This window comes from Heptranchias perlo, chromosome 4, assembly GCF_035084215.1.
Source record: "Heptranchias perlo isolate sHepPer1 chromosome 4, sHepPer1.hap1, whole genome shotgun sequence".
Lineage (NCBI taxonomy): Eukaryota > Metazoa > Chordata > Chondrichthyes > Hexanchiformes > Hexanchidae > Heptranchias > Heptranchias perlo.
In genome coordinates, this window is record NC_090328.1 from 28,512,231 (window position 1) to 28,656,409 (window position 144,179).

The following is a 144,179-nucleotide window of genomic DNA, read 5'->3' on the forward strand; positions in this document are numbered from 1 at the left end:
CAGCAGGACACAGGACCCTGGGAGAAGCACCGCTGTCATCCAGAGCTTGGAGCCTCCAATGTGAAGACTGCTTCATCATCATGGAGTTTGCAGTCTATTTGTAACAGTAATCAGATGAGACCCCCTCTCTGTCAGCCGTGTTTACTCACTGATTTTCTCAACAAGACAGCCATTGACACTGGATGGATGGGGCTAATCTGGCGCAGAACTCGCGGCTTTGGAGAGGTTACAGGTCCAAACAGAGCACGCACACATTCTCCCCAGCTAATCTACCGGCAAATATTTATTACATCCAATTTATAGCTAGCATTTAGATTGGAAATAAGCTTCGTTTTTAGACTGATTCGTAAAACTGAAAAATGTAAAGACCAATGGGCCAGATCGTTAATAAAGTTTAATCTCCCCATCGTATCTAATATATTTGGATAAATGTGTTCTAAACACATTATAGGTGTTTATTGGAAGTGAGACCTTTATGTAATAACAGTCTATGATAATGTGCTTACTGGTCTTTACTAGGCTTATACTCTATTTTGCATTAAATATAATTTTGGGTTTAAATGTTCACACGAAATAGACAGTATGGGTATAACATCAATATAATAATTTTCACTTATTTTATGACAAATTGAGAATTTCTATGTATATAGTGGACTTTAAATTAGATCAATCAAATCATTAATGTTATAAATGCGACGTATTGTTCAAATCATATCAAATGGTACATAATTGCACATAACTAGTCAAATGTTCATGTATTTGAATGCAATGTCTATATCTTTTAGATCCGTTCTACATATAAAACATATAATGCCATTGTAAAAGTAATCTGTGTAAACTGTTTAACAGAATGGAATGATAGATAATACGGCACTAACACTATCGCCTAGTGTTTTTGTCTGTGATGTTGAAACAGATGTAAAAGAAGCAGACACATTGATGCAAAAGTTCTCTTTTTTATTATATGTGCGGTCTGTGTGGGATAGGAAAATGACAGGATGAGATTAGAAATGCCTGTTATCCAACTGTCATTTCTTTCTAACTTCATCCTTCTTGGTGCTCACATTTGGGGGGAGGGAGATAATGTTGGCTGCTGTTTGACAGCGGGTACCCAGACACTTGTGATGCGTCTTCAAGTTCATTCTGAGCCCCTAGGAGCTGGCAGCTTCACCTGGTCCCCTTCCTACATCCGTTCCCCTCTCCTCCAGGCTTGCTAATTACCAACTTCTCTTCACACACACATTCTCACTAATTTCAAATTTGTAATTCTGTGGGTAGCTGAGGCAGGACTCAAGCAATACAACAAATTCTCCTAGATACAACATGAATATAATTTGCCATGTCCATCAACTCATCTGGAAGCGTTGTTCTGAAAATTAACTATTGTGCTTTATAATCAGCCACCCACAAATCTGGCTACTTGTTTATTATAAATGTTCTGCATAAACAGGTGAGGTTCAGCATGTAATTTCTATAAGTGTATGGTATCTCTTGCTTTATTAATTAAATATAAATTAAAATCTGAAGGAAATGTACTAAAATGATCCTGTATCTCCGTATGAATATAAACAATTCTCGCATATTAATCTAATTTAGAACAATAAAAATGTGAAAGTAAGATATTTTAATATAAAATGTTTGCAGACATGGCAATAAGATGCAACATACCTAGGTGATTCAAGCATGCATAGATATAGGTGGGTCGAAAGTGTATGTAAAGTCTTACAAAGCCACAGACGAAAATGCAATACTTTAGCACTTAATTCATTATTAATACTGAACTTCCACTCGTTAGTTTATTAATTTCATTTGAATACATTTTTCATGTTTATACTAAACCGTAAATCTAGTTTTGAATAAATGTATCCATGTATTTAAGTGATAGCACATTTTGAATCTTGCATTAAAATATTTTAACTAAATTAAGTATTTTAATTATTAAATTATTTTAGATGAAACACGCTGGAAATTACACAAACAGGAAGATTTATTTATTTGCAAATTAATCTATTAATTGGTTTGGTGCTGCATGACCTTACTGCCGATTGTGTAATTTGCAGGACAGAACAGTAAAAGTTTAATTTGGAATATAACAAGCACATACTTAAGACACATATAATTGAAATAAAACATACACATGCATTTATACTACTGCTTATACATGAAGCGTTAATTATATACTTTGTGTGTATGATAATTGCATCAAAATAAAACCAGTCAATAACATGGAAAGGAGAATACATGAAAATGCATACAGTTGTGTAATCACTGCATTGTACCATTGAGGTTATTGTTACATATTTGATACAACTGTTGTTTATTACCATTTGCTGTTGAAGGATAATAAGCGGTGCAATGATACTATGTTGACCATTGTTTAAACCCCCCCCCCCTCCCGACTTCTTTCATTTTATTAAAAAGAAAAACAAGATGTTAGATCTCAAAAGAAAGGCACCTGGCTGACTTGTTTCTGTGGTACATTAACTCGGATTAGCATGATGTATTCTATGTAATGAATTAAATAAGTAAAGTGAACTTCAGAATGGTTAGCCTGTTAAATTCCCTCGTTTAAGCAATAAGTGAAAATAAAAAAGTAGAAGAACCTCACACTAAATTAAGGCAGGAGCCTGTACAGCAATGTATTTGTGGTTTAAATTGAGTAGCACATGCGGAATTCACAGTGGAGCTGGGGGCTGAGCAGGAGGAATTCTCCGGCAGCTTGCACATTAGCAAACCCAAAGTCATCCAGTTTGCCTTAATCACTACAATTAGTCCTGAATTATCACCGGACTCTGACAGACGTTCCTTGTAACTCTCTTTTATTTCCAACAGCCCATAATCAGCAGCTCTCATTACAAACGCTGATTAAACTGCAAATTATCCAGCAGTGGCCCTGTTACCGTCTACCAGCGGCTCGTTCAATATCAATTAAGGCAAAAGCAGCAGCCTGCAAGCTCCCAGCTCTTCTAACCGCCTGATAGTGGCACTTATTAGTTTGGAAAACTCTGAAAATACTAATAATCGACAGCCAAGGCAGAGAGAGAAAAGAGAAACTCCAAAGTAGACATTTTAAAACCATAGGCTTTAATTTCACATAATATTAATGGAACATTAGCTATGTTGGGTTCCTATTATATTTTTACTAGGTATCTCACTCCAGTGGGTGGCAAAGAGATTTTATTGGACAAGGTAATATCTTTATATTATTGAAGTCACTTTTGGAAATAATGAATCGTATTAATGCATGAAAAATCTAAAATCCGACATCATTAGGTCGTTCCGGTAAGAGTGGGAATTAACGAGTAATTTTTTCTCCCTGTGACCTTGTAGCCTAAGTAAAATTAAAGTTAATGATGGCTGATTTTATTTATTTATTTCATTAGTGAAAACCTTCTCATACATGTCAAGCTTTTTCGTGAAGTCACGCTCATTGGAGTGATCCAATGGCACTGAAAACTTGGTGAGGTTTTTTAAAAAAATACCTGGATTATTGGACATATTCGTTTAAGTTTTAAACTTGAAAAAAATTGAAAAAATATTTTTCCTACGGAAATCGTGAAAGAGATGAAGCAAAGCGCGAATACTGGCTGAGAGCAGTGTTACATGCACAATATAAAATAAGTCCGCAAACCGTGTGTTTATTTATCAAAGATGTACAGCAGTAAAATTCAAAAACAGTTGTAGATAAATCATTCAATTGTTAACATAGATCCCTAACAAATAGGACATCAACACGAAGTTAACAGTTACTGTAACTACTTCATACAAACACACACAAATATATCTATATATATATATATTTGTGTGTGTGTTTATTATTTATATATATATATATATATATATATACACACACACACACACACACTTCTAACCAATGGATATATGTGCGTAACCATGAACTGAAGTAATGTATATAGATCCCTGTGCCTGCTGTCTGCCGATCTCTGCTTGTTACAATGTTTCTCCCTTGTTGTTTCACGGATAAATTGAATGAAATTAAACTGCCAAACGGTCTGAGCTGAAATCAGAGTCCTTAAAATTTTGCTTGCTACACTGACGACTTTCACCAAACAAATCGTAACCTCAATCTAATTTGAAACAAGACAAGTGAGTAAATTGTGTAAAATGCTGCTTACCCGGTGCAGGAAATTCGCCTGATACAGAATTGCACAGTCTTTAATGATGATGGGCTGCATATAGAGGACAGATGAAAATTAAACATTCTAACTGGCATTTTCTAAGTCTATCAAGAAACCCTAGCCCATAAAACTGTGTAAGGAAATCGTTTTATAACAAAAAAATACATCGCAAAGCTAAATGATCGCACATAATTGGATCAGAGATAACAAATGTTTAAAAGCCAATTGTGCATAAAATAGTACATAAATAATATCAAACGGTGTGGGCAGTCACGAATTTACCATCATCAGTGAAAATAATATGAAAACATGCAAGAGAAATTCACAGTGCGAAAACGCAAGGCAATAGCGAAATGTCACTTGGAAGTACTTGGAAGTCTGTAGATATAAAGGAGTTGAATGCGGGTACCAAAATTTAATTTCCTTATTGATTATACGTATTTACACGAAAAACAAACGCTATCAGATATGTTGATATAACAGGAATTGAATCAATTTATTTGTACAGTGTATGTACAACTTAATGACCCAAGCGTGCACACGAGGGTAAATGTACTCAACAGAAACACCTTTGTTGCGATTTTGAAACCCAAGGTAATTGCACATAAAATTTCTTTTATACAAAATGCACTAACAGTATCGCCGTAATTACACTAAACAAACTTTGCTATCCCATTTCACTTCTCTGAGTACTGCAGGAGTTCTCTTTTCAATTTTTGCGTGAAAGATTGTTTTGCCTGTAATGAGCACAACCCCAACGGTGCCATTGAAAGCGGTAAACATTGCTGGTTACATCTCACAAGGAACAGCCGCAATTCTCAACAAGATAATTTTCAAAATGGCGAACAGTACGATTATTAAGTTTTAATTAATATAAAAACAACATGGGCTGTTATTCAAGTTAGACTTCGTTTCTCGATTGTTTTCCCATGGAGTACAAATTTTCTTTACGGGCAATTTGACTTTACGTTTGATTGTGGAAAAATAAATGACCCCAAGTCTTGCAATTGACAATTAGGTGGTTTTGTGTTAGAAATAATTCCCATTTTATTACTCTTGTATCTGTAACGTACCTCTGCAGATGCACAGACAAAAACATCTTAGTGTTGTTTGCTTCTCAGTTGGAGCCTGAAACTGACAAGCACATTCCAATTTTCAAATTTCCTCGACCATATGACACAAATTTCTGAGTGACCAAAGGCTCACTTTACTTAAATATTAGATTTTGTGCCCTTAAAGGGACTTGGATCTACACTAGCAGAATAATATACTGTGCATTACATGGTATACCATCCTTGTCCTTATAAATCATTGAATGGTTACAGCACAGAAGGAGGCCATTCGGCCTGTGCTGGCTCTCTGCAAGAGCAGTCCAGCTAATCCCACTCCCCCAAGCTGCAAATCTTTTTCTTTCAAGTACTTATCCAATTCCCTTTTGAAAGCCACGGTTAAATCTGCCTCCACCACCCTTTCAGGCAGCGTATTCCAGATCATAACCATGTGCTGCATAAAAAAGTTTTTCCTCATGTCATGTTTGGTTCTTTTGTCAATCACCTTAAATCTGTGTCCTCTGCTTCTCAACTCTTCTGCCAATTGGAACAGTTTCTCTCTATCTACTCTGTCTAGAACCCTCATGATTTTGAACAACTCTATCAAATCTCCTCTCAATCTTCTCTGCTCCAAGGAGAACAACCCCAGCTTCTCCAGTCTATCCATGTAACTGAAGTCCCTCATCCCTGGAACCATTCTAGTAAATCTTTTCTGCACCCTCTCCAAGGCCTTCACATCCTTCCTAAAGTGCGGTGCCCAGAATTGGACACAGCACTCCAGTTGTGGCCGAACCAGTGTTTTATAAAGTGTTTCATCATAACTTCCTTGCTTTTGTAGTCTATGCCTCTATTTATAAATGTAAGGAATCTTACAACACCAGGTTATAGTCCAACAGTTTTATTTAATACAACTGTTTTTAATACAACTGGCCATTCTTTCTCTCTCTCTGTCTCTGCAATCTATTTATAAAGCCCATGATCCCATATGCTTTCTTAACCACTTTCTCAACCTGCCTTGCCACCTTCAACGACCTGTGCACATATACCCCCAGGTCTCTCTGTTCTTGCACCCCCTTTATAATTGTACCATTTAGTTTATATTGCCTCTCCTCGTTCTTCCTACCAAAATGTATCACTTCGCACTTCTCTGCGTTAAATTTCATCTGCCACACGTCCGCCCATTCCACCAGCCTGTCTATGTCCTCTTGAAGTCTCTCACGATCCTCCTCACTGTCCACTACACTTCCAAATTTTGTGTCATCTGCAAAATTTTGAAATTGTGCCCTGTACACCCAAGTCCAAGTCATTAATATATATCAAGAATAGCAGTGGTCCTAGCACCAACCTTTGGGGAACACCATTTATACCTTCCTCCAGTCTGAAAAACAACCATTCACCACTACTCTCTGTTTCCTGTCACTTAGCCAATTTCATATCCATGCTGCCACTGCCCCTTTTATTCCATGGGCTTCAACTTTGCTGACAAGCCTATTATGTGGCACTTTGTCAAACGCCTTTTGGAAGTCCATATACACCACATCAATCGTATTGCCCTCATCAATCCTCTCTGTAACCTAATCAAAACACTCAATCAGGTTAGTTAAACATGATTTGCCTTTAACAAATCCGTGCTGGCTTTCCTTAATTAATCCACACTTGTCCAAGTGACTGTTAATTTTGTCCCGGATTATTGTTTCTAAAAGCTTCTCCACCATCGAGGTTAAACTGACTGGCCTGTAGTTGTTGGGTTTATCCTTACACCCTTTTTTGAACAAGGGTGTAACATTTGCAATTCTCCAGTCCTCTGGCACCACCCCCATTTTTAAGGATGATTGGAAGATTATGGTCTTAATAAAGCATTATACCTTCCACCTTACTGCGAGTAATACCACGGAAGATCCACTAGAGATAGTATAAAAACTTTCGGTATGCATGCAACTCCTGTCCATCATGTTGCAGATGTCTATCACACGTAAACCACAAACATTGTCGAATGCAAATTTCTGTATCACACTTTAAAAATAAATTTAAAGAATCAAAGGTTGTCATTTGGAATGTACAGAATGTGGAGGGAAAGCACTCCAGGATCAGAAAAGACTAGAGTCATACTATCTGCAGATCTTAATTCTGATCTCTGCCTGAATAGCAATTACCCTTGAATAAACTCACCCAATGTTTACTTAACATCAATTAGACTTTATAGCATTAAAGGGACGCAGATTTGTCTTACCAGCAGAATAATACATTGTGCATTATATGGAATCATGATCCTCATTAAATATCTTATCTAACTTATTGCAAATACTATGGAGATTCTAAAAATTGCATCTAGTGCATATTTCCTGTCTGCCATACTTCATTGCTTTACAATACTAGATCACAGTCCCACCATTATATAAATATTTCTGTTGTCACACTTACAAAAAAATGAAGGAAACAAAGACAGTCATTTGGAATGTACAGAGAAGCTCTCCAGAAGCCACCTCTTAATTGATGTTACCAATAACATCTAAAAAAGAGACAAACAATGTTCTGACTGCCAGCCCAAATAGCAATTCAATTCTGATCGCATGTACTGGTCACATAGTACCAAATGGATGTCAAATTGTAGGGAACGTGCTTGCAATTTTCTGACATGCACTTGGCGGCTGGTGAGATAACTCACTGCTGGTGTGAACTCGGAAAATTTACCCCCTAGTGTTTACTTAGCAGAAATGAGACATTGTGGCCTTAAAAAAAAGAAAACTTCACCTTAGCGGCAAAATCATTGTGTATTACCTATAGCACCTCAATCTGTATAAAACAACATACCATCTGACTCAACTATGATCAATGCCACAGAGATCCAGCTGGTGTATTGTGTGTGTGTGTGTTTGTTTTATCCATCACCCTCCAAATTTCATACTCTAATCATCACATTTCATTATAGACATCTAACAATCCTAAAAAAAAGAGTAACAACAATGGTGATGGCTATTTACTGCTGGGTACTTCTGACTTGAAGCATGAAACTGACAAGTGTTACCAAGCTCCACAATTATAAGCTGATTGGCCAGAATCTCTGTTCCTTAACAACAATTGGAATTTATGGCCTTAAAAGTTCATAGCTTCACCTTAGTAACAGAATAATACATTGTGTATTACATCTTGTGTGTATGTGTTTTATCCATCACACTTCAGGCATTACATTTAGATGTCACATTTTTCTGTATGCAAAGTGTTAAAAAGGGGAAGAAAGCATTTGTAACCTACAGGGAAATGTTCCCAGCAACCTAAAATACCTTATTAACCAAGTGATCAGAATGTCTGCAGCTTGCAACTGACCTTAAGAGTCACACTTTTAAAAAGAAAGCCGCTCTGACATGTAGTTGACCAGAATAACTGATACAAGCAAAAGTGTGTAATTAATTTCAAAGAATGTAGAGGAATTATAGCTTGTTGCTTTAATGGGACATACACCTTTACTTTAGCATCAGAATAATACTGTGTTAAATGGTATTATATTGAGCCTATTCTTATAAAACAGTGCAATCTCTGACTAAATGTGAGCAGCTCCATGGGAGGTCTAGTACGCCATAGGTATGTCAATTTTACGATGTTAAAGGTATATTTTATAGACCATTTGATTACTGTTACAATTAATATGCAAAGTTGCAGCCACACTTGTACTATTACCAGTTGTAAGAAATTAAAGTAAAATTTATTATTTACCATATTTCTCTTTTTTTCAAATCATCGTGCCTCACTTTGATAATATGTATAACCAGTCACTGATGCACTGGGTTTGTTATGGGATTGAGCATTTCTTAATGAATCAAGAAGAGACCACCGTAAACGCTGATGCAACATTATTTGTATTGGCATGACACAGAAAAAGAATGAAGCACATCTTCTACAATCAACATTATCACTAAAATCTTGGAACAATGTTGACAATGCCACATTTATTGCCCATGCTTAGTTGCCCTGAGAAGGTAGTTGTTGGCCTTCTCCTTGAGCTCTTGTGCTGAGTGTGCTCCCACAATGACGTTAAGAAGGGAATTCCAGGATATCGACCTAGCAATGATTTTTTTAATTCGTTCATGGGATGTGGGCGTCGCTGGCAAGGCCAGCATTTATTGCCCATCCCTAATTGCCCTGGAGAAGGTGGTGATGAGCCGCCTTCTTGAACCACTGCAGTCCGTGTGGTGAAGGTTCTCCCACAGTGCTGCTAGGTAGGGAGTTCTAGGATTTTGATCCAGCAACGATGAAGTAACGGCGATATATTTCCAAGTCGGGATGATGTGTGACTTGGAAGGGAACATGCTGGTGGAGTTGTTCCCATGTGCTTGCTGCCCTTGTCCTTCTAGGTGGTAGAGGTCGTGGGTTTGGGAGGTGTTGTCAAAGAATCCTTAGCAAGCTGCTGCGGTGCATCCTGTAGATGGTACACACTGCAGCCACAGTGTGCCGGTGGTGAAGGGAGTGAATGTTTAGGGTGGTGGATGGGGTGCCAATCAAGCGGACTGCTTTGTCCTGGATGGTGTCAAGCTTCTTGAGTGTTGTTGGAGCTGCATTCATCCAGGCAAATGGAGAGTATTCCACCACACTCCTGACTTGTGCCTTGTAGATGGTGGAAAGGCTTTGGGGAGACAGGAGGTGAGTCACTTGCCACAGAATACCCAGCCTCTGACCTGCTCTTGTAGCCACAGTTTTATATGGCTGGTCCAGTTAAGTTTCTGTTCAATGGTGACCCCCAGGATGTTGATGGTGGGGGATTTGGCGATGGTAATGCCGTTGAATGTCAAAGGGAGGTGGTTAGACTCTCTCTTGTTGGAGATGGTCATTGCCTGGCACTTGTCTGGTGCGAATGTTACTTGCCACTTATCAGCCCAAGCCTGGATGTTGTCCAGGTCTTGCTGCAAAGATGAAGGAAGCTGATATATATCCATGATGTGGAGATGCCGGTGATGGACTGGGGTTGACAATTGTAAACAATTTTACAACACCAAGTTATAGTCCAACAATTTTGTTTGAAATTTACAAGCTTTCGGAGGCTTCCTCCTTCCTCAGGTAAATGTCAGGAACTCCTCGAAGCCTACGCATTTATAAATCACAGAACAATACATGGTGATTACAGATAGTCTTTGCAACTGCCCGTTGCCAAGGCAATCACAGTGTTCAGACAGAGAGGTGTTACCTACAGAGCCCCCGAATATACAGTCAACAAAAAAAAACAAACAGAAAAAAAAAACAGAGAGAGAGAGGCAGAAACATCCGGAAGGCACAGAGAGCCAGCAAATGACCTGTTATATTAAAAACAGATAGCTTTTGTTCACTGGTGGGGTTACATGTAGCGTGACATGAACCCAAGATCCCGGTTGAGGCTGTCCTCATGGGTGCGGAACTTGGCTATCAATTTCTGCTCGACGATTTTGCGTTGTCGTGTGTCTCGAAGGCCGCCTTGGAGTACGCTTACCCGAAGGTCGGTGGCTGAATGTCCCTGACTGCTGAAGTGTTCCCCGACTGGGAGGGAACCCTCCCGTCTGGCGATTGTTGCGCGGTGTCCGTTCATCCGTTGTCGCAGCGTCTGCATGGTCTCGCCAATGTACCATGTTCTGGGGCATCCTTTCCTGCAACGTATGAGGTAGACAACGTTGGCCGAGTCACAGGAGTATGAACCGTGCACCTGGTGGGTGGTGTCCTCTCGTGTGATGGTGGTATCTGTGTCGATGATCTGGCATGTCTTGCAGAGGTTACCGTGGCAGGGTTGTGTGGTGTCGTGGACGCTGTTCTCCTGAAAGCTGGGTAATTTGCTGCGAACAATGGTCTGTTTGAGGTTGGGTGGCTGTTTAAAGGCGAGTAGTGGAGGTGTGGGGATGGCCATAGCGAGGTGTTCGTCATCATTGATGACATGTTGAAGGCTGCGGAGAACATGGCGTAGTTTCTCCGCTCCGGGGAAGTACTGGACGACGAAGGGTACTCTGTTGGTTGCGTCCCGTGTTAGTCTTCTGAGGAGGTCTATGCGATTTTTCGCTGTGGCCCGTCGGAACTGTCGATCGATGAGTCGAGCGTCATATCCCGTTCTTACTAGGGCGTCTTTCAGCGTCTGTAGGTGTTTATCGCGTTCCTCCTCGTCTGAGCAGACCCTGTGTATTCGCAGGGCCTGTCCATAGGGGATGGCCTCTTTGACGTGGTTAGGGTGGAAGCTGGAAAAGTGGAGCATCGTGAGGTTGTCCGTGGGCTTGCGGTAGAGTGAGGTGCTGAGGTGCCCGTCTTTGATGGAGATTCGTGTGTCCAAGAAAGAAACTGATTCTGAGGAGTAGTCCATGGTGAGCTTGATGGTGGGATGGAACTTGTTGATGTTATCGTGTAGTCTCTTCAGTGATTCTTCGCCGTGGGTCCATAGAAAGAAAATGTCGTCGATGTATCTGGTGTATAGTGTTGGTTGGAGGTCCTATGCAGTGAAGAAGCCCTGCTCGAACTTGTGCATGAAAATGTTGGCGTATTGGGGTGCAAATTTGATCCCCATGGCTGTTCCGTGTGTTTGGGTAAAGAACTGGTTATCGAAGGTGAAGACATTGTGATCCAGGATGAAGTGGATGAGTTGTAGGATGGCGTCTGGAGATTGGCTGTTGTTGGTGTTGAGTATTGATGCTGTCGCAGCGATTCCGTCAGCGTGGGGGATACTGGTGTAGAGTGCCGAGACGTCCATCGTGGTGAGAAGTGTTCCTGGTTCAACTGGTCCGTGGGTGCTGAGTTTTTGTAGGAAGTCTGTAGTGTCGCGACAGAAGCTGGGGGTTCCCTGTACGATCGGTTTCAGGATGCCCTCGATGTATCCAAGTCAGGATGGTGTGTGACTTGGAACTTGGAGGTGATGTTGCTTTTATCCTCGGTAGTAGAGGTCGCTTGATGCAGGACATTGTAGATGAAACTCAGTAGTCATCAGGGCTCCACATGTGAACCCCAACACTTATATGAACAGGCAGGGGATCGACAACATCAATGTGCAGATAATTATTGACCATTCAGACATCATGCAGCATGTCAGTGACTGTTTTCCTGGGGAACTCATGACTCTTTTGTACTACAGCAGTCCCTGTGTAGCAATTATTTGAGATGACCAATGGAATGAATGGATGGCTTTTGGACATCTGGAGCTACCCTTTGCAGCCCTAAATGAAAGTTTTAATCAGGAACCCCCACATAGAAACAGAATGTCACCAGAAGAGGATTGGCCATGCAACAGTCTAAGGGGGCCAGGGACCTGCAGCCCATCCAAGAAGAGGAAGAGGAAGCCCATATCGAGGTAGCTGATGAGCAAACAGACAGAGTGGAACGAAATACACCAAATTACAACTACTTTCAGTAATGGACATTTCCTGCCGCTGTCCAACTGTGGATGTATTATGGAAGCACACATGTTGTAATCCCCATAGATATGACACACCACACAACCTGCATTGCCCTCTTTTTGCCCTACACCAGCATTTACTACATTAACATAATTGCAACCAATAAACAATGGCTTGAAATAAAAAGATGCCTGTTCATTTTGTACTATTTTTGTACTGTGTGCTTGTCCTACTATTCAACCTCACACTGTGGCAAAGTGGTCCCCAAGTAGGGGGAACATCTACAGTGCCAAGTTCCTGTGAGCTATTAGGATGGTCATGACCTAAAACCTCTGGGTAATGAGCCATGCAATGTCCCTGCAAAAACTGGAGCCACACCATTACACAATGGTTGCCAATGCCTTTTTGTTCACTAGAACTTCCTGACTCCTTTGAGGGGCCTGGTTAGAGCGGAAGCTTCTGCTGACTCATTGAGAAGAGGCTGCCTCCTCAAACTCTTTTCCTGTCATGCCATTACTGCGGGGTCCCCAGCTGGATGTCTAATAATCTGCATGAGAGCTTTCTGTAGCATTTTTCTGGTGTGGGTGACTGTTCTTTCCAAATGATCAGCCAATGTATTGAACGTAGCAGTGAAAGGTTCCTGTAACTGAATACCAAAGCTCTCAGCTTTCATGAGAGAACTCTGATCTGTGTGTCATCTCTCACTCTTTGGGACCACAAATATTCCATTCAGTCCGTGGTCTTTTACATATCAATGAATCCCTCCTGTAGTACTGGGGTGATCTCAGAAGCAAATCCTCTCACAGCCGCTGCACGCTGCTTAAGACAGACTCAATGGGAGATTCAAAATGTGCTTTGCTCCTGCATTAAACCCCACCTGCAGACAGGCCCAGTAAGATATCAATTCCTAGTGCTCTGTTGGAAAATGGAATGGACTTACAGCCACACCACATCTGTCAACTTCATCTCCTGTCACCTCTACTTGCTCCTCCTCACTTGTGAGTTGTGCTTCACCGGGTGTTGCATCTTCAAATTCAGTAACTGCAGGTTCCGGGGTACTGGAGCTTGGGGAAGGTGAGTGCATGACGCAACATGTTATGAGGCATTGGGGCTGAGCCACCATGTCCTCTAACCTCTTCATCTTGGGAAAAGCCTACAGGAAAAGAAAAGGGATCTGCTTTACAATACATCACAGCAAGTGTGTCCTGTAAACAGAGCACGCTTATAAAGATGTTAACAAGTGGCACAGCAGATAAAGCAGCACTGCTCTGCTCTGACCACTCTTCACTTCTGGTCTGGCTACTCCCATGAGTTTACATAATGTCTTTCTGGACCTAGCATTTTATGGTTGACTTGTTAAGAGCTCTATGCTTGGAACTATTGGCTGCTGGCAATAGCTGTGTCATGTAGCTTATGTGGAATAAAGGTGTGTTACAAAAAGGGAAGAATGCTTTATGCTGGCTTGATAGGTGATCTCTCTGAGGATGCTGCTATTGGAAAGTTATATTAGTGCCATGCCTTTTATATTTACAAATGTATGTAAAGATGCCTACGCTTACCATGGCACTTTTTTTTGGTTAATTGAAATTCTTCCTTGTCTGTTCTCAGCTACAGTTGACTGCATTCACTCAACCAATGACCTCCTTCCAGGCAGGTTGGGCCTGTGCTTTTAGACTTTTTTCTTACTTTTCACTTACCTTGTTCATCTTTTTTTTGGAGGGATAGGAGTCATCAAAGTAATGTTAGACATGGCATCAATTTTTACTCACATCTACTTTTTAACTAAAATCAATAAAGACAGGAATGCCATACCACTAAAATACACTCTCTTGCTGGATATATAACAGAGTAAATTATTAATAGATAGGGACATTTTGAGCTTTGTGTTAAATGCTACAGTCATCAATTGGAGACCATGTTGGTTTCAGCAATAAATGTGGGATTGTGTAAATCTAATCTTGTGCTTTACAGTATACCTAGAGGATGAATTTCTGTGGGGATTTTTCACTTTTCCACGGTAACTTTGGCTGAAGAGTCGTGGAATCCCAAGAAAAATGACATAAACTGTGTTTATGTTGTTTCTCAAGGGTTTCTGCAGCTCTTCAATTGAAGTTACAGCGGACGATCAGGAAAACCCCTGCGGAAATTCACCTTTAAGTCTAATGAGGAACCCGATAAAGATCTGTCTTCAAGCTATTTGCCTAAAGTACATATTTTTTGCCAAATCATAGTGACAAAACACAGACATTTTTTTCAAAACATGAACATATTTCTATAGACTTGTAATAAACTATAGATTGAACTAATAAGGTAAATTTGTTTTTCACGTACCAGTTAATGAAAGCTGTAAGTGTTTTGTACGTTACAACAATGCCTACACTTCAAAAAGCCCATAGGATTAAAGGGGCAGTGGCAGCATGGATACAAAATTGGCTAAGAGACAAAAAGCAGAGTAGTGGTGAACGGTTGTTTTTCAGACTGGAGGCAAAGTATACAGTGGTGTCCCCTAGGGTCGGTATTAGGACCACTGCCCTTTTTGATAGATATATTAATAACCCAGACTTGGGTATACAGGGTATAATTTCAAAGTTTGCAGATGACATGAAACTCAGAAATGTAGTAAACAGTGAGGAGGATAGTAACAGACTTCAGGAGGACACAGACAGACCGGTGAAATGGGCAGACACATGGCAAATGCAATTTAACACAGGGAAGTGTGAAGTAATGCATTTTACTAGGAAGAATGAGGCGAGGCAATATAAATTAAATGGTAGAATTTTAAATAGGGTGCAGGAACAGAGAGACCTGGGGGTGTACGTACACAAATCTTTGAAGGTGGCAGGACAAGTTGAGGAGGCTGTTAAAAAAACATACGGGATCCTTGACTTTATAAACAGAGGCATAGAGTACAATAGCTGCGCCTCTAGCCAAGCTGTTCCAGTACAGCTACAACACTGGCATCCACCCGACAATGTGGAAAATTGCCCAGGTATGTCCTGTCCACAAAAAGCAGGACAAATCCAATCCGGCCAATTACCGCCCCATCAGTCTACTCTCAATCATCAGCAAAGTGATGGAAGGTGTCGTCGACAGTGCTATCAAGCGGCACTTACTCACCAATAACCTGCTCACCGATGCTCAGTTTGGGTTCCGCCAGGACCACTCGGCTCCAGACCTCATTACAGCCTTGGTCCAAACATGGACAAAAGAGCTGAATTCCAGAGGTGAGGTGAGAGTGACTGCCCTTGACATCAAGGCAGCATTTGACCGAGTGTGGCACCAAGGAGCCCTAGTAAAATTGAAGTCAATGGGAATCAGGGGGAAAACTCTCCAGTGGCTGGACTCATACCTAGCACAAAGGAAGATGGTAGTGGTTGTTGGAGGCCAATCATCTCAGCCCCAGGGCATTGCTGCAGGAGTTCCTCAGGGCAGTGTCCTAGGCCCAACCATCTTCAGCTGCTTCATCAATGACCTTCCCTCCATCATAAGGTCAGAAATGGGGATGTTCGCTGATGACTGCACAGTGTTCAGTTCCATTCGCAACCCCTCAGATAATGAAGCAGTCCGAGCCTGCATGCAGCAAGACCTGGACAACATGCAGGCTTGGGCTGATAAGTGGCAAGTAACATTCGCGCCAGATAAGTGCCAGGCAATGACCATCTCCAACAAGAGAGAGTCTAACCACCTCCCCTTGACATTCAACGGCATTACCATCGCCGAATCCCCCACCATCAACATCCTGGGGGTCACCATTGACCAGAAACTTAACTGGACCAGCCATATAAATACTGTGGCTACGAGAGCAGGTCAGAGGCTGGGTATTCTGCGGCGAGTGACTCACCTCCTGACTCCCCAAAGCCTTTCCACCATCTACAAGGCACAAGTCAGGAGTGTGATGGAATACTCTCCACTTGCCTGGATGAGTGCAGCTCCAACAACACTCAAGAAGCTCGACACCATCCAAGATAAAGCAGCCCGCTTGATTGGCACCCCATCCACCACCCTAAACATTCACTCCCTTCACCACCGGCGCACTGTGGCTGCAGTGTGCACCATCCACAGGATGCACTGCAGCAACTCGCCAAGGCTTCTTCGACAGCACCTCCCAAACCCGCGACCTCTACCACCTAGAAGGACAAGGGCAGCAGGCGCATGGGAACAACACCACCTGCACGTTCCCCTCCAAGTCACACACCATCCCGACTTGGAAATATATCGCCGTTCCTTCATCGTCGCTGGGTCAAAATCCTGGAACTCCCTTCCTAACAGCACTGTGGGAGAACCGTCACCACACGGACTGCAGCGGTTCAAGAAGGCGGCTCACCACCACCTTCTCGAGGGCAATTAGGGATGGGCAATAAATGCCGGCCTTGCCAGCAACGCCCACATCCCGTGAACGAATAAAAAAAAAGGAAGTTATGCTGAACCTTTATAAAACACTGATTAGGCCCCAGCTGGAGTATTGTGTCCAATTCTGGGCACCACACTTTAGGAAGGATGTAAAGGCTTTAGAGAGAGTGCAGAGGAGATTTACAGAATGGTACTAGGAAGGCGGGACTTCAATTATGTGGAGAGACTAGAGAAGCTGGGGTTGTTCTGCTTAGAATAGAGGAGGTTAAGGGGAGATTTAATAGAGGTGTTCAAAATCATGAATCGTTTTGTTAGGGTAAATAAGGAAAAACTGTTTCCAGTGGCAGAAGGGTTGGTAACCAGAGGACACAGATTTAAGGTAATTGGCACCACACTATAGGAAGGATATCAAGGCCTTAGAGAGAGAGTACATTCTGCCTCCCCTCCCCTTTCCAAGCATTCTGCCCCCTCCCTTTCACTTACCATGTGCATCAATGTTTTCAATTAACTTTTATCATCAGCAAAGAAAACAGCAGAGTTCAGGTGATGATCTCAAACCTGCCCATACCACGTTCCTGTTCAGGTTTGGACATGGCAAATGGTGGCAAGCCTAATCTTAACTGTAAGTGAGAGTGTTGCTGATCCCACTGGTGGCTGTGGAGAGTTGGGTATTACCGCACAATCACAGAATGTTGGTGATTTCACTGCAGTATGTGGATAGTTGGTGACCCCACTGAACATTGTGCATTGCAGATCTCACTGCAGGTTGTTCAGTGTTGGTATTTCCACTGGAGATGGTGGAGTGTTGATGACACTACAGGAGGTTACTAATGGAGTATGCCTAATATTAGTGCAGACCGGGAAAAGAGGGCCTAGGCTTAGGGAAACAACAAAGGAGTCATTTATTTTTCTTTAAGAAACTGTGGGCTAGAAATTGGGCCGTGTAGCGCCCATTGTTTCAGTGCAACGCGACCTCCCGATGTGCCAAGATGGCGTCTTGGCTGTGCACGCACGTTTCCAGCGTGACGTGCGCCATCTTGAAAAATGTATTAGCGCATGCGCAAATACCAAACGCCGGCAACATGTAAAGTAGGTAGAAAATGCGTACAATCAGTGTACAACGCTAATTTAAAGTGATAAGTCCGAAAATGGCGTCAACGCTCAACTCAACGCACAGACTTAACCGTGCACACCTGAACATGTCTTAGACGGCCTGGGGGGCCCCCTCACCAGCGCTATTTAAAGGGACCACGCAGCTGTTGAAGGTTAATTGCTGGATTATTGCTTCTGGCTGCTGGTGGAATAGGAAGTGTTTATTGAAGCTCCCTATGCCTACTGAGAGATGCTACAGTAAATTTGAGAGTGGTTTGGCAGGTACTGCCTTACAGTTCAGAAAGTTACAACTGTGGTTGAACAACATTCCTAGCAACCATGGGTGGTCTGCTGGGGCTCCCGCTGGGCAACGAGCATGACTGGGAGCATGCAGAGAGGCTCCGCACAGCAGATCAAGCTGTGAGGACAGGGTGGAGGAGGAGGTGCAGGGCACTGAGCAGGAGGTCCTACCCAATGAGGGCCTTCCAGGATCAATTCTCTTACCTCAACGTGAGCGAGGAGCATTGCATCCATGGCTGAGGTTCACCAAGGAGGCCGTGACGGAGATCTGTTAACTGGTGCGGCCATAACTGCAGCCTCAGAGCAGGGCAAGGACAGCATTGCCTGTGGCTGTCAAGGTAACAGTGGCGCTGAACTTCTACAGCTCAGGATCATTTCAGGCCTCTGCTGGCGACATGTGCGACATCTCGCAGTATGCAATGCACTGCTGCATAAGGGAGGTCACAGAGGCACTGTACGAGATGAGGAACAGGTTCATCACCATCCCTCTTGACAGAGACAAGCAGAACAAGCGAGCATGGCGGTTCGCTCGCATTGCTGGCTTCCCCATGGTGCAGGGTGCCACTGAATGCACGCACATTGCCCTGCGTGCCCTGCATATCAACTCAGCCATCTTCGTCACTGAAAGGGCTTCCACTCCCTGAATGTGCAGCTGGTGCGCGAAACACGCATCGAATCATGGAGGTCGATGCCTGATACCCTGGGAGCAGTCATGACGCCTTAGTTATGCAGCAGTCCATCGTGCCAGCTATCTTTCACCTGGCTCGAGAAGTTAAAGGCTGGCTACTGGGTGATAAGGGCTATCCCTTCACGCCATGGCTCATGACTTTGGTCAGGAACCCATGCACACGTGCACAGCAGGCCTACAATGAGACCCATGCTGCCACACACAACGTCATGGAGCACACCATAGGCCTCCTCAAACAACGCTTCCACTGCCTGGACCGGACTGGAGGAGCCCTGCAGTACTCCGCTGAGCGGGTGGCCAGATTCGTGGTGGTATGCTGCAGGCTGCACAACCCCGCCATCATGAGGGATCAGCCCTTGCCATTGATAATTGGAGAAGACCCTGAGCCAGAGGTGGAGGCTGAGGAGGAGGAGGGGGAGGAGCCAGTGGAGGAAGACGCAAGGGTGCATCAGGGACCACACGCCTTGTCTGCAAGGGCTCTGCGCGCTCGCCTTGATCCTTGCCCCCTATCAATAATTTCAACTACATCCCCCAACTCACCAACACTCCTACACTCCCCACCTGTCCACTCCCACATGACCATCAAATTGCCCTCCATCCGATTACACATTGGTTTCCCTCTCAGCTCATCGCACAAATAAAAACCACCACCAAATGCAAATTCAAAGTCACAATTCTCAATTAACAAATCAAATTATGGAAACGGAACTATTCACCCTTCTGCATTTCCTTAGTGCCTGTTTTTTCGTGTGCCTTTACCTATCCTAGTGCTCCTACGAGGTGCATCCCCAGTGGCTGGAGCATGGGTGGTGAAAGGCTGCTGACCTTCAATGGAGGAGCGTGCAGGTGGCCTTGGAAGATGACCTCGAGCAACTCTGGGCCGGGAGGGCCCAGCTTCAGACTGCACCATCTCAGCATGGGCTGCAGCAGTCTGGCTTGGCTGGCTGATAGAAAACAACAAGGGCACTGGCGGAGTGGCAGGGGTGGGAGCAGGAATTCTGTCGTCCTGAGAGAGGACTGCAGGTCAGACTGCCATGGCGCCACTGCCACTCTCCTGGGGGCGGCGCCTCTGCAATCCTGGTGATCAGCTGGAGAACAGATTGCTGGAGCGCTGTGATGCCCTGGAAGCCCCGTTCCACAGTGGTTCCCAGAGCCAAGATAGCAGCAGTCGGAGCTTCCATTGTAGCAGTCTGAACTGCAACCATAGCTTGCAGACCTTTGATGACATTGGTCTGTGCTGCAATGGAAGCCGTGACATTGGCCATCAGGCGTTACATAATGGTGGGTTCCACAGGTGTGCTGACGGAGGTGACCACCCGTTCCATGTTGGAAAGGATGGGCTCCAAGCTCTGCGCATAGCCCTGTGCCAAGTTGGAGCTGGAGTCCTCCATGCCTCTTGTCGTTGTGCGCAGGCTTTCTGGCAGACTTTCCAGTGCCCCAAGCATTTGGTGGCGTACACCCATCGGCCGTCTTCTGTAATCTGACCCATCGAAGCCCTCATCTGACTCCTCTGCAGCAGAACGAGTGAACAACCTCGCCTTCTGGCGAGCTGGCACTTGTGGTATCCATTCCCCCCGCCTTGGCTCCTGTGCACTTGTGCTCGGTGTCTCACCACGTGCAGATCCCTCCTCTAACCTAGCCTCTAAAGGGCGCTATTTCAGTTTCTGAGCTGGTGGATGTGAGTGTCATGTCGAGTGACAGTGTGCCTTCAGTGTCCCCCTCCTCCTCCTCCTCAGACGGTGCCACCACATGTTCTTGGGTGTCTGCAATTACAAAGGGAAACAGGCTGAGTCGCGGAGCGGGAAGAAGACCAAGTAAGACATGCTTGCTGACAGCATCTGCAGCACGTGAGTCAGAAAAGATTATGGGAGGAGGGAGATGTGGGAAACGAGAAGGAGCATTAGATATGCAGAGACCCCCTTCATCGGGACCTCCAGCATGGCATATGGTCACGCCTGCAGCAACGGCCCAGCCGATGATCTGAAGCACTGTCTCCTCCGAGGGGGTGAGGACGTGTAGGTGTGCCTGTCCTCCCTCAGGTCTCTCCTTCTGCGGGCTGTTATGCACCACCTTCTCCTGCAAGAAAGAGGGCAGTGTTTCAGTGATTGTCCCCTGCAAAGTGTCTGGGTGATGTGCATGTTGTAGTCGAATAGCTGCCAGGGTGTGTGGCCTGCAAGTGTGGTACTATGTGCAGGTGAGATGCAGCCTGCCGAGTGCAGCATTATGTATGGATGGGCAGTGTTTGTTGGTGAGTGGGTGATAGGGGGTGTGATGCGTGGAGCAGTGGTGCAGTTCGTAGGATGTGCTACTGGACACTTGCATTCACTCACCTTGACCACTCATGTCAAATCATTGAACTTCTTTCAGCACTGCACCCACATGCTTGGTGCAATGCTCCTGGTGTTGACTTGCTGAGCCACAGCCTCCCAATGCCTGCGGAGCTGGAGACTGGAGGGTCTTCTGCCACCCTGCGGGTACATGTTGGCCCTCCTTTCGTCCACCCCCCCCACCAGGTCCTCCAGTTCATCATCGGAGAAGCATGGAGCCTGCTCTCATGCCAGTCCTGCCATCCTTCCAGCCATCTTTCCCTCCTCCAAGTGGACTCTGCATGTCCCATTTAAAATGTACACCTAAACCTTTAAGTGATGCAGGCTGCCAATGATGTGCGCTGACCATGCACCATTTCGGGCATCCTCATTCTCCGTGCAGCCTCTCAGCAGCGCGGGTAGCGCTGGCTGCACAGAGCTATCATGGTAAGTAGCAGGCAGCTCAAAATTCACGTGCTGCCTGCATAGGGGCCATTGGGAGCGGGTTAATGGCGGATCGCATTATCCGCGTCCGATAATAGGCCTTATCGTATTTTTTTCCCCTGTATTTCCTCCATGTGACCAGGTGGGAGAAATTATTACTATTATCAAACCACAGTGTAGTCTGCGAATTTTACAGGACTGGAACAGGTCTGAGAGGAATTATTCAAATAGATTAAAATATATATTTTCTGTGCAACTATGTCCCTTGAAGCTTGTGTGGTTTTTCAATTCTCTTTAAAAATGTTATCAATAGGCAAAAATGTTGTATTAAATAATGTCAGTGACCTACTGAAGGTTATGGAGTATTGGTATCTACACTGAAGGCTGTGCAGCGTGGTTGCCAACTTTTCTGGATTTTCTGGGAGTGCACTAATTGAAAGGGTGGTGGAAGCAGAGTCAATAGTAACTTTCAAAAGGGAATTGGATATATACTTGAAAAGGAAAAATTTGCAGGGCTATGGGGAAAGAGCAGGGGTGAGGGATTAATTGGATAGCTCTTTCAAACAGCCAGCACAGACACGATAGACCGAGTGGCTTCCTCATGTGCTGTATGATTCTATGAATCTATGAGTCTCCCGAAATTGAGGATAGATCTCCTGGGCACTGCTTGGAAGAAACCTGGAAGAAAATGGGGCATAGAGTTTATGGGTGGCACCAGTGCACCAATGAGAGGAAGAGGAGCATTGACGGTGGGCTTGGAGGCCAATTGGCATTGGGCGGGTTTCCGTTAGTAGGTTAGGCGGCGCTGGAGCCAGAGTGAGCACTGTAGACAATAACAAATTTTTCTATTTTAACTGCAGCAGTAACCAGTTTAAATAAGCACTTGTCAAAACTTTGTTTTTCAATCAGATCTTTTTTCCACTTGCCTCCCTCTCCACTTCAGCTGCATTTTTTCCTTGGTCTGTAGCCTTTTGTTTGATTTGTTCATGGGATGTGGGCGTCGCTGGCAAGGCCAGCATTTATTGCCTCATCCCTAATTGCCCTTGAAAAGGTGATAGTGAGTTGCCTTCTTGAACCGCTGCAGTCCATGTGGTGAAGGTTCTCCCACAGTGCAGTAGGGAGTTCCAGGATTTTGACCCAGCGACGATGAAGGAACGGCGATATATTTCCAAGTCGGGATGGTGTGTGACTTGGAGGGGAACGTGCAGGTGGTGTTGTTCCCATGTGCCTGCTGCCCTTGTCCTTCTAGGTGGTAGAGGTCACGGGTTTGGGAGGTGCTGTTGAAGAAGCCTTGGCGAGTTGCTGCAGTGCATCCTGTGGATGGTGCACACTGCAGCCACAGTGCGCCGGTGGTGAAGGGAGTGAATGTTTAGGGTGGTGGATGGGGTGCCAATCAAGCGGGCTGCTTTATCTTGGATGGTGTCGAGCTTCTTGAGTGTTGTTGGAGCTGCACTCATCCAGGCAAGTGGAGAGTATTCCATCACACTCCTGACTTGTGCCTTGTAGATGGTGGAAAGGCTTTGGGGAGTCAGGAGGTGAGTCACTCGCCGCAGAATACCCAGCCTCTGACCTGCTCTCATAGCCACAGTATTTATATGGCTAGTCCAGTTAAGTTTCTGGTCAATGGTGACCCCCAGGATGTTGATGGTGGGGGATTCGGCGATGGTAATGCCGTTGAATGTCAAGGGGAGGTGGTTAGACTCTCTCTTGTTGGAGATGGTCATTGCCTGGCACTTATCTGGCGCGAATGTTACTTGCCACTTATGAGCCCAAGCCTGGATGTTGTCCAGGTCTTGCTGCATGCAGGCTCGGACTGCTTCATTATCTGAGGGGTTGTGAATGGAACTGAACACTGTGCAGTCATCAGCGAACATCCCCATTTCTGACCTTATGATGGAGGGAAGGTCATTGATGAAGCAGCTGAAGATGGTTGGGCCTAGGACACTGCCCTGAGGAACTCCTGCAGCAGTGTCCTGGGGCTGAGATGATTGGCCTCCAAAAACCACTACCATCTTCCTTTGTGCTAGGTATGAGTCCAGCCACTGGAGAGTTTTCCCCCTGATTCCCATTGACTTCAATTTTACTAGGGCTCCTTGGTGCCACACTCGGTCAAATGCTGCCTTGATGTCAAGGGCAGTCACTCTCACCTCACCTCTGGAATTCAGCTCTTTTGTCCATGTTTGGACCAAGGCTGTAATGAAGTCTGGAGCCTAGTGGTCCTGGCGGAACCCAAACTGAGCATCGGTGAGCAGGTTATTGGTGAGTAAGTGCCGCTTGATAGCGCTGTCGACGACACCTTCCATCACTTTGCTGATGATTGAGAGTAGACTGATGGGGCGGTAATTGGCCGGATTGGATTTGTCCTGCTTTTTGTGGACAGGACATACCTGGGTAATTTTCCACATTGTCGGGTAGATGCCAGTGTTGTAGCTGTACTGGAACAGCTTGGCTAGAGGCGCAGCTAGTTCTGGACTATTGATCCATACACTGGAGGTTGTGGACTATTGGTCCTTACACTGGAGGTTGTGGACTATTGATACCCACACTGGAGGTTGTAGACTATTGGTTCTTACACTGGAGGTTGCAGACTATTGGTACCCACACTGGAGGTTGTAGACTATTGGTTCTTACACTGGAGGTTGCAGACTATTGGTACCCACACTGGAGGTTGTGGACTATTGGTACCTATACTGGAGGTTGTGGACTATTGATCCATACACTGGAGGTTGTAGACTATTGGTTCTTACACTGGAGGTTGTGGACTATTGATCCCTACACTGGAGGTTGTGGACTATTGATCCCTACACTGGAGGTTGTGGACTATTGATACCCACACTGGAGGTTGTGGACTATTGGTACCTATACTGGAGGTTGTGGACTATTGATCCATACACTGGAGGTTGTGGACTATTGGTACCTATACTGGAGGTTGTGGACTATTGATCCATACACTGGAGGTTGTGGACTATTGGTATCTACACTGGAGGTTGTGGACTATTGGTACCCACACTGGAGGTTGCGGACTATTGGTACCCACACTGGAGGTTGCGGACTATTGGTACCCACACTGGAGGTTGCGGACTATTGATACCCACACTGGAGGTTGTGGACTATTGGTACCCACACTGGAGGTTGTGGACTATTGGTCCCACACTGGAGGTTGCGGACTATTGATCCATACACTGGAGGTTGCGGACTATTGATCCTTACACTGGAGGTTGTGGACTATTGGTACCCACACTGGAGGTTGCGGACTATTGATCCATACACTGGAGGTTGCGGACTATTGATCCTTACACTGGAGGTTGCGGACTATTGATCCATACACTGGAGGTTGCGGACTATTGATACCCACACTGGAGGTTGTGGAATGCGCCGTGTGCGCATGTGCGGTCTTCTCTCCCCGGTTACTGGGTGGCGACAGTTGAATGTGAGGCGCGGGATTTCCGGTCACATTTTGCAGCGGTTTCTGAGAGAAACACAAGCATGGCGGATCCCAGAACTCGGCAGATTAAAATCAAAACCGGTGTGGTGAAGCGGTAAGTGGAAATGTAACTCAGCGGAAAGGAGTTCGCTGGTTCTGGTCGTGTGTCCGGCTTGAGTAACAACCCGAGCGGCCTGGGCTGTTGCAACTTGAGGCCGAGGCGCTGATCTAAAGTTGCTGAATCATATCAGCCGCTATTTGTTTGGTGCGATATTTTGTTGGTGGACTTGGTGTTTTAAAGGTGCGGTGTTAGGCCAGACTTGGTTTGATGGAATTTGCTGTAAATAGTCGTCGGTGTTTTGAATGTTAAATTAAATACAAAGGATTGAGCATATTTCGCTGACACTGTTATTGGTACAAATAATGCATGAAAAAGTTGGTTTGGGTGTTAATGGTGTTCACACCAAAGACAGTGGCCAGCAGCATTCTATCATTGTCATCTTTCAATTTCAGCCGCAGAGTCCTGTCACAAAGGAGAGTTCATGGCAGGCTTCTGAAACATAACTAGATTCTAAAATTGAAACCCAAGATAAATACAGACGAGGGAGTCCGTTGGGTTGAGCTAGCTCGTCTTTCCATGGACATGGATGATGCCTTTATCACAGCAACAAATGGTCTCTTTAATGACTCCAGGGCTTTTGCCTCCACTACGCCATCTGGAAGGCCATTCCAGGTGTATTCGCTTTGTGTATAGAAGTTCTTCCTTACATCAGTCCTCAGTTAGTCTTTTATTAGTTTGTATCTTTGGCCCCTTTTACTGCATTTGTGGTATATCTTGAAATAGTGCTCAGGATTAATCTTTTCTGCTGCACTTAATTTTTTATGTGCATCTCAGATTCCCTCTTATTTATCTAATTTGAAGATGAGAGTCTAACCTTTCCTTTTAACTCTGTCCTCTGCACTAGAGTTCAGACTTCTGTACTGCTTTTAGGGCTTGAATGTTTTCTTTTTATTGTTGCCAGAACTGATTGTGATATTCAAGCTGGAGCCTGATCAAAGTACTATACAGCTTCAGCATGACGGTCTCAGACTTAAACTCTGCTGATTTGCCGATACTGCTCAGGGATGTGTGTTTTGGCTTGTAGGAGACTTAGCATGCTTCTGGAATCTATTGCCTTGCCCAAACACAGGCAAAGGTGTTGAAAGGCAACCTTGGACCTGGTCCTGTGTAATGAGTCAGGATTAATTAATAATGTCCTAGTTAAGGATCCCCTTGGAACGAGCGACCACAACATGGTTGAATTCCATATCCAATTAGAGGGTGAGAAGGTTGATTCTCAAACAAGCGTACTGAGCTTGAATAAAGGAGACTATGATGGTATGAGAGTGGAATTGATTAAAGTGGACTGGGAAAATAGATTAAAGGGTAAGACGGTACATGAGCAGTGGTGTTCATTTAGGGAGTTATTTTACAACTTTCAAAATAAATATATTCCACTGCGGAAAAAAGGGTGTAAAAGAAATGACAGTCATCCGTGGCTAAGTAAAGAAATCAAGGATAGTATCCGACTAAAAACAAGGACATATAAGGCAGCCAAACTTAGTGGGAGGATAGAAGATTGGGAAGTCTTCAAAAGACAGCAAAAAGTAACTAAAGGATTGATTAAGAAAGGGAAGTTAGATTATGAAAAGAAATTAGCAAAAAATATGAAAACAGATAGCAAGAGTTTCTATAGTTATATAAAAAGAAAAAGGGTGGCTAAGGCAAACGTAGGTCCCTTAGAGGATGAGACCGGGAAATTAATGGTGGGAAACATGGAGATGGCAAAAATGCTGAACAAATATTTTGTTTCAGTCTTTACGGTAGAGGACACTAAGAATATCCCAACACTGGACAAACAGGGGGCTCTACGGGGGGAGGAGCTAAATACGATTAAAATCACTCAGGAGATGGTGCTCAGTAAAATAATGGGACTCAAAGCGGATAAATCCCCTGGACCTGATGGCTTACATCCTAGGGTCTTGAGGGAAGTGGCAGTAGGGATTGTGGATGCTTTGGTGATAGTTTTCCAAAATTCCCTGGACTCAGGAGAGGTCCTGGCAGATTGGAAAACTGCTAATGTAACACCGTTATTTAAAAAGGGTAGTAGGCAGAAGGCTGGAAATTATAGGCCAGTTAGCCTAACATCTGTGGTGGGTAAAATTTTGGAGTCTATTATTAAGGAGACAGTAGCGGAACATTTGGATAAACATAATTTAATAGGACAAAGTCAGCATGGCTTTATGAAGGGGACGTCATGTCTGACAAATTTGCTTGAGTTCTTTGAGGATATAACGTACAGGGTGGATAAAGGGGAACCAGTGGACGTAGTGTATTTCGACTTCCAGAAGGCATTCGACAAGGTGCCACATAAAAGATTATTACTTAAGATAAAAAATCACAGGATTGGGGGTAATATTCTGGCATGGGTGGAGGATTGGTTATCGAACAGGAGGCAGAGAGTTGGGATAAATGGTTCATTCTCGGATTGGCAACCAGTAACCAGTGGTGTTCCACAGGGGTCGGTGCTGGGTCCCCAACTCTTTACAATCTATATTAACGATTTGGAGGAGGGGACCGAGTGCAACATATCAAAATTTGCAGATGATACAAAGATGGGAGGGAAAGTAGAGAGTGAGGAGGACATAAAAACCTGCAAGGGGATATAGACAGGCTGGGTGAGTGGGTGGAGATTTGGCAGATGCAATATAATATTGGAAAATGTGAGGTTATGCACTTTGGCAGGAAAAATCAGAGAGCAAGTTATTTTCTTAATGGCGAGAGACTGGAAAGTACTGCAGTACAAAGGGATCTGGGGGTCCTAGTGCAAGAAAATCAAAAAGTTGGTATGCAGGTGCAGCAGGTGATCAAGAAAGCCAACGGAATGTTGGCTTTTATTGCTAGGGGGATAGAATATAAAAACAGGGAGGTATTGATGCAGTTATAGAAGGTATTGGTGAGACCGCACCTGGAATACTACATACAGTTTTGGTCTCCATACTTAAGAAAAGACATACTTGCTCTCGAGGCAGTACAAAGAAGGTTCACTCGGTTAATCCCGGGGATGAGGGGCGGACATATGAGGAGAGGTTGAGTAGATTGGGACTCTACTCATTGGAGTTCAGAAGAATGAGAGGCGATCTTATTGAAACATATAAGATTGTGAAGGGGCTTGATCGGGTGGATGCGGTAAGGATGTTCCCAAAGATGGGTGAAACTAGAACTAGGGGGCATAATCTTAGAATAAGGGGCTGCTCTTTCAAAACTGAGATGAGGAGAAACTTCTTCACTCAGAGGGTAGTAGGTCTGTGGAATTTGCTGCCCCAGGAAGCTGTGGAAGCTACATCATTAAATAAATTTAAAACAGAAATAGACACTTTTCTAGAAGTAAAGGGAATTAGGGGTTATGGGGAGCGGGCAGGAAATTGGACATGAAGCCGAGTTCGGATCGGTCAATGCCCTGTGGGTGGCGGAGAGGGCCCAGGGGCTGAGTGGCCGGGTCCTGCACCTACTTGTGTTCTTTAGATTTGTGGTTGGGATCAGATCAGCCATGATCTTATTGAATGGCGGAGCAGGCTCGAGGGGCCGATTGGCCTACTCCTGCTCCTATTTCTTATGTTCTTATGAAAGAACAATGCCTGGAATGCAATATTTGACGGCAGCTATTTAAAATTATCAGAAGGAAACGGCAATTAGGAGCACGACTCTCTTTTATGAGAGGTAGAATTGGCTTGTCTAGCAATAGAGGAAGGGCAATGTCAACATAAAGCTGAAATGTGTAGATTGGTAATAAAGGAGGAAAAGGATCAAAGCAGCTATGAGGAAGAGTTGTAAGGCATGAGGCCAAAGAAAAACAGTGCCAGCATGGGATGAGCAGCAGAGGTGGGAAACTGAAAATGAGCCAGCAAGTATGAGAAGAAAAGGGTGTTTCATACAGGGGTAATTCTAAGGAAATTAAAAATGTTGCAAATGCAAAAGGAGAAACTATCTGCATGCCTTCAAATTCGTGGCGAGGCCCAATGACTGAGATCAGTGAGCAGTGGTGCAATTGACTTAGCCCATTATTTTGTACAAAATAACTATTAAATCTAAATCTTGGTCCAAATTTTAAGGAAGGGCACAACATGGACTGATTCTTCAGGGCATTTAAATTATTAGAAAACTATCATTATTGGGCAGAAAAGTTGGTACTGTCTCTTAGTGGGAAGGCAACTACTTCATTTTCTTGAGTTAATCAAGTGTATAGTGCAGATTATGATGTCGTGAAATGTGTGTTTTTCACTGCTTTTGATCTCATGCCAAAAGAGTATGGATGTAAATTTAAAATGTTACAGAAAACTATAGTTTGAGAACTGATAGAAATGAAAGATGTGTAGGAATTGTGGTTAATTCAAGAGAATGTCATGACTTTTAGTGGAGTACATGAGTTGATTTAAAAAAAAATATATTTTCTGGAAATTTATCTAGACAATTTAAAGGTGTGGTTGATTGAACAGTGTCTTAGTAGATTGAGCTGAGCGTTTTATTCTTTCAAGCATTGGGTATCTGAGTAAGTGGAAAAGCAAATGTCCTGCACCAGTTGCCCAATGGGTGAGTCACTGAATTGGGTAATCGGCCAACTCTCCATTAGGTAGAGGTGTACACTACACCAAATCACGGAGTATTATAGAGTGAGAAACAGAGTTGGACTGCACAGCCGAGTAATCAGTTAATGCTGTGAGTTTGCCAGGAGCTGTATGGTGATATTGAGCTTGCCGAATATGATACAGTACTTGCACCTGATCGCTGTGGGTGTACAGCTAATAGAATTCTTAAGTGATACAGGGTGCAGTTGATACTGGTGCATGTTGATCTGCTTCTGGAGTGCAGAAGTGCCCACATTCATGATGTTTCAGTGGCCCTAGTGTGACTAGAATGTCTATTTTGGATGGGTGAGAAAGAGATAGGAGTTGATGTCATTGCAGCATGATACAATGTCAGGTAATGAATTAAATGTTAATGGACTAGTACCTTGTGCAGTTTCTAGGTACCATTCCGGAAAACAAAGCTAAACAATGAAGGATAGGGTTGACGCTGGTGGCATTGTATAGGAGCAATGATTTCACAAACAGAGGAATTCATCAGGAGAATGAGGCTCCGGGAATTCTACCACAAACCCCAAGATTTCAGCAGTGAACCCAATGAAACAATCAACAATCCGGAACAGCAGACAGAGGGATCCGCGGTACAGCAACCGAAGAGGAAAGAGTCACACTGGACTCCTCCAGAGGGTCGCTGCCCTCCGCTTGACATGTATGCTCAAGCTGTCAGGAAATGCGTCTATGCCAGATTCATCAGCCGCACTCGGAAGACAGTCCAGAATGTCACCCGAGCACAACGCAACGCCGTCAAAGCTCTCAAGACCAACCGCAACATCGTCATCAAACCAGCGGACAAAGGAGGAGCCATTGTCATACAGAACAGAACGGACTATTGCAAAGAAGCATACCGACAACTGGACAACCAGGAACACTACAGACGGTTACCCACAGACCCGACCAAAGAACACACCCATCAGCTCAACAAACTGATCAAGACCTTCGATCCAGACCTTCAAAACATCCTACGCACTCTCATCCCACGTACTCCCCGCGTGGGAGACTTCTACTGCCTCCCAAAGATACACAAAGCCAACACACCCGGACGTCCTATCGTATCAGGCAACGGAACCCTGTGTGAGAACCTCTCTGGATACATCGAGGGCATCCTGAAACCCATCGTGCAGGGAACCCCCAGCTTCTGTCGCGACACTACAGACTTTCTACAAAAACTCAGTACCCACGGATCTGTTGAACCAGGAACACTTCTCACCACGATGGACGTCTTGGCACTCTACACCAGTATCCCCCACGATGACGGCATCGCTGCGACAGCGTCAATACTCAACACCAACAACAGCCAATCTCCAGACGCCATCCTACAACTCATCCGCTTCATCCTGGATCACAATGTCTTCACCTTCAATAACCAGTTCTTTACCCAAACACACGGAACAGCCATGGGGAAATTCGCACCCCAATACGCCAACATTTTCATGCACAAGTTCGAGCAGGACTTCTTCACTGCACAGGACCTCCAACCAACACTATACACCAGATACATCGACGACATTTTCTTTCTATGGACCCACGGTGAGGAATCACTAAAGAGACTACACGATAACATCAACAAGTTCCATCCCACCATCAAGCTCACCATGGACTACTCCTCAGAATCAGTTTCTTTCTTGGACACACGAATCTCCATCAAAGACGGGCACCTCAGCACCTCACTCTACCGCAAGCCCACGGACAACCTCACGATGCTCCACTTTTCCAGCTTCCACCCTAACCACGTCAAAGAGGCCATCCCCTATGGACAGGCCCTGCGAATACACAGGATCTGCTCAGACGAGGAGGAACGCGATGGACACCTACAGACGCTGAAAGACGCCCTAGTAAGAACGGGATATGATGCTCGACTCATCGATCGACAGTTCCGACGGGCCACAGCAAAAAATCGCATAGACCTCCTCAGGAGACTAACACGGGACGCAACCAACAGAGTACCCTTCGTCGTCCAGTACTTCCCCGGAGCGGAGAAACTACGCCATGTTCTCCGCAGCCTTCAACATGTCATCAATGATGACGAACACCTCGCTATGGCCATCCCCACACCTCCACTACTCGCCTTTAAACAGCCACCCAACCTCAAACAAACCATCGTTCGCAGCAAATTACCCAGCTTTCAGGAGAACAGCGTCCACGACACCACACAACCCTGCCACGGCAACCTCTGCAAGACATGCCAGATCATCGACACAGATACCACCATCACACGAGAGGACACCACCCACCAGGTGCACGGTTCATACTCCTGTGACTCGGCCAACGTTGTCTACCTCATACGTTGCAGGAAAGGATGCCCCAGAGCATGGTACATTTGGCGAGACCATGCAGACGCTGCGACAACGGATGAACGGACACCGCGCAACAATCGCCAAACAGGAGGGTTCTCTCCCTGTCGGGGAACACTTCAGCAGTCATGGACATTCAGCCACCGACCTTCGGGTAAGCATACTCCAAGGTGGCCTTCGAGACACACGACAACGCAAAATCGTCGAGCAGAAATTGATAGCCAAGTTCCGCACCCATGAGGACGGCCTCAACCGGGATCTTGGGTTCATGTCACACTACACGTAACCCCACCAGCGAACAAATGTTATCTCTTTTTAATATAACGGGTCATTGACTGTCTTCCTTCTCTCTCCCTTTTTTTGGGGGGTTTGTATATTCGGTGGCCTTTTAGGTGACACCTTTCTGTCTGCTCACTGTGATTGCCTTGGCAACGGGCAGTAATCACCAGGCATTGTTCTGTGATTTTCAAATGCGAAGGATTCGAAAATTTCATTTCCACACCGTTCACCTGAGGAAGGAGGAAGCCTCCGAAAGCTTGTGGAATTTAAAATAAATTTGTTGGACTATAACTTGGTGTTGTAAAATTGTTTACAATTGTCAACCCCAGTCCATCACTGGCATCTCCACATCTTCACAAACCTTAACCAGGCAAGTGAGTCAAACGTACTACATTAACTTTGTGTTGGAGAGAGATTGCAAGCCATCCATAGAAAGCCACACAGTATACAGCTGTCCAGGAGAACCTTGGAAGTGTGAACCGACTTGGACTTGAACACAAAATCTAGGCTGACACTGCAGTGAAGTACTAAGGGAGTGCTGCACTGTTGGAGGGTGCCGTCTTTCAGATGAAAAGTTAAACCGAGGCCTCGTCTGTCCTCTCGGATGGACGTACAAGATCCCATGGCGCTATTCTGAAGAAAAGCAAGGGAGTTCTCCTGGTATCCTGGCAAATATTTATCCCTCAACCATTATCACATTGCAGTTTGTGGGAGCTTGCTGTGTGCAACTTGGCTGCTGCGTTTCCTACATTACAACAGTAACTACGCTTCAAAGAAAGTACTTAATTGGCTGTAAAGTGCTTTGGGGCATCCTGAGATTGTGAAAGGCACTATATTAATGCAAGTCTTTTCTTTTGTTTAAGATTAATTTTTAGCTGAGAAATGTATTTTTTTTTCAAAAGTAAGATCCTGGAACATTAAGCAAATCAAGAATTTTTTGTAGTGCTATGAATGACCAATAACTTGCAAGAAGTAAAGTGTCTTCAAACTGATTCTACAGTTGGTTATGTCCTACTCTGTGAAGTGTCTTGTGATATTCACTACATTAAAGGTATATTAATGCAGGTTGCCATTTTGAAAATATGAAGGTGCTCTGTGTTTACTCATTGTGCTATAAAGATTAATTTTGTAGGGAAATTTATTCTTAAAATGTCCAAACATGCCAGTCAGATATAGGGTTTCCAAATAAGGAGATCCATGGATTGCATTTTTATTCCGTTATATGTTGCTTTCCTTTTTTGTATTTTATGCAGTTTGTTTTTATTTACATTTCTCCTTTCTTTTCACACTTACCCTTTTTATCCCATAATGTTGCTAGTTTTTACCAATGCACTGGTGATATTCTCTGAATTCCCCCCCTCCCCCCATTATGTCAACTCAAGATCTGTAGTATAACTTGGGAATGAAATTGCTTTGCTGACTGTGCATCATGTTTTCGCAAACTGGTCTCACACCTGGCTCCGCTTCACAACTGCAGTACGAAACAAACTATAACAAGTTTGCAGGTGATATGTTGAACTTTTTAAACTTAATTTTTAAACCTTTTAGTTGTAATCAGTATTTGGATGCCAGTAAGTATGCGCGGAGCTTCACTGATTTGACCAGAAAGCAATGCAGAACCAGTGGTGTATCTCAGCACTGCCATTCTGTATTACTATAAGCAGGTTGTAGTCTCAATATACCTGCAGTGTAACAGTGCCGTACATAATTAGGAAGCATGAGTAGGAACTATTGGCATTCCAAATTTAAAAATTAAAAGAACTATCAGTCTTGTGAAGGCTAAATAATTTGTGCTTGTTTGTGACTTTTTTTTGGTAAATTAAGAATTATCTGGTATCATTTGATCTGAGCATGCATCTGTAATGTTAAGCCCTAAACAAAATAGTAATACATCCAGAACATTCACTGTGGATAACTGTTAACCATGCAAAAATACTTTTTCCTTTAAGATCTCCATCTTTGTGGAAGCTCACACATATTAACAGCCAGATTGCTAGATACGGACAGGAGAAGACTCTCTGGTCCACCCATCCTGTCCCAAGCAATCGTGATACCTTGTATATCACTATATATACTCCCCATCCCACGTGACCTCCTGGGAGAGGCAAAAAAAAATTAAAACCCAGGCCAATTTGGGGGGAAAAAAATCTGGTAAGTTCCTCTGCGGACCCCTTAGGCGATCACTGTGGCACTGACCATGCATTATATTACACACCCTTTGTAAGAGGTGATCTCTGCCCTAGCCAGAAACAGGTCCAGCTCTCACTTGAAGGAATTCAGCGAATTGGCGTCCACCGCACGAGCTGGCAGCCTGTTCCAGAAGTCCACTATTCTTTGGGAAAAGAACCACCTCTTAACGTCTAATCTAGATCTGATCTTGTACAATTTAAAATTGTAACCCCTGGTCCTCCCTAACGTATTTAATTAGAACAAACTGTTCATCTTCTAAACCTCAATCAGATCACCCCTAAATCTACACTTCTCTAAAGTGTTGAGTCCCAGCTCTTTAAGCCTATCTTGATAACTAAGGTGCTTTTAGCTGGGAATTAGTCTATTGGCCCTTCTCTGCACCCTTTTCAAAGCCTCAACATCACCCACCATATGAGGAGACTAAAACTGGACACAGTATTACAAATGAGGCTAGACCAAGGTCTTGTACAAGGACAAAATAGTATGCTTTGTCTTATAGTCAATTGTCCTAAAAATGCACCCCAAAACCCTATTTGTTCTAGCTATCGTTTCACGGCATTGCTCATGAACCTTTAGAGACCTTTGCACTAGAACGCCCAGATCTCTTTCGTTCTGCACCTGCTTTAATGCTTTTCCCTGTAGGGTATGTATGCATGTATGTTGAGCATTTGTCCTTCCTGCATACATAACACTGCATTTCTCCAAATTAAACATCATTTGCCAATCATGAGCCCAATCCCCCAACACATCAAGATCCGCCTGAAGCAGTCGAGCATCATATGCAGTCCTGACACTCGCACAGATCTTAGTATCATCTGCAAGTTTGCAGATCATACCCCCAACACCTACACCATTAATAAAAATAGTAAAGAGCAACGGTCCTAACACCGATCCCTGTGGGACACCACTGTGACCTGTCTCCAAACAGATCCTTATCCACTTTCTGCCTACGTCCTTCCAGCCAGTTTTCAATCCAGGTCAGTATTTAACCACTAATGTCGGAGGCTTAGATTTTGTAGAGAAGCCTCTTGTGTGGTACCTTGTCGAAAGTTTTTTGGAAGTTTAAGTCGACAATGTCTACTTGGCTTCCACCATCTTGGTGACTTCTTCCAAAAAATAGACATGAGCTTTTTTTGAAACCATGTTGGGTGTCCCCAGTATGTCTCTCTCTCTGTCCAAGTAATTGTATATTACATCCCTAATTATTCTTTCAAGCATCTTTCCTATTACTGTCTACAGGAACCGTCCCAGAGTGCAGCCCGTTATTAAAAATACGGGCAAGGGGCTCTCTCAGCACATATCCCATCTCCCTGAGGACCCTTAGGTGGATATCATCGTGCCTGGCTGCACTATCTATTTTTGGGTTCTTAATTCTATCTAAAACAATAGGTTTGTTATGTTAATATTACTAGTTTATTATTAACCTCATTAAATTGTAACAGTTGAGCAGGTAACCCATAGTGGCAGAAAAACTGGCACTTTTGATCAATGCAGAGAGCACCATATTGTGCCAATTTGTTTGCAGTATTGGATAGAACGGACATCTAAAAAATGCTCGGTATGGTTGTACTTGAGGCACACTTGTGACTTGTTGCAGTTTTTTGCATTGTGGTATAAGTATATAGGTCTAACATTTTCAGCTTTTTAAAAAAAAAAATTGTATATGTGAAATTGTAGGAAGAACTCTTAGAGTTTAAAATGACTTTGAAATGTAAAGTCATTGTTTCTTATTACTGCTATACTCCCACACCCTGCCTCCTTAGTTTCTATTACCCATGCATATTGCCTTTTAAACTCAGAGAGAAGAGTTTACTTCCAGTGGTTCAGTAAAGGATGTATTGGGACCAAGACCAGGATTGAAATAGACACCAGCTGTCCTTCATTCTCTCTCAAACTCATCTCCCAATTTTACAAGAAAAAGTGAAATAATAGGCCATCGAGCTGGTGTTTGAGGTGTATTTGGTGATCGAAGTGTTCTCCTAACTTATATTTAGACTGAAATGTTTGTGTTTGCAGGAGCCTTCTAACAATTACACTGATATCAAGGAGGACAATTGTGGTTTTATACCCAGTGAGCTATGGAATAATTTCTGCAGCTACCAAAGGGTCTGAGCCTCTTTTTTGCTTCCAGGTCTTTGTGGGCGGTGAAAGGAAAATGGAAGAGTTGGACACACAGGAGAAAGTCGGACATTAAAAGAAAGTCTGTGGGAGACATGGGAGAGAGAAGACATTCAAAGAGAAAGGAACTCTGAGATGCATACAGAGAGTGGGAGACGTACGGAAGAGAGAAACAGGGAAGAATAGACTTGGGGAAAGTGAGAAACAGAGATAGAGGTGAGAGCATAAGTGTGTGTGAGAGCCGTACAGGGAAAAAGGTTGATGGAAAGAGTTGAAGATGAATACAAAGACAGACAAAAAGAATGGGAGACATGCAGATAGTTAACAGAAAGATAGACAAATTCCTTTCCATCCATGATCAACTAGTTTGTATTAAGCCACGTTATCGCGGGATTGACGATAAAAGGAAGATCGAGAGAGGAGACCGAGAGCGGAGTATGGGATCGGTGATAAAAGGAGAAGCGAGAGAGGAGACCGAGAGCGGAGTATGGGATCGGCGATAAAAGGAGGAGCGAGAGAGGAGACCGAGAGCGAGTATGGGATCGGTGATAAAAGGAGGAGCGAGAGAGGAGACCGAGAGCGGAGTATGGGATCGGTGATAAAAGGAGGAGCGAGAGAGGAGACCGAGAGCGGAGTATGGGATCGGTGATAAAAGGAGGAGCGAGAGAGGAGACCGAGAGCGGAGTATGGGATCGGTGATAAAAGGAGGAGCGAGAGAGGAGACCGAGAGCGGAGTATGGGATCGGTGATAAAAGGAGGAGCGAGAGAGGAGACCGAGAGCGGAGTATGGGATCGGTGATAAAAGGAGGAGCGAGAGAGGTGAAAAAACACCTAAAGTGACATCAGCACAAGGGAGGGAGCTGATTGGTGAGTAGCTGGTGAGTTTTTTTAAAGTCTTTTTAAATTTATTTTTATTAAGTTTAGTTAATATAATAAATAGAAGCATGGCCGTCGAATGCACATCCTGTGCCATGTGGGAACTCCAGGATGTTTCCCATATCCTGGACAACCACCATGGGTGCAGTGCTGGAGAGAGAGGATGTTCTGGAGGGGTCAAGGACAGAATCTATTTGGTTAGAGTTGAGAAACAATAGAGGTGTTTGAGCAACAGCTGGCATCACGACAGTGCATCTGCGAGGCTGGGAGCTACGTGGATAGCACGTTTCTGGAGGTGGTCACCCCCAGCTTAAGAGAGTGCAGGCAGAGAGGGACTGGGTGATTGCCAGACAGACAAGGAGGACCAGGCAGTTCGTGCAGGAATCCCCTGAGGGCATCTCACTCTCTCTAACCGGTATTCAATTTTGAATACTAGTGAGGGAGAGAGTTCCTCTGAGGAGTGCAGCCAGACCCCAGTCCACAGCACCATGGGAGGCTCAGCTGTACAGGGTGGGGGAGGAGAAAGGTTAGGCGAGCAATAGTGATAGGGGATTCAATAATTAGGGGAACAGGTAGTAATTTCTGTGGCTGCAGACATGATTCCAGGATGGCACGTTGCCTCCCTGGTGCCAGGGTCAAGGATGTCACTGTGCGGCTGCAGAACATTCTTGGGGGGAGGGTGAACAGCCAGAGGTTGTGGTCCATATTGGTACCAAAGACATAGGTAGAAAGAGGGATGCGGTCCTGCAGGAAGAGTTTATGGAGTTAGGAAAGAGATTAATAAACAGGACCTCAAAGGTAGTATCTCCAGATTACTCCCGGTGCCACGTGCTAGTGAGTATAGAAATAGGAGGATAGGGCAGATAAATGTGTGGCTGGAGAGATGATGCAGGAGGGAGGGCTTTAGATTCCTGGTGCATTGGGACCAGTTCTGGGGGAGGTGGGACCTTTTCAGGCCGGACGGGTTACACCTCAAAAGAGCTGGGACAATGTCCTTGCGGGGAGGTTCGCTAGTTCTGTGGGGGAGGGTTTAAACTAATTTGACAGGGGGTTGGGCACCAGGATGTAGCATTGGAAAGGAGAAACAAGGTACACAAAGGATTGGGAGGGACAGATAGCACTAGAGTAAGAAATAGAACAGTATTAGACGGGATCAGACTACGAGAGAATACAAGAAGGTTTGAGAGAGGTTTACAGTGCATGTATGTAAATGCACAAAGCATAGTAAACAAGGTTGGTGAGCTGCAGGTGCAAATAGCCACATGGGACTATGATGTTGTGGCGATAACGGAGACCTGGCTCAATAAAGGGCAGGATTGGGTACTAAATATTCCTGGATACAAGGTGTTAAGGAAAGATAGGGAAGGAAAGAAAGGAGCGGGGGTGGCAGTTCTGATTAAGGAGAATATTGCAGTGCTGGAGAGAGAGGATGACCTGGAGAGGTCAAGGACAGAATCTATTTGGTTAGAGTTAAGAAACAATGGAGGTGCCATTACACTACTGGGAGTAGTCTATAGGCCACCAAGTAGTGGGAAGGATATAGAGGAGCAAATTTGCAGGGAAGTCACAGAGAGGTGCAAGAACCATACTGTAGTGATAATGGGTGACTTCAACTATCCTAATATAGACCGGAAGAGTAATAGTAAGGGGCAAAGAGGGGGAGGAATTTTTGAAGTGTGTCCAGGAGAACGTTCTTGACCAGTACATTTCCGGCCCAACGAGGAAGGAGGCATTGTTGGATCTGGTTCTGGTATCAATGGGGGAATATTTAGGGAACAGTGATCATAGTATCATAAGATTTAAATTAGCTATGGAAAAGGACAAGGAGCAATCTAGAGTAAAAATACTCAATTGGAGGAGGGCCAATTTCAATGGGATGAGAACGGATCTGGCCTGGGTAATTTGGAATCGAGGATTGGCAGGTAAAACTGTAAATGAACAATGGGCGGCCTTTAAAGAGGAAATGGTTTGCATACAGTCTAGGTACGTTCCCACGAGGGAGAAAGGTAGGGCAACTAAAACCAGAGCTCCCTGGATGACAAAAGAGAGAGAGAGTAAGATGAATCAGAAAAAAGGGGCATACAACAGATGTCAGGTTGATAATACAAGTGAGAACCAGGCTGAATATAGAAAGTTCAGAGGGGAGGCGAAAAAGGAAATAAGAGGGGCAAAGAGAGAGTATGAGCATAATTGTCCTTGAGAAGGTGGTGAGCCGCCTCCTTGAACCGCTGCAGTCTATCTGCAGTCGGGATGAGGGGGCGGACATATGAGGAGAGGTTGACTAGATTGGGATTCTACTCATTGGAGTTCAGAAGAATGAGAGGCGATCTTATTGAAACATATAAGATTGTGAAGGGGCTTGATCGGGTAGATGCGGTAAGGATGTTCCCAAGGATGGGTGAAACTAGAACTAGGGGGCATAATCTTAGAATAAGGGGCTGCTCTTTCAAAACTGAGATGAGGAGAAACTTCTTCACTCAGAGGGTAGTAGGTTTGTGGAATTTGCTGCCTCAGGAAGCTGGGGAAGCTACATCATTAAATAAATTTAAAACAGAAATAGACAGTTTCCTAGAAGTAAAGGGAATTAGGGGTTACGGGGAGCGGGCAGGAAATTGGACATGAATTTAGATTTGAGGTTAGGATCAGATCAGCCATGATCTTATTGAATGGCGGAGCAGGCTCGAGGGGCCGATTGGCCTACTCCTGCTCCTATTTCTTATGTTCTTATGTCTGGTGAAGCTTCTCCCACAGTGCTGTTAGGAAGGGAGTTCCAGGATTTTGACCCAGCGACGATGAAGGAACGGCGATACATTTCCAAGTCGGGATGGTGTGAGACTTGGATGGGAACGTGCAGGTGGTGTTCCCATGTGCTTGCTGCTCTTGTCCTTCTAGGTGGTAGAGGTCGCGGGTTTGGGAGGTGCTTTCGAAGAAACCTTGGCGAGTTGCTGCAGTGCATCTTGTGGATGGTACACACTGCAGCCACTGTGCGCCAGTGGTGAAGGGAGTGAATGTTTAGGGTGGTGGATGGGGTGCCAGTCAAGTGGGCTGCATTGTCCTGAATGGTGTCGAGCTTCTTGTGTTGTTGGAGCTGCACTCATCCAGGCAAGTGGATTGTATTCCATCACACTCCTGACTTGTGCCTTGTAGATGGTGGAAAGGCTTTGGGGAGTCAGGAGATGAGTCATTCACCGCAGAATACCCAACCTCTGACCTGCTCTTGTAGCCACAGTATTTATGTGGCTGGTCCAGTTAAGTTTCTGGTCAACGGTGACCCCCAGGATGTTGATGGTGGGGGATTCGGCAATGGTAATGCTGTTGAATGTCAAGGGGAGGTGGTTAGACTCCCTCTTGTTGGAGATGGTCATTGCCTGGCCCTTGTCTGGCACGAATGTTACTTGCCACTTATCAGCCCAAGCCTGGATGTGGACTCGGACTGCTTCGTTATTGGATGCACTGCAGCAACTCACCAAGGCTTCTTCCTAACAGCACAGTGGGAGAATCTTCACCATACGGACTGCAGCGATTCCAGAAGGCGGCTTACCACCACCTTCTCACACGCAATTCGGGATGGGCAATAAATGCCGGCCTCGTCAGCGACTCACATCCCATGAACGAATAATAAAAAAAACAAAATACTGACCATGCAAGTTGTGATGTGCTGCCATATTGTAATTCCTATGGTAGGTCACCGAGCACAAGCAAAATGGCTCATATAGCTGATTTCATTAATAGTATCAATGAGGGCTGGATTTACGTTCATATTTCACATGTGTGCAGCATTTTCTTTGTTTTTTTTCCAATGGAAATTTTTTTTATAAAAGGGTGTTGAGATAGGCAAGTTAGTGCAATGATCACAGAATACACGAGTGAGCATAATAACATATATTCACTGAATTAAGGGAATTGGAAACAAATTTAAAATATTAACTGCCTGTAAGTTAATTTTTAAATTTGATTGACACAACGCTGGTTGTGCCTTGATTGGGTATAGTTGGGACCAGTTTTTATTGATCTGCATGGGATTTAGAATCTATAGTGTACACAACGCCAAAAAAAACTGTCAGTGTGGTGCTAATTTAGGCTGATAGTTTAGTCTTGATTAAACCAAACTGACATCAGTAGATTAGAATAAGCCTAAAACAATTCACAGTGCAATCCTTTTAGTTTATCTGTTACATTCTTTTAACACTCATATTTAAATGTTGTTGGCATACCATAATTACACATCTGAGCCTTGACTATGAAAGAACCTTTCATTGTATACCAATGGGGAGAACATATTGATTAATAACAAAGAACCCTTTGCCATTTCTAGTGTTTCTGCAAGAAATAAGTTTTCTTTTTTTCTCCAATCCTCGTGGAGACCATGTCCCGTCTTTACACCCCAGGGTTTTAAAGGAAGTTTGTGAGTACATTGCAGATGCCCTAACTATAATCTTTCAAAGTTCTCTAGATTCAGGAACTGTCCCTCTAGATTGGAAAATTGCACATGTCACTCTGCTTTTTAAGAAAGGAGAGAGAGGGAAACCAGGGAATTGAAGACCAGTTAGCCTAACATCTGTTGTGGGGAAAATGCTGGAGTCTATAATTAAGGATAGGGTGACCGAACGCCTCGAGAATTTTCAGTTAATCAGAGAGAGCCAGCGTGGATTTATGAAAGGTAGGTCATGCCTGACAAACCTGATTGAATTTTTTGAAGAGGTGACTAAAGTAGTGGACAGGGGAATGTCAATGGATGTTATTTATATGGACTTCCAGAAGGCATTTGATAAGGTCCCACATAAGAGACTGTTAACTAAGATAGAAGTCCATGGAATCGAGGGAAAAGTATGGACTTGGTTAGGAATTTGGCTGAGCGAAAGGCGACAGAGAGTAGGGATAATGGGTAAGTACTCACATTGGCAGGATGTGACTAGTGCAGTCCCGCAGAGATCTGTCTTGGGGTCTCAATTATTCACTATTTATTAACGACTTAGATGAAGGCATAGAAAGTCTCATATCTAAGTTTGCCGATGACACAAAGATTGGTGGCATTGTAAGCAGTGTAGATGAAAACATAAAATTACAAAGCGATATTGATAGATTAGGTGAATGGACAAAACTGTGGCAAATGGAATTCAATGCAGACAAATGTGAGGTCATCCACTTTGGATCAAAAAAGGATAGAACAGGGTACTTTCTAAATGGTAAAAAGTTAAAAACAGTGGCTGTCCAAAGGGACTTAGGGGTTCAGGTGCATAGATCATTGAAGTGTCATGAACAGGTGCAGAAAATAATCAATAAGGCTAATGGAATGCTGGCCTTTATATCTAGAGGATTAGAGTACAAGGGGGCAGAAGTTATGCTGCAGCTATACAAAACCCTGGTTAGACCACACCTGGAGTACTGTGAGCAGTTCTGGGCACCGCACCTTCGGAAGGACATATTGGCCTTGGAGGGAGTGCAACGTAGGTTTACTAGAATGATACCCGGACTTCAAGGGTTAAGTTACGAGGAGAGATTACACAAATTGGGGGTGTCGTCTCTGGAGTTTAGAAGGCTAAGGGGTAATCTGATCGAAGTTTATAAGATATTTAGGGGAACAGATAGGGTGGATAGAGAGAAACTATTTCCGCTGGTTGGGGATTCTTGGAGTAGGGGGCACAGTCTAAAAATTAGAGCCAGACCTTTCAGGAGCTCAATTGCTAAATTTAAATGTGAGATAGATAGCTTTTTGCCAACCAAAGGTATTAAGGGATATGGGCCAAAGGCAGGTATATGGAGTTAGATCATAGATCAGCCATGATCTTATCAAATGGCGGAGCAGGCACGAGGGGCTGAATGGCCTACTCCTGTTCCTATGTTCCTACACTGAGGTCACCCTCCATAGTGTCATGTGGCACTGCCACTGTGCTCAGTGGGATAGATTAAGGACTGATCTCGCAGCTCAAAACTGGGCACCCATGAGGTGCTGTGCAGAACTGTATATCACCTCAATCTAACATATGAACATACAAAATTGACAGGCAGGACATGACCAGCTGGTCCATCAAACCTGCCCCACACTATAATGGCTGTACCATCATGACTACACACTTCTTCCCTTCCCCGCAGTCATGTAATCTGCTGGGAGTGGCAAAAAACCTGAGAAAAAATGCAGGGCCAATAAGGGAAAAAATACTCTGGAAAACCCCCGCAGGCCATCAAAACCTGTCCAGGAGATCACATGACCCCTCAAGCGATCGAAACCTGCCCAGGAGATCTCATGGACCAAGTGTTATCTATAAAGACACTTATATGATGAGATTTCTGCCCCAGTCAAGAACTGGTCCAGCTCCCTCTTGAAGTATACAGAGATTCAGCATCCACCATATCATTCTGCAATGTATTCCAGAAGCTCGCTACTATCTGGGGAAAATAAGAACCACCTAAACATCCAGTCTATTCCTACTCTTACATAGTAACCCCATGGCCTGGCATATTCCTCACTCCATCATCATCAAACCCAAGTGACCAACCCTGGCTCAGTGAGGAGTGAAGATAGCATGCCTGGAGCAGCACCAGGCCGACCTGAAAATTAGGTACCAGCGAAAGCAGCATGCTATAGACAGAGCTAAGCGATCTCACAACCAACTGATCAGGTCAAAGCTCTGCAACCCTGCCACATCCAGTCGTGAATAGTGGTGGATTATTAAACAACTGTGTAGGAAGATAATATGGAGTTTAACTGTCTGTCTTTGGGAGGAAATATTTTGTGGAATTTTTCCTTTGGTAATTGAGGCATAGAATCCAGGATTGGGCAGATTGAACATGGATTTTTAAAATGTGTGTTCTTGGATATTGGGTCCAGTGATGGGTACTGATGGGTGCTGTCCCGGATGGTGTCAAGCTGCTTGAGTGTTGTAGCTGCACCCATCCAAGTGAGTGGAATGAGTAAATTTGATAGGGTTAAATAGCCATTTCTCATTCCAATTTTTGTCCTCCCCTTGACTTTAAATGGCATTACCATCGCCGAATACCCCCACCATCAACATCCTGAGGATCACCATTAACCAGAAACTTAAATGTTCCAGCCACATAAATACTGTGGCTATAAGAGCAGGTCAGAGGCTGGGTATTCTGCAGCGAGTGACTCACCTCCTGACTCCCCAGAGCTTTTCCACTATCTATAAGGCACAAGTCAGGAGTGTGATGGAATGCTCTCCACTTGCGTGGATGAGTGCAGCTCCAAAAACACTCAAGAAGCTCGACACCATTCAGGACAAAGCAGCCCACTTGATTGGCACCACATCCACCACCTTAAACATTCACTCCCTCCACCATCGGCGCCAAGGCTTCTTCGACAGCACCTCCCAAAACTGCGACCTCTACCACCTAGAAGGACAAGGGCAGCAGGCGCATGGAAATACCGCCATCTGCATGTTTCCCTCCATGTCACACACCATCCTGACTTGGAACTATATCGCCGTTCCTTCATCGTCACTGGGTCAAAATCCTGGAACTCCCTACCTAACAGCACTGTGGGAGCACCTTCATCACATGGACTGCAACGGTTCAAGAAGGCGGATCACCACCACCTTCTCGAGGGCAGTTAGCGATGAGCAATAAATACTGGCCTTGGCAGTGACGCCTACATCCAATGAATGAATAAAAAAAAATTATTGGAGCTTGGAATAAATTCAATCTTTAATTGTTTGTTCAAACTAGTTCCCGTAGATGGGTAAAAAGTGCCAATTCTGGTATCTATAAGAGTGCAATGCACAACTAACAGACCTGAGTTACACTGCTGACGGTACCTTGCTGTGAATTGACCTCCCTACTGAAGAGAGCATTGAAACCGCTTTGCACTAATAATATAATGCAGGAATAGAATGACACTGACTCAAACCACCTTCATAAAACAATCACACTTGAAATATTTTTGGAAAGGATTTATTTTTAAATATAGTTAAATGCATCCTTTTTGTGTTTGTGCTGAAATAATGGCAAGTGGTGCTTTTAAACCTGCTGTTTATGGGCATAAGTTTAAAAGTTATTAAAACTGTCTGCTGCGAGGCCTTCATACTCTGATTTAATTTGCACGTACTGAATTTGGGAAGTTCTCAGTCTGTGTATGTCATGCAACATTTTTGAGATTCAAGTGCTTTGAAAATTAGCACTTGAGTGCTGTGATGGTTCATTCATCTATAGGATGGCGGAAAATTTAAAACAAGAGTTAAGATAAGTTTAACATTTTAAAAAGTTCAGACCTAATCCACAATCAGCAGTCTGGCTTTCAGCTTGCCAGTTCTGCTTGTAACCTTGCTATTCACTTTTGGCACACTGCTCTCGAACACTTTGGTAAGCTATCGGTCATTGCTTTATACATCTATGAAATTCTTTGACAAGGTGATTTGTATATATCCCACCAAAGCAGAAGCTTGAGACAGGTGCTAGAGAGGTAAAGCTAGGTGTCGTTAGAGTATGTGTGGAACCTGATCCCATGTCTGCGGATGATGTCACCAAGGGGCAACATGTAGATTGGGGGGATGGACAAGGATAGGTATTTGTCGGAACTCCAGAGGTAATGGTGCGGACATAGGAAGAGGAGCCATTGCCGGAGATGGTCTGGCTACAATCGCCAACTGAGAGTAGAACCAAGCGAAGGCAATCCCGCTCAGCTGGACAGCTGAGGACAGGCGTTGGTGGAGCATGGTATGGTCAACCAAGTTGAAGGCTGCAGCGAGGTCTAGAAGGATGAGGAGGGATAGTGCATCACGGTCACAGAGGATGTCATTTTTGAATTTGATTAGTGCAGTTTCAGTGCTGTGGCAGGGGCAGAAACCTGATTTGAAGAGATTCAAACATGGAGTATGAAAGATGAGCATGGATTTGGGTGGCACCAACCTGTTCAAGGATTTTGGAGAGGAAAGGGAGATTGGCGATGGGATGGTAGTGTGCTAGGACAGAAGGGTCGAGGGTGGGATTTTGAGGGGGGGTGGTAGAGGGAGTTTTGAAAGGGAGAGGGCAGTCACTTCTAGTCCCCTTATACTGCAATGGCTAAATCATTAAATCTTGATTTTTCTCAATGCTCTTCAATAGGAGCGTTGCAAATCTTAGTATCATTGAATCATACTGCATAGAAGGAGGCCATTTTGGCCATTGTGTCTGTGCCGGCTCTTTGAAAGAGCTATACAATTAATCCCACTCTCCTGCTCTTTCCCTATTGCTCTGCAATTTTTTCCTTTTCAAGTATATATCTCATTCCCTTTTAAAAGTTACAATTGAATCTGCTTCAACCACCCTTTCAGGCAGTGTGTTTCAGATCAACAATTAGTCATGTTTTCAAAAAAAAAAGCATTCTCTTTATCTCCCCTCTCGTTCTTTTGCTAATTATCTTAAATCTGTGTCCTCTGGTTCCTGACCCACTCACCAATGGAAACAATTTCTCCTTATTTACTCTTGTTTTTCATTTCTACTTACCTCTTGCAAATCCATCTGTTGAAGCAGGTGCCAAGAAGTTCCGTTTCCTTGTCCCAATTTTTATTTTTCCCCTTGACAATACTTAAACTGTATAAACCTCAACTCTGTCCAAGATCTGAATGCTGCACCCATTTCTAGGATCTCTTTATTTTAGCATCTCTTTCACATTCCTGGACAAGATGCAAAAAAAAAGGCTGGTTTTTCAACCTCCCTCCTTTTTTCCTTTCTTTATTTCTTCCTTTTTCTTTCTCACATATCTTTCACTTGCATTGCTACTACTATGCTTAGTGATCCTCTGAACTTTTCTCTCTCATTCCTTGTAAGCTTCAGATATGCTGTTCTACAAACACTTACTTCTCCACTGTGTTGAAATCAAGATTCAGTTGCACTCTCCTACTTAACTCATTCTTTTCCAGCATCGCTCTGGAACTACTTGCTTCCTATAGTTTTTCCTTCTGTGTACAAAGCTTGGTGTCACTTGATCACTATTTCTTGAATTACTTCCTCATTAATTTTATTTTAAATTCACAAGCTTTCGGAGATTTTCTCCTTCCTCAGGCAAAACATTTGCCTGAGGAAGGAGAAAATCTCCGAAAGCTTGTGAATTTAAAATAAAATTGCTGGACTATAACTTGGTGTTGTAAAATTGTTTACAATTGTCAACCCCAGTCCATCACCGGCATCTCCACATCATCATTAATTTTAATATGGGTTTGAAGTTTCCTTAGCTCCAATACCTGTTTTGTTTGTTCTAAAGCACAAGTATCAAATCTCTGTCCACAACTCTGAGTCCTGAAAATGGGTTTGTTTTCTTCACTTCTGAAAAGGTTATAACAGAAATATTATTATAGACCATAATTGTCACATCAGATAATTTTAATTACTGCAAAGAGACATCTGATGTTTGTCATTTTAATCCTCCATTTCATTAAGTTGCAATGCTATACATTTAACACAGTCAATACTCTGTAAATCTATGGACTGGTCAGTACATATAGATGGTGTACCAGTGCACTTACTTGAGATTGCCCAAGATGTGTCATGAGTGTGGTTTAATAGGGCCTTTTGTGCAAGTTAAAGAATATCAATTACAAAAATTTACAAAGAATGTACAGTACAGAAATTACCAAATGTACAGTACAGAAACAGACCATTTGGCCCAACAGGTCCATGCGCGGTGTTTATGCTTCAGGTGAGCCTTCTCCCACCCTTCTTCATCTAACCCTATCAACATATCCTTCTATTCCCTTCTCCCTCATGTGTTTATCTAGCTTCCTCTTAAATGCATCTATGCTAGTCACCTCAACTACTCCTTGTGATAGCGAGTTCCACATTCTTACCACTCTTTGAGTGAAGAAGTTTCTCCTGAATTACCTATTGGATTTATTAGTGACTCTCTCATTTTTATTGCCCCTAGTTCTTGTCTCCTCCGCAAGTGGAAACATCTTCTTTACATCTACCCTATCAAACTCTTTCATAATCTTAAAGACCTCCATTAGGTCAACTCTCAGCCTTCTCTTTTCATGGAATCATAGAAATTTATGGCACAGAAGGAGACCATTTGGCCCACCGCGTCTGTGCCGGCCATTGAAGAGTCATCCAGCCTAATTTTCTAGAGAAAAGAGCCCCAGCCTATTCAATCTTTCATCATAGGTATAACCTCTCATTTCTGGTATCTTCCTAGTAAATCTTTCTTACACCTTCCCAGTGCCTCTATATCCTTTTTATGGTGTGGAGATCAGAACTATTCGCAGTATTCCAAGTGTGGTCTAATCAACGTTCTGTACAAGTTTAGCATAACTTCTGCTTCTCAGTTCTGTCCCTCTTGAAATGAACCCCACTGCTTGGTTTGCTTTTTTTATGGTCTCATTAACCTGCGTTGCTCAGTAACACACTTTGCACTATTCTTTGAGTTGGCTTTTCAGTCTGTTAGGCATGTGGAACATTTCTAATTGGCAATTGTTTTATTTTCACTGGATTCATTGCTGTTATCCTGTTGAGTTATGGAAAAACTATGTAAACATGTTTTTAAAAAAAAGTTGCACCCTGGCTACAACAATGTTATTTCATAGGATCAAATAGCAACCTCAAAGTATATTTTATATATAAATGGTCAGATATTGTATTTTTATTTCTAATATATCTTGATATAAATGCAAGATCTTTTTTATACTAGTTTCAATAATAATTAGATTTAATCATTCTCCAAGTTGCACTTTAAAGTTTACCTCTTTTGGGGAGAAACTCATGTGATTCTTTCAGGGGGAGAGTCCATTACCTTGGCACTTGTCTCTCCCTTTAATACCCCCTCCCTAAAAACATTTGAACCAAATGTGATTGCATTCAAGAAACAACTAGGTATCTTTCTAGAGAGAAAGAGAATTAAGACGTATGCTGAGAAGATTGGAAGGTGGGATTGAGATCAAGTAAAAAGGCAAGCTTATTCAAGCCAGATTGCCATTTCCTGTTCTTAATATTGTACACAATTGATTTTCAGTTAGTTTAACAGCTAATTTCTTTTTGGACTCATCTATAGTATATTAAAAATCTTGCACCTACACACACTTTTGTCATGTTTCCCATTAAAATTCATAATGGAATAATTCCTAATTATAATATACATTCCATTTATAATGGATACTGCTTATGAAAACTTGCCATGCTATAAATGCACCCTCCTGCCAGTTGTGGTGCTGTAGTGTCTCAATTTTGAGTCCGCCAGCTCCTCAGCCTGTACTGCAGAAAGCCCGATGCTTCAACCAATTCTAATGCTAGAATTGCCATCCGTTTTGCTACTCAACTACAAATAATATAAAATTAAAGTATTATATGAAAATAAGGACAGAATGTATGACTTATTATGAGGACTGAATTATATCTGCGTATCCTGGTCCAATAACCTGTTGTCCTCCAACCCTGCTTCACCTGAAGATTACATTTGGTCTTGATTCACCGTGTGCAATGTCACAGGAGATTGACTAGTATTTACTTCTTAATTGAGTGAGTGGAGCTGTTGGGAAGGTCTCCTTATTTGCAGTTTATGAAGACACGCAAACTGTAAATTAAATTTTGTGCCTTAAAAAGAAAAATCTTTTATGGAAATATGCTTGTATGAAATGTACATCCACGTTACTTGTTTTTACAGAGAAACTATACAGGTCTACGTAGGCTGTGGTAGGTTTATCCAAATGTAAATTTATGAAGCATCGTACAGTAATGAGTCTGATATTGTACAGTTTTTTAAAATCAAAAAGGAAATTGAATATTAAATATATTGCAAGAAGGTAAAACAAATTGAGAAAAGAAAGTATAGCAGTAAAGGTTTGATGGCATTAATGAGTAAGATATTCATAGAAAACTAGGAGGGGCAAACAGCAACAGAATAGCGTAGAAAGAGCAGGAATTAGATGGGGGAAAAAAGCAAAGCTGACTAGCATGGTATTGGAATGCAGATGTGTTAATGCGAGGAGTGTTACAAATAAGGTTGATGAGCTGCAGGCACAAGTTGCCACATGGGGTTATGATATAGTGGCTATGACGGAGACCTAGCTTAAACATGGACATGAATGGGAACTAAACATTCCTGACTACAATGTATTCAGGAGGGATAGAGAAGGAAACAAGAAAGGAGAGGGGGTGGCAGTATTGATCAGGGATATTATTACAGTTCTACGGTTCTGAGAAAAGATATACTAGCCGGTTCAAAGACTGAATCTATTTGGTTAGAGTTAAGGAACAGAAAAGGAGCTGTTACATTGCTGGGTGTTTACTATAGACCCCCAAATAGTGAGAAGTTGATGGGAGTAAATCTGTAGGCAAATTTCAGAGAAATATAAAAATAATAGAGCAGTAATAGTAGGGGACTTCAATTACCCTAATATAGACTGGGGGGAAAACAGTGTAAAGGACAAGGAGGGTGAAGTATTCCTAAAATGTGTACAGGAGAACTTTCTTAATCAGTATGTTTCTAGCCCAATGAGGAAGGAAGCAGTGCTGGATCTAGTTCTGAGGAATGAAGTAGGGCAAGTGGAGTGTGTTTCAGTGGGAGAACATCTGGGTAATGGTGATCATAATATAATTAGGTTTAAAGTAGTTATAGAAAGGGACAAAGAAAAATCAAAGTTGAAAATACCCAACCCAAGAGACAATTTCAATGATTTGAGAAGGGACCTAGCACAGGTAGACTGGAAACAAAGATTGGCCAGGAAAACAGTAAATGAGCAATGGCAGGCCTTCAAGGCAGAGATAGTTCGGGTATAAACCAAGCACATTTCCATTAGGAGGAAAGATAGGGCATCCAAAGCTAGAGCTCGCTGGATGACAAAGGAAACAGAGGTTAAAATAAAACAGAAAAAGGAACAATCGAACCAGGCAGAATACAGAGAGTGCAGGTGGAAATTGAAAAGGGATATAAGAAGGGCAAAGAGAGAGTATGAGGTAACATAAAAGGGAACCCAAAAATCTTTATAAACATGCAAAAAGTAAAGGGATAGTTGAAAGAATGGTGGGGCTGATTAGGGACAAAAAAGGAAATCTTCTGTGGAGGCAGAGGGCATGAGTGAGCTACTGAATGAATACTTTGCATCTTTCTTCGCAAAAGAAGAGGATGAAGTTAATGTCACAGTAGAGGAGGAGGGAGTAAAGATGTTGGATAGGATAAAAATAGATAGAAAGGAGGTGCTAAATAGGTTGACAGCACTCAAAGTTAGCAAGTCACCCGGTCCAGATGGGATGCATCCTAGGTTGCTCAAGGAAGTTAGGGTACAGATAGCAGAAGCTCTGACCACAATTTTTCAATCCTCCTTGGATATGGGAGTGGAGCCAAAGGACTGGAGGATTGCAAATGTTACACTCTTGGTAACTACAGGCCAGTCAGTCTGAAGTCAATGATGGGAAAACTACTACAGACCATTGTCAAGGCAAAATTAATTCTCACTTGGAGAAGCATGGGTTAATCAGGGACGGCCAGCATGGATTTCTTAAAGGCAAATTGTGTCTATCTAACCTGATTGAGTTCTTTGAAGTAACAGAGGGGGTTGATGAAGGTAGTGTAGTAGGTGTATTTAGGGACTTTCAAAAGGCATTTGATAAGGTACCACATAAGACTTATTTGGAAAATAGAAGCACATGATATTAAAGGGACAGTGGCAACTTGGGTACGTAATTGGCTGCGAGATAGTAGGCCGAGAGTAGTGGTGAATTGAAGAATTTTTTCTGACTGGAAAGAAATATGCAGTGGGGTCCCCCAGGGCTCGGTATTAGGACCATTGCTTTTCTTGTACATAAATGACCTGGACTTGGGTATAGGGAGTACAATTTTGAAGTTTGCGGATGATACAAAACTTGGCTACTTAGTAAATAGTGAACAGGATAGTAGCAGTCTTCAGGAGAACATAGACAGACTTGGGAAAGAGCAGACACATGGCAGATACAATTTAATGTGGATAAGTATGAAGTGATGCACTTTGGGAGGAACAACATGGAGAGGCAGTATAATCTAAATAGTACTATTTTGAGGGGGGTGTAAGAGCATAGGGACTTGGTGCACATTCACAAATCTTTGAAGATGGCAGGGCAAGTTGATAAGGCAGTTCAGAAAGCGTATGAGATACCTGGCTTTGTAAATAGGGGCATTGACTACAATAATAAGGAAGTCATGCTAAACCTTTACAAATCACTGGTTTAGCCTCAAGTGGAGCATTGTGTACAATTCTGGACACCAAACTTCAGGAAGGATATCAAAGCCTTGGAAAGGGTACAGAGGAGGTTTACCAGGATGATACCAGGGATGAGGCACTTCAATTGTGTGGAGAGATTTGAGAAGCTGGGATTGTTCTCCTTAGAGCAGAGAAGGTTAAGGGGAGACATAATAGAGGTATTCAAAATGATACAGGGTTTTGATAGAGCAAGTAGGGAGAAACTGTTTCCTCTGGCAAATGGGATGTTAACCAGAGTCACAGATTTAATATAATTGGCAAAAGAACTAGAGGGGAAATGAAGAGAGATTTTTTCACACATAGGGTTGTTAAGATCTGGAATGCACTACCTGAAAAGAGTGGTGGAAACAGATTTCATAGGAACTTTCAAAAGGCAGTTGGACATGTACTTGGAGGACTAATTTGCAGGGTCATGGGGGAAAAGCTGGGGTGTGGGACTAAATTGGACAGCTCTTTCAAAGAGCCGGCACAGGCACGACGGGCAAAATAGCCACCTTCTGTGCTGAAAGATTCTGTGATTCACATGGTAATGTATTCCACGCAGGGAAGATCACTGTTGGTGCGGAATTTACATGCATTCAAGTATTCAGGTTGGTTGAGATGCATTAAATGGAAACCCTCAAAGGAGCTATACCTGTTGTTCCAAAAGCATCCGCACTGAGACCAGTTGGGACTAGCTTTTCAGTTATTTTCCTGTGTTGTGAAGAGCATCCAGGAGCGCGACAGATGAAAATTCCAGTTGGAAACACACCCATGGCAAATGTAATCTTTGTGTAGGGTCTGCTTTTGGACTGCTATGTATTGTTGTATCTCCTTTCAAGGATGGGGTTATTTCAACCAATCAGTAATTGCAATCGAATACGTCTTTCTTTGATCCCAACTACCACCACCTAAAAAAAAACCCGATAAAATACCTTACATTTTCTCCACTTTCCTGAAGTTGGAATCCTACGCTGCAGTATGGTTTCATGGGTTTTGCAGCTCTCTGATACTAAGTGTTTTTCAAATGTGAGCCTAGACAGTGTGAGTCAGCAGGCTCTTTGACCATGGGGATGTTGCAGTCAAGCACATTCCACCTCTCAATGTCTATGCACACTTCCAAGTTTTTTTTGTGCTCCAGCGCTACCGCTACTGCCTTGCTGAGAACTGCTAACATGGTACAGACCAGGGATTGAAACTGGGCTTTGCTCAATCTGGGAATCTTCATACATGTGTATAAACTAGTAGATGTCCAGTGGTGTTGCACATGGGAAGTCAAGACCAAGGATTTTTCAGGTCACGCAGGGTTAGAGGGCAGGAAGATAACTGAACCAAGGTGGGTGAAGGGAGAGGAGGCAGATGGAAGGAAGAGGGAGAGAGAAGAGCAGGAGTGCAGAGTGTTTGAGAGGAGGGGGACTGGGAATAGGAGAGGAGGGCAGTTTTGGGAGGGAATGGAGAGGAGAGAAGAGGAGGGAGTGGAGCGGGTGAGGATAGGAGAATTAGGGAGGAGCGGGAAGAGGTGAGATGGGAGAGGGGATAACAAAAAAGAACTGTCATTTATATAGCACCTTTCATGTCCTCAGATTCCAAAGTGCTTTACAGCCAGTTGAGTACTTTTAAAATTGTAGTCCCTGTTGTAATGTAGGTGAACTCAGCAGCCAATTAACGCACAGTCCCACAAACAGCAATGAGCATAATGACCAGATGATGTGTTTTAGCAGTGAGGGATAAATGTTGGCCAGGACATTGGGAAAATGCCCCTGCTGCTCTTCAAATACTACCTCAGGATCTTTTACATCTACCTGAGAGGGCAGACGGGACTTTGGTTTAACTTCTAGATGGCACCTCAGTACTGCACTGAAGTGTCAGCAAAACTCTGGAGTGGGACTTGAACCCTCGACCTTCTGACTCAGAGGTGACAGTGCTACGACTGAGTCGAGGCTGACAGAAGAAAAAGGGGAATGGGATGGGGGAAGATGAGGGGAGAGGGACAAGGAAGAAAAGGGAAGAATGGAGGAGGAGAGGACGTTGGGGGTGAGAGGATGGGAGCAGAAGGTGTGGGCGATATAAGGGAGGTTCTTATGATTGATTTTTGCTTTGTGTAGCTTCGTCAGCGGCGGGTTGCCATCGACGTCTATTCAGTTGGGGTGGGGGAGTGGGAATGAGAGGGGGAGGGGTATGCTGCTTTGGGGAATGGGTGTCCCTTTAATATGCTAGTAGGTTTTGACATTCAAGTGGGGTAGCAGAGTGTGGGGAGGGTCACAGTGCAAATTTTTTTTTAACCTCGGGAGAGGGCGGTTGAATTTGTTGCTATGCGACTTCTACCTCACCTGTTTGGGGTGGGGCGGGGGTCTTTACAGGATGTGGGGTTGCTGGGTTACTTATTTTCTCTTGGGTGGTCCTATCATATAATGTCCTTCTCATGGCGACACCCGAATGGTACAATACCTTTTGAAAGTTGCAGCTTTACACCAGTTTTAATACGTATAGATAAACATTTTAAAACAATTAACCACTGCGCAATGGCTTAGTGTTTTTGGAACTACAAGTTGTTTCATTATATCAACATTAAATAGTGACGACAGGTACCTAAATTCAAAAGCGTATACAGAAATCTCCTTCACTTAGTTACATATTGGCCAAAGAAATGTGTTGGAAAACAAACAGCCGAATACCCTAGCCCTGAACCCCTGTCTCTAGTTTCTCTCTCATCTCCCCTCATTATCTTGTCCATGTTGCCTCCTACTCCTCACTAAACTGTTCAATGCCCAACTTTCCTTCCTGGCCCCATGATAGCTGACGTAGCCAATGGTTCCCTCTCCTCAGTTACTGTTCCCCTCCTTTTCAAAACTGTCAACATCACCACCACCACCATTCCGCCGCCACCTCCCTCCCCCCCCCCCCCCCCCCCCCCCACAAAAGAAAAAAATCTTCCATTCCTCTGTCCTTGCAAATGCCTCCTCTTCTCCAATCTCCTGTTCCTCTCCAAAATTCTTGGAACATGTTGCCACCTCCCAGATCCATACCCATCTCTCCCACCACTACCTATTTTGCATCCCTCCAATCAGATTTCTTCCCTCCCACAGCACTGAAACAGCCCTAACCAAAATCACAAACTACATTCTCTTTGACCACGACGGTGGTGCATTCTTCCTCCTCCATCTCTCTGCAGCCTTCAACACAGTCGACCACATCATGAGGAGGTAACGGGGAAGTTTGATGAGAGTAGCACGCTTAATGTAGTGTACATGAATTTTAGCAAGGCAGACTGGTCAGAAAAGTAAAAGCCTGTGGGATCTAAGGGAAAGTGTCAAGTTGGATCCAAAATTGGATCAGTGGCAGGAAGCAAAGGGTAATGGTTGATGGGTATTTTTGTGCCTGGTAGGCTGTTTCCAGTGGGGTTCCACAGGACTCAGAACTAGGTCCCTTGCTTTTTGTGGTATATATTAATGATTTAGACTTAAATGTAGGGGGGCATGATTAAGAAGTTTGCAGATGACACTAAAATTGGCCATGTTGTTGATAGTGAGGAGGAAAGCTGTAGACTGCAGGAAGATATCAATGTCAGGTGGGCAGGAAGGCGGCAAATGGAATTCAGTCCAGAGAAGTGTGAGGTAATGCATTTGGGGAGGGCAAACGAGGCAAGGGAATACACAATAAATGTGTAGAGGAACACAGGGACCTTGGAGTGCATGTCCACAGATCCCTGAAGGTAGCACGGCAGGTAGATAAGGTGGTTAAGAAGGCATACAGGATGCTTTCCTTTATTAGCCGAAGTATAATAACAGGGAGGTTATGCTTGAATGGTATAAAACACTTAGACCACAGCTAGAATACTGCGTACAGTTCTGGTCGTCACATTACAGGAAAGATGTGATTGCACTAGAGAGGGTACAGAGGAAATTGATGAGGATGTTGCCAGGGCTGGAGAATTTTAGCTATGAAGAAAAATTGGATTGGCTGGGGTTGTTTCATTGGAATGGAGGAGGCTGAGGGGAGATTTAATTGAGTATAAAATTATGAGGTGCCTAGATAGAGTGGATAGGAAGGACCTATTTCCCTTAGCAGAGGGGTCAATAACCAGGGGGCTTAGATTTAAAGTAATTGGTAGAAAGATTAGAGGGGAGCTGAGGAGAAGTTTTTTCACCCAGAGGGTGGTGGGGTCTGGAACTCACTGCCTGAAAGGGTGGCAGAGGCAGAAACCCTCATTGCATTTAAAAGGTGCTTGGATGTGCACTTGAAGTGCCGTAACCAACAAGGCTATGGACCAAGAGCTGGAAAGCTCTTTTTCAGCCGGCACAGACACGATGAGCCGAATGCCCGCCTTCTGTACCATAAATTTCTATGATGATCCCTCCTCCAACAAATCTCCTCTGTTGGCTAGCTCTTACCCATCCAGTCATAGCTAGAGCATCCTTAACAATGGCTTCTCTCTCCTCCCATTCCTGCATTGTTAACTTAGGAGTCCCACAAGAATCCATCATTGGCCCCTTCTCCTCTTCATCTCCCTGTATGCTGATGACACCCAGCTTTACTTTTCCATCCCCTCTCTTTACTCCTCCACTACACTGTTTATCTGACCTGTCTTGGATGAGCCACAATTTCCTCCAGCTAAACATTGAGATGACTGAAGTCATCGTCTTCGGACCCCATCAGAAACTCCTTACCCTCACCACCGAGTCCAGCCCCTCCACCCACTGTCTCGGTCTGAACCAGACTGTTCAGAACCTCTGTGTCCTTTTTGACCCCAAACTGAGCTTTTGACCCCATATCCTCCCCTTCACAAAGACTACCTAGGTATACCTTTTGTACTATTACCAGCATCTGCTCCTACCTCAGGTTATCTGCTGCTGAAACCCTAACCCGTACCTTTGTCACCTCCAGACTTGACTTCCAATGCTCTTTTGGCTGGCTTCCCATCCTCCACCATCCAAACTCTGCTGCCTGTATCCTATCCTGTGCTAGTTCACCTATTGTCCCTGTCTTCGCTGACCTACATTGGCTCCTGGTCTCTTAATGTCTCAAATTAAAAATTCTCTCCTTGTCTTTAAATCCCTCTGAGGCCTTGTCTCTCTCTATCTCTGTAACCACCTCTAGTCTTCCACACCCACCCCACCCTCCAAACTCATCATTCCTCTGACTCCTGCCTGTTGTGCAGCCCCCCATCTCCCTTTACTCCACCATTGGTGGCTGTGCCTTCAGTGGTTGTTGGAGGCCAATCATCTCAGCCCCAGGACATGCTGCAGGAGTTTCTCAGGGCAGTGTCCAAGGCCCAACCATCTTCAGCTGCTTCATTAATGACCTTCCCTCCATCATAAGGTCAGAAATGGAGATGTTCGCTGATTGCACAGTATTCAGTTCCATTTGCGACGCCTCAGATAATGAAGCAGTCCGTGCCCACATGCAGCAAGACCTGGACAACATCCAGGCTTGGGCTGATAAGTGGCAAGTAACATTCGCACCAGACAAGTGCAAGGCAATGACCATCTCCAACAAGAGAGAGTCTAACCACCTCCCCTTGACATTCAAGGGCATGAACATCACCAAACCCCCAACCAACAACATCCTGGGGGTCACCATTGACCAGAAACTTAACTGGACCAGCCATATAAATACTGCGGCTACAAGAGCAGGCCAGAGGCTGGGTATTCTGCGGGGAGTGACTTACCTCCTGACTCCCCAAAGTCTTTCCACCATCTACAAGGCACAAGTCAGGAGTGTGATGGACTACTCTCCGCTTGCCTGGATGATTGCAGCTCCAACACCACTCAAGAAGTTCGACACCCTGCAGGACAAAGCTGCCTGCTTGATTGGCACCCCATCCACCACCCTAAACATTCACTCCCTTCACCACCGGTGCACAGTGGCTGCAGTGTGTACTATCTACAAGATGCACTGCAGCAACTCGCCAAGGCTTCTTCGATAGCACCTCCCAAACCCGTGATCCATACCACCTAGAAGAACAAGGGCAGCAGGCACATGGGAACAACACCACCTGCACGTTCCCCTCCAAGTCACACACCATTCCGACTTGGAAATATATCGCCCCCCCCTTCATCGTCGCTGGGTCAAAATCCTGGAACTGGCTACCTAACAGCACTGTGGGAGAACCTTCACCACACGGACTGCAGTGGTTCAAGAAGGCGGCTCACCACCACCTTCTCAAGGGCAATTAGGGATGGGCAATAAATGCTGGTCTTGCCAACGACACCAACATTCCATGAACTAATAGAAAAAAATCTCCTTTGGCGCAGTATCCATTTTTTTCCTTGTGCTTCTGTGTAGCACCATGGGATGTTTTTCTACATTAAGGGCATATATAAATGCAAGTTGTTATGTATTGTGTGACTGTTAGCCCATTCCTCCTCAGATTATTGGTGATTTTTAGCCTTCATTAAAAAACAGTTTCAGTCCATGATAGAATATTCTATAGACACTGAAATTGAATTTATTGAGCGGCAGTTCACTTTCTAAACCATTTATAATTCAGAAACAATACTAGGTGCAGATCCACCAATATGTGTGTGACCTTGTGCAGGACCTGCAGTCATAGTGCAAAGTAAAATGAAGCACTGCTCCATCTTCCCCTCCCCTGTTTGGTCATTGAAAGTACTGTGCATGGTTTTCCTGCAATTTTGCACATTTGAGTTAGTGCCAGATGCAGCGGATGCCCTTAATAAAATGACAACAGTAATTTAGTTTTGTCATTTGAACTGGCACTAGCTACATGGCTCAAAAATACAGTATTAAAGCAGTTGAGTGTGTGTCGAGTCTAATTCTTTTTTCCATTTTCCAGAGAGCTGCGTTTCCATTAACTTTGGGAAAACGCACTGGCAGATTCATTTAAAATAAGCTCAGCTCCACCCTTCATATAAGTGACTTAGCCTATAAAATACAAATTAAGACTATGGGTTGGCTTTTCATTAGCTTGTCATTTATTTATTTTTTTGCACTCCTAAGACAGCATGACTAAACACAAGCATAACTGTAAGACAAGTGATCTCAAAGAAGCTTAAAATTCTTGCTGCAGCATATGCTAACTATTACAAGATGCTTTGATGGAAGGATATTAAAATTACTGGTAATTGACATAAAATATGACAAAGTGTTTTAAGCTTTCTGAGCAAAGCAACACACATTACAGAGGAGCGGCCCCATAATGTAACTGATTAATGAAGGATTGCTCAGGCACATGCAGCTGATGTTATGAAAAATGAATTCTTTGTTGTCTTGCCGACAACCAGGCAACAGCAGCCGGAAGAAACTATTAATGGGAATCATTATCAATAGCAATATTTTCAAACTCTATTATGGCAATCAGGCAGGAATTTATTCAATAGATTTAGTTCATTTGGTGGTAATTGACAAATAATCAAAATTTATCAATGTACTTGCACACATTTCACTAACAATCAAGCAAAAGTGGTCCATTTACCACCTGACTTGATCCAAATTAGGACTAAATTGATGATCAATTAATCTTAGAAGGGGCAGTGTTGTATTTTCTAGAGGAGCAGCAGCAAAAGTGGCAAATAAATGGAGTAAAGACAGGAGATTAGTGGAATGAGCAGAAAGGAGCTGAACGCACCACGGATCGCAGCTAATGAGCGTGCAGCTGGATTACAAATGGCTGGATTTATGGCATCTGTATAAAAACGACAATCTAAGGAAAAGATGGACTAGTTTTTTTTCCACGTCAGTCATAAAGTAAACAAATTTAAGTGTATTGAGTAATAGTGCTGTTAGCACCAATAAATAGGTAGGTTTGTCTTTAGAATATGTAACTGCTGTACTTTGTGCAGAATTCTTTTTTCTACACAGAGAAAAAAACTTTATGAAATGTATTTCGTATGCAATGTTGACGTAGAGGAGAAGCCATGAGCTAAATAATGAAGCTATACTCCAGTTTTTTTTTGTATTGATAGACTAAAGAGTATCATAAACAATTTGAATTTTTCATATTGTGCACTAGGGAATGAAAAGTTTTAAATTTTATATATCTGACGACTGTCATAATTATTTTGCACAGGCTGGCAAAGGAGAAGCTTATGTATGAAAAAGAGGCCAAACAACAGGAAGAAAAAGTTGAGAAAATGAAAGTCGACGGGAATGATCAATATGTGGTTAAAAAGCAGGTGAGTTTGCTTAGTTTTATGTTGTAATCGGAAACAGCTTAATGAACATAATAGGCCAAAGATGTTCATATGCCAATACTAGTCTTTTATACCAGATAGATGAAAAATCATAAAGTATGTAGATTAGAATTAAAAATTAAATGTTACAATTTTTAGATTGTCGATTATAGGTCAGTGTCCAACATTTGAAAGCTGCTATGGAAATAATTTCAGAATTGTTGGAGTTACGGGAATTCAATAAGTTCGAAGTAACCAGTTTCCTTGTCAAAGTAATCAAATTTCTCCATAAGTTATAGCCAAGTTTAAAGAATAATTAAGTATCTGGAGACATTTTTGTAAGTTGTTTCAAGTATATCAACCTGAATATGTTGGAAATGGATATTAAAAACAGCTGGAAGCGTCTATTTTCATCTGCTTCAAACTGTTAGCATTTCAGTGTTTTCTCTGGTTCATGCTGACACATTCATCTTAGAAAAGAGTTTTTATTTATATAAGAATTAGTTCTAATTTGTGCAATGGTGAAGCTTAAATATGAAGCTATTTAGAATTTAATAAAGTGAATTACTTTTCTTCAGTTTGCTAGCTATTCTAGTTTGAATGGGACAACCAATCCTGGTTCAATATATAGTGCAAAATACTGATCATAGATTTTTTTGCATAACATGCTACCTTTTTTCCCCCATTCTCGTTTTGAAATAAATTTTACAATGTGCTTCACCTCTGGAATCTGAATGAATTGAATTTGAATGGTTGCAACCAAACTTCTGTTGATGCAGATCCATTACACAAGATTCCAATAATTTGGTACAAATTGCTTAGACCATAAAAATCACTGCTCTGCTAGCTGGAGCTCTTCTGAGGTTGAAAGTTGAGGAACATTGGAGCAGAGTATTGCTCCCGCTTTACTTTGTAGGGGAGATTTCTGCTGTTCGCTAACTATTGTGAAACTCTAAACATATTATTAAGAGCGTGTTAACAATTGCTATAAATAATGACCAGGGCATATCTCCCTCCTCCCACCCCACAATTGGCCTGCAGTGGGGGTGTTTGATGCTGATGACAGGTGCTGAAAATGCAAAAGTTCTTTTTCTCCAGAGTGGCATCCTTGACCATGATGAGCATAAAAATGTATTTCTTTTAAATATCATTTTTATTGATTATTAGAACTGAGCAAACCATTCCATACCTAATGCCAGTTTTAAAACCAGCTTTGAAGCAAACGAATTAATTTCAGGCTTGTGTAAATACTGTGATTCAGATCCCTGGCTCACTTTGGTATTGCTTTCACAATAGTAATGTGATCCAGTAGGGCACAACTGTTGCAGAACAAGGGGTACAAGTGCTAAAAAGGAATTCTGTTTTGATAACATTTCTAAAACTTGATACTGAAAAAAACTAAGACTTACCTGGTCACCCCATAAGCAATGGTTTTTGAGGGGACTGTGTTTGGCCCCAGTCTAGCTATCTAATAGCTCGGGGCGAAGGGAGAGGAATTGGACCCAAATTGCTTCTTACTACTAGAATGGAGCACTTCCTTTATATAAAAAAGAAATGCCTATCTGACCATAAAGAAAAAGCCTAAGCAGAATATTCCAACAGGGTTTCACTGTCATTTAAGGCAATTTCACAGTTATTACTCTCTGAAGAGCACAGAGTTTAAAACAAAGACTTGCATGGTCACCACATAAGCACTGATCCCAAGGGTGCTGTTCTTGGTCCCCTCAGCTCTCTTAATGACCTGGTTGATTTCATGAAAAGTAACATTCTCTTTCCTATGACGCCTCCGTTAGTGATATCTTCCCCATCTGGAAGACAGCCGACAATCCGAGCACTTTATCACTGTAGACTGGTCTAGAATCAATTGGGCAGTAGGTGGAGGAATGGTATACTTTCTTCAACCAAGTGAATAATTTTGTTAAGAAAGATTACCCATATGATTCTACGATTCTACTACAAAGCCTGTGTCTTCCCAGTGATGAAATAATGTACCTCTGTTTGCAATCTGTAGAGCAAACCTATCTCTGTTCTTGTACTCTATGCAAAGCCATGCAATTCAATGGACTTTATGGGGATGGCCTCCTCCATACCAAATTCTGTCCTTTTCAACATGAGAGATGTGACCAGGCTCTTAGTCCTCTACAAGATTATGATTCAAGTGGCAACTTAATAGTTCGTAGTGCTTAGGCCAGGTGGTGTTTATTCTAATATCATAAGAGCTGCTCAAACTGCAGCTCAGCATTCTGTATCAAACCATAATGACTATGCACATGTCACACCACTATTTAAGAAAGGTGAGAGAGGGAAACTAGGGAATTATAGACCAGTTAGCCTAACATCTGTTGTCAGGAAATTACTGGAGTCTATAATTAAGGATAGAATGACTGAACTCCATGAAAATTTTCAGTTGCTTAGAGAGAGTCAGCATGGATTTGTAAAGGATAGGTCATGGCTGACGAATCCAATTGAAATTTTTGAAGAGGTGACTAAAGTAGTGGACAGGGGAATGTCTATGGATGTTGTTTATATGGACTTCCAGAAGGTATTTGATAAAGTCCCTCATCAGAGACTGTTAGCTAAAGTTGAAGTTCATAGAATTGAGGGGAAATTATTGACCTGGTTAGGAAATTGGCTGAGCGGCAGGAGACAGAGTCAGGATAATGGGCAGGTGCTCAAATTGGCAGGATGTGACTAATGGTGTCCCACAGGGATCTGTGTTGGGGCCTCAACTATTTACTGTATTTATTAATGACTTAGATGATGGGATAGAGAGCCACATATTCAAGTTTGCTGATGACACAAAGATAGGCAGCATTAAATGGAAACATAAAATTACAGAGATATTAATAGATTAAGTGAATGGGCGAAACTGTAGCAAATGGATTTCAGTGCAGGCAAGTGTGAGGTCATCCGCTTTGGACCTAAAAAGGATAGATCAGAGTATTTTCTAAATGGTAAAAAGCTTGAAATAGTGAAGGTCCAAAGTGACTTGGGGGTCTATTTACATAGATCATTAAAATGTCATGGACAGATTCAGAAAATAATCAAAAAGGCTAATGGAATGCTGGCCTTTATATCCAGAGAATACAAGAGAGTAGAAGTTATGCTACAGCTATGCAAAGCCCCGGTTAGACCATACCTGGAGTACTGTGTTCAGTTATGGGCACTGCATCTTAGGAAGGATATATTGGCCTTGGAGAGAGTGCAGTGTAGATTTATAAGAATGATGCCTGGACTCCAAGGGTTAAATTACGAGAAAAGATTGCACAAACTAGGATTGTATTCCCTGGAATTTAGAAGATTAAGAGGTAATTTGATTGAAATTTTCAAGATATTAAGGGGAACTGATAGGGTATATAGAGAGAAACTATTTCTGCTGGTTGGGGAGTCTAGAACTAGGGGACATAGCTTAAAAATTAGAGCCAGGAGTAAAGTTAGGAAACACTTCTACATGCAAAGGGTGGTGGAAGTTTGGAACTTTCTCGCAAATGGCAGTTGATGTTAGCTCTGTTGTTAATTTTAAATCTGAGATTGATAATACCTGTGATTAACAAAAATCTAAGAAATAGGGCTACGGCAGGTGTATGGAGTTAAGTTACAAATCAGTCATGATCTCATTGATTGGCGGAACAGGCTCAAGGGGCTAAATGGCCTACTCCTGTCCTACATTCCTGTATTGTGTTGACACTTCACAAACAGTTGGTGGAATGTTGCTCTTATTTATGTGTGCTGTTGATTATCACTGGCTGATCAAGGGCTTCAAGAGTATGCTAACAATAGGAAATTTGTGTCTTGCCTGTTGGGACCCCAATTTACTTCCTCTAATTTTTGCATGCTCTTAACAACTGTTGTGGTTAAATTTGAGATATCTGTTGACTTTTTTTTTTGTCTCCACACTGTTATGCTGCTTAATATATCGGGAAAAGTACATAACTACATTTATTAAAGTTAGTTTACTAAGTATTATAGAATCATAGAAAATTTACAGCACAGAAGGAGGCAATTCGGCCCATCGTGTCTGCGCCGGCTGAGAAACGAGCCACCCAGCCTAATCCCACTTTCCCGCATTTGGTCCATAGTCCTGCAGGTCACGGCTCTTCAGGTGCGCATCCAGGTATTTTTTAAATGAGTTGAGGGTTTCTGCCTCTATCACCCTCTCAAGCAGTGAGTTGCAGACCACCACAGTTTTTGTGAAAAATTTTTTCCTAGTTTCCGCTCTAATCCTTCTACCAATTACTTCAAATTTATGCCCCCTGGTTATTGACCCCTCCGCTAAGGGAAATAGGTCCTTCCTATCCACTCTTATCTAGGTGCCTCATAATTTTGTACACCTCAATCAAATCACCCCTCAGCCTCCTCTGTTCCAAGGAAAACAACCCCAGCCTATCCAATCTGTCATCATAGCTAAAATTCTCCAGTCCTGGCAACATCCTCGTAAATCTCCTCTGCACCCTCTCTAGTGCAATTACATCCTTCCTGTAATGTGGTGACCAGAACTGTGCGCAGTACTCAAGCTGTGACTTAGTGAAGAACTCTTTTTTGGTGAAAAAATGCATTATATGCGAAGTTTAGTAAAGACACGTTGAGCAGATAACTTATGACATGGAACCTTTGTCATAAAATCTGGTATTCAAATCACAATCTTTTGTTCATCATCCTTCACCACCACCACCTCCTGATTTCTTTGTGCTAGGATATGGTACTGGATTGGTAACCCAGAGGTAAATTTAAATCCCACCTTGGCAAATTGTGCAATTGAGTTCAATAAATCTGGTAATTTGTGGGCTAGCACCAGAAAAATAAGCTTCTGGATTGTCTTAAAAACCTAACTAGTTCACTAATGTCTTTCAGGGAAGGGAAATAGCCACGCTGCCAGTGTAGTCTACATGTGACTCCAGTCCCACACTATGTGGTTGACATTTATGCCTTCTAAAGTGCCCTAGCAAACCACCCAGTTGTAAACAATTGCTGCAAAGTTCAATAAGAAGAAAATCGAACGGTCCCACCTAACACCTTTGTGAAATCAATTTCACCATAAGGACTGCAATGTTTCAAGGAAACATCCACCGCCACCTCTCAGGACAACGAGATGGGCAATAAATATGGCCTTGCCCTGTTGCCCACATGCCAAGAACAAATAAAAAAAATACCATGTTTTTCTTTTTTGAGACATACATACATTCCTCTGTAACTGACATTACAGTTAGGAGTGCTGTAAAACACTCCCAACAGTGTTTTTCATCCTTTTCTGTTTCATGATTCTACCCACTTACTTATTACACTTATTTAGATCCCTCCTTTTCTACCACCTTGATGGTGTCTTTTGTTGGTAACTGCCACCACTCTTCCGCAGCTCTCCTATATTTTCCCAGTCTTTCTAAAAATCCCATGTTCTGGTATATTTAGCTCCTTGTCTTGCCCTGGGTGCAACCAGATTTCTGTCCTTGTTATAACAGCATATACACATATATCTGGATTTGGCTTCCAGGCCCTCTTTTATTTGCAATACTCATACCATCAGTACAAAAATAATTTGTTTGGTTGACTGTTTTCCCATCAATTGTTCCACTTGCATTTGTTGCTTAACTATCTGGAATTCTCAACATAAACCCCTCTGCTTCTGTCTCCTCCTCAAAACCCATCTCTTCAATCAAAAGCAAAATACTGCAGATGCTGCAAGTCTGAAATAATCAAGCTTTTGTTTACCCCTCTTAATCTTCCCTTACCGATCTCGGCATATATTTTCCTTGGTACCTATTTGTGAAGCACCTTGGAACCTTTTTATATTAAGCATACCATATCAATGTAAGAAGTTGTTACTTTGTTTTTAAAAAAGTTTGCCATGGGACCGATGGAAAGGATGGGATCTGTGGTGGGATTTTCGTTCACATGATGGATTGTATTAGATTTACTACTGGTTATATAAATGTAAAGTTCTCTATTGACCAAAGTTGTATTGATCCCATTTTGGGCATAATTTAAAATGGCTTTTTGTGGTATTCGAGTAGTCCTTTAATCACTCAATGGTATATGCAGGATTTTTCTGAAACTGTTAAAAGTTATCTCAGATTATTGGAGAAGACTGGAACATTTAAAAATCCAGGACTGGATTGTTCTGATAAAGGGTTAACTCACTTTCCCCCTTTCTCCACGGCTGCTGCTTGACCTGCTGAGTGTTTCTAGCATTTTCTGTTTGTTTAAAAATCCCTTGTAATTTTTGTCTGGTTATGCTCCTATGAAGGGCTTTGGGACGTTTTGCTACATTAAAGGTGCTATATAAATGCAAGTTGTTTATATATTTAGTTGTCTCTTATCCCAATCAGCAACTTGCATTCCTAAACAACTTACCATCAAATGGCATTCTTGGAAAGCTATTCTTGTAAATAGTTTCCTTAAAAATTATTCTATCTGTGATGTAGCTGATGGTACATCCTGGGGTGTTTTTGCACTATATTAGGGGTTCCTAGAACTTTGTCTTCTCTCCCATTCTGTTCCTCTCTTGTATTGATGTTGTCCTGCACTCAATATCTAACCCCAACTACTGTTTTGATTTCTGTTGTGCATTAATCAACTTCCTGAATCTTGATGTCCTCCATACCCTTCGATGGTAGCAATGAAAATTTTGCTACTTTCAATCCCCTATTCTCTTACAAGTCTTAATGAGCACCTATCACCTCTTCCTCTGGCTGCATCCTTGCTCTTTCATCTAATAACATTCTCTGCCTCAGTATCTGACCTCAAGTGGAACACTCACATCTCTCCTGCTAAAGATACCTCAAAGAAATTTGGTTTCGTCATTCATGCCAAACACTTCTTTACTCCTCAACTTAAATCTATCAACAACAATTTGCATTTATATAGGTCCTTAAACAGAGACAAACATCCCACAGTGAAAGAAAATGAGCAGATGCCAAGCTTCTGAGTAATTGAGTTAGGAGATGACCGAAAGCTTGGCCAAAAAGATGGCTTTCAAGGTTGGCAAAGGAGGGACAGGGGCGTAGAGAAATACGAAGGCATTACCTCCAAGAGTGGAGCAGAGGGAAGAGGATGCACAGGATGTCAGGATCAGGAGACTGGAGGAGAGGTAAGGATGATGAAAGTCAAGTGGGGTGAGGCTATGGAGGGATTTGTAGATGTGGACAAGGATTTTACATTCATTGGGGGACAGGAAGCAAATGTAAGCCAGCAAGGATGGGTGTGATGAGCAAGTGGGGTTATTGTAGAACAGTATGTGTGCAGTGAAGTTTTGGACAAGTTGGAGTTTATGGAGGATTGAGGCTAGCAAGGAGGGCATTAAGTTTAGTGGCGAGAAAGGTGGTGATAATGTCAGGGTGATGGTAGGCCACATACCCAAGCTGAAAAAATGCATTTGAAACCAACACTTAAGTACTGTTCCAGTGTCGACTAGCCATCTTTGATAATGGGCCAAGCAATGGAAGATGGCGATAGACAACTCCATGTGTCGTATTATGGCTTTGGGATCTCAAAGATACTGATTGAAAAGTACAAGGAGTAGAGTCTCCATTGTTGCTACCTGAGGGGTTGTGCTGGATACCAACTTCAGTCCTTTGGAATTGAGCTCAGATGGGACAAAGGCCACTTTTGTCTTTCTCGCCTTTCTTCAAGGATAGTAAAGCTCTCAGGGTTTAGATAAGTAAGGTGTATTCCAACAGGGGGAGTAAGTTTGCACTCCATATCTGGCAAACAGAAAATTCTGTGAATTTCTCAGAGGCTTGGTCTGGAGACTCTTAAAGGTGACGATGGATTTCCATGTGTATCAGACATCAGCTGATCAAAAAAAGATCAGAGCTTTGTAGGCACTTTGGCATTTCTGTCTAGGACCTTTTGCCTGCTTCGTGATCTCTTGCTCAGCCGCATCAGTGTGTGAGTGCGCGTGCGGACTTTTTTTTACCTTTCTCTAATTTATCAGATACTAGGGTCAGTACTCTTCTGAACTTTCTTTGAAAGCTCCATATATGCTGTGCTAAATGCTTTTCCTCCTCTCTACATCTCCACTATATTGAAATAGAGATTTCTGGCGGTCATTGTGTTCCATGATCTCAAAATTGTGAAATTTCTTATCTCCTTTGTACAATATTGATGCTTTTAATTTCCAAGCTAGGTATCGCTACATCCTGATTGCCTCGTTGTTTTCAACCTTGCTAATGTCCTACACTGGATCTTGGTGCTTCACCTTGATATCAAAAAACCTTAATCAGAAATTGATTTCTTCGATGGTGTTCTTGTGTGAATATTAATATATTGGATGGACACAGGTGCTTAATTAGGAGAAAAGGCATTATTTGCCTAATCACTGGGTGGGGTTATTACTTTGTGCTTCATTTTGCACTCTATCCCTTAATCCAGCACAGAACCTGAGTCCTGCATTGATGCAGCCACAGTATTCTGCTATTTGTGCTTCAGTATCTGTTTATAATATGTCTATGTCTAAACGTTTTGAGGTATTTTGTTGCAGATGCATTATAGAAGTAAATAACAAAATCCTTTGAAATTGATGAAAAATTGCTTTTACCAAACGAGTTTGAGCTAGATTAGTAGTGAAGATAGACTTCAGCTATTGACCTTGGCAGCTAAATGTCTGTAATCTGTCTTCATTACCACTGTTTGCATAGTGTCATTGGGTTCTTAGAAAAATTCTAGTTGGATTGTAGAAGTACTAGCTCTATACTCTGCATTTTATAAAATACAGTTGAGACCCTTCTGTAAAGAGATTGATTTGGTTTAATGTGTGATGTAATATAATTTATAGGTTTAAAAACTGGAACTGTGCTCGTCCATTATTCAGTTGAATCAGGTGTGTATGAATTACTGCCTTGTTAGTAAAATATCCAAATTATATTTTGGCAGTATTGTGATGTTTATAAATACAAGATAACATAAAGAAATCACTTTGCTTTCCATTGCTTCATCTCTTTGCATTTCTTTTGTTTATTCCCCTTCTCTTCGGTTTCTCTGAGCCATGTGCTTTTCCCTTGCTGGAAAGCAGCCAACCAACCTATTTCACAGCAGTGCCACTTTTCAGCTTGTAGTAGAGGTACGGGATTGGCAAGGGCTGTAAAACTGTCATGGTAAAATTTGGGGGGGGAAAAGGATTACTTATGGTAAAAATGTCAAAAGTAATCAAAATTGTAGTAATAAAACATAGTCATGGATCTGTTTTCTGTTAACTTGGCTGTGTGTGTGTGTGTGTGTGTGTGTGTGTGTGCGTGTGTGTGTCCTCTTCTCTTTTCTTACTCCCTTCTCTCCCCCTCCCCACCTGCCACTTCTGTTGGGTTATATATATTAATCAGACTCATTCTGACAGCCACTTTTAAACTGTTTACTTTTAGCTAAGGGCCTAACATTAAGTTAATGGATATTGGGATTTCAGTGAATAGAATGTGCACACTTGGGTGCATATTTAAAGCTCTTAGAGCTTATGTTCCATTGCTCTGTTATGTTAGTTTTCCAATGTTAGTTTTCCAATGCACGGTACCACCATACTACCCACAAAAGTGGCATTAAATGAGGTGTAAAGTATGTTGAGTGCAAGCTTTTGGTTTCAGTTTTGTATGAAATTTGCAGAGTTTTACATCAAAACACAGGGTTGAGGTCTGATACTATTTAATATTCAGTCTCCTTCTGAGAAGAATTAGTATTAGAGCTTTACTGTACATAATTTTGATTACAGTTTTTAATGAATTGCTATATTGCTTGAATGGTTGAAAGGTGAATTATAAGTAAAGCATTTTTTTTGTCAGTGGAAATAATTTTTCAGTGTGTAGTCAAATGCTTTTCTTTTGATCCATTGCTTGAGGGGAAAAAGCTACACATTCTGCTCACTATAATGTGAACCCTTAGTGTCAGTAATCTTTTCTGCCTGTTAACTTCTTGTGTTGATTCACTGGTTCATATGAGTGACTCAGGTCAATATCATCCCATGAAACTGACGATTCTCTTTTCTAACCATCTAGACCATGTTTAACAAATGATACATTTAATCAAAAGCTGTATTTAAAAATTGTTGGCTGTTTTTTAAAAAAAATGCCATTGCTTTTCCAACCTAGTCCACCTTCTAGGTGATGTTACAGTACAAATGACCACTGCTTAAAATGTGGTATATTCTGGAGAATTGCAGGACTGCTGCAAGATCTTGCTGGTTACTTGAGGTCAGCTTTATAGACATAAAGTGTTTTGACACTGATGCCAATCATTGACTTATGCATCTCTCTCGCCAATTTTCTGCTGTACTATTTTATCCTGAATATTATTGACTCCTGATTGGGGTGCAGTTCCATGGCCATCAATTACCCTCTGCTACTACCAAGTGGCCATATTCACATGTGAACCTTGATGTTGAGTGTTGGTCAGCTATGCAGTGGCATCGCAGCTGAGCCCAACCCCGTCTTCATCCAATGTCTGCGGACACATACTTTCAAATAGGAGGGTTCACTGAGAGAACCATGGTGATTTTTTTTCTTTTGCCCATTCCCTAAGGCCAATTCTAGCACTGCTACTGCTGCCCTGGTTGAGGTCTGTTAACTCATGGGATTGGACTTGAGTAACAAATTTTTCTAAGATCGGTTTTAAATTTATTTTTCACTAATTTAATTTTATGTCCTCTTGTTCTACTGGCCGACTGACAAAGTAATATTCTGGATCCACCTTATATGTGCCATTTAATATTTTACATATCTGTGAGATTTTCCTTTAATCATTATCACTCTAGATTGTAGAGTTAAGGTTTCTTGACACAATTCTCATGCAGAAGTACCAAAGCCTTGTATAACTGATGTATAATATTCCGAGTTTTGTACTTTATTGACCTAACAATACTTTCAAGGACCCAATTTGCTTTTCTTCAGCTACCTCCCATCTCTTGTGAACCTCTAATGACCAATCAATGACTGCTCCAAGTCCTTTTCCTGCTCTTACTTTTAATGGCCACCCAGGCATGGAGTCGACAAGCCTTGAGTTGCCTGGTTTTGGGTGCATAACACAGCAGTTATTTATTAAAAATTACATCAGCCATTTCTGAATTCATTCACTTATCTAAATGAACTTGCAACCTCCTTATTACCAACCCTAGCGTTCATTTTCATTTCATCTGCAAATTTAATAATGGTACTATCTATAGTGTTAGATCAACGGAGTAGGTTAATCCAAATTATATAGATTCAGATGCCAGAGATAAATCAACTTGTTGGTTTTATTAACATCAAGAGAAAGTACAAGTAATTTTGTACGTCTGTATACTTACACATAGGATATCCATTGGGGTCTGCAAACTACAAACCAATACGGGCTAATAGTCGTCATGGAATACCAAATAATTACTGAAAGTGAGCCTATTTATACACCTAGACAGACAATGCCAGATGACTTCCTCTGAACCTAGCAAGTCTGAGATTATCATGTGATCTTTGTGTCCTATGCTACTACACCAATAGATTGGCAATTGTCGCAGCACATACACTCCATTCTCATTTGAATGCGGGTGGCGTTTCATTTCTTATCAGTAAAAGGTGAGACAATTTTTCATTGTTATAAACATCATACCGTACCTGAATAATAATAACAACTGAAACCGAGACATGTTGTTTCCAAACTAGCTATAATTCTAAGCACAAACCCTTTTATGCTTAAATTACCTTAAACGCACACCTCCCGCTTACTTAGGATTCCGCACACCAAAGCTAACGACCTAATCTGAACCGTGTGTTAGCCATTATCACACAGAACACATTCTCATAATAAAAAGATATTAATTCTGACTTCTGTATTGTTAGGCTATTTTTCCTATTGTACTCTATCCTACATATAGCCTCAAGATCATTGATAAAAATAATGAATAGTAAATGAACCAGCAGAAAGCCTTGGGGAACATTACTCATCAGTCCCCAATTTGAATCTTTCAAATAATAGCTACTCTGTTTATACAATTTCACCCAACTCCCAATTCTGTGTGCGAGCCTAAATGGGGAGTATTGGTAGGTTGTTAAACTATGGGGCATCACAGCTGAGCTGCTCTCGCCTGATGTTCACACATATGCACTTTCCAGCATGATTTAGATAGTGATCACGTGCAAGAATGCTATCTCTTTTCTCTTCCTGTCCCTTAGCCCAGGAGCTGAGGTCAGTTGTAACATTTGGCTCAGATCATCTAACTTGAGATGGACTGGTAATTAAGCCTGAAATTTTCAGGTCTGGACGGCTGCCAATTGAACCAGCAGGAGAGCATCAGCCCTATTCCCAGCCAAATATTCATCCAGTTGCTTTTAAAATGGTTTGATGCAGAAATAACCATTTTATTTGGGAGCCTCTTCCACATGTCCACAATTCCAGGGTTGAGGACCGGGAAGGTAAGAATCCTAATCTAAATTGTTGTTTGAAATGTAATTACTTCATATTTCTGAACATCAGTTTTGTGTTCTCAGTTCATGAACTTAAGTGTTGAGTTTCAGCAGGCTATTTGACTTTCAGAAGATCACAGTTGAGCATAATCCTGTCCTTGCCTGGTATCCATACATGTACATTTTCCAGCAGAAGTCACTGGGCATCAATCAGAAGGAGGAACTCCTCGCATACGAGCAATTTAGTGCTTGTTTCAGCATTTCATAGCGTGTTTCACTCTGAAATACTCTGTAGATAACCGCATGCTGTGCCGTGGGAGTGGCAGGATGCAAGTATGACAAATGAAGCATTTTTACCTATGTTGAATCATTATATTGATTTCTTTCTGTCACCGTGCACATGGGATTTACAAACCCAGATCTAGCTAATTGATATAAGTAGCCCCACTGTATAGATGTTTTGTCCGTTCAGTTATCTGAGGGAAGGGCCAAGCCATTCAATTCAAATACAAACAGATGGTACCCAACTCAATACAAATGGGGTACGGTAGCATAGTGGTTATGTTACTGGACTAGTAATCCAGAGGCCTGGACCAATAATCCAGAGTCATGAGTTCAAATCCCGCCACGGCAGCTGGGGAATTTAAATTCAATTAATTAAATAAAATATGGAATTTTAAAAAAAACTAGTATCAGTAATGGTGGCCATGAAACTACCGGATTGTTGCAAAAACCCATCTGGTTCACTAATGTCTTTAGGGAAGGAAACCTGCCGTCCTTGCCCGGTCTGGCCTATGTGTGACTCCAGACCCACAGCAATGTGGCTGATTCTTAATTGCCCTCTGAAATGGCCAAGCAAGCCACTCAGTTGTAAAATCTCGCTTAAAAAAAGTCATAAGAAGAATAAAACCGGACGGACCACCTGGCATCGTGCCACTAGGCACCGGACACGACAAAGGCAAACCAAGCCCAGTCAACCCTGCAAAGTCCTCCTCACTAACATCTGGGGACTTGTGCCAAAATTGGGAGAGTTGTCCCACAGACTAGTCAAGCAATAGCCTGACATAGCCATACTCACAGAATCATACCTTTCATACCTTCCTGTCCCACCGGCAGGACAGACCAACCAGAGGTGGCGGTACAGCGATATACAGTCAGGAGGGAGTAGACCTAGGAGTCCTCAACATTGACTCCAGACCCCATGAAATCTCATGGCATCAGGTCAAACATGGGCAAGGAAACCTCCTGCTGATTACCACCTACCGTCCTCCCTCAGCTGATGAATCAGTCCTCCTCCATGTTGAGCACCATTTGGAGGAAGCACTGAGGGTAGCAAGAGCACCGAATGTACTCTGGGTGGGGGACTTCAATGTCCATCACCAAAAGTGGCTCGGTAGCACCACTACTGGCCGAGTCCTGAAGGACATAGCTGCCAGACTGGGCCTGCGGCAGGTGGCGAACTAACACGAGGGAAAAACCTACTTGACCTCATCCTCACCAATCTACCTGTTGCCGATGCATCTGTCCATGACAGTATTGGTAGGAATGACCACCACACAGTCCTCCTGGAGATGAAGTCCTGTCTTCGCACTGAGGACACAGTGCCATGCAACACGTTGGATAATCACCGTGCTAAATGGGATAGATTCAGAACAGATCTAGCAGCTCAAAATTGGGCCTCCACGAGGCGCTGTGGGCCATCATCAGCAGCAGAATTGTATTCCAGCACAATCTGTAACCTCATGGCCCGGCGTATTCCTCACTCTACCATTACCAACAAGCCAGGGGATCAACCCTGGTTCACTGAGGAGTGTAGAAGAGCATGTCAGGAGCAGCAACAGGTGGACCTAAAAATGAGGTGCCAACCTGGTGAAGCTACAACTCAGGACTACATGCATGCTAAACAGCGGAAGCAACATGCTATAGACAGCTAAGCGATTCCACAACCAATGGATCAGATCAAAGCTCTGCAGTCCTGCCACATCCAGTTGTGAATAGTGGTGGACAATTAAACAACTAATGGGAGGAGGAGGCTCTGTAAACATCCCCATCCTCAATGATGGTGGAGTCCAGCACATGAGTGCAAAAGACAAGGCTGAAGTGTGTGCAACTATCTTCAGCCAGAAGTGTCAAGTGGATGATTCATCTCTGCCTCCTCCTGATATCCCCACCATCACTGAAGCCAGTCTTCAGCCAATGCGATTCACTCCACATGATATCAAGAAACTGCTGAGTGCACTGGATACACCAAAGGCTATGGGCCCCGACAACATCCCGGCTGTAGTGCTGAAGACTTGTGCTCCAGAACTAGCCAAACTGTTCCAGTACAGCTACAACACTGGCATCTACAAGACAATGTGGAAAATTGCCCAGGTATGTCCTGTCCACAAAAAGCAGGACAAATCAAATCCGGTCGCTTACTGCCCCATCAGTCTACTCTCAATCATCATGAAAGTGATGGAAGATGTCGTCGACAGTGCTATCAAACGGCACTTACTCACCGATGCTCAGTTTGGGGTCCGCCAGGACCACTCGGCTCCTGACCTCATTACACCCTTGGTCCAAACATGGACAAAAGAGCTGAATTCCAGAGGTGAAGTGAGAGTGACTGCCCTTGACATCAAGGCAGCATTTGACCGAAGGAGCCCTAGTAAAATTGAAGTCAATGGGAATCATGGGGAAAACACTCCAGTGGCTGGAGTCATACCTAGCACAAAGGAAGATGGTAGTGGTTGTTGGAGGCCAATCATCTCAGCCCCAGGACATTGCTGCAGGAGTTCCTCAGGGCAGTGTCCTAGGCCCAACTATCTTCAGCTGCTTCATTAGTGACTTTCCCTCCATCATAAGGTCAGAAATGGGGATGTTCACTGATGATTGCACAGTGTTCAGTTCCATTCGCAACCCCTCAGATAATGAATCAGTCCGAGCCCGCATGCAGCAAGACCTGGACAACATCCAGGCTTGGGCTCATAAGTAGCAAGTAACATTCGCGCCAGACAAGTGCCAGGCAATGACCATCTCGAACAAGAGAGAGTCTAACCACCTCCCCTTGACATTCAATGGCATTACCATTGCCGAATCCCCCACCATCAACATTATGGGGGCCACCATTGACCAGAAACTTAACTGGACCAGCCACATAAATACTGTGGCTACAAGAGCAGGTCAGAGGCTGGGTATTCTGCGGCGAGTGACTCACCTCCTGACTCCCCAAAGCCTTTCCACCATCTACAAGTTAGGTGCAGAGGCAGATAATGTTATGGAAGTAGAAGCAAGTAGTATTTGTGATAGAGAGGACGTGGGGTTGAAAGCTCAGTTCGGATCAGCCTGAGACGGTTTCTGGGGAACAGGTTATGACAGGCACCAAAGATAATGGCTTCGATCTTCCCAGCGTTTATTAGGAGGAAGCTGGGATTTATCCAGGACTGGATGTCACAGTGACAGTTTGAGAGACTTGGTGGAGAGGTAGAGCTGGGTGTCATCAGCACACGTGAAAGCTGTCTCTGTGTCTGCGGATGATGTCGTCAAGGGATAACGTTTAGTTGTGGAAAAGAGGGACATTGGGGGACGACACAGGTGGTGGTTCAGGGGTGGGAAAAGAAGCCATTGTTAGAGATGCTGTGCTACATTCAGATAGCACCTTCTGACTTCCTTTCCCTTTCTTTAATATTGCAGACAAAGCCTTCCACTTTGTGCGAATAAATAGGTTTCAGGTAAGATAAATTAGCCAAAGTTTAAGGTCCAGAAGCTCTTTTTATAATAGAGTAGTATTTTTCTACTAACGGATAATTTGGTTAATATCAGTCACCTGGAACTTTTTTTATTCAAGCATAAGGTGGGAATGAGGGAATGGCATTCAGCTCAGCCTTTCATCCAGATCCATGCAGATTATTTTCATAAAAGAACATAAGAAATTATTGCACAATTATGGAAATTAAGGAAGAAAGTTTCGCTGTAACATTTAACCAGTTTTAGAGAAAAGGCAAGCGAAGTGCCAAATCACCTAGGAGAATTCAAAGTTAATAGAGCATTTAGAGACCCTAAAAGGATGAAAAGCTTTATTTGATGAATAAAAATCCAGTATGCATTTCTAATTTTTATGAAAATTGTATCCACTCATTTTTCTTGCAAAAAAATCTCTCGGCATAAAAAAATGTGGACGGTTAAAGGAAAACTATGGACTGGATGTGCTCATGCCATCCTGAACAGTTACCCAGAATCGCTGGATGAAGGAAAGGTAGTGGCATTCCCCAAGTGCAGTGATACTAGATTTATCCACAAAACAGCAGTAATGCTATAGAATACTAACTGGCTCTCCAATGGGCACTACAGTCACTGTAGCACAGCAAAAGGGGAAGATGCTGCAATGGGGGCACTTTGGGAATTATTCTGCCACCTTCTGAAGTCGACAAAGATCATGTGTGGACATGTGATATATCTAGTAAAATATAACTATTAAGCCAGAGTACAGGATTTTCTGTTCAATCCCTGGACTCGCTACAAATAACCGAGAAATTGGATAGTTAAAGGCAGACTCCTGCCATTAGCAGCAAAGGGTCGCCTCCAAGATTGGCCTGAGACACTGAACTTGGGCTTTTCAGACTTGAAAGGGAGAGAAATTAGGAGAGGTGACCAAAAGCTTGGTCAGAGATGTAGGTTTTAAGGAAAATCGTAAGGGAGAAGAGAGAGCTGAAGAAAGAGGAGTTTTGGAAGGGGACCTCGGTGACTGAATCATGGCCGCCCTCCTTTTGCCCCAAGAGGGCACAGTCAGAGGAACAGAATGTTTGAGAAGGAGGATGTAGGGCTAGTGGAGGTTACAGAGTTAGGGAGAGGTAAGACAATGGGGCTTTTAAAGATCAGAGCAAAAATTTTAAATTTGAGGTGCTGGGGAACTCGGGGGCAAATGTTAATCAGAGAGGGCACTGGTAATGGATGTGTGGGATTAGTGAAGGATAGGATATGGAGCAGCAGAGTTTTGAACAAGCTGGAGTTTGGGGAATGGGAGGCTAGCCAGGAGAGCATTGGGATAATAGAGTCTGAAGGTGACAAAACAGCAGTAATGCTATAGAACACTAGGTAGAGGAATTCGCTTGTGAGTAACCTATTGAAGTTGGATAATGGATACTTTTATCTTGATACTGGGGCTCCAGGAGAACAATACTAACTACCTCCAAGTATTGCTCTTCCCCTTTTGCTGTGCAACAGTGACTGTAGTGCCCATTGGAAAGCCAGTCGCAACTACTGTTGACACCCGAGGAAAGTTGGATCCTAGATCCTGTTGGAGGTGCAAAGTTTGGCTGCTGCCAACAGTACGAGATATATATATATAGTTCCTAATATTCTCAAGATTGTAAAAGAAAATTTAGATTGCTTGAAAATTACCATATGGATTCTCCTAAATCCTAAGTGGCACCAAGTTCCCTTCAAGTGTATTAAAATGTCCCTTGTATGCTTCATGTGTGTTTCAGATTCTCATTATGTCTTTTTTTATTTGCTCATGGGATGTGGACATCGCTGGCAAGGCCAACATTTATTGCCCATCCCTAATTGTTCTTGAGAAGGTGGTGGTGAGCCGCCTTTTTGAACCGCTGCAGTCCGTGTGGTGAAGGTTCTCCCACAGTGCTGTTAGGTAGGGAGTTCCAGGATTTTGATCCAGCGACGATGAAGGAATGGCGATATATTTCCAAGTCGGGATGGTGTGTGACTTCGAGGGGAACATGCAGGTGGTGTTCCCATGTGCCTGCTGCCCTTGTCCTTCTAGGTGGTAGAGGTCGCGGGTTTGGGAGGTGCTGTCGAAAAGCCTTGGCGAGTTGCTGCAGTGCATCCTGTGGATGGTACACACTGCAGTCATGGTGCGCCGGTGGTGAAGGGAGTGAATGTTTAGGGTGGTGGATGGGGTGCCAATCAAGCGGGCTGCTTTGTCCTGGATGGTGTTGAGCTTCTTGAGTGTTGTTGGAGCTGCACTCATCCATGCAAGTGGAAAGTATTCCATCACACTCCTGACTTGTGCCTTGTAGATGGTGGAAGGGCTTTGGGGAGTCAGGAGGTGAGTCACTCGCCGCAGAATACCCAGCCTGTGACCTGCTCTTGTAGCCACAGTATTTATGTGGCTGGTCTGTTATCACATAACCAACTGCTGCTTATGGGAAGTGATGGGAATTTGTACAGTTCATGATGACATCCTTTGGAAACCACAAAGACTGAATGTTATTTGAACTGGCTGCCTTTATCTAGCTATCTCTTAAAACTGATTTTACATGTGTCTTTTTGTGTCTGAGACAACCCTCCAGAAAGAAGCAATTTGCATTTATATATCACCTTATCAGGTCCTCAATGTTCCAAGGCACTTTACAATCAGTGAATTACTTTGTGAGATGCAGTCACTAATATGTAGACACATGTGGCAGCCAATTTGCTCATAGTAATGTCCCACAAACAGCAAGTGAATGAATGACCAGATAATCTATATTTTGGTAGTGTTGGTTTAGGGAGGAATCTTGGCCAGGACACGTGGAGCACTCCCTGCTCCTCTTCATGTCGTGTTCTGGCTCTTGCATCCTCCTGAGAAGGCAGAGGGGGCCTCAGTAAAATGTCTCATCCAACCGATGCAACCTCTGAAAATTCAGCACTCTCAGTACTGCACTGAAGCATTAGCCTGGATTGTGTGCTTAATTCTGTAGTGGGGCTTGAACCCATAGCCTTCTGACTACAGGGCATTCTCAAGGGGGAGGGTGAGCAGGCAGAGGTCGTGGTCCACATTGGGACCAACGACATAGGTAGGAAGGGAGATGAGGTCCTGCATCAAGAATTTAGGGAGCTAGGTAGCAGATTAAAGAGCAGGACCTCAAAGGTTGTAATCTCTGGATTACTCCCAGTGCCACGGGCTAGTGAGTATAGAAATAGGAGGATAGAACAGATGAATGCATGGCTAAAGAGTTGGTGCAGGAGGGAGGGTTTCAGTTTCCTGGATCACTGGGCCTGCTTTTGGGGAAGGTGGGACTTGTACAAGTCAGACGGGTTGCACCTGAACCAGAGCGGGACAAATATCCTTGCGGGGAGGTTTGCTAGCACTGTTGGGGGGGGGTTTAAACTAACTTGGCAGGGGGATGGGATACAGAGTGGAGCTACAATAGGGGGTGATGTGCAGCCAAATATAGAGAAAAAAACAAGTCAGCTTGGAAGACAGGGCAAATATGTGAGGGCAAGGCTGGATGGCATCTATTTTAATGCAAGGAGTCTTGCGAATAAGGTGGATGAACTGAAGGTGTTGATAAACACATGGGAGTATGATATTGTTGCTGTCACAGAGACATGGTTGAGGGAGGGGCAAGACTGGCAGCTCAATATTCCGGGGTACAGAATCTTCAGGCGAGACAGAGGGGGAGGTATAAGAGGAGGGGGGGTCGCAATATTAATTAAAGAATCAATTACTGCCATAAGCCATAAGGAGGGATGATATATTAGCAGGTTCCTCTAATGAGGCCATATGGGTGGAGCTTAAAAACAAAAAGGGGGCAAGCACTTTGATAGTGTACTATAGGCCCCCAAACAGTCAGGGGGAGATAGAGGAACAGATATGTAGGCAAATCTCAGAAAATTGTGCAAATAATAGGGTAATAATAGTGGGGGATTTCAACTTCCCCAATATTAACTGGGATACTCAGAGTGTAAAAGGCTTAGAGGGTACAAAATTCTTAACGTGCATCCAGGAGAGCTTTTTGAGCCAGCATGTAGAAAGTCCTACAAGAGAGGGGGCGGTACTGGACCTAATTCTAGGGAATGTGGCCGGCCAAGTGGAAGAAGTGCTAGTAGGTGAGCACTTTGGTGACAGTGACCATAATTCGGTGAGATTTAAGGTGGTCATGGAAAAGGACAGGGAGGGGCCGGAAATAAAGGTTCTAAATTGGGGGAAGGCCGATTTTAATAGGATAAGGCAGGATCTGGCCAAAATGGACTGGGATCAGCTGCTTGTAGGAAAATCCGCATCGGAGCAATGGGAGTCTTTCAGAAGGGAGATTGAGACCATACAATGGCAACATGTTCCCGTAAAGGTCAAGGGTGGTTCCAAGAACTCCAGGGAACCTTGGATGTCAGGGGATATACGAGAATGGATTAGGAAAAAAAGGAGGGCTTTTGGCAGATACAAAAGGCTAAAGACGGAGGAAGCCCTAGAGGAGTACAAAAAGTGCAGGGGGATACTTAAAAAGAAATTAGGAGATCAAGGAGCGGCCATGAAATAACACTGGCGAGCAAAATAAAGGAAAATCCTAAGATGTTTTATAAGTATATTAAGGGTAAGAGGATAACTAGGGAAAAAATAGGGCCCATTAGGGACAAAAATGGCAATCTGTGTGTGGAGCCGGCAGATGTAGGAGGGGTTCTAAATGAATTTTTTGCATCTGTTTTCACTATGGAGAAGGACGATGTAGACATAGAAATACGGCAGGGGGACTGTGATATACTCGAACATATTAACATCGAGCGGGAGGAGGTATTGGCGGTTTTAGCAGGCCTAAAAATGGATAAATCCCCAGGCCCGGACGAAATGTATCCCAGGCTACTGTGTGAGGCAAAGGAGGAGATTGCGGGGGCTCTGACACATATATTCAGAACCTCTCTGGCCACAGGGGATGTGCCAGAGGACTGGAGAACCGCTAATGTAGTACCATTATTCAAGAAGGGGAGTAGGGAAAAACCGCGGAACTACAGGCCAGTGAGCCTAACATCAGTGGTAGGAAAATTATTGGAAATAATTCTGAAGGACAAAATTAGTCTCCACTTGGAGAAGCAAGGATTAATCAGGGATAGTCAACATGGCTTTGTCAAGGGAAGATCATGTCTGACTAATTTGATTGAATTTTTTGAGGGGGTGACTAGGCGTGTGGATGAGGGTAACGCAGTGGATGTGGTATACATGGATTTCAGTAAGGCCTTCGATAAAGTCCCCCACAGGAGACTGGTCAAGAAGGTACGAGCCCATGGAATCCAGGGTGCCTTGGCACTTTGGATACAAAACTGGCTTAGTGGCAGAAGGCAGAGGGAGATGGTCGAAGGTTGTTTTTGTGACTGGAAGCCTGTGGCCAGTGGGGTACCACAGGGATCGGTGCTGGGTCCCTTGCTGTTTGTGGTCTACATTAATGACTTGGATATAAATGTAAAAGGTATGATCAGTAAGTTCGCTGATGATACAAAGATTGGTAGGGTGGTAAATAGCGAGGAGGATAGCCTCAGTCTGCAGGACGATATAGATGGGTTGGTCAGATGGGCGGAACAGTGGCAAATGGAATTTAACCCGGAAAAGTGCGAGGTGATGCACTTTGGAGGGACTAACAAGGCAAGGGAATACACAATGAATGGGAGGACCCTAGGCAAGACAGAGGGTCAGAGGGATCTTGGTGTGCAAGTTCACAGATCCCTGAAGGCGGCGGAACAGGTAGATAAGGTGGTAAAGAAGGCATATGGGATACTTGCCTTTATTAGCCGAGGCATAGAATATAAGAGCAAGGAGGTTATGATGGAGCTGTATAAAACACTGGTTAGGCCACAGCTGGAGTACTGTGTGCAGTTCTGGTCGCCACACTACAGGAAGGATGTGATCGCTTTGGAGAGGGTGCAGAGGAGATTCACCAGGATGTTACCAGGGCTGGAGCGCTTCAGCTATGAAGAGAGACTGGGAAGATTGGGTTTGTTTTCCTTGGAGCAGAGGAGGCTGAGGGGAGACATGATTGAGGTGTACAAAATTATGAGGGGCACAGATAGGATGGATACTAAGGAGCTTTTTCCCTTCGTTGAGGGTACTATAACAAGGGGACATAGATTCAAGGTAAAAGGCGGGAGGTTTAGAGGGGATTTGAGGAAGAACTTTTTCACCCAGAGGGTGGTTGGAGTCTGGAACTCACTGTCTGAAAGGGTTGTGGAGGCAGGAACCCTCAACATTCAAGAAGCATTTGGATGAGCACTTGAAATGCCATAGCATACAAGGCTACGGACCAAATGCTGGAATATGGGATTAGAGTAGACAGGGCTGATGGCCGGCGCGGACACGATGGGCCGAAGGGCCTCTATCCGTGCTGTATAACTCTATGACGCTATGACTGAGGTGAGAGTGCAACATCTGAGCCAAACTGACACTTAAGAACTGAATGGTTCTGGGTATCTGGTATTGTATTTGTCAGCAAGCACTTCCAGCTGTAACTCTATTAGTTAGAATACCATTATCTTTCTAATGCAAAATTATATCAAAATTCAAATGAATTTCCGTACCAAGTACAACATAATGTTACTTTTGGAGATTTCAATGTGGATTTGAAGGGTGAAACAAGAGGAAGGATGTAATGACTTTGGATTTGCATTTGCTGTTTTTGCTGCCATGATAATTTGAATAAGACTACTGATGTTTGTTTAAGCACAATATAAAATGCGCTATTGTTTAAAAAAAATTCTTGAATAGTCTGCCTATTTTGCACTTTGTAAAAATCTAGATTAGATAGTCATAGCACCATATCATGAGTGAAGGCTATTTTAGCAGTCTGCTAAGGATTACTTACTTTAAAAGAAAATACGAAGACAATATTCATTTTCTAACTCACATTAGGTATGTATTAAGATTTTTTTTTAAATGTAACTACTTTTTCTCTAATTGACACCCACTGAGATGGCAATGTTGCTTTAATTTTAAAATGCATGTATTGTACGAAAGTTGCACGAGTTGGAATTACATTTCCTAATTTCACCTTGTGCGTCTAGAATTTATATTTGGGAGGACTTTTGGATCATTCTGGATAGATTAACAAAGATGGTCAGAATGCCTTCTTCATCCTTAATTATCTTGTAAGCAAGCCACTTAAATTATATTCAGCTGAGCCTATGGCTTTACAAACCCAGGTCCTTCATCTTTTTTTGTTTTTAGAATAAAGCTTAATCTACAGCTTGCTCTTCGCAAGTAATGATTATGTGGAACTTTGATTTTATTCTGTCTGTAAAATAGATATGGAAATACAAATTAAATATTTACTAATCTTTTCTCTATTTGAGAACTTTTTGTGAGACTAGAATTCTAATTTTGTCTAGATGTTTGGATGTTAATGCTTTTAATCTTGTTTATTTAATTTACATACTGAAAGATGTAGGCTAGTTTTTTTTTAAAAATTATCAGTAAGATTGGAAAGTTATTTGGCCAATGAGGAAAGCCTATTGAGTCTTTTATTTTCTCTCTTCCCCAAAGAGCACAATGCAGCACCGCAATACAGAAGTTGATTCATATATTCTTATGCAATATGTTAATTACATAGAGTACTTTAGGGTTTTCTGATGGGAGCAGCATTACTACAAAGGTGTTCTTGATTTACAGTCAATTCTGTAATGAGCCTCCCTTTCTGGCTGCATGTAGTGACACCACTATTCCCAGCCTGGAGACTGCACTGCTGTAAATGACTGGGGTTGATTTTAGGTACATAATTTGTATGTAACTATCCTCCACTCACTGCAATTTGCTGCAGAAATAATCAATTTGTATTATATAACCGTCCTCCACTCACTGTATTTTGCTGGAGAAATCACCCTGCTTTTATCAGGAGACGTTGTAGTTTCGGTCATGAGTTCTCTTTGCTGTAGTTCGTAGAGACTCTTTAAATAGTCACTGTAGACTGTTTGCTGTAGTGTGCTGTTTAAGTAGACACTGTTTGCTGAGTAAATACGCCTTGCTTGCTGCGTAAATAGACTTTGTTAGCTGTAAAATAGACTCTATGCTGTCAGTCTTGCCGTAAGTCCCGTCCAGCCTCCAACTCGTTGGCTGACAGTACAACTCATTGGCTGACACGGTGGTGTCAATAGACACTCTGTCCCTTTATGACTGTGTGATCCTGCTACAGCTACGAACAGGCAAACATCTTTATAACTTTTTCCAATGTTAGAAGCTGACCACAGCCACAATAGATAGGTAAGTTCTGTGGACAATTATGAAGAACAGCTTACAGGAAACTGAAGGAGGTCTGTTTAGGCAAGTTGGACCATAGTGTCAACTTGGGAAAATCAAAAGGGAAATATGAAAGCCATTTTCTGTATATACTTATGAAGGAACGAACTTGTATTTATATAGGATCTTTCACAACCTCAGGACGTCCCAAAGACTTCACGGCCAATGAATTACTTTCTGAAGTGTGGTCACTGTTATAATGTAGGGAAACGTGGCACCAATTTGCGCACAGCAAGGTCCCACAAACAGCAGTAAGATAAATGACCAGTTTAACTGTTTATTTTTGTAGTGTTGATTGAGGGATAAATGTTGACCAGGTCACCTGGAGAACTCTTCTTTGAATAGTGCCATGAGATCTTTTATGTCCACCTGAGAGGACAGATGGGACCTCAGTTTATCATCTTGTATGAAAGACGGCACACCTCCGACAGTGCAGCACTCCCTCAGTATTGCACTGAAGTGTCGGCCAAGGTTATGTGCTCAAGTCTTGGAATGGGGCTTGAACCCACAACCATCCGACTGAAGCGACAGTGCTACCACTGAGCCACAGCTTTAGTCGAGTTAATCTTCCTTTTCACCTTCCTACAACACTTTCTATATTACTCATGATTATCTTCAGTATTTACTAGCCCTAACTTTATCATAGTCCTTCATTTTAAGTTTGTGTCATTGTAATAATCTATTTATCCTTGGAACTCCATTTGATGCACCCCTTTTATGCCTTATTGGAATATCTTTACTTTGCACTCTTAAAATAACAATAACAACTTGCGTTCGTTTGTTTGTATATACTTATTTTAAGCATGGCTAACAAGATTTCTTACTTTGTCTCTTTACTGGAGGTAATGTGCTAAATTTTCAGTGCATTTTAGTCTTCAAACCGTAAAATATTAGCCACTTTTACTGTTACCATGAGTTCATGTGCCTCAAGTATCGTATATTCTGTGCACATATTTACAATTCTATTTTGGAAGTGCTAATTCAAAATACAAAGCTGTATGTGTTATGGCTGGGATATTGTGGTCTTAAGGTATATACGAGTATTAAGGCTATAAGAATTTCTTATGACTTGAAACTTCAGCTACCTTCAATGCAGGTACATAGTGGAACAGTGAGCTGTTTCAACTGCACCACTAACGCTATTACTGCTTTTGTACTGTGTAAAACATTTCTGAGGTAAAAAATAAAAATGTTTCTGGCAAAATTTTAAAAAAATTATAAGGCTGTAAACCAGTTCTCAAGTCTCTAAAGCAGCACTGGATGACGATGCAGTATATCTAAAGCTTTAAACATGGAGAAACAGAATCTAATCCATTGTACTTTCCTGAAGCTTTGAAGCTCTAAAGCCTTTGTTCCAGCTCTAAAGCTACACTATTTGGTTGGGCACTCTTTGTAATGGTTAGACGTCATTCATTATTTCAATCCATCCTGAAGGGATCAGAATCATATTGGCTTAGCCAAAATTAATGTGCACAGTTTATGAAATAACTTTCTTATGCATGATAAAGACCATGAAGATGAACCTGCTGGTCTCTGCTCTCTTGTCTCTGAGCTCTGTAGACCTCTGTCTTTCACACTCTGAACCTCCTGCAGTGAGAACACAGTTCGATCAATAACTCAATAACTTTTTTCGTGCAGTAATTATCTGTGTGATATTACTTGGACACTGCATTTCTTTATTACCCCTAAGATAAAAGCTTTTTATGTCAACTGCAGATCCTTTTGTTTAAAAAGAAGTAACAATAGCATACTTTGTATCTATAAAATTATGAATATAAGTTAAAGAAAAATATTTGAATCAATTATTTAAGTCAATTCATTGCAATATATTTACTGAATTAGTTTAATAATTTTAATTGACATTTTCATATTGTGAAGAAACAATGGAACATCTATGGTGATTTAATTTATTGGTGACATTTCTAAAAGTGTTGGAAAGACCAGATTGATTAAAGTCAGTATCTTGATAATAAATCTGAATACAATACCACACAATTTAGGTCAAGTCATGGAGTAGAATGGGAGGTATCCAGGGTGTATTTAAAAGCTTGATCCCTTTGTTGCTTCCTGTCTCTTATTCCCTCTCTGTCCTGTTTTCTTTCTTTTTAGATGGAGGTTCTGCAAGAATCACGGATGATGATTCCAGATTGTCAGCGTCGGTTGGCAACTGCCCACAGTGACCTTACACAACTATTGGTGAGTCTGCATTATTTTCAGATTGACAAGTTCTAAGTACATGGTGCCCCTTTATATAACTAGTATAGGTATTGGGTTGAGGAAGAGCTATATTACCTCAATTTTAATCAATGTATTAGTCAATGTAAATTTATAGAATCCTCCTTAGATATATGAAATCATGAAAAGTTAAGCAAGTATGTAGAGTGAAATGATTGGACTAAAGTTTCTATAACAAAGTGATATGTTCGCTACAAAATTCAACTTTAAGAAGAAAGTTACTGAATTTGGATATTTTTGTGCCTCTTAATTCAAAAATATGAAATTGATGTGCCATAAAGAAAGCCTGTTTAGTTTTTTGTATTTTTGTTGAGCGTTTTTTGTATATGTAGAGGGTAATGACATGCATCAAAAAAACAATTCTAAATCAAACAAATGTGAGTCTTCACTTTACTAGGGTAGAAATGAAATGCGCAGCATTCAAATGCAACTTAATTTGTGGATGTGGGGCTTTATTTGCATTATCTAGTTATCTTTAACATTTAGTGAACTTGCCACACATGTCCCAGAATAAACTTGCAATAAGAAGCATTTCATTATTTAAATTGGTTGGGGAACATGCATTTTAAACAAAAAATAACCAGTAGATTCTTCATGGCAAGCGTGAGGCAATGTAATTTATATTCATTTTGGAAAATCACAGTTAAAGTAGTTTTTTAAATAAGTACAGATTCAGATATTTTGTGAAGTATCATTTTAATGGAGGTGTAAATGGTATGGGAGTTTAGTCTATTAAAGTATGCTTGCTTGGATAAAGGTCCCTGAATCTATAATAAACACAGAATTAGGGAAAAATGGATGATGCCAGCTGTTTCTAAAATCCTAGTTCCACAGAATAATTTGGCTACCACCTACATATTTTAAAGAAATTGGACTAAAACCGTTCCAGTGCATTTACTCATTTCCATTTTTATGTAAAGATAGCTGCAGTGTGTCTTATGGCTTTATTGAAATTTCTTGAAAGTAGCTTTACATTTGTTATGAATAACAGAATTGGCAATTTTTGAAAATTAAATGTCATTTATTGATCTGTAAATGATTAGTACATCACATGGAAATTTTTGGGTGGGAGGGGAGGAAAGACGCCCTTTTGAAGACTAGGTCAACTACTCCAGTTCAGGTATAAGTGTTTTTTTTTTCTTACTTGGTAAAAATCAAATCCTAAAAATAGGTAAATCTGAGTTAAATTACATACTTTGACTTTAATTTTTTTCACTAAAATCTAAGCTGGCTTTTTTTTTGTCTTTAAATTACACAAGACACACACAATACATCCTTTAATATTTTTATGTGCCCAACAAAACGCCTAAATGACTTTCCCCTGCCTCACCAAAGGTGCTGACATCAATGGATCACCTTACTGCCACCCTGGTTGATGTTGGCTGCCTCCGCAAAGGCCAGGACCTAATAGGGCAGTTATGCCACCATCGTACATTAGTGTAAAGCAGTTTTTATGTTGCATTGTTGCAAGGTGAACATTACAATTATACTGAAGTCATTTTGATTTGGTATTTTATTTCTAGTGGTGTGAGACCTTCTGAAGAAGGTAGCTTATATAGCTTCAGCTTTTCACCAATTACAATATAACTGCAACTGGTGTAAAGCTCAATTTTTAAACTTTTTGGGGTGTTAAACTATGTTTAGCATTCAAGCATAATTGTACTCAAGGATCAGACTCTTCCTGATGTCTCATTTCTAATTTCAGTCTACCTACTTTGCCAAGTTTGCACTGTTAGCAGACAATATCGGTCCAGTAGAATTGCAGTATAAGGGTTTGCTAAGTCACTTTTAGCTTCTCACCAGCATTAGTGCACAGAAGATGTTTATTTATATGTTCATGGTTAATATGACTTTTTTCTTTACCACATTCCTACTCAACAGAACCTTAATCTATGAAAATGTAGAAAGTTTTGTTGAATTATCCAGATGAATGCCATGTAATCATTCAAATGTTCAATGAAAGATTTGCCGACTGGGTGTGTTAAAACAGCTGTAATAGTTTTTTTGGTGAAATCTAACAATATTGAAATACACTGGGCCAGATCTTGCTGTAGAAGGGCAACTAACAGCATCTGCTGTTAGTTAGACTTGCCCCTGCACCCTTCAGCTCAAAAAAGTTTTGCCCACTATGTTGCTGAAAGTGTAAGCTGATAATGGACACAGCGAGGGAAACAGGGCACCTGGGACCTTAGTGAACAGGCAAGCGACTGTGTAGCTCCTTAACCAATGAGATTTAAATATTGGGAAATAAACAGCAGAAGAACTGAGAAGGAGGGTGAATTAAAGGGGGTGAATCCAAATCAGGTACAGAAAGAGAAATAGGGAAAGAAAGATTCTATTAAGAGAGTGAGGAAAAAAGAGACAGAAAGGCAAAGTAAGAATAAAAACTTTAAAGTAGACATTTTGATGTTACTAGCCCTAACTATCTGCGGCGGGTATAGTTCATATGTACCACGCAAATACAACAACTTCACGACATTCACTGCATGTCAGTGGTGAGGCAGACAGCAAAATGCCGTTTTTACGAAGCAAGCGATGGAGCAGCGCAGCTTGGACAGCAACTTTTGGATATTCACATTTAACCGCGCATCTGCCCCTCACCTGAAGTAGCTGTACCATTTTCGCATAAATAATAGCGAGCGCCATTAGCCTCATCGTTATTTTGACCGCAAAATCTGGCCTATTAAGTTGGATCTATAGTTAATTGACATTTTTCCTCTTTCTTCTCCCCCTCCCTCCTCAGCCATTATCTTAAAGTTGAATTTAGGAACTTAATCCTTAGCCTTTTGGCAACTCCAGACTTCCTATTGAGTTTTCAGCTCATGTACGGATGTTGAAAGAAACCCTGATATTGGAGTAATAAAGTTGCCAGATGTCAGGAACAGCTTTATTTCAGTAACAAAACTATGCAGCTTAAGAACACAGTTTTAAATAGAATATTTTCAATTTTGCCTGCTTTGCCTTCTCCTTTCCCTCACTCTCCTTTTTGTTCTCTCTAGTTATCTCCTCCCCTTCGCCTGAAGTGGCCATTATTCATGTTTCAGCCTTGCAGTAGGTGTTGCTAGATAACGATCAGAAGTAGGAGCCTTGGTTAATTGACACGACCTTAACCCAAGAGTGCCATGGCTAATTGAAGCCACCCTGGTTGAGATCAGCTAACTCAACACAGACTTGAGAAAAGCCCATGGTCTCATTCCTGTTCTGTATGGATCAGTTATGTGTTGGGTAGATTTGTTGAGCTGCCGTTAGGGAAGCCTTTTTTTTTTACAACTTTTCCATTTTTTTTCTCTATAAATACTTTATTTACCTTTTTCCCGTACCTCAGGGTCACCCTGTAAGTTTCAGAGCTGGGACCTACATTCTAAAATTTGGCCTGTGGTTGGCTGAAAGCTAGCTCTAAAAGACTGTTTTGCAATCAATTGAGGATCATGAGCATGACTCTTTCAACTTTTGTTGGAATTTCAGGCATCAAACAGGGAGCACTTGATGGGTAATCTTGTCAGTGGCCATAGTAGTTCCCCAACAAGGTTATTCAGTAGCAGTAGTTCCCTCCCCCAAAAAGTCTTTTTTTAAATCCTTAATTTGATTCGAAACTCTTGCAGTAACTCTTAATAAACAGCATTGCAATTTTTCTCCACTGTCTGTATATCTAATTACACCAAATAAGCATCAACTATTTGTATGCTCAGCGAAAGCCATTTTAGCTGCAATCCATACTGTCAACTCCATCTGTGTAATGATGGCTAGTCGGAGGCTACTAAAATTATAGGTACTTTTATAATGTAGAACCCCTCTTTCCCCCCCCCCCCCCCCCACCCCGAGCAGTTTACAACTCAGAGGACAGAGTTGGATTTAAGTGAGTTGCCAACGGAGCTAGTGTTGTACATTATTGTATAGTACTATATTGTGGGTGTGAATGTTTTATCGTATTTATAGTAATCTCAGTTAGCTGAAGTACCATAGGTTTAATACATAATACCAATGCATATACATATGTGAAAATGAAAACATTCTATTTTTATATCCTTCCTGTTCTAGGAAAGCGAGAAAGAATTGGAAGAGACTGAGGAATACAAGGAAGCCCAGGCCACACTAGGATCAATCAAACTAGAAGCGTAGAACCTATTCCTTAATTATAATGTTTTCTTTTGTTATAACTATTTGCACTGCGTCCATTCCATTCCCCCAATTTTAGTTTTAGGCAGTATGACTCTGCTATTATTATGCTTGGGCTCTATATATGAATCCTGTGTAATTTGAGTCGTTTTACATTGGATAACAGACTGTGTACCCAAACTAATTTTGTGCCACATCATGGTGAAATAATGAAACATTAAATAAATGTACGTGCTGACAATGAATTGTCTGATTTTGTGTATGCATCTGACGTTAAAATGCCTCTTGTTAAGAGATCCCTTCCATTTTAACTTGATGGATAAAGTGAGTGTATATTTAGTGGCTGAAACTGAAAGTTGTATTTCAGCAACTGCTACATCATTAGCCAAGCATACTGGCAATAGTTCTCTACCAAACAACTTATCCAGGAACTGAGGTGGCCTGCAACTGCTTTGTTGTCTGTTTTAAGCTGATTTAGCAACCGTTGTACCACCAAAGCCACTTAGTATCGAAGTGAAAGCACCATGTAACTCAGCAGTCTGGCCTCAATCTGACTCCTGAATATACTGCAACCAGGCAGTGTGAGACCTCCTCTAGTAAGTAGTCTTACACTGCTTGGGCTGTGCACCACCAGGTGTAGCATAACTCCAGCCAGGTGCAAAGCCACATATTCAAAGTGCCCAAATAGTCCAGTGGCCTGCTTGGGAAATTGGTATGGATCTTTTCACCGGCCTTCTCTTAAGATTCTCTTGAGAGCGGCACATTGCGCATTTGTCCAAGCAGGCATGTGTACCATTCCCTTCTCATTAAGCTTAATGTGACCTGTTGCAAGGACAGCTGATAGTGTAACTTGGGTCTTTTGGCTTTGGGCTGCATTGTACAGATATTTGTAATATAATGGTGGCCAGCACCTGTAGCCACCACAGTTTGGATTTGTAATAGTAACAATAGTGTCATAGTTTGAGATTTTTTTTGGTTTTAATACTGTCCATTTAGAAAAATCCAGACTCATTCCGTGACTTGCTGGTAAACATGCAGAGTTAGAGGTTATGTGCCCCATGAATATAATAATGTCTTAATGAATTTTCTAAATATTGGATAGTCACATTAGGAAAGAGGTAGGTCACATGATCTATTGAAGTATTAAACTTCCCATCATGCTTAAATATTTTTAAAAATTATAATCCATTAACTATAATACCACACAAGTGTTGTAGATAGAATGTGGAGGGCAATTTAAATAAACGTCCATTTGCTCTAATAAATGCAACTACAACTCAATCCTGGAAATAATCCTATTTCACAGCAAAGCATATTCTGTAGCTGTTTTATATTTAACAATCCTATAACACTCCAGTGTGACATGAAATTTATCACACTGTATGATTGAAAGATCAGAGCTAGTTTCCTGTCTCTTCCTCTTGCTATCTGCACCATTGGATTTCTGCTGCAAATTGATGTATTCAAGTTATTTTCAAAAGGGTTTGAGCCTGCTTTACGTAGTTAAAGCAACTTACGTAGATAAAGCAACAAGACCATTGCTCATTTGACAATCTTTTATAAGTTTCTTGACTCATGGCTGAAAGCAATGTTTGGGCCCTGCTAATTTAATACATAAGAATTATAAGATGGCCATTCATATCTGGAGCAATATTTCCTGTAACACAATGGAAAGTATTAAAGCACCTTCTGTATTTCTAATAAAGTCTTTTTGTATCCCTATTGGACAAAGAACTGTTGGCAATGTTATAATTTATTGCACTCCTTAGAGGACTTTTTTTCATAACTCGCTTTTATTTTTTTAAAACTGGTGCAAGAAATGAACATTCTCAATTTATGCAGAAGTGATGTCCTAATGAGGATATCAAAACTGCATCAGAAAAGCAGAGTTCCACGGGATACAACTTAATATAGAATTAAAAAAGTTATAGAACGCAAAGGATGAAACATAAATTACCACCTTGTATAACTGGGACATAAAAATTACCAACTTTAATTCCTCTTAATAGTTGTGCTTTACTGGGAGTATTTTTTTCCAAAACAGTAATTCTTGGGCGTGATTAAACTGTCATTTTCACCTGAGTGCCGGTGTACCTTGGGTCGCTATTTACATGATAGTTGTGTTAAACACCACAAAACTGGCAATATGAGGGTGCATTTACAACGTAAGTTTAACGTCGGTGAGAAGTGATTTCAGCTTCATACACCGACACTAAAATGCCGGTGTAAATCTGGAGTCAGAGTCCAACCTTCCTCCGGAGGGAAGCTGAAGGAGATGCTAAGGAGACGACAGCAGTTTGCCACTGCATTGAATGCAAATCCATTGCAGTGTCATCCTTGGTTTGCAAGGTGCTCGGGGTCCGTTGGACTTTGTAAACGTAGCTAACCTTAATTTAAATGTTTGAGAGCATGGATTTTTCCTCAACATTTCCAAATATTTTAATTTTTAACTGCTGGAAGAGAGTGAATGTATCCAGACAGAAACAGGATAAAATTCTAGCCAAGCTGAGTAAACAATTCTTCTTGGCTGGAACCTGAGCAGTATAGTTGTAGTGTTAATGCGCCCTGTAACTCACGAGAGACTACAGAGGACAGGTGTGAGACCCCCTCTAGGAGGCGCTCTTGAGCTTTCCTTTAATGAAATACATTGTGCTGTCTTCACACTGGTGTGTAAAATAAACTATTAACGCCCATACATTGCCTTTTTCACATGCACATTTTACTCTGATTTCGATTTCCTTGTTTCGGAGTTGGCATAGATTGCAGTCTAACTCCAACCTTATTGTCGACTTCTGACCTAGTTCATTTCCACTCTTTTTAAACTGTAGCGACTAACATCCTCATTTGACTAAAATTAGAAACTTTTTTTCCCGATGAACCAGATTTTTACAACAGAATTCTGTATGCGAGTCAATCTTTGCTGAGTTAAGGATGAAACAAACTACAATCTTGAGCTTTCCTTTAATAAAATGCATTGTTCTGCCTTCATACTAGTGTATGAAATGAACTATTTGAAACCATTAACGCCCATACATCGTCTTTTTCACACGCACATTTTACTCTGATTTCCTTGTTAGTCACAGACGATTACCACGGAAGGAAAATGTTGCGAGAATAGACCATCATTTGTATTTCTTGGTTTGGAACACATTTAATGACACAAGTACATTTTGGGAAGGACAAACTATGTTGGAAGTACATTAATGCATTAAGTGGACAGAATTCATTATGACTGATGAAAATTCCTACTATACGTATTCACTGGGAAATTCCAGTAAAGTAAGTTGATAAAATAGATTATGGTAACAGTGACGGAATGGTTAGCTGGAGTATGGTGCTGTGGAGAACTCATCCAAAACTGCTGCCGATATCCTAACTCGCACCAAGTCCTGTTCACTCATCACCCCGTGTGCTCGCTGACCTACATTGGCTCCCAGTCCAACTTCTCGATTTTAAAATTCTCATCCTCGTGTTCAGATCCCTCCATGGCCTGGCCCCTCCTCCGATTCTGGCCTCTTACACATCCCTGATTTCCATCCTCCCACCATTGGGGTGTCTTCAGCTGCCTAGGCCCTAAACTCTGGAATTCCCTCCCTAAACCTCTCATCCTCTCTACCGCTGTCCTCCTTTAAGATGCTTCTTAAAACATACCTCTTTGAGGAAGCTTTTGGTCACCTGGTCCTAATATTTCTATGAGGCTTGAGGACAAATTTTGTTTGATAACCTCCTGCGAAGCACATGGGTCGTTTTATTACGTTAAGGGCGCTATATAAATGCAAGTTGTCGTTGAAGTGGAACATACCTGTGTCTCTAGATAGGATGGAAGGGTATTGGTTTAAATGGGAGGCTTAGAAACAGGGTTTGACACGACCTGCCTTTTGTGACCTGCGAATTCTGACCAAGGAGAAATGTACAATAGCACAGCAAAATCCTAAAGCGCATTTGATTCTCCACCCAGAGCGCGGACACAAATAAAACCAAACCAACTTATTGGGCCAGAGCCAGGAAGTGGGTCACTTGGACAAATGCAAGCAAATTAGGTCAGTCCCAGCAAATCGATAGCAAACCTTGAAGGCAAAATGTTCGGACCAGCAAAATTCAATTTAGAGGTGCCAGCGACTGTACAGGTTGGTTTTATCAGAGCTCACCAAGACCCGTATACACAGTTTGGTAGTGATAGGCGCCTCTGGGATTAATTTACTATCTGTGAATTTCCGTGTTTTCGAAATGCGACTGTTTTTTGGTTTGAACCCCTTTAGAACTAATGTGTAACAATTCTTCCAGTGCAACGTTTTTGAAATTGGAATATCTTTTGTTTTTCGTTTGCCCGACCTCCTCGCTAAAACGTTGGACTTAAAAAAAATCAGATTTTATAAACTCCTGTTCTGCCTCATCCACAAACCCAGCCTCATTACCAGCGTTTAATGAGACCCCCGTACTCCGTGACATGCAGCCGCTCCATCTCATTAACGAAATCGCTCTTCAATGCTGATTATTTTATTTGGAGCCATAATTATATTTCTTTTGGCTGAATCACGATTTAATAGAGCACACGTTCGGGGGCAGAGCGCCCCTTAATTGAAGGCTGCTTTGCGGCTGCGAAGATTTAGCGACGGTTGCAGGGTGGAGGTTTAGTGCGTCTGATCCGGCATAGCGACTCCCTTATAGCCCCGCTCCATCCTCCTGGCCTCGGCAAAGAAAAAAAACATCCACACAAACAACTTATTACTTCTAATTCATGAACTGTCTGCGCTCTCACAAAATCACCTGCACGAAACAAGAATCTAATTTGTTAACCTGGCATTTCTGTAGATGGAAGATCGATTTTCTCTTTAGAATTCTCTAATTGAGTGAATATAGACGCCCGAATTAGCTCAGTTGGAAAAAAGTCAACAAAAATCATCCTTGTAAAATAAGCCATATTACCTCTGGAATAGCCAAATAATAAACGAACGCGGATCGAAAGGTCCCTGATTGAATGACAGTCATATTCTGGAACTAACTGGGTTTTAAAAAGCAGAGCTGGGCACGGTGTTAGAATACTAACTAACCGAGCTGAGAATTGCTGGAATTACATTTGTTTTCTTGTGATATTATTAAAAGTCTATCCTCATCTCCAGAGTGCGTGAAAATATCTACTTTCCACTCAGATACACCGCATTAACTTGTTCGAGGCGAATTTGTTTGTTTGTCTATTTTTATTTATTTGGGGAAAAGATTGATGTGTTGTTATTATCAGTATCTTGTTAAGAAACAAATGAAGGGGAGATAGGATGCTGCCGGCGCTTTTTAAGTTTTTGTCTAATTAAACTTTTATTTTATTTAAGAAAAGGATTAACATTTCTGATCGTTTTATATGTGTGTCTCTGCGGTTGTTTGCTTTCCTGATTTTGCATAAAATAAATAAAAGCCCCCCCCCACCACCCCAATCACTGACTTGTTTTATATAACTGAATGACACAGAAAAGCAGTGCTCTAATTTGCCGGCGAATTAAAATTGATTCTTCTCATCAGGCAAGAAAATAAGAAAATGTGCGATCGTTAATTATTGCAATGGACTCTTCATTTCAAACGCCAGGGGTCGGAATAAGCATTTTTTTAAAAAAACAAACAAACATGGAATCAAACCAGGCAAAAGGGCAGAGAAGATGAAGAAATAGCTAAATATCTGACTGAATGCATGGACGATTTCTGGAACTCTTACAGCAGTTTATAATTCGTTTATTAGTGTGAATTATTTGCAGGCTATTTATCAGTAAGACATAGCTAATACATTTATCCAGTCAGAAATATGTATACAACACGGATATACCACGGTCAATATATTTATACTGAAGTCATTTTATTTATAAGACTTTTTTTTCAATTACATTTGGCCAATAACATTTCAAAATCAATTGTTTCCAAGGTGCGTGACCAATATTTGGAGGTTTGCTGCTTATTTATGTTTTACTAGAAGGTATAATATTTACAATTAATTATGTCTTGTATCGCATTGCAGCCTTCACACCATTCGAGATTTAGTTGGTTGGAATTTATAAAACATCAGACTTTTAGCTTTTATGAGTATATATATATAAAATAACCCAGAATAGCGGGAGTAACTTACAATATAAGCAGATCGGTCCTTTAAGCCCGTTTCAACAATTCCAGCTTCTCGTCGCCAGATAGGGGCACGAGTAAATGGAAATATCACAAAAATAAGAAAAATAATAATTCCAAATGTCTTGTTTCCGTACCTTCAATAAAAAGAACTGCGACAGTTACTGTTCTGGGCTGCCCTTCTGCCTCTAGTTTAGTTCCTAACCGGGTTGTGTTTGTATAAAATTGAATCTTTGTGTTTCATAAGAAACAAACTCAATAAATAAATTATATTACGAACAACCAATATGTTTCCAGGCAGTTACTTCACCGCTGCCTTTGGTGTGAGTAACAATCTGAAACCTATTTAAAATTTACTGATCACTTCCATAAACAACCCCCTTTTTTTCCGGGTCTTTTGAATCCAATTCTGAAAACATTTTTTTTTTACTTTTCTCCGACGTCTGGGTAAAATGTTGCTGCAGGAAACGTTACCAAACCAAAAATGTTGACAATTCTTTGTGAATGATAATGTAACAGCCTACACTGAACAAGTCTCCGCAAAGTGCACCCATTCGGTAAGCGGTAAGCTGCTCGTTTTGTTTCCTTTCTTCCTGCCTCAGCTTCTGCTAAAAACTTATTTACTCAAGAGTACATTCTCCACTGACAATCGCAGCCATGTGCATGTTTTAACTGCCGTTGCCCACCGCCAGTACAAGTAACTATGCACAACTATGAAATCCACTCGAAGCGTTTGAAATTTATTTCTGCTCGTGATCTGTCGCGTTGTCATCAGTTCCGATTAAATAAAATCCAGCGGAAAATGGAATAAACAAACAGATCATTAGCACCGAATCTATTGTATTTATTTAGATGGGACTTATACCAGTTTAAAAATAACACATCCTTTGCTGCGAAAAAAAACTCTATACAAGAAGAAAAACTTAAATAACAGAATCACGAGTTTGTCTGTAAATAAACTCTTTTTCCCCAGTCATTGTCAATTATCCTATTTTCTATTTCTCTCGTCGCTATACCTTGCTCTCCCTATTCGTTGCAGCTTTATCAAAGTTTTTCAACCCCCTCCCCACCCCCCTCCCCTCTCCTCTCTGTTTTTGTCCGGGTTTCTTTCCTCTTTTCTTTGGATCATGTAGGAAGTATACAAACCTGTACAAATATCGGTGTGTTTGTTCCGACATGAGACCCCACAGCAGTATAAGAAGTCATAAATGCAGCAGGTTATCAATCACTCGGCTGCCATTACCAGCCCGCAGTAAACAGCGAATAATAAAACCAATGATCTCTCTATAACACAAAATATACTTAACTGTAGCGTTAAGTCGATACATTTTAATACCCATATACCATCTCAATTTGAACTGAGTAGGTGAACAGAAAAGTAAACACACAGATAATAATCAAAACGTCATTACAGAATTAAAGTAAAAAGCATATTTCTAACACCCTATTCCATTAACGACGTTTTTAACAAATCGCGTTTAAAAATATAACTAAAAGAATACATTCAGCCAGGGTCTGCCCAACACCTGAGTCCTTCTCTTCAATAAGGATGCAGCTGTCGGCTTTGTAGAATTGAACTCCATGATTTTTTTTTTGGTTTTGTGGCTTCTGGTAGTGGTACTGTGTTTTTAACGGTAGATTTCTCTTTTCCCAGGTTCCAGTTCACGTTCCTTTTCTAATATTATTGACGTATATATGGATATATCTACATATCCCGAATGGACTGAAATGAGCAGGAACAACACACAAGTCTGGAGCCTCGGGATAGAAGCCTGGCTGAGATCAGGATTAAAACGCTCTGCTGTGGATCCTATCGACACTCACATTCATTCTGAAGACTGACGTGTCTAAAAGCAGAATTGAATAAATCTAGCCAAGGTGCAGAGAAAAGAACAAAAATGCACAATCTGCGCCTCGCCGCCTCCTTTGTCTGCTCCTCACTATAAAGAGCTTTTTAAAAGCTCACTCTTGCATCTGCTTTAAGGCTTTTCACATGTTTGGTGGGAGTCAATAAATTGCAGCACAATTAGCCTATTGTACCTTATTTTAACCGACTTTATATAACACTTGTTTTGTACTTTTATTACCACTTAATAAATTCTCTTAATTGCATCAATTTTGTTAAAAAATCAATCACAATCGAGATGAATAGTATCAATGAAGTACATCAGTCTCAATTGTGCCTTATTACCCGTCTTAAGTATTGTTTTCTTGTGTTAAGTTAAATGTCTTAAAAAGAGATACAATCTCTCTAATACAAATACCATTTGAATGGACTGGTTCGTACACCCACTACATCTGTACTGTAATCTGCTCTCTATTTCCACTGATATCATTCACAACAGTAGATTCTTTCGGTTGACAGCCAAGTCTAAACCAGTAGTAAATTAGTACACATTTATACTGATTTTATTTTAATAATCGTAATAAAAGCTTATAGATTTGGCACTAATTAGATAAATGCCTAATGATCTTGAAAATTACTCTGGTTTGAAATATATTACTAACAGAAACTTTGTTGTTGGCTGATTTTGGAAATCAGAATATTAGAAACGGATGGCTTCACATGTTAACTGTTCAAGCGACGATAAAGTTGTTAAAATCCATATTATTGATAATTTCTCGATTTGTTTCAATACATAGGCTTGATTTTATGCCTCATACACACGTTTTCAGTAATATTCGTGAAATATTTAATTGCATGCATTGTGACAACCGAGAGCTTTCTTGTGGTATATATTATCTCAGTGCACCCAGAAACGGATGCATGTTGCAAATGAAATATACAAAATCAAAACCTTTTGTGGATTCAATCGCATTATACTTGAAAAAAAGTTGAATACCTCCACCCGATTTTGTTTCACTTAAAAATATATAGTTTCAACAATATAACATTGTGGGGGAACATTTCCAGCCTTTATTGTATGTGTACCTACGATCTGCTATAAAATTGCTATAACATCAATATTTAACTCCGAATCATAATAGATCACATTAAGGGATAGGAAAGGGAAGTGAGCAGATAAGGTATAGTTGGATAAATATAATTCCTGTAATATTGGCTTTATTATGTTTGGTTTGTATCTATTATCCAAATTAGAACAGGTCATTTAAAGGCATAATATTTGACGTTGAAAGCTAATAAATCAGATTTAGAAAGCAGAAATAGAATTGTAAATGTTCCGAGTGGTTTCTGAGTGGTTGGGGAGAGCTGCCTGGAGGCATGCGTAATGGAGTCTCACTTTGCGCTGACATTTGCAGCGTTGAGTTTTGATTGGCCCTGATTTGGAGCTGCTCATGGGCTCATTCAACTGTTAAGCACCACCCCGTCCCTCTAAAGGAGATTATAATGCAAGAGACCCCCTTTTACAACAAACAGAAATTTGTAGTTTTTTTTTGTATTTTTTAAAAAACCTCTCCGGTTTTTAGGGGGAATCTCACCCTGGAGCGGTGCGCCATGCTCTCTCACGCCGACCTCCTGGACGCTCGCCTGGGTGAGTGTTTGCGCAAAACTCCGTTCCAAAGAAAAATATATATCTCTAGGAACGAGCCACCGGGGGCTGCTGGATAGCGGCTTCCACTCAGAGGCTCCTCGTTATTCTGCTTTAATGCAGCGAAAATTAGTTAATTCTATCTAAAAGTAATTATTTTAGTTTCAAATTACTGCAATAATTTGATTTAGAATCAATCTAACGGAATTGTGCTTGTTATTTGAGTTAAGGAAATCTATCACTGATATTAACAACTGGTGGAAAGTTTTTTTTTCTCTCTTTCTCTTTTTTTTGGATCACGATCTGATTTGTGTTTGTTTTGTTTTATTTACCAGGAATGAAAGATGCCGCGGCTGAATTGCTCGGGCACCGGGAGGCGGTGAAGTGCCGGATGGGGCCCGGGGGCTCTGAGTCGGGCCACCCAGGCGATTGCCCTCAGGGCTCAGACACGGTGGAAGGTGCGACCCTCCTTCCGGGGGAAAGCATCACATCGGCCGGATCGAACTCGGGAGGAGGCGGCGGCGGCGGCGGCGGCGGCTCGGCCAGCGGCAAAGACTCGGACAAACAGCAGCAACAACAGCAGCAACAGCAGCAGCAACAGAACCAACAGAAACAGAAGAGGCACCGGACCCGCTTCACCCCAGCTCAGCTCAACGAACTGGAGAGGAGCTTCGCCAAAACCCACTATCCGGACATCTTCATGAGAGAGGAACTGGCTCTGCGCATCGGCCTCACCGAATCCAGGGTGCAGGTAAGGACATGCGGTTACCTCTTCCAGAAAGGCAAGCGATCCCTATAGGATGGAGGGGGGCAATAAGGAACGAAACAACCCCGTTTCCAAAAGGGGAACGAAAATTGTGTATGAAGTGTGAGTTCCTTAAGGTTATCTTGAACGAGATTGTAGTGCTCCGATCAAATTTCGAAAAAGTGGGGCAATATTAGCAGACTTCGAAACTATTTATTCAGCGTTTGACCGCTACGAATTTTGTATGAAAAACAACGAATGCAGACGTGGAATAAAGGAGCCTTTTAAACTCCACTGTTTAGCCGTATTTGATTTTTTATTTTCTAATGCATAAGATACCGTTTTTAGCTTATTTTTTTTCAGTAACTGTAGTAAGAGAACAAATTATTCTCCCGTTTATCACCTTTCCTTAATTTTTCTTTGGGTGAAAAAATAGGCAGACTTTTGGAGATGTTGAATACTAGAAAAGATAATCAAATCGCTGGAATGTTAAAGGACATAAATGCAGAGTCTGCATGTTGCTGCTGAAAAGTAAAGCGGTTGAAAAAACGAGTAAAAAAAACCAAAACCTTTCATGCAATTTTTGAGAACATAGAACAGAAGAGATGACAGCAGAATTTAACAAGGTTTCGGGTTATTAACAACCAGTCATCAAGTCAGGAATGAAGACTGGCTCCTGAAAGATACAAGTTGAAAGACACCCGGTGTCTGAACAAACGCAGCATCAGATTTTGGGGAATCTTTCATTGGGTTTCCAATTAGATATAAAATTCTACCAGAGACGGAATCCTCAACAATCTGATACAGAAGGGAATCAGTCTTAACGTGTGTATATGTTGAGCTGTGAAATGTATGAAGTTGGTCTTCAGAATGTCCCTGTTACTACAACAAATGTATTTTTTTAAATGAGAAAATTAATCTTCTTAACCCATGAATAATCTTTAAGGAAGTAACAATTGTAATACTCTTACATTGACCTCTCTAATCTCAGATCTCTGGAAGCTCGCCTTTGTAGAGCGGTTCTAAAAGATTTCGTTTTCGAATACCCTTGTCAGGTGTGGAATTTTAAATATTTTCAAAGTTAGATGAACATTCAAAAATGAAACGAAACGTTAAACGTTGGAGTGTAAAGATTTATATAAACGTGGAACGCAAAAAATAATCCAAACTAAAGTAACAAATCGCACGAAATATATAAAGTTGAAATTTAAGTTCTCAAAACATAAGCTTATGAAAATATATTTTAGAATTAGGATGAGCAATAATTATGTACGTAATAGAAAGTTCTGATTAAACTGTCAAACCGTAGCTTTACAACATAAAATACAGACAGAGTTCGAGTTCATAACTGGAATTCAGCATATTCAGAAGTTGAAGGAGATTCTCACTATACAGTCGGCTTCTATTTAGAGCCTTAAGATTTATGGTTGTGATGTTAAGAATTACAGATATGCACAATATCCGGCGCCTCTTAAAGTAACGCAAACCAATTAAATTAATCTCCGTGCGACTGTGAACGGTGACTGCAGAAGGAAACTTTTTTTTAGAGACGTGGAGACTTGTGAGATTTCCGGGTTCTGACGAAAGGTTTGATCAGTAAATCACCCGAAGCGGCTATCTGTAATTACTGCTGACACTGGCCATTACAACTGCTGGCCAATGATTTAAAATGATAGCAATTCTAATCTGATGATAAAGCAGATAATGAAAAGTGTAAAGAATTACATTTTAGATGTTTGCCCGGAGAAGGCACCAAATAAGCTCGGTGCACGTTTTATATATAAGATAAATAAACGTGACTCAAAAGTTCTGAAGCCTCTCATTCGGTGAAAAGAAGCTTGCATACCAAATCTTAGCAGAATTCCCACTTTTTATTTCCGAATCTTTACAAATACACATTCGAGAGAGAGAGATTAACAATCCAAACTACCGGAAGCACAATCAGAAATTAAAATAACCAACATTTCGAACAAAAGAAACGGAACGGGTTCAAATGCATTAAATCACAATAGCCCATATATGAAATGGTTTTTTACTGGATTACACCTAAGTTTTGAAATGAAATCCAAAATGTAGGATTTGAATAAAGTTAAATTTAATAACAGAAACCTGCAGCATTTGATGTAAAAGGAGAATGTGGGTTAGTTCAAATTTATTGGCTCTCTAAATAGAGCCACGGGTTGTTTTCAGTATTGGATCTTTAACATTTTACAGTTAGAACCCAAGTCTAAATTACTGTTAAAATATTACAGCGTTCTAATAAACTTGATATAAAGCGTCTCACGCCTCCAAAGCTGAAAGTTCTCAATGACAAGTTATAGGGCCCTGTTCAAAATAAAAACAGTGTGATTTTACCATATACCTCGCACATAAAGTCAGGATGGCGGAGATTTGCTTATTTGTAGTTTTAAATTAATTTTCAATAGTTTGTCTAAGGGGTGACAAATTATAATATTAGTCCTGCTCTTAGCTCTTAGCTCATTTAGCTTTAAACATAAAGTGACAATATGCTTAGATAAGTATTTACAACGAGATTACCACAGATTATAATTTCCGAATTTGGAGTAGTCTCTTCCGTGGGTAGTGTTCATATATATTAAATTATTTAGGAGAACATTATAGTTTCATATTTTGACCGAATTGACGAAATGACAACGCATTATTAATAATGAATTTTGTTGAAATATATTTTAAAAAATATTTTCATTGTATCTTATTGCCAAGATCAATTTTCTCAAACACGGGACAATTCTTCGTTTGTTGTGACTGTTATTTTGCCGGGTTTTGCAGAGGTGTGCTAACCCATGTTTGTATAAACGGTCTCTTTCTTTGGTTTAATCTAACGTGTTATTGTTGTTTTTCTTTGCGTTTTCTTAACATTTGTCATGAAGTGCGTTCCTGTCATTTCCCACAAAAGGAGACATTATCTAAAGCTTATTCAATTTCCACAGACAACACATTACAACATAAATCACTTTACTTTGCAGGAACCCGATGAACAAAAGCGAGATGCAACCCCAGTCTCTCTCTCTCTCACACACTTTGTTTAACGTCACACTATTTATAAGTCACTATAAACAACAAGGGTGTTTTATTATAATTTTACATTCCTGCCTCACGAATATCGAAATCTATTTTATTCACTTAAAATATTTTACACGAATAATTATTGGTAGCCCGTTGCTGAATCATCTGTCGTCTGAAATGGTTTATTAAATGACAATGTGAAAATAATGCAAATCATGCAATAAAATACAATATAATCAGCATAATCATTAGTCTCCAGCATGTATTAATTAGCTTCCAATACTTTATTTACATAAAACCCGTATCAGTGAAATAACCGCTGCACAGTGATCCTTGAGATCTCATCTTTTCTTCCTAATTATGTGTTTTAATTCTCACTATAACCTGCCTCTCTATATTGTGGATATGCAATGCCCCGTCACCTGCCACATCTTAATAGGCGACAAGTTGAAAGTATTTTCTACTTTTCTAATGGAATGAGAAATTGCATTTTCTCTAACACTATTAAAGTGTAATGAATTTCGCTGGGATTTCACGGCTGGCTGGCCAGAATGAATCTGTGCTCTGAGCACATCGAGAGCTTCAGATTTCACACAAAATCTCCGCATTAATCATCACAAATATTACAATGAGATCTTCATAAACCCAACAGTTTCCTGGAAAATTTAACATTCCAAATACTATATTTTCTAAAACGAGTTCACATCCGTTAAAACCGTTGGTATGCCATTTACTGGCTTATATAAATAGAGGTTTAAAGATAACAAATTATACCCATAATGCCGCTTTTATCTTAAAAATGAAATCCTACGTAGCAGTCAGGTTGTAGTATTTGCAGTTACACTAGCTGTTTTTTTTGGTCTGTATCGGATCATTGCTTTTTTTTGCACAAAGTACCCTTCTTAACTATAACGATTTTATTTTATTATAAATGCATATTTATTTCCCAGATTGCAGTCAGTACCATTTAATTTATAGATGAATTCCATTGTTATTTTCGCCCTCTGTAAGACTTAATCTTGGTTAAAACCTGTCGACCCTTCTTTCAATACTATTTGCATTATTGCGATAAATAACTGTGCATTATCTATTATACTGTATCTTGCTTCTAAATTATTTCACAGCTATTGCAAAATTAACAAGAATTAATCTTGCATAATTTGTACGGTTCATTTTTCATGCCCATCTTGCATTTTATATTAGATCAAATAATTCATATTTTCTAAACCACAATATAGATAGCTCGTATTTCAATCCCAGAAACAGTGTGTCGCCTCATTGAATCAGCAGGATTTTCTAACCGTTAATATGTGATGATTTAAGAAGAAACTTCTGCTATTTTAAACGCCGTTTGTTTCAGTGCAATTTCTTATATTTATTGCAATGATATTCACTTTTGAGTGCATTCCTCTTTTACATCGTGCCTCATGTTGGAAAGTTAACTACAGCCTTTCTCAAAGACACTATTCCCCAAACCTTTCCGACACGTTGAATTATTGCAGGACAGTTTCAACATCTTATCTGTCCATATGTAAAATATCCTGGCTGTTAGCTCTTGACGGGTCTTTCTGGATGGAAATTGCAAGATAGATTGACAGTATTCTAATTCAAAATCTTCCTAAAGGATATTAATTAATTTCATCTTGCTTTAATTGTATATCTATTTGTGTTGAAGTGGAGCTCTATGTACTAACGGAAAATCAATTAATTACAAGGCAACTTTGGAAAGTTCTAAAAGTGCGCATAATAGATGGTGAAGGACTCTCCTTGTGCTTCAACAGGCCCTTCAACCCTTCGAAGATAAACTAATGCGATTGCTTCCCCGGCCCCAGAACAACTTTTTTTTTCCATGTGGTAGAATTAATTTGCTCTACTTTAAGTGTTTGACTGCCTAATTGTGTCTTTAAAGCATTTTTCACAATTCCTATTTTCCCAGTTGTACCAGGTGATTCTAAGAACAATTTCTCACGAGTTAAATTATTTTTTGCGGGAGTTGTGTTCCACCTCACCCCCCCCCCCCCATGTGACATAAAGAGGTCCCCCCCCCCCTACCCCAGATAATAAGTAACGAGATCTTTTTTCTGGAGATTGGATCATACTTTTAGTCCTGATGTAATTTCATAGGTTGGCCTAATCGGTTCAATCCGACGCGATATAGACCTTGTGTGTGGGCCAGAAGTGGAAGGTCAGTAAAACCGGAGCCGCCCAGCCTTGTTTTTCATGACCTCTTCCTAAACGAATCAGTAATTCTAACGCCATCCTCTCTCATTAAGGCACACTGAGACCCCAGAATCCGATTGTGTTAAGAGAATATTCTCTCATCTGTAAATGTTGATGAGTGGATCCAGCCCTGTTTTGTTTCACCCGGGGCTGATATTTCCACGGACTCCCTTTTCTCACAGTTGTTTCACTAAAGGTCTAAAATTGACAGGATTAACGTCTCTCACTCACGTTGTGTCATTCTGTTTGGTTCCTTTCTGATCGCAATTCTCTTTGCCTCTGCTTTCAGGTTTGGTTTCAGAACAGACGCGCCAAGTGGAAGAAACGAAAGAAGACCACCAATGTGTTCCGTACCCCTGGCACGCTGCTGCCTACGCCAGGACTGCCCCAGTTCCCAGGCGCGGGCATGGGCGACGGCCTTTGCTCTTTCCACGCCAACGATACCCGCTGGGCCACGGCGGGCATGGGGGTCTCGCAGCTGCAGCTGCCCCAGGCCCTGGGCAGACAGCAGGCCATGGCCCAGTCTCTGTCCCAGTGCAGCCTCGGAGGGCCACCCAACTCCATGGGTCTTTCCAATAGCCTCGCGGGCGCCAACGGCGGAGGCTTGCAGTCCCATCTCTACCAGCCCACTTTCCCTGGCATGGTGCCCGCCTCCCTGGCCGGCCCCAGCAACGTGACGGGCGGCTCGCCGCAGCTCTGCAGCTCCCCGGACAGCGACGTGTGGCGAGGGACCAGCATCGCCTCCCTGCGCCGTAAAGCACTCGAGCACACAGTCTCCATGAGCTTCACCTAATGCAGCTCCCCCCTTCTCTCCAGCATCCAACAGCCAGGGAGTCGACTCAGGATTTGAAATACATCCTTCAGTACCCACACGCAAATAGGAGGTGGGAGGGGGAGGGAGGGTGGTTGGTCAAACTCTTTAAAATAATATGTAAAGAACACACTAGAGGCACCAGGGATAAAGCGAACACCATATGGACTCAACTTCAAGAACTCTGATCAGTGGCGGTGATCTGGAACTCTGAGCTGCCTCATCTTTCTGAATCACATTTCCAGATCACTAGGCTTGACCTGTTGCAATAACAGGTTAAATCACACAAAGAAGGAGCTCTGACCAACTTTAGGGGATCTTTTTATTTGCTTTGAATTTCTGAACACTTGCATTCTTAATATATGTAATTAATATATAATTACCGGGCAGGGTTCACAAACCCGGTCTTTTTACATTTTGATGCACTTCGCGGCCATTGCCAATGCGTCGTTTTACGGTTTCCTGACTATTCTTGTCTAATGCATTGGAACAAGAGTAGGCCATTCAGCCCCTCAAGCCTGTTCCGCCATTCAATTAGATTCTGGCTGATCCATATCGCAACTCCATTTACCCACCTTGGTTCCATATCCCTTAATACCCTTACCCAACAAAAAAGTCTCATTTTTGAAAATGTCAATTGACACAGCCTCGAGACCCTCGGTTACAATACACAAAGAGGCTGGATGGTCAATGCCAAATGTAATTGTGATATTGGCTCATACAGTGTTGCCTCTGTACCTTTAACAAATGGCTCGACAAATGCGTTTTGATTTGCAATGCAGCGAGGTTCTTTTTCGCGGTAGGGATCATGCAGAAGCATACTTTAGTCTTGCACTACAGCGGCCACGTTAAAATGAGGGGACAATGCAAGAACACGTATTGACTAATAGTATTTTCTCAATGCACTATGTTTAAGCCTTCGGGAGGCTTGTTTCTCCTTGGTCGTAGCTCATGATTTGGGTGATTTTCTTTTTTTTTAATCTAAGAAATTCTTCAGTCAAAAATGCCACCTGCACAGCATGCAGAGGGGGAGGTTATCAGCATGCGATGTGCACGTGAGTATTTCGAACCCTGGAACCACATACCCCACAACCCACACCTTCATCTGCATGAACTGGTCAGAATTTACCATCGGACGGAGGTTTCATGTGAACAAAATGATCAAAGCTGTGATATAGGATGTTTTTTGTGTAGAATAACCATTCTGGTTATACATTGGTCAATTTGTGATATGTTTTAACTTATTGTCTGTGCTTATTTATTGAACATAGATTTCCTAATAAATGTTTGATCTGTTACTGAATATTATTTTTTTTTGCGCTGAGTTGACAATTATTCATTGTAAACAAAAAAAAACCTGCATTTTGAATATGTAATATACAATATCATCTTCACATTTTCGGAGTGTGTGATCTTGGCTTAACATTCCCTTTCTGAGAACACGCTATTATCCTCTGTGCCTTTTTAACTGTCATCTGCAGTTCTGAATCAATAAGACACTGAAACTATTTAAATAAAGTGTTAGAACTGTCAAAGCTTCCGTAGTTATGTTTATTATCAAACAACCACTAATTGATACATGGCAATTCATAACTGATACAAAAAAAATTCGACTAACTGGATGATAGGTGTCTAGGCTCTCAAAGTACTAAGTTTTAATTGGGGAAAAAATACATTTAAAAAAGCACAGAAGTATAAGAATGTCTTTTATGTTAATCACTGCCCAATTTTAGCAACTAAGTGACGGTTATTATTTTCAAATGTTTTTAATAACGGAATTTATAAGAAAAGCTCTATGATTTCATGTACAGTTATTTGTATTTAGAGATGTCAGAAGCGTTAAAAAAGTGAAACTCGATCTGTGGAAATTCAATAAATGAATTGAATAAAAACAAATGCAATGCATTGCAGGAAAATAAGTTTCGACGTTACAGTTTTTGCACAGCCTTTCCACATGTGTTTCACCAACAATTGACAAGAGTAAAACATAAAAGCAGGCGGCTTTTTACCTCATCACATCGTTAAAGGAGATAAAAATGTTTTTTTTTTGTTCTCCTATAACGGGGAGAATTCAGTAATGCTCCAGATCAGAGAAAGCATGTGAAGTTAGCTTTTACAAAGAATGGATAACCAACATACTACATCAAAATTAAATCAATAGTAAGTGAGCGGGGTGGTATTTAGGAGCGATGGTGCATTTTTTCATCGCTGCTTTCAAACGCATCGGAACAGTATACAGTTTCTTTGCACTTTTAGTTTTCGACATAGTCTTGTGTATCTTTGCAGCCTTCTGAAGATTTTGCACGTATTGTCTTCAAATAAGTTTTGAATGCTGAAGTGTCAAGTTTTATATGTCCATTAATAAAGACGGCAGCTGACCTTTGTAGTGCTACTCATTTGATTTCTCTCCAGTTACCTACGCGGAACACCAGAGGCAGATTTTAACTTGCAACACAGGTGGATGTTTTGATCGATTGCTAATGGGTTTAAATCCGCATATTATATGCGGCCGCAGTTGCAAGACATTGCACAGCACATGCTGCAGTGGCATTATTAAAGGATTCAGGTGGAAGAAAATCTATAGTTTATCTTCCCAGTGTAACTTTTCGGTATAGTGGACCATCATTTGATAAGGGGCGGAAATAAGAATTGACTTACCAATTGAAAAACTATCTCAGCATAACATAGGCAAATACGAAAATAAAAGCAAAATACTGGGGATGCTGGAACTCTGAAATAAAAACAGAAAATGCTGGAAAACATTCAGCAGGTCAGGCAGCATCTGTGGAGAGAGAAACAGAGTTAGCGTTTCAGATCCATGACCTTTCATCAGAACCGGAAGATGTTAGAAATTTAACAGTTTTTACACTAGTACAGAGCCGGGGAAAATAGACAAATACGAACTGTACTTAAACCCATATAGGTTCAAACAAACCGCCTGTGGAATAGTGATCACCTATATCTGGTTAGCCTTGTTCTTTATCCCTCGTACAAACACTAGCACCTTACATCTATGGAAGGGGAGGATGAATAAACAGCGCAAGAAACTAACAGTTTGTCACTTTAGCAGAACTATCTTACACCCCCATCGAATAATCAGGAGATTGAAACTTCTAATAGATTTTTTCACCAGCTTCACACCAGCGCAACATGCCAGTGAAGGGTTAAATTCAAGACTTTTACATGTGTTGCATGAGTTTGTTAGACTTGGTGTAACTATAACATTGCAATTTAATATTAGCAGTCCATTTGCCCGCAAAACATAACGTAATATAACGAAGTCAAACAAAGCACTGTGGCATTTAAAATTAAATAGCATAAAATAACTTGACAAAGTAATTCTCAAATGTTATGTCAGCCATTAAAACTGTTCAAAGTTAACCAAATGTTATGTAACATATGCAGTCATTACATATGTTAGTTGAGGTATTTACCAAAGAATCTTCCACGCCTTGTGGCTCTGATGGGTTCTACGTACCCAAAGATCATTTTGCCCAACAAACCTTGAATTATTTGATCATGATTTGTACTTTAATACCTAACATTAGTTCTACTATAAATCTGTGGGTAGGTTAAGTCAAGCGATTAAATACAGGTTTTTGGAATGTAAAATTCAAAGGGAGTTGTTGGAAACTGGAAACTGGTAAAAGAATCCATGTACAATTAACACTACAAGATCCTGCTCAAATTTAGTTTAATATTATAATACGTGCATAAAATAAATGGTCTATACTGAAAAGTTGATTCGACACAGGGTGTTAGCAGACAGTTTTAAGAGGATCCTATTTCCAGAAAACTAAATCTTAATGCAATTATAAGGAAAATCATCTACCAAACACGGGAGCGTTAAGGAACACCAGCACCCTAATTATAATTATGGATGAGGAACGTGTCATGTGCCATTATGGCCAGTTATTGTTCTTTCAGGCCTCGTGGGACAATGCGGCATCTGGGAATTAGATGCAAATAGTTTTCAGCCACATTGGCTTCTTACATCGTATGTGGTGGAGCCACTGCTCATACCGTGAGCCCGTTCTCTGAATCTCTGGGCCTGTGCTAATATTACACACAATAGATGGGTCTCTGCTTTGAGACTATTCCCCAAGGGTACCAGAATGAGTTCCCAAAAGGGTAGCATGCAATAACAGGTAACACTGTACGTATGCCTCCGGCCTCGCAGTGAAACTGCTGATCAACTGTCCGAGCGAATACATGCAATTCCCCCCAACACGGTCAAACAGTCTGATATAATCACCCACGACTTGTTAAATAAATACATTTATCTCTGTTAAGTAGTCATAATATGACATTTTATTTTTATTTTTGCAGTGCCTCCTAGAATCTATCAGAATGATTGGTATAGTGGTTTGGTAATTGTATGTTCAGCAGACTCAAATGACACGGGGACTCTGACTAAAGATTACTCATTAGATTGGTACTTTGCAATGGAATATTTAACCCTGCTTCGACACTATCAACTTTAGATGACGCTTAAAACATACATAGGAGATTAATAACACTTTTCAAACCAGGGGAGAATATTTCCTATATTAAATCTCAAAATTATAATTTATAGTTTCGGTAATGACTTAAGCTACATAGTACAGTAACACAAACAAATTTAAAAGTCCTTGAGGATAATGACAATAGAAAATACATTAATGGAATGATACAGTTAATGTTTGGAATTAATTATAAATCATTACATTACTCCTAATCCATTAGAAACACCCAGCACTTTATTTTAATGAACATGCCAGCAGTCTATACTTTAAAAAAATTGTAAAGTTTTATCCTATTGAAGGTTCCATAAGAATTATTATTTCAGTGGCCAATTCACTGCTGTTTCACATTTTCCTCAAAATTTAATAAAAGATTCATTTCCTAGCCAATGTTTCTTATGTCTTTCAAACTTTAGGTTTATAAAAGGTTGATAGGTCTGACGAGAGGGTCTCACCTCTGATATTACTGTGTTTTCTATTGAGTCCTTCTAGCTCTTTAAAACTGCTCACTAGGGGTCATCCAGTTTTCCAGCACAGAAATGCACAATAGAAAAATCACAGGAAGGAACATCTGATCAAACTAAGAAATGTGCAGCAACTTTTTCTCTTATATTCAGATGTAATTAAATAACAACAGCCAACTTACACGAGTACTATAACAACACCAACTTGCATTTATATAGCATCTTTAAAGCAGTAAAACATCCCAAGGTGCTTCACAGGAGGATTATCAAACAAAATTTGATACTGAGCCACATAAGGAGCTATTAGGACAGGTGACCAAAAGCTTGGTCAAAGAGGTAGGATTTAAGGAGCGTCTTAAAGGAGGAGCGAGAGGTAGAGAGGTGGAGAGATTTAGGGAGGGAATTCCAGAGCTTAAGGCCTAGGCAGGTGAAGATATGGCCATCAATGTTGGAGTGATGAAAATTGGGACTGCGCAAGAGGCCAGAATTGGAGGAGTGCAGAGATCTTGGACGGTTGTAGGGCTGGAGGAGGTTACAGAAATAGGGAGGGGCAAGACCATGGAGGGATTTGAAAACAAGAATGAGAATTTTAAAATCAAGGCATTGCTGGAGCAGGAGCCAATGTAGGTCAGCAAGCACAGGGATGATGGGGACTATGAATTGAAGATAGCCTGGTGGATAGAACGATCTGAGCGTGTAGTTTTATTGGTAGCTGAGTTTCTTTGAGTATCAGTTTCAGAACCAGACTGTCCCAAGCTTGGAATCCCAGCAGGCTGCTCCTTCTGAGGTGAACAGAATAAGTACCATGTCATGTGATGAGACAAAAGCTGTGCTGACTACACTGTTGTAGTGTTAGTCTTCAGTCATTCCTGGCTGTTTTGGGACTGAAAATGGGGTCAATGCTACACCCAAATAAACTATATCTAAAGAAGAGTGACCACTGTGGGTTCACTTCTTTCTCTCTTTCTCTCCCCACTCAGTTCCAGAGTGCAGAACATGCACATGTGCATTATTAATTAACAGAAAGATCCAACAAGCTGAATACTTAGACCATCAGTGGGATTTTAGGTGAAGCTTGTTGTCATCTATGGCTTGCTTCGATGCATAATCAAGAGAATGTTGAAGCAGCCTGGAGAATCACATTTCCCTGGTGCATTCTTGTCTTCGAAGAAAACCAGTCAGAGTTCTGGTATCACAGGCACTTCTACAGTGTTGCTCAGCAGACTGAGCCAAATCTTTCTTCTCAGTCAGTAAAATTGATCAAATAGGGCAGATGAAACCACAAAAAATGTCATTCATTTGCTAGACATAAAGGATCCACTATTAACATGTTCTGCCTAGGTGGATCCCAACTTGCTATCTGCCACTGATGTGCTAGGCTGAATGACTTTCAGTAATGAACTGTTGATGGTCATAAACCAATGCCAGGGTCACATTTAGTAGGGCACATTAACCAGACAGGAGAGGGACTCATCTTCTGTAGTGTCAAGCCCTTACCTAATTAGGCAAACTCTGATAAACAAATATAAATGAGTCTATTCACATTTGCTGCATCAAAGAACAACCTAAGAAGTAACGGCCCAATCATGAGTCTCACTGAAAAAATATTACATGGGTTATAATGACAAAAAGTGCCAATGGCAGCCACAGAATGGGAAGGACACAAATGGCCTGAACTGTGGGAACCCATTAAAGAATATTACAAGATGGCGATCACAATGCAAGTCATAAGTTACAATTTGAGGAAACAGAAGTAGAGAATGAGAAGGAGGATCTACAAGATGAAGGACCATAGACAAAGATAGGAGACAAATAAGAAGCAAAAGCATTATCATTGTCAAGGCAACACTTCAGTGCAGCACTGAGGGAGTGCTGCATTGTTGGAGTTGCCATCTTTCAGACGAGATGTTAAATCAAGGCCCTGTGTGCCTGCTTGGGTGGCTGTAAAAGATTCCATGGCACTATTTGAAGAAGAGAAGGGGAGTTCTCCTAATGTCTTGGCCATTATTTATCCCTCAATCAGCACCACTAAAATAGATTAACTTGTCATTTATTTCAATGCTATTTGTGGGACCTTGCTGTGCACAAATTGGCTGCTGTGTTTGTCAACAAAACAACAGTGACTACACTTCATTAGACTTCCCCCTGGCATGAAGAAATACAAATATGAAGAAAGACATTAAAAATTGGGACTGTTTTTGTTGGAACAGAAGAGATTACAAGGTGTTTAAAATTATGAAAGGATGGGACAAAGTAGATAGAAACAGATGCCAGAACTTTCAACTATGGCATCTGTTGTTAGTTAGGCTTGCTCTTGCATGTTTAGGTTTTAAAATTTTTTGTGTGGCAAGTTGCTGAAAGTGTGAGCTGATAACGGGGCAGCGAGGGAAACTGGACATCTGGGATCTGAGCGAACAGGGCAAGCAACTGTGTAATTTTCAGTGCCAGAGAGGTTGACTGGTAGTAATTAACACTTATCACGTTGTTAAAAGGGTACTTAGACCAAAATGGGCAAGACTTAACTTTCTGTGGCGAGTTTAATTCATATCTACCACGAAAATACAGAAACTTCACACCGTTCAATGCATTTCAACGGTGAGGCAGATAGCGAGATGCCATTTTTGTGAAGCTAACGGTGGAGTGGTGCATCTCGGACTGCAACATTTGGATTTCCACGTTTATCTGCCCTCGCCTGAAATAGCTGTAGCATTTGCATATAAATAATGGCAAGTGCCATTAGCCTCACCGCTATTTTGACAGCAAATTATGGCCCTATGTCAACATTTAAGAATAGGTTGGATAGGAGGTTGAGGGAAAGGGGGAATTAAAGAGGTATGGGAACAAGCCGGTCACATGGGACTAGAACTACTGCTTGTGTGGAGAATAAACACCAGCATGGACTGGTTAAACCAAACAGCATGTTAATGTGTTGTAATTTAAAAATAGTTAATTGGCGATGAAGCTATTTAGGATGCCATGGGGACATGAAAGGCACTACACAAATGCAAGCTCTTACTTTCTATTACCCTTCTCGAATGCTCTGTTCATCTGACTCTGGACTTCAGTCCATCCCCTTCATTGCTTTTCTTCACCACAGCCACCTCATCCTATTCTCTCACTAAATCTTTTCCACCTCTTTTTTTCCATCGCTTTCTCAAAACCCATTTCTTCAACCAAGTTTTCAGTCACCCCTCCTAATCTCTCTCTTCCTGGCTTTGCATCCATTTCCTTATCCTCATCTGTGAAGTGTCTTGGGACATTTCATTACATTAAAGGTATCAGACAAATTCAAATTGTTGTTATTATCCCTAAATTTACTAGTTTCAAGAGGTCTAATGAGTCCTGGTAATGAAGTACTGTCAGTCCTTATACCGTGCAGTAGAAACCATTCTTAATCTGAAGCAGTATACAGAGAAAATGCTGATTAATAGTCGTAGGAAATGAACATTGTGGACTATACTTCAGTAATCAGACTGTGTGCCTACATAACAACAGTCACTGCGCTTGAAAGCAATTTAGTATATGTGAAGCTCTTTAAGGTGTTTCTGAGTGATATGAAAAGGCACAATTCAAATGCAAATCTTTCTTTCTTTATATCAACTTGTTCTTTGTAGATCACCCTATAATATTAAAATATAATAAACAAATCAGAGTGGTAAAATGAGATTTTATGAGATTTACAGGTCCCTACACAGTAAGATCCTGGTCTCAGCTGTACTGCTGTGCGGCGACACTAAGTGAAAGCTGAGTGCTCCCTCAGTGGGAGAAAATGAAAAGTAACTGAACAGTAACCCCAGGCTGCTTGAGCATCTTCTAGCAGCTAGGTCAAGAACAGCTTTGGCAGAAACCTGGGCCCCGATATTACCAGGGAGGCGGGATGGCAGCGGGGCGACTGGGTGTGTGGGTTGACCGCCCAGTGAAATCCGTCCGTTCCCCACACGATCACGGGTAAATTGAAGGCACCTACCGTGGATTCCAGGTTTCTCGTCGGAAACCTGCGCAGCGGGCGGACTGCGCACCTGCATCACAGGCTGTCAGCTGGAGGAACTCTACTTAAAGGGGCAGTCCTCCAATGGCTGCTCCTGCAGCAAAGAACCAAAATTATACAACAGAGCAGAGCAGGGGAAAGGCTGCTCCCAGATTTACTGATGCCTCATTCCAGGTCTTACTGGATGAGGTGAGGAGAAGGAGGGATACTTTCTACCCGGCGGATGGGAGGAAGTGGCCTCTCTGCCACCAAGAAGGCCTGGCTCGAGGTGGCAGAGGAGGTCACCAGCAGCAGCCACGTCTCCCGCACATGGATCCAGTGCAGGAAGCGCTTCAATGACCTAACTAGGTCAGCCAAAGTGAGTACACTTACTCATTCTCCTACACTTTGTCTTTCACATCACGGCCCCCACCCCACAACTCCTTCTGCACTGCCAACACTACTCTATCACATCCCTCCTCACACCCACTCAAAGCTCATCCTCAACTCACCTGCACTTACTCACCTCCCCAGTACTCATCCCACCACAACCACTCAACCCAATCCTCATACAATGTCATGGCTCTGTCTCATACTCACCCTCGGATGCATCTTTCACGGTCAGCCTCACTCAAACCAATGCATTCAGCGGTTGGCCGCATCAACAACCCTCACTCACGCCTCTCTACTTTCTCCCCTTATAGGAGAAGACAGCCCAGAATGCACAGGAGAGGGCGAAGACCGGAGTGGGGGCCGCAACATCTGGTCGTCCTCACGGGCATGGAGCAGGAGGCTCTTGAATTGAGCCGCACCCTCGAGTGCCTGTCCATCGGGGACACCGAGACTGCCCCCGACAAACGGCTGGTGACAGAACTTTACCATTCAGCACTCACAATAGGAAATGATGTTAACATGCCTTGCCATCTTCAGCACCTCAACATCTGTCATTATGCTTAATATTGCCTTCTGTTCTCTTACAGGGCCTTCAGTGACCGCCGTGACGGCGGAGGGCGGTTCCTCAGAGGACCTGCCGGCCTCTGAGGGGGCACCGTCACATCTGAGCGAGCCATCCACCAGAGCAGATAAACACACCTCGGTGAGTCCCCGTCCTCACTTAGTTATGGTTGCACATGGTGAATCACCACACAAAATCCTGGAACTCCCTTCCTAACAGCACTGTGGGAGAACCGTCACCACATGGACTGCAGCGGTTCAAGAAGGCAGCTCACCACCACCTTCTCGAGGGCAATTAGGGATGGGCAATAAATGCCGGCCTCGCAAGCGACGCCCACATCCCGTGAACGAATAAAAAAAAAACATATGTGAGCACGAGCAGACACTGGTGGCAGGGGCAGCTGTGGAGAGTCTGTGTCGGTGGGATCACTCTTCTCCAGGCTCTGCTCAGCTGGACACTGATGCTGAACCTTGGGGGCCATCCTTTAAAAGGAGAATGATCGAGGGGCAGCAGCACATTTGAGAGGTGCTGGAACAGGTGCTACGCGCACTCTCCACAATCGTGCAGAGGATGGAGGAGTCCAACTCCTGCATGAGTGGAATGGTGGCACAGGTACAGGAGGGAATCTCTGAGATACTGTCACAGGGACGTGAGGGCATCTCTGAGATAGTGTCGTGGCTAAGTGCGGGAATGTTTGCGATGGAGGGAAGGCTAGCCTCCATTGAGCTTCAAGCACAGCTCACCAATGAGTCCATTCAGGCCCTGATAATGGCCCTTCAGACTCAGGGTGAGCAACTTTCTGCCGCCTTAAACAGGCAGGCAGATACACTAGCACTGGCCTTACAAGGCTTGACACATGTCCTGCAAACTGTCGTCCAGCAGGGTGGTAGGGGTCATGTGGGCCTGTCCCAGGAAAGGGATGATGGTGAAAGGGGACATGGAAGAGGGGACACCACTCAAAGTGCTCCCACGTCTCACCCGTTGTCCCCCTCTCAACCAGTACCCGCAATGCTGCCTCCTCTCCAGGTGGTAGAGTCTGCCCCTGCACAGGCGCGGGTTGAGTTGTCTTTGGAGGGGCCCTCGGGCACCGAAACCCAGAGGGTGTAGGCCCAAAGCATCTAATCGGTCAGGGCATGGCCAAGAGCAACCTGCCACTACCTCTGCTGCAGCCACAGGGGAAGCACCACGTAGGAGTAGTAGGAAGCGTAAGGCAAAGGTTTTGTGAGCACAAAGGGGATGGACAAGAGTGTTTGACGGTTTGTCATGTTTTTTCTTTATATTTGATTTTTGTTCATGGCACATTAAATATCATTATTGTCACCACTACTGCCACTTCTTGGCCATTCTAGACTGGCTTGTGTAATAAGTCCCTTTCATGAGGTTCACCATGAACACCACACTTGATGCCACCCATTGGGTCACCCTACAGTGGGTGTATGTGTAGTTGCACGACTGTTTTGTGCAGGTGCCTGTGGCGCAGGACTGTGTTGTGGAGCTCCACGTGGCGGAGGTGGACGGCGTGCCTGGCGAGGCTGGTGATGTTGCTCGTCCTCGGATGAAGTGATGAATGCAGCTATGGCGCCCCCCCCATCCTGACGGTGTGAGTTTGAGGGGGTCCGCAAAGTAGGTAAATGTGTTTGCACAGCAGAGTTTAGGGTATAAATTAAGAATTTTGAATGGAAAGACAAAGGTGTTGCAGGCAAAACTTTGTCTGAAGTGACAGAGTGCCCTGCTGCAATAAATGAGGTTTTCCCCCCATCTGTCAAATAATCATTTGCATCTCCCACTGGCTGCTGGCTGAAACACGTCTGCTCCAACAGGGAGTGTTTCTCACAGCACGGGAATCACGCTGAGGATCCTTCAAAATTGCACCCCTGCCAAAATCTCCACTCAATGCGGTCTGTCAAGGAACTCAAGTATCTAAATAAGTATCTAAATTATCATCCCGCCGGCTTTAATTGCTGGTGGGAGTCCCGCATGCGGGAGCTGCGTGCACAGCCGAACGCGTCATTGGGGAACCCGGAAGTGAGTGGGTTGGAGCCGGGATTCCGCCATTTTCGGAGGCCCCCCCACCCCCAACGCACCCGCTCGGCCATCCGAAAATCGGCCTCCTGGAGTTAGTTGCCAATCAGATCACCTTCTCAACCAGGGATGTATGTGGCACAGAAAGACCCAAGAAAGAGAAAGAAGAGAAAATATTCAGAACAGGATGTTTCACCTCCCCCTCCCCCACCATGGAAAAAATAGAGCACAGCATCTACAGAAAGTGAGTATTCTGTTTACTAACTCTTCATTTGTAGATGTTGTGATTATACTCCACAAATAAGTTTTCTAGATTGAACTCAAAACCAGATTTTATGAGTCCAAGATAATTTCAGAAATATATATCTATAAATATATAGTCCACAAAGGGTGATTAATAAAATGGATATACTATATTGCGGAAATATGTTTATCTATTTATCTATCTATCTTAAATATAAAGGCTAAGTCTTCCTGCAAATAATTATTTTGAGTTATTGTTTGGTAATAAAGGTATATTAGGAATAGATCAGTATTCACATGGGAAGTTGCTTCTCTGGTAATGGTTCACAGGCCAGGTGGATCAATGTATCGATTTCTAGAGCAGCAAGAGGACTGAATGACCTGCATAGTATCCGAAGACAGTATAAAATCTCACTATCAACTAAAATAGATCTGCAGTGCTATCGTTTTCTCGGTATTGCTGCATGGGGTAGAATGCTGTGATTTAAAAGGACTGAGAGGTGCATCGCTAGAACCAATACATAATTTGGACAGATAAACTTCTTCGTCTGTCAGTGACTTAACTAAGCAGGCTCTGGTCAGCTGAAGAAAGGAGGCCAACTTGTCAGTCCCACACAAGATCACGACTGGATCTGCACCACAAGCGTAGTCAGCACTTAAGCGAAAATCCTTTGATCACGCGAGGAATACAAGAGTTGCTGCATTTGCACTTCGCCATTCTATGGCATCCATAAAGGCCATAAGGTATACAATTGTAGAGCTTTACACACTGCTTTCCCTGCCCGTGAAGCTCCTTCCAGAATCTATCTTTTCAATGCAGAAGTTCAAAATCAGTCAACAGTCACCTTCTGAGCCAGGATTTGACAGTGGATGGACCAAACCATATGGTACCAGCACAGATTTTCCAGACTGAATGCTCAGAAATCACCAGGGTCAATTTGGTGAGGCATCTGTCCTTGTTATACTTGTCTCCATCAGCATCCTATTTTTATGTTGCCTAGTATACCAAAACAAATTGCCAAAGTAATGAGTTAAACAAAAATATAACAGGCAAATTGCCAGACGTAACCATTCTCAACAGACCCTAATGATTTGTTTGAATTTCCTTGTTAACTCTACTTCTTTGCATTTCAGACCATTGATGTCAACCTGTTATAATATGAAAAATAAGTGCCTGAGAGATAAGAACCTAGATAGATAGTTGTAAAGTAATTTTGTTCTTCCCTCTCCAATATGTCTTATTTACATGACAAACTATTTACCCCACCCCATTTGCAAAATTTGGAATATTTCTTTAAGATGCAACTATTTTGTTATCCTAAAAACTTCCTCTTTTTACTTGGTTATTCAATGATTATAACATATGGGGTGGAAATTCGTCAGTGCCCGGTTTCGGTTGCAAAGGTGGCGATGCAGCCGCAACACACACCCGAACCAGGAGGCCCGAGGTCAGCCCAAAATTGGGCCTTGGGCCTCATTTAAACAATGTGGGCAAGCTGTCTTGCCTCCACAGGCAGCTCGCCCTTTTGCAGCATCAAATTTTGGGCCACCTGCTTTGCTGGCAGCAGCCCCTAGGTAAGTGGTGGGAATTGAGGGTAGGGTGGAGGGGAAGGAAAATGGAAAGGGGTGATCATCGGCCGGCAGTTTTAAAAACTCACCTATTGTTGGTTACCGCTGCTTAGGCCAAAGCAATCGCTAAAGAATCCTGAGTGGGGCGGGCCCAACTCCTGCAGACCAATTTTGGCTAGGGTGGCTTAAAGCAGATATTAGACCCCTCATTTAAATATATAAGGGGGCTAATACTTGTTTTAGGCAGCCACTAGGGATGCATGAAAAAAATTGCCCAACCCAATTTTGGGTCAGACTTTTTCAGGAGTCCTTGTGTCATTACCCCTTGATATTGGTCCCCAAAATTGGTCCTCATTGCGGCTGTTTTATCCCCGTAAAATGGGCGCAACAAAATCCAATTTCTACCCCTATATTTTTTCTTCCTTACTTCCCACAGTGGATTTATAATCATTGTGGAAGCTATCACAAGTGTAGCATTGCCCAGGATGTTTTTTCTCACTGTCAAGTCTCCAGTGATTAGCACTTCAACAAATCTCCTGGTTCAGTTGCAACATCTGAGATCAGCATCAAAGTACTTCATAAACATTCCCTTCTGGCCCCGGCACACTAATCTGTCTCTTACAGTGACAGAAAAATACCTTATCTGAAACAACACTGTTAGCTTTTTTTATTTAAATCTTCATATTTTTTTCCCCACAACATGCACCTCACAGTAGTTATCTGCAAATTTCTGCCTGGTTGTCACAATACATACTGGGCATTTTAGTTCCACAGCAGTAAAAAAAAAGAGGAACCCAAAGTACTTCACAGCCAATTAATTACTTTTGAAGTGTAGTCACGGTTGTAATGCAGGAACATGCAGCAGCTAGCTTGTGTACAATGAGGTCCTACAAACAGCAATAAAATAAATGACCTGTTTTGGTGGTGTTGGTTGAGGGATAGATATTGGCGAGGACCCCAGGAGAACTTCCCTCTCTTTCTTCAAATAGTGCCATGGTGGACAGGGCCTAAGTTTAATATCTCATCCAAATGATAGCACACGCTATACTAAAGTGACAGCCTAGATTACAAGCTTAAGTCTCTAGAATGCATCTTGAACCGTTGACCTTCTGACTCAGAGGCCAGTGTACTACCACTGAGCCAAGTCTGAAAACTGAACAGGGTGTAAACCATAATTCCTATGATGTATCTCACACACACACATCTTAACCGTGTTTCTTTCCATGTTTTTGTAGCCTGCTTTCTTTTAAAAAGATTCTCCGTGGCCTGGTTTTCCTGTTATCCAATCTCTGCTCCTCTGCCTTGGAATCGCTCTGTTCCTCCAGTCATTATTAACCCACACTCTGAATGCCAACTCACCATTCCTCCCTTTGGAATACTCTTACATGCTGTTTTTCAGTTCTATTCTGATGTGTTCCAGGCTCACTGGTCCACCCTCTTTTTTAATAACTGCTGCTATTCTTTCTGACTTTTCCTCTCTACTTCAGGTTACTATTATGTGCACCCATTTTATCTGTCAGGATTTATCTTCATCGCACATCCCACTTTTGTGTCTTTTTTTCAGTGTTGTCTGATCATGTGGGTTCATCCTTTCCTTTACCCACTGAATATTGGAACAGGTAATGCATCAGTGAACAGATTTTGAACTAAGGGGATCTGTGGTGACTGATGGGGCAGCGCCAAGTTCAGAACAGCTGATTTACATTCACAAATGTGGAAAAGCACCAGACAGGCTGCAAGTGCTGATGTCCATTTAAAACGTGAACAGTTGGCACTTAAAAAAAAATTCAGTCTCAGATGTGGGCATCACTAGCAAGGCCTGCATTTATTGCCCATCCCTAGTTGCCCTGAGAAGGTGGTTGTGGGCCTAAATTTTGAACATATTATAGCAGCTTGATACAACTGAGCGGCTCGTTAGGCCACTTCAGAGGGCCGTTAAGTGTCAATCACGTTGAAGTGGGACTGGGATCACATATAGACCATGACGGGTAAGGATGGCAGGTTTTCTTCTCTAAAGGGCATAAGTGAACTGGTTTGGTTTTTACAACAATCCGACAACTTCACTTTTACTGATACCGGATTTTTATTTCCAGATGTTTTAAAAGACTGAATTCAAATTCTCAAACTGCCATGGTGGGATTTGAACTCACAATCTCCAGATTATTAGCCTAGACATCTCGCGATTACTAGTCCAGTAACATAACCAATACACTAGCATCCCCTGCGGAACCGGCATCTAAAAAACAACGGGTAGCAATTATGAAGCAGTGTTCCACACTTCCACATGTAATGGGCAGAAAGCTAATTTAAACTGCTACTCTATACAGTAGTATACTGCGAGCAGTGGTACAGTACATTGTTACAGTGAGAGTAGTAAACTCTACACTGTGCACTTTCATGGCTGGAACCCAGTGGCCTCAATAGCTTGCTGGAAAATTGCATTTGGTGTTTTTCATCATCAAAACGAAGGGGCAAAGCTGAGGATTACCATGAGAAGAATAAAGGGGATAATAGAAGAACTTTTTTTAACACAGAGGGTCATTAGGAGATGGAATCATTTACCACAAGTGACTATTGAGGCAAAGACTATAACAGCATTTAAAATTGAATTAGATATTTGAAATGAAAGAGTATACTAGGATGAGGGAAAGGGCAGGGAGATGTAAAGTTAACATTGGCACAGGCACGATGAACCAAATGGTCTCCTCCCATGCTGTAAATTCAGCGATTCTATGAAATAATGCCAGAGAATAGAGATAGTGAAGGTCACCAGTTTAATATTAAATTAGACCCCAAACATTCCTTTGCATGGCTTCCAAAATATCGGTTAACTATCTCCCTGCCCCCTCCCCCACAGTAGACTTGTTTATTCTCTGTTGCAAGCAGACAACAGTGTGTCCACAATGCTGGAGAGGCAAGCTTTATAGAGCAGAACTGCACAGCCCTAACAAGATTAGAGAGATGGAAAAAGGGTCAACTGACAGTGCACTGGCAAATCATAAATGCAAAGAAAACAAATTGCTGTAATGATGCTACATGTGCTGCTTAATATTGAAACTAATCTGATTGCAATTGATGCAAATTAAAAAATGGAAAAGTCAAAGTCTAAAAAAAACTTTGTCTACATGAGCATAAACAAAAAATCTTTTTTATTCCCATATTATCTTATTAATTTCTTTATCTAGCCTTTTTTCATCCATATTATTCTTTAGGAAATTTTAGATTTGGCTGTAGATATTTTACAGTTTGTTCTCCTGTTTTCTTGAAATGTTTGTACTTTCCTTAAAGGCAATTTTAAACTATTTTTAGTCATTTAACTCCAGCTTTTGATATTAACCCTCTACTTTTTCCATGCTGCATAAACTTGAGCTCATCCAAAACCCTGTGCTCACTGAACTACATTGGCTCCCGGTACGATAATGCCTAAAATTTAAAATTCTCATCCATGTATTCAAATCCCTTCATGGCCTTGCCCCTCCCTATCTCTGTAATCTCCTCCAGCCCTACAACCCTCCGAGAACTCCATGAACTTCCAATTCTGGTCTCTTGAGCACCCCAATTTCCTTTGTCCCACCATTGGCGGCCGTGCCTTCAGCTGTCTAAGAACTAAACTCTGGAATTCCCTTCCTAAACCTCTCTGCCTCTCTAGCTGTCTCCCCTACTTTAACATGCTCCTGAAAACCTACTTCTTTGACCAAGCTTTTGGTCACCAATCCCAGTATTGCCTTATGTGGTTCGGTGTCAAATTTTGTCTGGTAACACTCCTGTGAAACGCCTTGGGACATTTTACTACGTTAGAGGAGCTATGTAAATGCATGTTGTTGTTGTTATTAATTTAATTTGCACTTTCTCTGACACATCCTTAAAAGCATCCTAATTTGTTCCTGCCTTTAGTATTTCTTTTCTTGATTCATTCTCCTCTGCTCGATTCTCTTTAAACCACCTTTCCTAAAATCTGGTATATTCCTTTTATTAAATTTTGCTCCTACCTGTGCTGCAATTTAAAATCCAATGGCTTTATGATCACTGATGCTCAAGGGCTCCCTATTTTTAAATTTTCCAATGTCTCAGGCTCACTGCTAAATACTAGATCAAGTATGGTCTAACTATGACACAATATATTGCCTAACAAGTAACACGAAACATGCTGCATCAGTAATCATTCCTGCAGAAGCTCCACAATCTGAGTTCTGTCTTCTGTGAGATCACAATTTAATATTCCGTTTTAATTTACGGTAATTAAAATACACCAACCATGATTATTACCCTCTGTTTCCCTAATGTCCATTTTGTATTTATTCAAATAATTCCAAGCTAATTTCCTTATCTTGCACTGCTGCCCTATAGCAATTCCCAATTGTGAATTTATTTTCCTCAGTATCACAGGTTTCTCAATATTTTCCTCAGTATCACAGAATTCAATCTCTCATCATCTAACGCTAAATCTCCTCTTTCAATAACTTTCAAATCCTTCTTAACTAGTAATGCTACATTTTCTCTAAATTAATCCTTCTAACCACTATAAACCTTTTTATTCCAGCTCTATAAAATTTAAACCCATTCTCAGTTTTTATCAGAAGATTTTTATTATCTTCCCATTCAATACACAATACTTACAGTGTTTTGGGCCCCTTTAATATAAAACACTTTGTTTAGTCAATTGTATAATATTAAAATCCCAGGAAGTTATCAAGGACATGCGTGATATTGTCTTTTACATCACAAACTCCGCCATCCACAGTGCAAAACCCTTCTTCCTTGTTTCAGAATATGGTTGATTTTGCAAAAGGAGTCTATAGCTCTACATAAGTACAATCATTGTATCCCCTGAAATCCTGCAATGGCATAAAGCTCACGCTTGTTTGAAACTTGCGGCTCATGGAGAAACAAACAGAACACCTGCTCTTTTAACCAAAGCAGCTGTTACCTGGATAATACTGTTGGATATGAAAGACTGACTGATGCCTATGATGTTACCTGGATGAGTGTGAAATGAGTCAGTAGCAGAGAAATTGAGCGCAGCGTTCATGTTTACTGCCACTGGCAATGCAGTACTGCATAAAGACTGACAATATGAATTCACCTTTAGCTTGGCAAATATCCAACCTTCTCTGATTCATTAATCTACATCACTGGTACATGTTGATTTAAGCGATCTAGAAAACCATAAAAAGAAATGCAGTGGGCGGGGGGGGCTTCAGTCCACCACTATGCTGCTGTGACCCCATCTCAATCACAGAGACGGAGTTATTTACGTAACTGGGGTGAGTGTCCTCACTTGTAGCAGCACAACAGAGGCAGCTACCCCATGAGAGTGGCAGATCTCAGAGCAGTACCCTGCCGTTCTGTGAGGGAGAGCTCAAGGCCTGAAAGGAGCTGAAGAAAAAGACACAAGCTTTGTCAAGTTTCAGGCAGGAGGCAGAAAGGGGCTACTAAGAAATGGCATTGATCTTCCTAGGATTGATTACTGTTTGCTCTTGGGGTCTTCAGTTCGCATTTTAGACCCACAACAAGACCCACGTATGCTTTCAGAAGACCTAGGTCGTGCTGGGCCTATTAGAGCATGCTGGGTGGAATCCACAGAGAAGTCCAGATACACTCCCAAATACATCCCCAAACTGCTGAGCCATTGGAAGCACCTGTATCCCTAAAGTGCAATTCCTTTGGTTTCAATCAATGGGATGCAAACCTGGTGGACCCAGGTTCCCCCCAAAATTGCATTTCTCCTGTCGGAATCAAGCCCCAATTTGCCCCACCAATACACGCAATTACAAAGTTAATATTGGATTTTTACAAGGAACAAATGGTTCAGGAAACCATGCGAGCAGGGACACTACTGGATTTGATATTAAGTAATAACTAGAAGATGGCAGAGCAGGTCAGAGGCATAGAAACCTTGCTGAAAGTGACTACAATATGGTGGAGTTTACAGTTAAATGATGGAAAAGTGAATGATTACAATGGAAACATTCAAGTTTAGAAAGAAAGATTTTGAGAGGATGAGTTGATGAGCTCAGGAATCTGGACTGGACAGCACAGATAGAGGGGACAATCATGCAAAAAAAGTGGATCACGTTTAGAAAAACTGGGGTTGAATATGGCATCCTGGAGGTTATGTTGAATTACCTTCAGGGTCAGTGAGAAATGTCACAGTTTTATCTTCTTATTCACTTTCCTCATAAACTTAAATACTTTGCTGGAAGTCGACGATAGTGGAAATCATACATTGGCATGTTGGATGTGATACTTTTTTTGTCTGTATTTTATTGTGCTTATATTCTTAATTTAAAAGGATTCTTAATTTAAAAAAAATCTTCTACACAGATTTGGACTGCTCCAAGCATAACACATCATGGGTTATCATATTTTGCATCGTCTCATGCTTTTGAAAATTCCTTCTTGTGCTCCGTTGTGCCCTTATTTTATTTCCTTTATTGTCTGTTTGTTCACAGTTCTGTTCTATGTGCTACTTGGTGGAAAATAAAATGGAGAGAGGCACTTTTTATGCAGCTTGAAAGTAGTATAAACATACTATGACAACACAAAAATTCCAAAAATGTTAACAAATTTCATGGTGCAGTTGTAAATGTTTTGAAGATTGGGCCCGTTATCTCGTACAATAAAATATAATAAATTGCTGAGAATCTTGTATCAAAACTAATTTAAAGACTTGTTTATTGGGTATTAATTGTTGCCAATAATGGCTACAGAATATGATTGGGTATTCCAGTTAGCTATGATGGAACAATAATGGCTTTTTTGATTCCACCAGCTTCAGAATCTTCAGCTGCCAGCTTTGGTTCGCACGCAAACAGGTGCAGAATTATATTATCTAACTCTAACAATTAGTTTCAGTCTCGCCCCAACCAATTAATTTGTTAGGTCTGTGCAACCTATTCTTCATTAGGTAATTTTTCACACAGTGATGAGGGAGCCATAGCAAATGTTGACCCGGTGTGTTTAGGAATACTGCTCTGATTACTCGGAACCACTGCTTGGAGAATAGTGAAAATGGAGGAACTAAGTGCTTACCTCAAGTCCATCTTGTGTCAATAAATGAAGTAAATCAATAGTCAGTGAAGTGTGAATGCCTCTCTACTGCTGTAGAATTTGTTTTTTTGGGGCAATTTGACATGCTGCATGTGGAACATAAGGCAGCAGAACAGCTGCAGGAAAATAAAAGCAAATGTGATTACTAACATCTTTATCGAAATGTTGTCCTTTTCATTCTGCTTGCAGCCTTTTTACCAACAGGCAGTGAGAGCTAAAGTAAAATAAATTAAATATAATAATGTAACGTGTTGCAAAGATGGAGCCCATTATTGCAACAGCTAAGGAGCCTGATTATGTGTTTAATCCACTGAGGCCATAGCATTTCTATTCAGTTACATGCGTTACCATTTCATCAACTTAATAAGCGTACACTCAAAGCCCTCTGAATACCAAAGAACCATTTTGGTACTGAAAATAAACACAAAAAAATTATTTAAATTTCCCTTTGAGGAATATTGCAGTGAATAGTTATTTTTGGTAGCTTATCCCTTGATTTATGATATTTATTACGGTAAATTTGATTAAACAATTAACTATTTTTTCCTGACTTGATTGGTCATGTGGGTTTCATTGATATTTTTTGATTAAGGGACACTCAGACAATTGAGGTCACAGCAGAGTGACAACCATTGGTAAGCAGTATCTGAGCAGGGTCACAGGCAGCAATGTGAAATGGTGGCTTTAATTATGATGTCAGTAACTCTTCTGTTATATGAAATAAAATTCTGCAGCAGAGCTATTAGCAGCATTTTTAAAACTACCATTTTACCCCCCTGCTATTGACAGGATCAGAGCCCAAGGCCATGGAGGAAAGGTATTTAAAAAAATGTTTGACAATAGTTAAAGAAGGAACGTGGATTTACATAGCACCTTACAACGTCTTTCAGGATGTCCCGTACTGTTTCACATACAACGATTCATAGCTACTGTTGCTATGTAGGCAAATGCAGCCGTCAGTTTATGCACAACAAGGATCCACAAACAGCAATGCAATGAATGCATGCATGCCAACTGCCAGGGTTTCATGCTGACAGGCAGTGTTTTTGGAGGCCTGGTCTGTGTATCAGCGTTTTCTGACAAAATTAAGTACGGACCCTCTCCTCTCCACACCACTTCTACCCTTAATGGAAGTGGTTTCAGCCTTTGTACACTGCAGGTGGGAATTCTCGTGAGAACATGAATTTCCAGCTACGGTGTGCAGCAGTTGGAATCGCTTCAATTAGTAGAAATGATGAGGTAAGAGTGGTGTTGGAGGGGAGAAGGGAGGACAGAGAGAAAGAGGGAAAGCCTGGACTGCTCCGTCCAGTATTCTTCAACGATCACTGCGGCCAGGCAGCGGCTGTCACCAAGAAAGTAAGTAAAATTTTTGTTTTAAAGTTTGATGTGGAGCCATGAGGACCGGGAGTGCTCCTCCCAGCTTCACAGCACTCATGAGGGCCACTGCCGGCCTGCAATCAGCCTCCCTCTTATTGTCCTTCCTCCTCCCGGGATAGCCCTGAGGGCCGCTGCTGGCGAGTCAAGTGGCCTGAATTGATTCCCTTGAAATGAGGCCCAAGGCACAAGAAAATTCAAATGCCGAAGGAGCCAAATTGCTTTTCCTTTTTTTAAAGATTAAAGTGCTTAAAAAGAGCCATGGGCTTCCTGTTTCAGGTGCATGCTGTCTGCGTGCAATTGTTTATGTGCCCAAAAACGGATCATAACCAATTTCTACCCCAGTGTCCCTGTGAACTGGGTCTGGATGTGGTAGACTGCCAAATGTCAGCTTGACTCAGTCAGAAGGTTGTAGGTGCAAGCCCTACTCCAGAACCTGTAATCTAGGCTGACATTTCAAGCAATACTGAGGGAGCGCTACACTGTTTGAAGTGCTATCTTCAAAGTGTTAAACCAAGGTTCCCACCTGCGTGCTCGGCTCTCCTGGTATCCTGGCTAAAGTTTATCTCTCAACCATTACTATCAAAAAAGATTAACTGGTTATTTATCTTATTGCTATTTGTGGGACTTTGCTGTGTGCTAATTGACTACAATATTCATAGTAGGTACAGCACAGGAGGAGGCCATTCAGCCCATCATGCCTGTGGTGGCTCTTTGAAAGAGTTACCCAATTAGTCCTACTCCCCTGCTCTTTCCCCATAGCCCTATAAATGTTTCCCTTTAAGTATTTATCCAATTGCCTTTTGAAAGTTACCATTGAATCTGCTTCCACTGTCATCTTATATTCGCCTGCAAAAAATACAGTGGCTGCACTTCAAAAGTAATTAATTGGTTGTGAAGTGCTTTAAGAGATCCTGAGGACATGAAAGGTGCTAAATGAATGCAAGTTTTATTTTTCTCTATGAACTGGGGGGAGGCAGAGGGGTGGGGGGAGTAGGGGAGGAGGTCGGACAGGGAAGACTGTCTGAGGGGCCAAAATTACTTGACCGTTTCAGTGGACATCTGTCATAACTTTGGCAGCAGTTCTCAGGAATGGCCGTAAACTCCTCTGGCATCTTCATACACCAGGTCCTGGGCGAATGTGGAGATTTCCATGGAATCTGACATTCATATATTAAGCAGGTTCCTGCCGCCTTCAGGCAGGTTGCCTTGCCACCTGCTCAGTGGAGCAGGTTAAAATCACAACCGGTCAGCTCCCGGCATCTCCAGGGCGGGTAAGTATCTAGGACAATTTTAACTGCCCACCCGCCTGGTTTCCACTGGGTGGGTAGGGTTAAGATCACCGCCAAAATCTTTTAAACTTTTGTTCACAAATAATCTTTGGGACTCACTGGTACAAATAACAAATCAGTCGTGGAACTGGATAGCACTTTTGATTAGCATGTCAATCGTTCTGGCCAAACCATTAATATTATAGTAATATAACAAGTTTTATTCAAAATTAATCCTTTAAATAATTGAAATAGCTTAAAAATATTTAAAAATCAAATCATTTTACTTCCGTGAATCCTGTCATCACTTTTCCCCATTGTCTCTTCCTCAATCTCTCTCTCTTTTCAGTGTACTATTTTAACTTTAATTTTGCTCCTGATTAATACAACCCATCCTGGCTTTTCCACAGTCCTAAATTACACCATGGGACACTATTATATGAAAGCCTATTGTTTTCACCTGAAATTTTTGGACGTTAGTGGAGGAGTTAAACCATTTATTATGGGTTAAATCCTCTTTCAAAATAGCCAAGAGAAGAATTTCAGACAAGTCTGTTCGTCTGCTTTAATCCCATGGTGTAATGTCAGGGCCTCAGAAAAGCTAGAAAAGGTTATTGAAAATAAGGTGTGGGACACAAAATAAGGACCGATGGCTCAAGTGCCAACTGTTGGGTGTTGCCAGCTGAAGTTACACTACTACCAGTGTACAGTCATAACAATGTGATTTGCCCTTTGAGTTTATGCTGTCACAGGCAATACCATTTTCAAAATCAGGGAGGCACTGGTAGCATTACTCAGTTTGTATTTTTGGTGCTCGCATGGTAAGAACCATAACATGGTACCAGCACCAAAGATGCAATTTTTAAAAAATTTGTTCATGGGATGTGGGCGTCGCTGGCGAGGCCAGCGTTTATTGCCCATCCCTAATTGCCCTTGAGAAGGTGGTGGTGAGCCGCCTTCTTGAACCACTGCAGTCCGTGTGGTGAAGGTTCTCCCACAGTGCTGTTAGGAAGGGAGTTCCAGGATTTTGACCCAGAGACGATGAAGGAACGGCGATATATTTCCAAGTCGGGATGGTGTGTGACTTAGAGGGGAACGTGCAGGTAGTGTTGTTCCCATGTGCCTGCTGCTTTTGTCCTTCTAGTTGGTAGAGGTCGTGGGTTTGGGAGGTGCTGTCGAAGAAACTTTGGCGAGTTGCTGCAGTGCATCCTGTGGATGGTACACACTGCAGCCACTGTGCGCCGGTGGTGAAGGGAGTGAATGTTTAGGGTGGTGGATGGGGTGCCAATCAAGCGGGCTGCTTTGTCCTGGATGGTGTTGAGCTTCTTGAGTGTTGTTGGAGCTGCACTCATCCAGGCAAGTGGAGATATTCCATCACACTGCTGACTTGTACCTTGTAGATGGTGGGGAGTCAGGAGGTGAGTCACTCGCCGCAGAATACCCAGCCTCTGATCTGCTCTCGTAGCCACAGTATTTATATGGCTGGTCCAGTTAAGTTTCTGGTCAATGGTGACCCCCAGGATGTTGATGGTGGGGGTTTCGGCAATGGTAATGCCGTTGACTGTCAAAGGGAGGTGGTTAGACTCTCTCTTGTTGGAGATGGTCATTGCCTGGCCCTTGTCTGGTGCGAATGTTACTTGCCACTTATGAGCCCAAGCCTGGATGTTGTCCAGGTCTTGCTGCATGCCGGCTCGGACTGCTTGCTTATCTGAGGGGTTGCGAATGGAACTGAACAATGTGCAATCATCAGCGAACATCCCCATTTCTGACCTTATGATGGAGGGAAGGTCATTGATGAAGCAGCTGAAGATGGTTGGTCCCATGACACTGCCCTGAGGAACTCCCGCAGCAAAGCCCTGGGGCTGAGATGAATGGCCTCCAACAACCACTAACATCTTCCTTTGCGCTAGGTATGACTCCAGCCACTGGAGAGTTTTCCCCCTGATTCCCATTGACTTCAATTTTACTAGGGCTCCTTGGTGCCACACTCAGTCAAATGCTGCCTTGATGTCAAGGGCAGTCACTCTCACCTCTCCTCTGGAATTCAGCTCTTTTGTCCACGTTTGGACCAAGGCTGTAATGAGGTCTGGAGCCGAATGGTCCTGGCGGAACCCAAACTGAGCATCGGTGAGCAGGTTATTGGTGAGTAAGTTCCGCTTGATAGCACTGTCGACGACACCGTCCATCACTTTGCTGATGATTGAGAGTAGACTGACGGGGCGGTAATTGGCCGGATTGGATTTGTCCTGCTTTTTGTGCACAGGACATACCTGGGCAATTTTCCACATTGTCGGGTGGATGCCAGTGTTGTAGCTGTACTGGAACAGTTTGGCTAGAGGCGAGGCTAGTTCTGGAGCACAAGTCTTCAGCACTACAGACGGGATGTTGTCGGGGCCCATAGCCTTTGCTATATCCAGTACACTCAGCCATTTCTTGATATCACGTGGAGTGAATCGGATTGGCTGAAGACTGGCTTCTGTGATGGTGGGGATATCGGGAGGAGGCCGAGATGGATCATGTAAAATCAGCATTACAGTTTGTCAGGTAATAGTATCTTTCCACCGGTAGCGTTGACAGTGATGGCTGCACTCACCTTCAACGCTACTGAGCTCTTTAATCCCCACTGATAACGTGGGATCCAATAGTGAGCCAGTCACGTGCAATTGCATCATCCAGGATATTGCTGCATCAATCTATCAAACAGGTTAATATGTTTAAGTAATAAGGAAAATATTACAGATGCTAGAAATCCGAAAGCAATACAGAAAACGCTGGAAACACATAGCAGATCAGTCAGCATCTGTGGAGGGAATAGGTGAGCTAACGCTCTGGGTGTTGACCTTCCTCAGAGGTCAATATATCTGTTTTCTTGTAATCTGAGACTGCCGAGAACAAGCAGAGTGAGATTTCTTGAACCCTGATGGATCCTTTATGAGGCAGGACACAACTTATTTCACGTACAAGCCTATGTTTATGTGATGTTCCTCTGCCTGCTAGTTTAATGCTAGCATTAACCTATTCTTTTTAAATGGGATAACACCTCTGCTAATATATCAGACAGATGAATGTGCTAAGTGCTCATTACTAATAATGCCAACAGTAATTTCTAGACTATGCAGAATTATGTCCATTTTCACTGAATTTAAATGCTTACTAAACTGAAAAAGAATTTCATTCAAATGCATATGCTCTGACGTAATAGTATGATCATACATTTATTTGCTTTTCACCCATGATCTTGTCATAACTTATTCATTTTTTGGCTATTGGAGCTGGATTCAGGTTCAAAAGGATAATTGGCCATTGATTATGAATTGAAACCCTAGTTGATGACTCTAATTCTAACAAAACAAACAGTTGTAGAGAGAGAAGAAAGCTTTAATGCGGTAGAACTTCCTGTTTGCAGCATAAAAATGATCCCATGGCACTATTTAAAGAAGAGCAGAAAAATCTGGTGTCTACATGCTGATGTGCTTCAGATATCTGAAGTGAATATGGCTACATTACAATTTGTCCTCAGAAGATGGGTTGGATTTTAGTTGCATGCTGTATGTTACATTATCTGAATGAGGAGATCCTCTATGTCGCTCTTTTCTTATACTCTTCCTTGGATTAAATCAAGTGTACTCTCCTGAAACCTCTCCTATGGCTTTGCCATGATGAGGTGTTCTACCATTGTACTCTCAAGATGGGCAGAAAGTATAGGCTTGGACTTACAACATTTCAGAGTAATAATGATCTTATGGCACTATTTGAAGAAGAGAAGAAAATTCTGGTGTCTTGGCCAACATTCTTCCCTCAACTAATACCACAACTGCAGAAAAAAAAATCAGCTTGTCATTCATCTCATGTCTGTTTATGGGATCCTGCTGGTGTAGAATCACTGCTGCACTTACCTACATAACAACAGTCACTGAACTTGTTTTGTGATATGCTTGATATAAATATAAGTATAATTATTTTATTATTATAAAAATAAATGAAAAAGTTTTTTGCATCTTTAATGCTGCCTTGTGGTTGTGTCCTTTTATTAAAAATATTAAAATGTGCTGTTGCTAACAACCTCCACTTCTGCCTCTAATTTCAATCTTAGTTATCTCCCCTCTCCCCTCTCCCCTCCCCCCTCCCCCCTCTCCCCTCCCCCCTCTCCCCTCCCCCCTCTCCCCTCTCCCCTCTCCCCTCTCCCCTCTCCCCTCTCCCCTCCCCTCTCTCTCTCCCCCCCACCAAAAGCTTGCCGACAGGTAGTGAATACTAGGGAGCAACTGCATTTTACTACTCTGTGGTGCTGCCTATTATCACCGGGCTACCTTATACTGTTATTTGCCAATCAGCTGTACAGCTAAATGGAGCTGTTCCAATAGAATGCCATAATAAACTAAAGTATCCTTGTGCCACTGAGGGTTTGTCATTAATAACTAATTAAAAAGTAAATTGTCCCCCTCTTATCATGACCACATCAATAATCATTCTGTTAAGACTTATATTATCTTAGAACACTAGTTCACTAAATGCCCTTGCACAGTCTACCACCTCAACCTGTGAACAAGCAGTCGTATTTGAGACTGAAGGAAATAAAGTTTCATACCTGACTAAGAAAGCACTGAAACAATTAACCACTGATTATAGACACATACATCCCTGCATGCCTGATTTTAGAGCATTCACTGTCATTGCCATAGGATTTAGGTAGTGGTGGGGCTGATTATTTTGCTCCCAGTGAAATGTTAAAGTGCAACAAGAAAAACAGGATGTTATGGAAGGAACTTTCAATTTTTAAACCATGGAAACTATATTGTGGTGCTTGAGAATTTATTTTTGGACTGATCCATTCTCAGGTTGGAATAATGCTTTCTTTGATTAAATGGTAAGATTTATTTGAAATGCTTATGTTTAGAAAAATGATCTTCTGGATATGGAGCTTATTTCATGGCCTGTAACAATATATCAATTTGTATACTTCATTAAGACAAAATGAACGTATATTTATATAGAATTTATCACACCACAGAAACATTGTGAAGTACCTCAAATACAATGAATTGCTTTGAAGCACAGGTGCTATGCTGTATAGGTAAACATGGCAACCATTTTGCACACAACAATGTCTCACAAATAACAATGAAATAAATAGCCAATTAACCTATTCTTGATGCGTTGGTTGAAGGAAAATGGTTGTTGGCTGGGAAAGAATGTTGGTCAGGACATTGGGAGAATTGCTTGCTCTTCTTTGAGTGGGGGTCCTAAAATTCCATGGGGATTCTCTCGGTGTCCTGCCGTAACTCTGGTGGGAGACAGGTGGAATCCCCCTCAAAAATCAACCGAAAACTGTCTTTTGCCAGATTTCCGCCATCTTTTCAGGGTTTTGCTAGGCTCCAATCAGAGTTACGGCAGGTGCCCAGGAGAACCCCTGTGGGAATTTCAGGGTTGGCATGAAGATATTCACCTGAGTCACTGGAAAAGGCATATGGTGTTTCAATTTAACCTCTCATCCAAAAATAGCACCTCTGTCAATACTGCACTACTGCACTAAAATGTGTGCTTAGATTTCATGCTCAAAGTGGGGCTTGAACCCACAATCATCAAAAGCAAAAGCACTACTAATTAAGCCAAGCTAACTCAGTAATCTTATATGACTTGCTGCTAACTCTCTGGTGTGTTACAACCTCTGACAGACTACTTATTGTTCCCACAAATGGAAAAACCATATCAAAATCTTTTTGTAACATACTCCTCAAATCTGCAAAAAACAGCATATTAAAGAGAACATACAATGAGAGACAGAGCATTAAAAAGCTGACAATAAGAAGCATAAACAAATCATCAAAGGCTTTTTTAAGGATATACAGAATCAAAGAATAACAATGAAATTAGTCCTAATTAACGGCAACACTAAGGATGCAACATGAAGATTGAGTCATACCACAATGAAGTAGGTATCAGAAATACATGCATTGGGTGAGGAGACTTCTTAGTTAGAGGCTGACCTATCACATATAACAAGAGGACTGAAGCGGCCAGAGCAATTACTAGAGTTAGGCATACCCAATGTTTAGGCCAGTGTACTCTACAGGTGGAGATACACAAATCGTTGCCAACTGCTTTGCAAACTGTAGCAGGAGCAATCATGAGGGAATACAGGGGGGATCACCAACATCATCAAACACACGATTATGTCATTGGGTACACAGCATGAAAAAACATCGTAAGGCCTGGCACTTAACTGGGAAGTCGATGCCTCTTTGAAAGTGATAAAACCAGAAGGCAATACCAGATGGAAATGTAACTCCAAAGAAAGAAATGACAGAATAGTTCAATTTTTTTGCTGAATGAAAACATAACAGTATTTTAAATGATCAAACATATTCAATTTTTGCAGCTGTCAACTACTGTTGCGTATGAAAAATATGTCATATATATGTAATGTAATAAATGTGTTATGTTCCAATAATCTGATGAGGCACATACACTGTTACACGGTGCTATGTAACTGTCACATGAGTTTGTTACTCTTTTGGTTAAGTGTCATGTTGTGTCTTTGTACCCAATGTTATTTCCACCCTATACCTATCTTCCAATTTTTACCGGCACAGTAACAGTTTACTGATTATAAACATTATGATTTGGAAATTTCTGTGCGCAATGAGATATGAACGCTTGAGATGCTGATATCAAATTCCTCTCTCTGCTATTTTAACGGCGGTGTGAACTCATTTACAATAAAATGGTTAATGCTTCTGTTAAAATAGCAGAGAGAGGAATTTGATACAATTGGGCTGATTGTTGGTACAATAATGTCGCTCATTGTAAGTTCAGACTGATGATTGCTGCTTACTGAAATGCTTTTGTGTTGTAAAATAATTTTCAAGATAAAGCCATAAGGTAGCAACAAATAAAGTAAAAAAGTGGTATCTGTAGTAAAAAAGGAATAGAATTTGTGTGTGATATAGTCTGTGTGGGATTTTTTTAATTTCAAAATATACTTTATTCCATAAAATGTAGAGATACACACGGTCTACACATAGTTCAAATAAAGTTCAAAGCAATACACTGCAGATCATATATACTATGATCGCACTGTTACAATTTTAAAATACAGTACATATTTTATAATACATTCCGTACAATAAGGGTGGGGTGGCTTTATACGGTGGCCTTTCCCCATAGAGCCTTTGCGTAGGCCGCACCTCGCTTCAGTGCGCCCCGTAGCACGTACTCATGGACCTTGGAGTGTGCCAGTTGGCAACACTCGGTCGTGGACAGCTCCTTCAGCTGGAAGACCAGCAGGTTTCGGGCGGACCAAAGGGCCTCCTTCACAGAGTGATGGTCTTCCAGCCGCAGGTGATATCTGTCTCGGTGTGCTTCCCGGGGAACAGTTCGTAGAGCACAGCGTCCTGTGTTACTGAACTGTTTGGGATGAACCGGGACAGATACCAACGCATCTCTCTTCACACCCTCTGTGCAAAGGGGCAGCCCAGCAGGAGGTGGACGACAGTCTTCTCCCTGCCACAGCCTCAAGGACAGCTCGTGGTGGCGTTGAGGTTCCATGCATGTTGGAAGGACCGCACTGGGGGGGGCCTTTCTCACCACTATCCAGGCTACGTCCTGGTGCGTGTTGGTCAGTTCCGGCGAAGAGACGTTCTGCCAAATGGCATCAACCGTCTGGTTGGGAAAGAAACCAATTGAGTCCACTCTCTCAGTTCCTTGCAGGGCTCTTAGAACATTTCGTGTCGACCACTGTCTGACGGCCTTGTGGTCAAAAGGGATCTTCTTGTATTGCACACAACTGTAGAGCTCTTGCACCTGGTATGAGGAAAATTGAGCCCTTTGCCTTAATTGGTTCTTATGCTCAGGCCTTTCAGTAAACTGTCATGTTTTATGCATGGCACTCACAAAGCATGCATTGCAACAAGTAGACATTCTCGCAATGATTTTCGTGTAATCATATATTTTATAATGGGCTTTTATTCTTAGTATTGGGTGGGAGGTATCCCGGGATTTTTATGCAAAATTGAGAGTGTGAAGGCCAGTGGGCTTCCATCCAGTTTTGGACAAACCCATTTTGGAACTCTAGAGAAAGGAATTCACTGGTGAGATGGTCGCCAGAGTCAGGGGAAGGTGGGGGGTGGGGGATGATGGTGGGCTGGGAGAGCGGAATCTGCCCTGCATGAGTTTGGTGAGTTCTAAGCTTGCTGCGCTCGATCTGATCCTAATACTGACGTGACAGGACAATGGAATCTCCTCTACTATTTTTATTTACGGATATTCTATAAAGGAGTTCCTTCTTTGCTTCTATCATTTTTTCCTGTTTTTGCTTAGTGGGAAAATAACAATATTGCACCTAGAAGCACACTGGAGATATTTGCTCCTGATCTTGTATAAACGTTGTTATGTTTGCCAATGCATACCCTCTGGGTAAGTCTGGTTCATCTCACCAGCTGGACTATAAAGTTTACTAAGATATCCTTTACTAAGTCTTCCTCGCTTTATTGGGCACATTGTTCAGAGACATATTTGCAAGTTCACTAGCAGTAGAAATTCGGCATTGCAAGAATTTTTTATGTAACCAGCAACGTTAACATAACCCTCAGCGAACATCTCCTAGACAGGTTAAAAATAAAATAGCCAAAAAGAACTATAAATAATGCTACTTTTTGTTGTTTTTTATACGTTCTTATTTCTACTAACTGTTCAGAATATTTGTTTAACGAATGAACAGTAATGACCTCATTAGAGAACTAGCATGGAGGCGTTACTAAGTACAAATATGTGAGGGACTTTAACTAATATACATTACTTTAATGACAAGAACAATGAGGCACCCTGGGTTAATGACTATGGGCCCGATTTTAGCAGGGGTGCGGGTTCTCGGCGGGTGGGCAAGCGGGTGCGTGGGTAACGCGCCCGGTGAAATTAGTGGGTTGCCCGCGCGATCGTAGCAGGCAACCCACTAATTGGAGCCACTTACCTGCTCCTCCGGGTTCCCCGCTGCTGATCTGCGCGTCGGGCGGGCTGCGCATGCGCAGTAAGATCTGTCAGCTGGAGGCGCTCTATTTAAAGGGGCAGTCCTCCACTGACAGATGCTGCAACCAATAGCAAAGATGACTGCATGGAGCAGCCCAGGGGGAAGGCTGCTCCCAGTTTAATGATGCCTCACCCCAGGTATCAATACATGGGGTGAGGAGGAGGGGGAGGACAGAGATCTTCCACCCGGCGGGCGGGAGGAAGCGGCCCGCATCCACCACCAGGAAGGCTCGAGGTGGCAGAGGGGGTCACCTGCGCCACCAACATATCGCCCACCTGCACACAGTGCAGGAGGCGCTCCAATGACCTCAGTAGGTCAGCCAAAGTGAGTACACGTAGTCTTTCCCCTACACTCAGTCTGCCACATCACTGCCCCCACCCCACATCTCCTTCGGCACTGCCAACACTACTCTGTCACATCACCCCTCATACCCACTCAAACCCCATCCTCATCTTACCTGCACCTACTCACCTCGCCAGTACTCACCCCACCACTACCACGCAACCCAATCCTCATACAATCTCATGGCTTTATCCCATACTCACCCTCTCGTGCATCTCTCTCACGGCCAGCCTCACTCAACCTGCAACCACCTGTGCTGCAGCCACAGGGCATGCATCACATATGTGCAGTAGGCAGCGTAAGGCAAACGTGTCGTGAGCATGAAGGGGATGCACAAGAGTGTTTGAGGGATGGTCATGGTTGTTACTTCTATTGAATTTCAGAACAACTCACATCACACATTATATTGGCACCACTACTGCCATGTCTTCGCGAATCCTGTTCGGTTTGTGCAATAATGCCCGCTCCTGGGTATCACTATGAGGACCCACCACTGATGCCACCCATTGTATCACTGCAGAGTGGGTGTAGGTGTATTTGCAGGGCTCTTCTGCGCCGACGACTGAGAGACATCGGCGATGTCCCCGGTTGCACCCTGGAAGGCTGTGGAGGAGAAGTTCGGGAGGGCACTGGTGACTTTGACAGCGACAGGTAGGAAGATGGTGCACGGGCCAGCCAGGAGCAGCTTGGCATGAAAGAGGCTGCAGTTGTCCACGGCTACATGTCGAGTGACTCTGAGCCTCCGTGTGCACTGCTGCTCAGAGAGGTCCAGGAGGCTGAGCCTCGGTCTGTGGAACCTGTGGCGAGGGTAGTGCCCTCTGCGATGCATCTCTCTCTGCGGTAGCCCTCCCTCCTGCTGTACAGGTGGATGTGTCACAGCACTGTGTTGTGGAGCTCCACGTGTCAGAGGTGGATGGCGAGGCTGGTGATGCTGGTGATGCTGTTCACCCTCTGAGGAGGTCATGACTGCAGCTACGGCGGCCCCCATCCGCAAGATGTACATCTGAGGGGGTCCACAAGGTAGGTACATGTCTCCGGACCCCGGGGTAAGTGTGCAGGTTGGTGACTTTGACCGTCAGGAGGAGGGTGGTGGAGGCCAAACTTTGTCCCAAGTGACAGAGTGGCCTCCTGCAATGGGTGAGGGTCTCCCCCACCCCGACCTGTCAAATGGACCTTTGCAGCTGCCACAGGCTGATAGCTGCAACACGTCCATTCGATCTGGGAGTGTTTCCCCCAGTGTGGGAAACAGTCCCATGTTGATCCAAAATCACACACAGTCCCTTAATCAGGTCAGCTAATGACCTGAAATAGCTAAATAAATACTCTCAAGTGGCATCCCGCTGGCTTTAATTGCCTGCGGGATTCCCACCAGCGGGGGCTGCGCGCTCACGCCGGCGCGTCAGCGGGGAACCCGGAAGTGGGCGGGATCGAGGCGGGATCCGTTCGGGATCCTGGATTTCCCAATTTTCGAGGACCCCCGCCGAGAACGCACCCGATAGCGGGTGCTAAAATCGGGCCCTATATCTCCCTTGTGGTAATTCAACTCCCTCACAATGTCGGCTCGATAACAGGTTCTGATGATGTCATCAGTACTTATAGGTTAAACAAACCAGTAGAAACCATCAAATTAGAAATTACCTAAAAGTTGATCATATACATACATACGAACATATGAATTAAGAGCAGGAGTAGGCCATTTGGCCCCTCGAGCCTGCTCTCTGCCATTCCATAAGATCATGGCTGATCTGATTATGACCTCAACCCTACTTTCCCATCCGCCAACTATAACCTTTGTTAATTAGGAATCTATCGAACTCAGCCTTAAAAATATTCAATGACCCTGCCTCCACCGCTCTCAGGGGAAGGGAGTTCTACAAACTCATGACCCTCTGAGAGAAAATATTTCTCCACATCTCTGTCTTAAATGGGAGAACCCTTATTTTTAAACTGTGGCCCCTAGTTCTAGTCTCTCCCACAAGGGGAAACATCCTCGCAGCATCTACCCCTTCAAGTCCCCTCAGGATCTTATATGTTTCAATAAGATTACCTCTCATTCTTCTAAACTCCATTGTATACGGGCCCATCTTGTCCAACCTTTCCTCATAAGATAACCCCCTCATCCTAGAAATCAGTCGAGTGAACCTTCTCTGAACCGCCTCCAAAGCAATTATGTCCTTTCTTAAATAAGGAGACCAAAACGGCACACAGTATTCTAGATGTGGTCTCACCAATGCCCTGTACAACTGTAGCAAAACATCTCTACTTTTATATTCCATTCCCTTGCAATAAATGACAACATTTCATTTGCCTTCCTAATCACTTGCTGTACCTGCATACTAACTTTTTGTGATTCATGTGCTAGGACACCCAGATCCCTCTGTACCTCAGAATTCTGCAATCTCTCTCCATTTAAATAATATTCTGCTTTTCTATTCCTCCTGTCAAAGTGGACAAGTTCACATTTTCCCACATTAGGCAAAAATTTGGCAGATGGAGTATACTCACTTAACCTATCTATATCCCTTTGCGGACTCCTTATGTCCTCTTCACAATTTACTTTCCTACCTACCTTTGTGTCATCAGCAAATTTAGCAACCATACATTCGGTCCCTTCATCTAAGCCATTGATATAGATTGTAAATAGTTGAGGCCCAAGCACTGATCCCTGTGGCACTGCACTCGTTACATCTTGCCAACCTGAAAATGACCCATTGATGCTTACTCTCTGTTTCCTGTTAGCTAATCAATCCTTTATCCATGCTAATATGTTACCCCCTACACCATGAGCTCTTATTTTGTGTAGTAGCCTTGATGTGGCACCTTGTCAAAAGCCTTCTGGAAATCCAAGTACACCACATCCACAGGATCCCCTTTATCCACGTTGCTTGTTACTTTCTCAAAGAACTCTAATAAATTAGTCAAACACGATTTCCCTTTCACAAAGCCGTGTTGATTCTGCCTGATTGCATTGAGATTTTCTAAGTGCCCTGCTATAATCTCCTTAATAATACATTCTCGCATTTTCCCTATGACAGATGTTAAGCTAACTGGCCTGTAGTTTCCTGCTTTCTGTCTCCGTCCTTTCTTGAATAGAGGAGTTACATTCACTATTTTCCAATCTGATGGGACCCTTCCGGAATATAGGGAATTTTGGAAAATTAATACCAATGCATCTACTATCTCTGCAGCCACTTCTTTTAAGACCCTAGAATGAAGTCCGTCAGGACCTGGGGACTTGTCAGCTTTTAGTTCTAATAATGTTTTCAGAACCCTTTCCCTGGAGATTGTAAATGTTTTAAGTTCCTTTCACCTTTTGATTCACAATTATTTCTGGCATGTTATTTGTATCCTGTATAGTGAAGTTGGACTCAAAATATCTGTTCAATTCATCCGCCATTTCCTTATTCTCCATTATTAATTTCCCGGACTTACTCTCCAGAGGACCAACGCTCACTTTACTTACTCTTTTCCTTTTTAAATACCTGTAGAAACTCT

The 144,179-nt window shown here is 42.2% G+C and overlaps 2 protein-coding genes across 2 annotated transcripts; both read left to right on the forward strand.

Annotated features, from left to right (window-relative positions):
* The first annotated feature begins 25,090 nt into the window (after positions 1 to 25,090).
* On the forward strand, positions 25,091 to 91,752 carry tbca (tubulin cofactor a). Its single transcript, XM_067982147.1, has 4 exons — positions 25,091 to 25,238; positions 60,727 to 60,832; positions 87,266 to 87,352; positions 91,430 to 91,752. Exons 1-4 carry the CDS (start codon positions 25,186 to 25,188, stop codon positions 91,508 to 91,510), a joined length of 327 nt encoding a protein of 108 aa, XP_067838248.1. The 5' UTR covers positions 25,091 to 25,185; the 3' UTR covers positions 91,511 to 91,752.
* A 7,227-nt stretch (positions 91,753 to 98,979) lies between these two features.
* On the forward strand, positions 98,980 to 107,885 carry otpa (orthopedia homeobox a). The gene is made up of 4 exons (XM_067982148.1): positions 98,980 to 99,487; positions 101,039 to 101,103; positions 101,436 to 101,851; positions 107,382 to 107,885. The coding sequence occupies exons 2-4, from the start codon at positions 101,067 to 101,069 to the stop codon at positions 107,883 to 107,885; spliced, it is 957 nt and encodes a 318-aa protein (XP_067838249.1). The 5' UTR covers positions 98,980 to 99,487; positions 101,039 to 101,066.
* Positions 107,886 to 144,179: the final 36,294 nt, after the last annotated feature.

Coding starts and splice junctions, on each gene's coding strand:
- tbca (XM_067982147.1), top strand. CDS start 25,186: ATGGCGGATCCCAGAACTCGGCAGATTAAAATCAAAACCGGTGTGGTG. Junction 25,239..60,726: donor AAAACCGGTGTGGTGAAGCG/GTAAGTGGAAAT, acceptor TATTTTGCACAG/GCTGGCAAAGGAGAAGCTTA. Junction 60,833..87,265: donor AATATGTGGTTAAAAAGCAG/GTGAGTTTGCTT, acceptor CTTTCTTTTTAG/ATGGAGGTTCTGCAAGAATC.
- otpa (XM_067982148.1), top strand. CDS start 101,067: ATGCTCTCTCACGCCGACCTCCTGGACGCTCGCCTGG. Junction 101,104..101,435: donor CCTCCTGGACGCTCGCCTGG/GTGAGTGTTTGC, acceptor TTTATTTACCAG/GAATGAAAGATGCCGCGGCT. Junction 101,852..107,381: donor TCACCGAATCCAGGGTGCAG/GTAAGGACATGC, acceptor CTCTGCTTTCAG/GTTTGGTTTCAGAACAGACG.